The 142,744-nt window shown below is 43.8% G+C and overlaps 6 protein-coding genes across 17 annotated transcripts in view; 3 read left to right on the top strand and 3 right to left on the bottom strand.

The window, feature by feature from the left end:
• LOC121604549 (multiple epidermal growth factor-like domains protein 11) overlaps window positions 1–2,986 on the top strand; it is a 96,254-nt gene extending 93,268 nt beyond the window's left edge. Inside the window, exons 21-24 of the mRNA XM_041934102.1 lie at window positions 154–223; window positions 569–622; window positions 2,373–2,600; window positions 2,697–2,986. Coding sequence (XP_041790036.1) covers window positions 154–223; window positions 569–622; window positions 2,373–2,600; window positions 2,697–2,902 — 558 coding nt within the window. The 3' untranslated portion in view covers window positions 2,903–2,986. The remainder of the gene's footprint in view (window positions 1–153; window positions 224–568; window positions 623–2,372; window positions 2,601–2,696) is intronic.
• Window positions 2,987–6,344: 3,358 nt separating this feature from the next.
• rab11a (RAB11a, member RAS oncogene family) lies at window positions 6,345–13,019 on the bottom strand. The gene is made up of 5 exons (XM_041943045.1): window positions 12,866–13,019; window positions 11,591–11,786; window positions 10,961–11,154; window positions 9,881–9,961; window positions 6,345–8,975 (listed from the first exon to the last, which is right to left on the bottom strand). The coding sequence occupies exons 1-5, from the start codon at window positions 12,903–12,905 to the stop codon at window positions 8,839–8,841; spliced, it is 648 nt and encodes a 215-aa protein (XP_041798979.1). The 5' UTR covers window positions 12,906–13,019; the 3' UTR covers window positions 6,345–8,838.
• Window positions 13,020–15,766: 2,747 nt separating this feature from the next.
• sh2d7 (SH2 domain containing 7) lies at window positions 15,767–21,259 on the bottom strand. Its single transcript, XM_041942537.1, has 6 exons — window positions 21,100–21,259; window positions 19,903–19,992; window positions 19,651–19,816; window positions 18,189–18,431; window positions 16,674–17,339; window positions 15,767–16,590 (listed from the first exon to the last, which is right to left on the bottom strand). The coding sequence occupies exons 1-6, from the start codon at window positions 21,249–21,251 to the stop codon at window positions 16,546–16,548; spliced, it is 1,362 nt and encodes a 453-aa protein (XP_041798471.1). The 5' UTR covers window positions 21,252–21,259; the 3' UTR covers window positions 15,767–16,545.
• Window positions 21,260–23,042: 1,783 nt separating this feature from the next.
• dapk2a (death-associated protein kinase 2a) lies at window positions 23,043–33,908 on the top strand. Its single transcript, XM_041938551.1, has 9 exons — window positions 23,043–23,097; window positions 23,297–23,417; window positions 26,489–26,710; window positions 28,308–28,446; window positions 30,228–30,357; window positions 31,165–31,240; window positions 31,353–31,505; window positions 31,598–31,643; window positions 32,954–33,908. The coding sequence occupies exons 2-9, from the start codon at window positions 23,356–23,358 to the stop codon at window positions 33,605–33,607; spliced, it is 1,482 nt and encodes a 493-aa protein (XP_041794485.1). The 5' UTR covers window positions 23,043–23,097; window positions 23,297–23,355; the 3' UTR covers window positions 33,608–33,908.
• A 2,911-nt stretch (window positions 33,909–36,819) lies between these two features.
• On the top strand, window positions 36,820–103,212 carry herc1 (HECT and RLD domain containing E3 ubiquitin protein ligase family member 1). 7 transcript variants are annotated; one of them, XM_041934566.1, is made up of 79 exons: window positions 36,820–37,013; window positions 40,520–41,496; window positions 42,174–42,269; window positions 42,544–42,738; window positions 45,230–45,541; window positions 45,788–45,884; window positions 47,741–47,884; window positions 48,090–48,217; window positions 48,563–48,707; window positions 49,151–49,322; window positions 50,664–50,798; window positions 51,038–51,203; window positions 51,718–51,843; window positions 55,379–55,600; window positions 56,726–56,878; window positions 57,507–57,639; window positions 57,981–58,172; window positions 58,509–58,733; window positions 58,916–59,089; window positions 59,186–59,300; window positions 60,130–60,250; window positions 61,159–61,330; window positions 62,294–62,612; window positions 63,961–64,081; window positions 64,232–64,322; window positions 65,101–65,372; window positions 66,046–66,261; window positions 66,420–66,540; window positions 66,876–67,113; window positions 67,216–67,388; window positions 67,926–68,081; window positions 68,158–68,264; window positions 68,349–68,459; window positions 68,546–68,716; window positions 69,317–69,556; window positions 69,697–69,780; window positions 70,931–71,490; window positions 72,150–72,792; window positions 73,410–73,683; window positions 73,798–74,008; window positions 74,118–74,284; window positions 75,408–75,524; window positions 76,144–76,396; window positions 76,933–77,054; window positions 77,163–77,389; window positions 77,800–78,068; window positions 78,337–78,389; window positions 78,500–78,700; window positions 78,851–79,025; window positions 79,449–79,716; window positions 81,026–81,239; window positions 82,484–82,743; window positions 82,832–82,959; window positions 83,912–84,048; window positions 84,563–84,763; window positions 85,226–85,356; window positions 85,463–85,668; window positions 85,855–85,975; window positions 86,079–86,225; window positions 86,485–86,586; window positions 86,686–86,859; window positions 87,973–88,272; window positions 88,376–88,441; window positions 88,559–88,684; window positions 89,106–89,244; window positions 90,699–90,880; window positions 90,965–91,120; window positions 91,365–91,487; window positions 91,601–91,703; window positions 92,066–92,235; window positions 93,812–93,950; window positions 94,438–94,607; window positions 95,635–95,804; window positions 96,117–96,282; window positions 96,367–96,443; window positions 97,711–97,963; window positions 100,500–100,652; window positions 102,101–102,406; window positions 102,499–103,212. In XM_041934566.1, the coding sequence occupies exons 2-79, from the start codon at window positions 40,546–40,548 to the stop codon at window positions 102,682–102,684; spliced, it is 14,940 nt and encodes a 4,979-aa protein (XP_041790500.1). In that variant the 5' UTR covers window positions 36,820–37,013; window positions 40,520–40,545; the 3' UTR covers window positions 102,685–103,212. The 7 variants fall into 7 exon arrangements, with proteins under 7 accessions (XP_041790500.1, XP_041790527.1, XP_041790508.1 ...); XM_041934593.1 differs by having other exon boundaries at window positions 62,270–62,612; window positions 64,232–64,283; window positions 82,535–82,743; XM_041934574.1 differs by having other exon boundaries at window positions 62,270–62,612; window positions 64,232–64,283.
• On the bottom strand, window positions 102,941–121,070 carry LOC121604946 (circadian-associated transcriptional repressor-like). Of its 6 annotated transcripts, none has more exons than XM_041934606.1 (6): window positions 120,886–121,070; window positions 118,538–118,991; window positions 116,050–116,125; window positions 112,929–113,007; window positions 107,260–107,374; window positions 102,941–105,479 (listed from the first exon to the last, which is right to left on the bottom strand). In XM_041934606.1, the coding sequence occupies exons 2-6, from the start codon at window positions 118,949–118,951 to the stop codon at window positions 105,099–105,101; spliced, it is 1,065 nt and encodes a 354-aa protein (XP_041790540.1). In that variant the 5' UTR covers window positions 118,952–118,991; window positions 120,886–121,070; the 3' UTR covers window positions 102,941–105,098. The 6 variants fall into 6 exon arrangements, with proteins under 6 accessions (XP_041790540.1, XP_041790586.1, XP_041790549.1 ...); XM_041934652.1 differs by having other exon boundaries at window positions 102,941–105,476; XM_041934615.1 differs by having other exon boundaries at window positions 120,783–120,891.
• Window positions 121,071–142,744: the final 21,674 nt, after the last annotated feature.

The following is a 142,744-nucleotide window of genomic DNA, read 5'->3' as shown; positions in this document are numbered from 1 at the left end:
AGCTGACACACATCTGTTCACACATCTGGACGAAATCCTTTTATCCTAAAACACCGTGTTATCTACAGGTGGACTCAGTTTTCATCGGGACGTGATGCATTTTGTCATTTCTTTCTTTTTTCTGCTGTGTTTTCGTTCTTCGTGCTTCCTCAGATGAAGACGAAGAAGCGACACAGGAACAGTGCTCCGGAGTGGGGGGCCTACTGTAACCTCGGTGAGCTGGGTCAGTCGGAGCTTCTCCTCCTCCTTGTTTTCATGCCTCTGAGCTGCCGACAGCACCGATGTTTCTGCTTCTTGTGAAAGTGAAATCTCAGGAACGCCTGCAGGGAATTTGGTCAGATTTGGCACAAATATCAGCTAAAGTTCAACGATGAGCTGAAGTTAGTGGTCAAAGGTCACCTGTTATATATTGTGTGACCTCACACAATATATTTTCGACCATAACTCAAGAATTCATACGCTAATGATGTCAACATGTCTCACAAATGTCTCAGAGGACTTTCAGGTGTTCCTTCCTTTGTTCTGCTCTGTTTTTACCTTTCAGGACCTTTTCTCTCTCCCCCTGCAGGTGTTTACTGCATCGACCGGCGTTACAGCTACCACGTGGAGCCGCGTTACAGAGGTACAGTGTCAGGTGGACTGAGCCCGTGTGACCCCGTCAGCCTCTGAGCCCCCAGCCAATCCTCTTGCTCGAACAGTTCCCTCAGCCAATGGCTGCCTCTCTTGCATTTTAAACCTCAGCTTCATGTTGCGGTGTTGAAAGTCAGACGTGAAACGTGCTGCATGTAACACGAGACCACACGATATTTCCACTGGATGGAAGCAGCCATTAAAAACATGGAGTCTGCCACACACACACACACACACACACCCACACCCACACCCTCAACACTTCGGTTGTCCAAAGCAGGAAGGAGGAAGTACTCAGATACATTACTGAAGTACAAGTACTAACTCCACACTGTAGCAATACTCTGGTCCAAGTAAAAGTCCTGAATTGAAAATCTGACTCAAGTAAAAGTACATAAGTATCATCTGGAAAATATACTTAAAGTATTAAAGAATAAAAGTCCTCAATGCAGACATTGGCCCTGTATGTGTGTGTGTATATATATATATATATAATTCATGAATGAATGTTTAATTTGGGGCCACAGGTAATAATTATTTTCCTTCCTTAATCTGCTGGTTATTTTCTTGATGAATCTATTTATTGTTTGATTTGTAAAACTCTAACTTATTTAGTTTTCTTTAAAACAAGAAAAAGCCCCAAATCGTCACATTTCCATGAAATACTTCAGACATTTCTGCAAGAAAAATGACTTCAGTGATTAATTTGGCTGCAGATTAATTTTCTGATGATTTATAAATCAACTTATTGATTTCTCTACTCGTTGAGCTCAAATTTAAATTTTTACAAAGCATCGTATTTTAAAAGTTCTTTATACTGTAACCTGAACGCTCCGTCTCCTTGTCGGGATAAAATGAGTGTAACTGACCTGCTGACCAATCAGCTGCTTACAGGTGTGTTTGTGTCTCTGCAGGATGAACCCGACTCCTCTCCTCCTCCTGTGTTCTCCTCCTCCTGCTTTGACCCCGTCACTCTTGAACCTCACCTGGAGAATCTCTCCTGCACAATAACCGAATGCTGAGTGTCTTCCTGTCACATGATTCTGTGTTTCCTTCACTGATTGTCTGTTTTTTACCTTTTTAACGGCTTCTGAACGTTGACGTTGGCCTTGAAATGTGACTTTGATGTAACGATCTCTCTAACATGAATGTTTCTGAAAAGATAAGTCTGCTGATAGTCTTCATTTTTCTTCTTTAGCCACAAACACTCACTGCAGCACCAAATGTGGATTAATCCGCCGCTGAAAATAGTCCCCAACAGATGCTCTATTTCCTCCTGTTTGTTTGATGAAAGACTACAGAGAGCAGCTGTTTTAGGGAATCACTGAACCTTTTTTTTTTTAATGAAGCTATTTATTTTTGATGTTTTGAAAGATTTAAGTCTTCAGCAGGAACATTTGGGCTTCAGGTCACACAGAGAGAAGAAAAACAAAGATTAACAGCAGCCTCATCGTCTAACAGCAGAATGTACAGAAATATCGTTTGGAGTCATTACGCTGGAATGTTTCTTACATGACATCCGAGCGCTCAAAGATCAGTCCTGCTGTTACTGGTCACCATGGTAACTGATGACCAGACAGCCTGTTTGATTCATACTTTGCAGGAGATGTTTCAGACGTGACGGGAAACATTCAGCTTTGAGCATCTCTGGTTTTACATCATGTTGAAAGTCATCTCGTAGCTACATGCGAATAGTTTGTGGTCACACGTGGTAACGGACCCACGTGGTCTTTATGTTTTAGACTACATGAAGGGCTCCTTGTCCAGCACCTGCTCCCTCAACAGCGAGAACCCGTACGCCACCATCAACGACCCGCCTGCCCTGTGTAAGCACTCCGAGAGCAGCTACGTGGAGATGAAGTCACCGGCGCACCATGAACACATGACACACTGCTGCTCCGCCGCCATCATCGCCACCACCACAACCACCACCACCACCACCACACCCGCCAAGAACGTCTACGACATGGGTACGTTTGAGGCCAGAGGGGGTGTTTTTATTTCTACCTTCAGTTCTGTTTTATCGCAGACTAAATCATTTACGTGAACTCGTCTTTCTCTGTCAGAGCCAACCATCAGCATCGTGCAGGGGGCCGGCGGCGTGGCGCCTCCCAGCTACCCCCAGAACCCGTACGACCTGCCCAGGAACAGCCACATCCCCAGCCACTATGACCTGCTGCCTGTGCGCCCCAGCCCCTCCCACAGCCACAGCCTCGCCCTGCACAGCCACAGCCCCCCGCTGCCCGGCAGCCCCACCAGCTCGCTGCTCTAGACCCCCAGCACCCAGACTGGACACTGGACCAGTGCTCCCAGTTCACCCACAGCCAGGAAACTGTGAGCGGGGACAGGAAGTGGAAGATCAGCTTTTTTTTTTTTTTTTTTTTTTTTTTTTTTTTTAAATGGGTGAGCGCAGGTGGACTTTCCGAGGACACGTTTCATTGGGACTAATATTTTGTGTGTGTGTGTGCACGTGTGTGTGCACATGTGTGTGTGTGTGCAGTGCTCTGACTGTTGCGCTGCTCATTGATATGTTATCACTGTATTATATCCAAACTGTTCGAGCTGTTTTTGTGCCAGTCAATACTACATATTAGTGTCGTATTGTAATTCCCGCTCATCACCAGAGGGAACGAACGCGTCCGTATGCACACAGGTAGACCTTTTCCTGATACGCCGATCAGTCTTTTTGTCACGTCCCGGGTCAGAAGACGGAGAGTCGAGGACAAAACAAGAAGTGACTCGTGTAAATTCGTCTTCAAACTCGACTCGTACTGAGAAGTTGCCAAAGACGAGACCGGGGCCCAGTTCACACCTGGATTCAGCGGATCTACCCAACCTGTACAAAGAAGAAGCATCGTGGGGCATTATGGTCTGCAGTGCAAACAGACTTGTATGACAGCTCTGGAGAAAAGGTGCTCATTACTCTGATAAACTCCCACAAAAGGGGTGAAGAAAAATATGTGAAGAAATGCACACAGACTGCAGTCTGGTCCGATTTACACTACCTGTACAGTTCTGGTATTTTTACACATCGTTTCTTATTTCCTGTTTACATATTTAAAGATCCTGCAGGATCCATATTTTCTCTCTGAAAAGTTCTCTTTTTGTATGTGCTGTAGGCAGAGTGCTGTATTGGCTGTACACTTACTGTACACTAGTGATTATTATTGTGATTTTCTTTAGTTGTGTCGAGCTTAATACACATGCATGCCAAAGATTATTATAATAGTTAGCCAGGAAATCCCTTAACTGTGTCCTCTGGTGCAAACTGATTATTGTCATCTGTCTCAACGTGGAACGACTCTAATCTGAAACGTTCTGGGAATATTCACTGCAGGGCTGCAGCTAACGTTTACTTTCATTCTGATTAATCTAATGATTATTTTTTCAATTACTCATTTTACCTATAAAATGTCACAAAATGATGAAAAAAGCCCAAAATGACGTCTTCAAATGTCTCGTTTTGTCTGATCGACAGTCCAGAACCCAAAGAAATTCAGTTACTGTCACACGAGAGAAAGAAAAGCAGCAAAATTTGGCAAAACATTTTTGCCACTTAACAATTAATCAATCATGAAAACAGTTAACAAACATAGTTTTTCTGTCTGCGAATCATTTCAGCTCTGAAGCTCTGATGTATTTGTTCCAGCAAAGTCAGAAGTGGAAGTACTTCTCTCACAGAATAAGAGATTTTTGTTCCCAAACGAGGAACCTGTTTCTAATCTCACTGTAAATGTTTCTGCTCTTACATATGAAGCACAGCCGTCGTGTCTGAAAGCCTGCAGGTTCTTTCAGTCACACTGGTCGGGTTTGTTCATAACGCTGCTCGTTGTATGTTGGCAAACAGCAATAACAGGACGTGTTGACAATCAGATGTGAACGGCTTTCTTTTCCCATGTTTGGTTTCCCGCTTTTGTTCCTTTTGCTCTGGCTTTAACTTGCTTGTGCGTCTTTTCTTCAGCTCTGATCCAAACCATAGTTTCAGATACAATAGTTGTATCATGTGCTGCTTGTTGGTCTTTTGTTTTCGGCCCTAAACTCAATAAAGTTGTCATAGCTCAGGGGAGTGGTGTCAACTTCAACTTCAACTTCAACTTCAGTTCATCGCCAGAGGCTCTGAACACTTTATAAAACGACAGCAGGTGACACCTTATTACATGAAAAGCACACAAACATACACAGTAATAATGTTACTATGACAACAAGGTGGAGGTTAATCAGTCAACAGTCAGAATAACATCACATGTTGCACCTTTACTTCAGAGAAACGGCCCAAATGACCTCTGGTGGAAAGAATATTTACATTTATATATAACTGTGTCATCTGCATAACATCATGTTGACAGATAATGGGAACCTGCAGAATGCTTCCTGTACGACTCAATATAACAATCTAAAGATGAACAAAAAACTTTATTGCCACCCTGAAGAGACAAACCTTCTACATGATGAATTTTGTGAAGGAGCACACTCACCTGTTAATACATGTGTGGCCTGAAAAAAAAATCCTGAAAACACAACGTCATGAATGATCCTGACTTTTCATCTTGTGCCAACATTTGGACAAAAACATGGTCATTGTATGTTAGCACTAGCACAGCTGCTGTACTCGTTATTATGTAAAATATTTTCAAAGAAACTGAACACGTTCCATCCTGCCATCAAACAGCGAGCGTGTGACGACCGCACACCTTTTTCACAGAACACACACACCTGTCACAGTTAAACGTGTCAATAATGAATTAACGAGGGCTGAATTCCATTTACCCACACAGGTGTTCTCACTTTTCTTCTCTGATTGGGCCTCGTAAAGCTCAACCTGGTGACCTCTGTGCATCGCTGCGTTGTTCTGCTCACCTTCAACCTGAGCTGAGTCTCATCAGTCACTCAGAACACCTGTGAGGTCTGCAGGGTCTCTCAGGTGTGACACAACCTGACCGACCAATCACACTTCAGGACACGTTTCTGATCAATTAGTTAATTTAGTGGCTATTTATCTCCTGGGTCCTGTACTTTCTCAGTAATTTCCTGGAGAAGAGTTTGTAATTTGGTACTAATTAAATAGAAAATGGAGATAGAATAATTAGCTACTCATTAATTTGAGTTTGTGGGAAAGAGAAAGTTAATTATCCAGAAGCAAACACAGTTAACAGAGTTGAGTTTGTGAGCAGTTTGATTCCAGAGACATTACACAAACTGCTGTTTCATTAGAGCGTTAATTGAATCATGTTTTTATTATTATCATTATTATTACTGGTTTTATCTAGAAATTATACCAAAAAAATGCAATTTACCATAACCATCTGTAAACAAAACAAAAAAAAACTCCACAGCAAATCCTCACATTTGAAAATCTGGAACCAGAAAATTTATCGACAGTTTTGCTTCATAAATAATTAATAGTTAGTGTCGAGTGATGATAATTAATATTCAGCCAAGAAATTAATTATTTCAGCAACTCATTGATTAAATGTGTCAGCTGTGATCTCAAACTGACAGACTCATTTAAACCAAATAAATCTACATTTACTATTGGGAATCATGTTGACTGGTTTCAATTAGAAGCTCACAGAAAAGACTAGTTTGACTAGTTTTGGACTTGAGCAGCACTGACGAGTAACAGACCGTCACATGAACAACTGGAGGCAGACTAACCGAACACGGCTCTGAGATCAGTTTGTGTTGCCGTAAATTAGATTAAATAGGAGATGATGTAAAGGTTTATGACTGGTGCGCTTTATTAAGATGAACTGATAACTTAAGATATAGACACAATTGTACAATTTATCAATCTGTACAAAACATAAAAGCATTCATTTTGACCCCCCTCTTACATTTAACCCTCCAAATTCACTGAAATGAATCATTTCACTCCGACACGTTTACACTGGAATTACAGTCAGTTATAGATTCAATATAGTAAAAAAAAAAAAAAAAAAGAAAGAAAAAGAAACCAAAACACACTTCTTAAAAAAAAACACAGAACAATGGAGGTACATGAACCAGGATCGGAAATCATATTCTCAGAAAAAAGGAATCACTTCTTCAACGGATTGCCAGCGAGCGAGTCTGGAGCGGCTCGGCTGGCGGCGCCGTCTGTTCGAACAAAAACGCCATTGGCGCTGCCAGCCAGGCTCGGTCCCTCCAGAGCTGCACGTCGACCCCCTGCCTCTAAACACACTCACTCACTCACACACACACACCAAGCTCAGGCATCGTATATGTCTGCTAACACCATCACACACCGACACGGCCAGAGCCTGGAGACTGAACAGGACACACACTCGGGAGTTTTAGCGAGTAGGTTGTTAGCGAGGCGTCTGTCACTGCGCGGACTGGGCGCGGACTGGGCAGACTGGGCGCGGACTGGGCACAACGATCAGCTTGTTAAGCATGTCCTCCTAGCTAGCCAAGCGGAACCCTCAGCACATCTCACGGACAGTAATGACAATGTTAGCTACATAAGGCGATACGACGCGGTGGTGCAGTCGTACAGAAAGCCATGCATTGTGTTGAATCAGAGGCAGCTCGGTGTACGTAGGCTTAATGTGACGGGGACAACACGGCCGTCTGTCTCCTCGACGGACAGACGAAGCAAGGTTACTGGTTAAGGGGCGGCGGGTGTGATGGCGAGCTGTTGGCAGGTGGACGAGAGGCGTCTTCGGACAGGTGAAGGAGGCACTGTGACCTGAAGTGAGCGGACTGCGGCTGAATCCCCTCCAGTCTTTCCTGGTTCCTTGAGTCTGGATTTTCAAGCTCAGCAGAGGAGAAGCTTTCTGTCAGTTAGAGGATTTAAGGAAAGACTTGTGAGACTCGGCCTGTGTGTGAAAGATTTTGGTTTTTGAAAAGCGGCTGTATGTCCGATCTGAAGAGGAAACGAGGTCCAGATTCTCGATGTGCAGTGAAAATCTAATCCTAAACACAAAATCAGGTTTGCTAGATCAACTATTAAGGTTCAGTGCAAGAGTCTGGCACACTCATGAAATCCAGCCGAGCGCGTGAAGACATTTTCCTTTTACTTACTTTCTCAGTGCGTCCTAACTAGAGTTACATGCAAAGCGTACTTTTCTACACGACAGGAGGTTTGATTATAATATTAGTGAGTATCATAAGAATGTCGTACAGGAATACAACCAGATCCTCAGACTGCTGCTGTTTTCTCTTTCCTTCATTTGCTATAGAAAAAAAACCCAAACAGCAATGTGCTAGTTTCTGCATAGTTGTCGTCAAACATGTCAAAAATGATGCATACTGGCGCCCGGCGGACGAGCTCGTCTGCAGGCGCCGCCCTGCCGCTGAGAGCGGGACGACATGAAGGCCGATGAACCACGCGGCACGACAGACCGCCGAAGCTCACCCGAACCCGCCACCTGCTGTCACCACGGCGACGACAACGCTCACGAGGCTGCGCGCTGCGTGCAAGCTCACGCCCGACCTCCCCGCTGCGCACTGAAGCTCGGCGAATGCGAAAGTTTCTACGTTTCACTAGCGTCATATTCACAGCAATCAGATCGAACGGCGTGACCCTGCCGGAGCACCGGGGCCACGCGGAGCACCGGGGCCACGCGGCGCTCCGGACGTCCACGTGGTTTCCACAACAGTACATTGCACTAGAGAGGAGGGGGGAGCCGAAAATGACAGAGGACGAGCTTGTATATAGGAATACACTTCAGAGCAACTTCGATGTGCTTTAAATTCATATATACCCAGTAGTAGATATATGATACAAGACAGAGAGATCATAAAAAATGTGGAGAAATCAACAAGAGCACAAAGTCTGAAGAGAAGAAAAGAAATCACATTCATATATTAAGACATTTTTGTGACATGTCAGCGCATCTACAGTAATGAAATCTAAAGTGATATGAAACGCCTGCTGCCTGCTGTCCTGCAGTAGCCTAACGACAGAGGGGCTCTGCTTGGGGGGCCACCCCCACGCGGTGACTTCTTATACTGGGGAATATTTACCTGGGGCAGGGGGAGGAGGGTCTGGGTGGGGGCAGGTACAGAGAGGTGCGGGGTTGGGGTCACAGCCTTGAAGCTGTGGCTCGGCGCCCCCGCACGCACACAGTACACTGAGGCAGTCTATTTTCTGAGGGCGGGGTTTGAGAAGTTGTGAGCTGGCGGGGGGCAGGGAGGCGAGGATTGTGGAGAGAGAGAGAGAGGGACAAAGGGGGGAGGAGGGGTAGCAGCAGATCCGAGGCCGGGTTAGATGTTCTGACAGCACTGCATCTTTGGTTTGTTCTCGGTGGGCTGCACCTGGATGTTGACCACGTTGTTGCTGGGCGACATGTCGCTCTCCTGACGCTCCGACATCTGCTTCTGGGAGACGATACGGTAGATCTCTGAGGGAGGGGGAGCAGAACAACAGCGTCACTCGGAGTCTGACTTCACATTCAGCCACAGCGCACCTCATGATTACTTCTGAAGCAATTCAAAAAGCCAAATTGAGCATGAAATGAACTGCTGTCGCTGACGTGACCCCGTCAGCTGACGGCTGATGTCCTGGAGGAGGGTTCCAGTTCTTCCTGTGGGGTCAGCTGACAGGAAGTAGATTTTGATGCAATAAAAGAGTCACAGTGAACATTTCTTAATCATGCTAATTCCTAAATATCGTCCAGCCAACCAGAACGTCCCACATGTTAAGAATCTACTGTTAAATCTCAGCAACAAATGAACCTTTTCAGTGTTTTTCTCATATTAATGATCATATATTTAAGTCTTAAAACTGGATTTATTGGATTGTATAAATTACATAAGAGAAATGCACAACAATGGCAGCCTCATCCTTTAACTTGACTCCATATTAGTTCTGATATCAATCGATATGAAGATGTGGTGTTGACTGACACATTACAGCACAGACCAGACAAGGTTTAATACAGACTGACACAGACGGCAGCAGGAAAAACTCAGAACAGTATTATCTCCGCTGCTGGTCATCATGATAAAAAAGGTTTGCCACTCCGACAGATAAACCATTCAGACCACATTACGTAATAAAGATAATCCAGCGCAGCTCTGCCGCTGTTTGAGACTTCCTCCTCACACAAAGAGCAGCTTCAGCACCGATAATAAAAACAGCTGCGACAAGAACGACGAGCCGCGCATCATTTCCTCAATAAATATCAAGCCCGTTGGTTTTTCTAAGTGTTAAAAGTCAAGGAAGCGGGAACTTTTGTAAATGAGCTCGCTGTGGATGAACCTGCACGTGAAGTCAAAGACGCCTCTCGGGGCTGAAGGGACAAACCTGTCAGAATGGTCTGGAAGGCCGTCTCGACGTTGGTGGAGTCCAGAGCCGACGTCTCCAGGAAAGACAGACCGTTCTTCTCTGCGGGACAAAGTCGAACAACACGTTAGCCGTGTTTCAAACGTGTAGAACTCCACAGACCCGTTAGCACAAACACAGTTCTAACCTTCACTGAGTGAGGTGCACAAAACTCATCTCATCTTCATCATCATCTCAGTGATCCAGCAGAGTCATTAGAGAAACACGGTGTGATCTCGTTTACGAAGCATCAGGTGTTCACCTCAAGTCGACTCTGAGCTTCGTCTGAATTTTAGACTGTACCTTGGCCGACCTCGGTATTTTAAAGCTTTTGGATATTTTTTCCTTTTCAGAAATCCTATAAATATTGTTGCTGATGTCTTTCTTCAGTACAGCTGACCTGTGATTGTGAGGAATATATTCACAGTTTAGCAGCTCTCCTGGCTGACTTTCCTTCATTCGACAGCCGAGCTGAGAGTGGAGGCGTCGCTCTGTTTCAGTCGGATCTGTCGTTCGGTCATTTTGAGACGAGGCTCGGTGTGTAAAGTTTACAGCCGGCCGTGCTCTTATTCTGTGCACACTGACGCACCTAATCACCTGCAACTGACCGACAAAATCAGATTCCACTAATGATCTGAACGATTGATCATCAAGTCGTCAAGTAAATGTTATTCTGAAAACGATGTTGAAGTGATTTTTGTCTGCAGATCATTTGTAGGCCACAGTTCTTCTTCTATGGTGGTTTGTTGTGGCACATTTTACCTTTTACCATTTTACCTACCTGTTCATCTGTGCCTCTTGGGATGTTTTAAGGTGTTTTTTAAGATAAAATCTTGATGATTTGATGATTGATTGTATATTGTAAATACTAGTTATGATTTTGGGGTCGCATTTCTATTTAGTTCTGATTTTGTGGCATATTTTGTGTCTTCTGTCTGTAACTCATTGTTATAGCTGCACATCTCGGCCAGGAGACTCTGGGAAAAGCATTTTAAATCAGGTGTTTCTGGTTAATAAATGTTGAAATAAAAAACAAAAACAAACAGATCATAAAAATGTTACCAGCAAAAGCCCGCGCCTCATCGGTGGGAACAGCCCGGAGGTGACGCAGGTCGCTCTTGTTGCCCACCAGCATGATGACGATGTTGCTGTCAGCGTGATCTCTCAGCTCCTTCAGCCAGCGCTCCACATTCTCATAAGTTAGATGCTTGGCAATGTCATAGACCAGTAGAGCCCCCACAGCCCCACGGTAGTACCTGCAGCAGAGCCACATACACACTGAGGAATAATGCTCATCATCATCAGTTATCATCAGAGCCAAATCACTGGAATATCACACGTGATCTGGCATTTTGGTAAACAGACTGCGGCCTGTCAGCGTGTTGTATTAGTCCAGCTGAAGGTCAGCTGAGTATTTGGTTTCATTTATCATTCTTCACAAATAATAAACAAACCTAACTAATGTAATTGGCTGTCATCCATAAACCAACATAGAGCTGAGGAGTGCATAGTGTAGAACTGCTGAATATGACAGATGGAAGGCTACAGTATGCACATTTTGTGTGCCTTCACATCACTTCTACCTTTATGTTTTGAATAGGAAAACAGGCCTGATGGGGCCACGCAGCAGGAAGTCATCACCTGTACTGTGTAAAGACCCGAGGCCCCGCCGACATCCTCCTCTATACTCACGCTGATGTGATGGCACGGTAGCGCTCCTGGCCGGCTGTATCCCAGATCTGGGCCTTCACCGTCTTTCCATCCACTTGGATGCTACGTGTGGCAAACTCTACGCCGATGGTGCTCTTACTCTCCAGGTTGAACTCATTTCGGGTAAAACGGGACAGCAGGTTACTCTTTCCCACACCCGAGTCACCAATGAGGACCACTGAAACACATTTTAAAACAACCTATAAGAATGATGCAAAACACACAGGATGATAGAAAATGTACATTTCATGAACCTCCTGTGTGAACATTGCTCGAGTTTTTCCTCATATTTTAACAGCAACTTTCTAAAAGCACTGATGATAAGAGCACTTTATGATCTCTATGCTGCTCATTAATCATTTGCCATTATGGTTATTTTCAAACAATATATACATACATGTTTCTACTTTTTATCTACTGCTCTGTGTTGTGTGTGTGTGTGTATATATATATTTAATAATTTAAAACACCATAGGTATTTAGTACATGTTGTTCTGTATAGAGTAAAGCTTCTAACGTGATATATAAAACATGTAGCTGTAAAAAATTTTTTTTAAAGATATCGTTAGACTTCTTTATTTGCTATCGTTAATCAATAATTTCCGAATATCTTCCTGAATACGTTATATTTTCTTCTTGTACGCGAGTCTATACCGGAATTTCGCAAAGGCTACAGAGAGCAGTTTGTTTACTTTGACAGGCGTTTCACTGACCTATTGTTTGCTAAACCAAGCTTTATTACAGTTAATAAATACTAGCTTGGCTAACAATGAGCCTAGCTTAGTAAGCAGCATGATTTCCTGTACACTGATGATTAATCGTTTTTCTGGTACATTTTAATATCGTTAATTAGGCTGTACGCTTGGCTAGTTGGATCGCAGGAAGATGATGTGATAACGGTTAACGTTAGGTGTGTCCGACGTGCGGCTGGTCCGCGCCCACTGATAGAAGCTAACATCAGCTAACAGCTAACGTTAGCCAACGTTCAAGACGCGCTGTCGTTTACCGATAACTAACGGAACGTGACGAATAAACCACAATCGAAATTTCCGTGGCTTAGAGAAGAGCCGTTTCATGACATCCAAATTAATTACACTTGCTGACATTCCCCAGAAAGCTCGTTGAAAAGCAATCAGAGCACAAAGGTTGACGGTGGCTACGTTAGCATAGCCTGACAGTTAATCAGCTGGCCTGTTTAGCCTGTCAGCTAACAGGACTGTAGACCTGCAACAATAACGACAAGAATCTTTGTTTTACCTTTGAACAAATAATCATATTCGTCATCTCTAGTGCCCATCGTCTTATTGAGAAATGGGTAGTCCAAGATTTAATATGATCTAGTGAAAGGAAGGCGATCTACTGTATTTTACTCTTCCAACGGGAATCTGTTTGGGAGCCGTACTTCCGTAATTTCTTCTTCTTCTTCTCTGGCAGCATACTGGCAACACAACGACAACTTCGACATCTCCTGGCGAGGAGATGGAACTGTCCAACACTTCTGTTGAACATTGGGACAATTCAGCACTTGTCACTAACACTTACTGAATGTCTTTCGAATAAATAAATAAGCATACTAGTCCTGTTCTATGTTCTATGTGCTACTACTGATAACCGCTTTGTCACTGCAATCAGCCATTGAACTTAAACCTCCCACCACATAAAAACTTTTATCACTGGTGCATATTCACACTCGGGCTCACTTTGAGGATATAATGTCTTACTATGTTTGGTATCACTTTATAAAGGGTACATTTTTGGCTTTCATTTTAGCGTTAGTTGTGGCACAATGGTGAAAGAAGTATTCAGATCAGATTTACTTAAAAGTGCCAATACAAGCGATAGAGGTATCATCCCCCCTGTTAGCAAAATGACCAAACTGCATCTCCCTTGCTAAGATGCCATCCCCCCTCTCCATCCCCTGGGCTGTTTAGTTGAATACGTTAGTCTGGTCTGTCTGACTCATTGATTCTTTCAGACTGAGGTTTGTGTCAGTTAGAATCTATGACCCTGACAATGATGTATGCTGAAGTATCAGCGGTCTGACTTTGCTGTGTATTGATAAATCTGTGCTGCTGTCCGTGGTCCTGAAGTAGCAGATTGATTAGTAATTAAGCCTTTTTCTCTCAGTCCTCCCCTCGTGAGTTTAGTTTTGAATCCACAGTATTCTACAAACTATAGACTATAAATAAACAGTTCTATGTCATATTGTCAAACCCAGAGGTCAGGCCTCCTCCAAAGGGTCACAAGGTAATGGTGAGGGGCTGCTGTTAATGAAATACGACAAAAAACAAAAAAAAAATTTGTCTCAAATCTTTTTTCTCAAAGTCAAATATTTTTTATTTTATTTTTTAAAATATTGGATAGTTCAACATTGTCAGAGCAGAAATCACTAGTTGGTGGAACTGCTGACGACTCAAGAAACTGAAAACCTGAAGGAACCCAAAGAAGACATTGCTTTCTTGTAATCCAAAAAGGTTGGAAACCGCTGGTGTCATCCACAAAAATGGCTTGTATTTCCATTAATTCCTACTTTGATAAATTCATATTTAATCTGAAATCATCTCCAATAAATGTAGAGTTGGAGATACACAATGTCCAACTGGTATTTGATAAACTTGTGAAAGTGAAAGTACTTAGTTACTTTCGGCTCTGGTCAGGAGGGATCTCCAATACAGAACATTTATTTTGCTACTAAATGCACCTTTAAACATACCAACATTACCTCAATACGTTCCTTATTTCTCTACATTGAACAGCCACAGAGACTAATTATAATCAAACAACAATTATACAACTTTATTTGGAAATAAAACTGCTCCAAACAATGAAATACAGAGAAAATCCAAGCAAACATATAAAATGGTAAAAAAATACAAGGACAAGAAAATAAGAAATAATAACATTTCTTCTGGTTTTTGTCCCCATGTGATGCACTGAGGCGGCCAGCTGCTCCTAAATGTTTAGACCAGGTCAAATGTTGAGGACGAAATAAAACAGAACCCTATAACATACCTCAGAACGAAGAAAGAATAGAAAAGAACTAGTAAGTACTGAAAAATGAACTTGCAATATTAATAATAATAATATGTTTCCAAATTGGTAAATGTGAATACTGTTCATGAGGAAGAGTACCTGGATATTTTGAACAGGAGTCTGGCATGTGAGCAATGCAGAGAAGACTGATCCTTAGTGATGAGGAGGTGACTGTAACAGGACAAGAAGGAAATGAGGAGAAAGGGCTCCAGGGAAGGAGAAAGGCCTTTGAGGAGGAGGAGGAGGAGGAAAGCCTCCCTGGAGGGAGGTGACAGAGATGTGCATAATGAGGACAGACTTTCAAATGGAGAAAGAACTCATCATGAAGGAGAAGGAGTCAGTTCAAAAGGAGCTGGGCGTCATCATAGATCATGAAGAGGATGGAGGCTTTGGGCAGGACCGGGCCTCATGAGGAAGACTCAGTGAAAGAAGAGGAGGTGATGTGTTCAGTCCACACGGAGGAAATGAGGAGAAAACTGCAAGAAAGACTCAAAACTTGAGCCGCCATCAAAAAACTCTAATGTCTGGATTCAGCAGGTCGGTCCAGAGCTGCAGCAGGTCTGAGCAGAGCCTGGACCTCAGACTGCAGCAGGTCCAAGCAGAGCCTGGACCTCAGAGTGCAGCAGGTCCGAGCAGATTCTGGACCTCAGACTGCAGCAGGTCTGAGCAGAGCCTGGACCTCAAACTGCAGCAGTTCTGAGCAAAGCCTGGACCTCAGAGTGCAGCAGGTCGAGCAGATTCTGGACCTCAGACTGCAGCAGGTCTGAGCAGAGCCTGGACCTCAGACTGCAGCGGGTCCGAGCAGAGCCTGGACCTCAGACTGCAGCGGGTCCGAGCAGAGCCTGGACCTCAGACTGCAGCAGGTCTGAGCAGAGCCTGGACCTCAGACTGCAGCGGGTCCGAGCAGAGCCTGGACCTCAGACTGCAGCAGGTCTGAGCAGAGCCTGGACCTCAGACTGCAGCAGGTCCGAGCAGAGTCTGGACCTCAGACTGCAGCGGGTCTGAGCAGAGCCTGGACCTCAGACTTCAGCAGGTCTGAGCTGAGTCTGGACCTCAGACTGCAGCGGGTCCGAGCAGAGCCTGGACCTCAGACTGCAGCAGCAGAGCCTGGACCTCAGACTTCAGCAGGTCTGAGCAGAGTCTGGACCTCAGACTGCAGCAGGTCTGAGCAGAGTCTGGACCTCAGACTCATTAAAGGACACTGAGACACTCACAGAGACAATAAAAACATGGATCATTGTTTTTCCTCACTTTACTTGTCAAAACATGGCTCCTACATTACCCACAATGCAACTCAGCTGTCAACAGCATCAAGGTGTGTTTCATACAGTCTCTGCTGGTCTGATCGGCTTGTTTGTTTCTCAGTCAACGCCTCCGAGTTCTTCCATCTTCATGTAATTTTTGGTGTCAAATGTTGGAAATGTTATCTATCTATCGATCTGCTTTGTACAGATCCATAAATAAATCAAAAGAAACTAAATGAATAGTGAGTGATGAATGTTTTTGTACAAAAGTAAACAAAAAAGTTAATTTGTCTGAATTTAGAGTAATTTCATTTAAACAAATGAGTAAATACTGAACCACATTTAATGCAACCACTGCCACAATTAGCATAATTGTACAAAGTCACTACTACTAGTAAGAATAATAATGATAATGCTAATAATAATAATAATGTATCTTAATCTTGTTTAATAAAATGTATAAAAACTCTGGAGATAAAATTTAAAGGAAAACAACATGAATATACACAATGATAACTGCTGCTGGATTTATATAGAGTGGCCTTAACATCCATGACTCTTACTTTACAAAAAACTCTAGGTTATGTTATAAAAGGTCATAATACTCATTTCATTACTGTCTCAATCAACAAAATATCAAACTGTCACATTTAGTCACATTTATTTCCTCTTGTAGTCAGGAAGGAATTTCTTCCAGTTCACATTCTGCAAACAGAAAAGGGAAAACTGTTAACTCGTTGAGGTACCTGCTCTCACACCTACAGTTCTGGTCTTTCTGTCTCACTTACATTTTTGCCCCAGGTGGATTTGGTCTTCTTGGTCTTCATATCCTCCACAGACTCGTAAGTGTTTCCCTGGATGGCGGCGGCCTCCCCGGGGATCTGCTCGTAGGTGTTGTCGGGCAGCCCGGCAGGCGTTGGTCTCTGGGGAACCTCGGCGTACATGCCCCCTCCGTGCTGAGCTGATCCGGGCCCCTCGGAGGCCTGGTACAGCGGGTTGGACCTGGACGTTTCCACATCATCGCCCTGCCGCTCTGACCTGGAGCTGCTCGGCCTCGAGCCGTCTCTGGGGTCGTGGAGGGAGTAGGTGTGACAGGTGACCCTCTTCAGAGGAGCGGGCGAGTGAGACGCTGAGGACGTGAAGGAGGGACTGCTGAGATGGTTCGAGTACTCCTCCTCCTCCTCCTCCTCCATGCTGCTGTTGTTCAGTCGTGGTAGAGATCTGCTTCTGCTCTCCACCTGCGTCAGCTCAGAGTACGTGATCCCTGGACAAAGATCACCTGGATAGCTTGTGTCAGCGGTATTAAAGGAGTCAGACATCAGCGCTGGGTTTGTGTTTCCTCTCAGTCTCTCTGCTCTGCCTGGCTCAGCATCTCTTGGATGTGACGTGTCAGGCAAAGATCCGCTCAGGGACAAGCCCAGAGGAACACCTCTCTTTGGGACTGGAGGGACACCCTGAAAGACGAGACAGCGGAACAATGAGAACATAGATGACGTTTAGCCGCTGGTGGCGGTCGTATCACAGGATCTTCCTCTGTAGACTGAGATGTTTTTGGATTTGTAGATATTCAAATGTTTTGTTGTAGTTACAGTTAGACTGGCTGGGTTTCATATTGTTAATGCAAATGAAGCAGTCTAAAAATATTATCTCTCCCTTATGACGCACACTAACCACTCAACACTCAGGTAAGTATTATATTTATAGCTCACATGGACTCATGAACCTGTTCATTTACTCATTAATTCAGTTGTGTGTGGTCTGTGATTCGGATGTGACTCAGTTTCTCTTCAGGTCTTCACTGTTTCTGCTCAATCTGCATGACGTCATGAAGGGCGACTCCCATTTACCTTCATCAATACTAAACTCTAATTTACAGTGTTGGTTTTACTCCAAAAGAAACTGATGTTTTCCTCTGGTGATTGTTTTAACATGCTGCCACAGAGGTGTTTTATCTCTGTTAGGGATCAAACAACAACAAACCAGATATACACTGTGTAAAATATGTGTAAATGCCATCTGTGGTTTTTATGAGTTTACATTTATGGAGCTGAAATCTGCTAATATTCAACCAACTCCACTGTTGAAGAGTTTCTGCTCATAAATACTCACTGCAATGTCAAACATTAAGAAAACTATACAGCAAATGTGCTTTCTGTTAAATATCAACAGAGTAACAAACTTTACTGCTATTAGTTAAACGTCATTATCTGAATATTTGTTATAAGTTTGGTGTGAGGTCATCGCAGAGGTGTCCGTTGATGAGGTGCCTCTGAATGCAGCACGGTGGATCAGTTGTGTCTTACCTGTGAGAGGGACATTGTGTCCACAGACACTGCTCCCGTCAGCTTCCTGCTTTTGGATTTAGGTGGCAGTGCAGGTGGCTGCGCTGTCAAAGCCTCACTTTGCTGCCGAATCCTCAGATTATTGCCAGGGTTGCCGCGATGATCGGGTTTCTGGTCCCACAGAGTCCGCAGAGCTTGGACACTCACTCCAGGCTTCTCTTTGGTTTTGTAATTCACCACATCATACAGCTCACCTGTGTTTACCTGAAAATAACGACCTGTGTTATCGTCTCTTTTCAATTCCGTCTGCCTCCAACAAGAGAGACATGTAAATGATGGAGGCACCTGATGCATCTGATTTAATCTGTTATAAACGTGCTGTTATTAAAACTACATTTCATTAGATTACAATGAACAAACTTTAAGACAAATGCCTAAACTAAAAGCAGTGCAGCAGGAAATGATCCTGAACACATCGGGACATTTAGTGCCTCTTCCGTTATTTCATGGCAACAAATTAAAAAAGCGATTTTTCAGAATGAAGCCATCTCTGTTAGACATTGGTAAACTACACTTTAAGAAATCCTTTTGCAGCCTCATTTTGCCTTTTTATCGAGGCTCTACAGCTTAACCTCATGCATGTTAGCATGCTAGCATTTCCAGAATGGAATTAACACAAAGTAGCCTACAGGTTGAAGCTGATGAAAGATAAAAGGTTCAAAGTCAGGGGATCTCTAAGGTCATTAGCAAACATCGTCTGAGAACCATGAACATCGTTGTGTTTTTTGCGTTGGTGCAGAACTTGGGAATATTTTACTGGATACTCAGAAAAGGAATAAAAGTTTGGTGCATCTGCTTTATAAGCCAGAAGTGTTTTTTTAATCACAGTCAGTGAACAAAGGTGGAGTCAAGACCAGGGCTGTCAACAGACTTGCTGGGGCCCGGGGACAAGAGACCATCATAGGGCCCCCCCCCCAGCACCCCCCTTCCCTCCCTCCTTAAGTGCAGAGCGGGGTCAAACCATTCTCTGCTAAGATGGGGGGTAGGGGTGTTGTGCAAAAAAAGGTAAATATATATATTTGAAATATTTAATATGTTAAAGTTTTTAAGTATATGTTGAGTAGAAAGTAATATTTAATTCATCAGGCAATTATTTAATTAAAAAGAAATATGTGAATGTAAAGTGAAATAAATTAAGGGTCATTCAGGGGCCCCTATGGTCCTGAGGCCCGGGACAGCATACCCGGTTGCCCCCCGGTCAAGACAACTGCAAACAAGAGGTTACTCTGCATCCTGAGAGGAATTAAAAGCCTCTAACACGATGAAGATGAAGGTTCAGGACCTCAGAGCTTTTCCTCTGGTTTTACTGGATAGTTGAAAATGCTGTCATGCTGGTGGCGCTGCATGAAAAATGAGTGAATCAGGACTGATCCTCTCGGGACCATGAATGTCTGGAACCTATGAAAAGGAGGCACCTCCTCACCTCGTAACAACTGGAGGTCAGGCACTCTCCAAAGGGCTGGATAGGGCTGACTTTGTAATACTCGATCAGCTCCGTCAGACTGCCGTATGGCTGACAGTCTCCCGCTATGACGAACTGTCCTTCTTGATTCTGGGTGATGACAAAATGACGGCACCTGTCGTGGCCCCTTTAGAGGAAAAGGAGGGCCGGTGAGACGAATCAGAAGCAGAAAAGAAGCAACTAAACAGCGTTCAGCAGATTGAGTGGCCTTACTTGTAGGACAGGATGTATCCGATGGCTTTATCACTGAGGCGGATGAGAAAACAGCCCAGAGCTTTATCTCTCAGCAGATCTTCAGTGTCCCTGAGGCAGAGAGCGACACTGAACCCATCAAATAGACTTACAGGCAAATTACATTTAAAAATATTACAGTCGTGTTATGAAGCCTGCGTTCAAGTCGTATCTCTCTCTTTAATTCGCTCTCACACACGTCAGAGAAAACAAAAATCTACTGACGAGACATCCAGCGACTGGTGGTGGCTAATGTTGCTAATGCTAATGCTAACATTGACAAACTTCAGGTCGATATTGATTTGAAACTGACATCACTGAGACAGTTTCCTCACTTTATGACCCTCCACTTGTTTTACTGTGACATTACAGTTTAGTTTGTGACACACAAACATTTAACTGGTTTCACCACAACAGTAAACATATAATTCGATATACTCTCGCTCCATATTTCTGTTATTTATGGTCTATATGTTCCAGCTTATTGAGATGAGTCCAAGTCACCCCCTCAAAATTCTTTGAATTGTTTAGATTTTTATAAAAAATACTGAATCCTTTGTGTGTTAAATTTGTTGTAGTCAAGTCAGATCTATTGAGTCTAAAAGTACTGCAGTCAGTGTTTGAAATACACATCATGTGTTTGATTTACTTGTGGGACAAAATTTTTGTCTCCAGGTTTTAAAATCCCTGAATTATCATCAGGAACGTGACCTGAGTGGTGGAAAATGTAATCAGATAAAGTAGTAGAGAAGTAGCAAAAGTAAAATGTAAGTATAATTGCTAACTGCAAGTATCAAAAGTAAATGTACTCATGCAGCAAATGGCCTTATGTGTGTATTATTGGATGATTACCACAGCTTCATTAATGTGTAACATCCCTCTGAATTGTAGTGGAATTATTAAGTTGCATGAAATGTTAATACTTAATTCATGTAGAAGTACATGAGTACATGAGAAGTACAAGTGCATGACCTCATTGTCCTCAGTAGTACTGTATGTACGACTCTGCCACTAACAGGTAAACAAACATGGGAAAAACATCATGTTGACTGCGGCTATCTGCAGAAATCTATTCAAATAAAGGCAGTTTCTGGTGGAACCCAAAGGCAGAACAGGTTCCACTCTCTACCTCTCTCCTCACCACAGATTCATCGTAGAACTCGATTTTGTGTTGCTTACTTTCTTGCAGCAAAGCCCTGAAACCAGTCCGGGAAGTTTCCGTTGTTGAGGATGAGCGGCGCCTGTGTCTCAGTGAACCACCTCAGCACCAGCTCCTTCAGGCCTCCTTCCGATGCCTCCATGTGGGGGTCAACGCCGGACTTCTCCTCCATCCTGAATCACCCGGAGCTGACAGAGCTGCGTTAGCACACCGTGCATACTCGCCGCTCAGATGACGTTTGGCTCTCAAAAGGAAGACGAGGTGCCTCATTTGCCTGTTTCTGTTCGGTATCTCTCTCGTCTGAATAGTCCTATTGTTCAGTTCTTCTGCCAGTGACTCTTCTACCTCCCAGTCAGCCTCTTTCATTTCACTATCTGTGTTCCTTGTCCCAGATTGAACTTTACAACTTTAATGTTGTTTGTTTTCATTTTAATTCACTAGTTCCACCATGTGGAAAATGGAGGAGCTGATGTAGAGACTCAGTCATGGTGAGTATTTGTGTGTGTCCTTATTGATCGCAGTGGGGGGACAAAAATCTGATCCTACAGTTTCATTATAGGGACTCACTGTCCACTTGGGGACAAACAGCCCACCCCAGCAAGTTAAACCAGTAAGATTTAGGGTAAAGACATGATCAACCTTATCAACATTTTGCAGGTAATTTCGTCATGAACCAAAGTTTTGGACAAAGTAAAAGTTTGACTCGATGGTGGCACTATATGAAAAGACAAAGTCTTACCGAAATCAACAAGATTCATCCTCTTGGAACCTTGAATGTCTGTAGCAGATTTCGTACCAATCCTTCCAATGTTCATCAAGATTTTGCTCAAAATGCTGAATGGTGAAGGTCAGCGAATCACCAAAGTCATTCGGATTCATCCTCTGGGGACCATGAACTTCCTAAACCAAGTTTGGCCATCCTTCGAATAGTTGCTGAAATATTTCAGTCTGGACCAACATTTCCATCTCTATAGCAGGGTTAAAACCCCTACAGGCTGCAGCAGTCGTTGAAGTTGGTATTTCATGAACGTCAATAGCGTTTTTAAAGTTGAAGGTTTGTTGTCTTGTGACCATGAACTTGTTCACATTCGGCTGGCCGGAGAGGTCAGGTGGGTTACCAAAAACTACTATGATTTATCTTCTGTGGGTCGTCAATATCCACAGCTGGTTTTATGGAAACCCAACCAGTCAGATGAGCCAAGTGACCGACATCACCATGAACAGGGGACATTTGAGCAAAAGGTGTTTAATGGAATTCAGTGCTCAGTCACTCTGACACAGATGAAACCTAAACCACATGGCTGGCTTAGCAGGACATGTAGAGGGGCTAGACAACTTTGATATAGTGTAAAAAATCCTGTAATGGTTTTTATTGATAAGTAGTCTTAATCAGTCTTATTAAATTTTCAATGTGCCAGCGCACGAGACAACCGGTGTCATTTCGCGCGCGAGCTGAACAGATGGTCGAGCCAACAGGCAGAGCGCGTGCACAGCTGTTGTCTGTTTAAAAAAAAAAAAAAAAAAAAGACCCGACGCGCCAAAGCTCATTTATGTTACTGCAAAGAAAATGTTTTCTGAAACATCTACGGCGTTACAGACTGGATTTAGCACTTTTGAATGCGTCTCTTGAGTTGGTACGTTTTTGTTTTCGATTCGGCGTAAAATGAATACACATAAAAGCATGTTTTTAAAATAAGATTATCATTTAATAGTGTGAAGAGCAGTGTGAACACACGACAAGCTTGTGTTTAGTTCAAACAAACTGCTGTTGTCGATGATCAGCACACTACATTATCGCAACAGGTTAAGTTTTCAAACATCTACTAATTTAATGTATGTTAATCAGAAGCAATGCTGCATTAAATTAGCGGTTTTCTGAATGAAGTTCGGTGCGACGCTGCCTCCGTGCCAGTAAACGACATGTGTTGGGACATTGCAGAGTCCTGAGCACAGCGTCGGAGACAGACAGACACGGGACAGAAGGAGGACACGATTAAACACCTGAACTTTTCAACACGGTACGACACTTTCTCTCCACTTATTTCGCTTTGCTGGTTTATTATTCATGATCCACAATCTGCTAGTTTGACTGTTAGGCAGTGACGGTTTCTACGACAGATACAGACAAACTTCTGTCAAAGTCATCACGTCGGATTCGGTGAAAAAGTTGTGGAAACATTTCTCAGGTGATAAAATACTGTTGTTGTGTTGTTACAGGTAGAAAGAGATGAAAAGTGAAGCAGAAGAATTATCCTGACCACAAACAGGCTGCAGACATGGATTTATTTAAACAGCAGAGAGTGGAGGATTTCTATGAGATTGGTGAAGAGTTGGGAAGGTAAGGACATGCCTGCAGAAGCCTGTGTCTTATTTCATCTGCTTTTAATTTAATTAACTGAATAATGGTGATTGACAGACAGACAGACAGACAGACAGACAGGCAGACAGACAGATAATTTCAAAATGTAATCCAACATAAGAATCACAAAACCACATTATGACACTCAAAACGGTAGATAAGAAATAATAATAAAGAAAAGTAATTTTAAAAATAGGACTAGGACTATAATGCTATACATTTTCTTTATTTCTGTATTTATTCATTCATTTTCGTGACAGCCAGGAAACCCCCTGTAATGTTTTTTATTAATTTTACTTATATAAAGAAATGATAATGATGATAATGAAGAATCTGTGCTGCATCATGGGATTGTATCTTTCAACTTGTTTTTGATTAATTAGAACATAAATCAGACATACAAGGGGATCATATGACTTTTTTGAAGGAAAGACTTAACATCCATATTATTTCAGTGTTGTACATTATTAGGAAAAATGAGTCAGACATCAGTCATATGAATAAACAGCTTTGATCACCATTAAAAGAACTCTAACCCCAGATATGCTGGTGAGATTTACTTATAATAACGTTTTAAGGTAGAGCTCTGCATACAGTTAATAACAAGCAATCACTTAAACTGGAAGAAAACAGGGTGCTTTATCAAGGGCAGGAACCAGCATTCAGGTGACAACAGCAAGCAGTTATTGCTGTGCTCCGACAATATGGAAATCACACTGAATCATTAACTGCATGCTGAAAAAGCCCCCTGCACCTGTGACAACACCCCAGTGTGTGTTTTATTTTCTTGACTGCTTTAATGGGACTGAAACTGTGTGCAAAAACTTCCTGCTCCTGCTTCTGTTGAAGTGTTTCTGTAAAGATTATGCTGCAACATTCCTGATGCAAAGGAGGAAATAAAGCTTGTGTCTAAGGCCCTGTTTTGTTGCCGTGTGTTGTCATGTGGGGACAACTGTTCTGCACGTCAAGCTGCTTTTTAAAGGAGGCGTCTATCTTTAGCCGTGGTTATATCTGCTCCCGGGCTGGCTGCAGATGAGGAAGTGGAGTGTTGGAGGAGTGTTGGCTTACAGACCATTCAAGTGGACCAGAGAAAATAGACGCAGCTGTACGGTCATGTAACCTCTGAATTTTAAACACTTAACGACATCAGACCAGCAGCTGACACGAAGCGTTCGCTTGTTTTGGGATATTTGAGCATCAGCGACTGACGCTCAAACATCCACTTTGTGTGTGGTGGAGTTTGTGTGAAAAGTCTGAAGCGGTGAGAAAATTTGAATGATAACTGAATGATAATCCCACCACAGCCCTGCAGCAGGGTTATTATGGGGTGCAGGAGAATACGCAATTGTGCAAATAATAAAATCATTAGGGTTATTGTATCACCACCTCCATTAGCCTTGAGCCAGTCAAGTGACATCCTTTCAGTTTGGACAAGCAGGGGAGCAGTTGTGTCTTCTTCAAGTGTGAAAGTCTCTCCTTTGGCTGAAGCGCCCCCATCAGGCCAGTGTGTGCAAAATATCCAAATATTACCAAAATTAACTATCAGTGAAAATGAAACCTGAGTCCTCAGGACCTCTCAGGTAACAGGACTGTTTAGCATTTGCTACGTACACCAATCAAAGAAATGTGAAACCAGATTAACAGATACAGATAAAACCGGCAGTAAGATACAGATTTAGAGGGGTTTAATGGATGGAGGAGAGCCGCGATGGTGAAGGAGGGATGAATAAGGGTCAGCAGGGTGAAGGAGTGAGGATAGAGATAGATGGATAATGGATGAGGGATGAGGGGACAAAGGCAGAAATTCAGGTCGTGGATGGATGGTGTCAGCTGAGTCAGACAAGAACCACACAAAGAAAGAAAACTACACCTTCTTTTACTACTGAGGGTTTAACACTTCGTCCAAATAAGCATCCAGTAATTAGGAAGCAAAGGAGAGATCACCTGGAAATAACAATAAAGAGTCATCAGTCAGTTCATCAATTAGTAATTTTTAAAGTAAAAAAATCAAATATTCTCTTGTTTAAGCTTCTGAAATGTGAAAATGTGCTGTTTGAGCTTGTCTCAACATTATAGTAAATTCAATCTTTTTGGCTTTTGGGGGCATTGAAGACATTTGATGATGTCCTCCTGTCCTCTGGGAGATAATGATGGACAATTTTCTTTGCTGTCTGGTGTCATACAGCAATGATTCTTTGATTAAATGATTATGAAAATAATTGCAAGGTGCAGACCTCATAAATATTTGCATCCAGGGGAACAACGCTGCTGTGAAGCTTGTTCTTTAGGCGTCTAAGACAGGATCCACCAGATCTACAAGCTGCTGGCTGTGGTGGAGTGACACCAGCAGGTGGCTGATGGAAACCTTCTGTTGAATCTCTCTGAGCTTCCTGGTCGTGATGTGGAGGTTGTGTGTTGTGCTGTAGTAGATCTGACAGACAGATAAAACATTAAAGGATCGAGGAGGAAATATTCAGATCCTTGAGGTAAAAGTACTAATACCACACTGTAAAAGTACTCTACTACAAGCAAAAGTCCTGCATTGAAAATGTTACTTAATTAAAAGTATGTAAGTATTATCAGGAAAATGTATTTTAAGCTTTAAAAGTAGAAGTACTCAAAAATCTTAACATGAAATGTTTCTACATGAAAAATGACGACTATCAACATAGTTGACAATTAGTTGAATAATTGATGAATCGACGAATTGTTTCAGTTGTACTTGTATATACTGTTGGGTAGTTTAAACTATAATAAAACATCATATTTTAAAAAAGTCTTCATGTGTTTTGTGAGTAAAAATCTTAATTTGTACAGTAACTTCTGACTGAAGCTGTCAGATCATTAAAGTAAAAAGTCCAATATTTCCCTCAGAATTGTGCTGGAGAAGTTAAAAGTGGCATGAAAAGAACATACTCAAGTACTCAAGTGAAGTATATGTACCTAAAATGTGTACTTAGTTACAGTACTTGAGTAAATGTACTTAGTTACACTCCACAGCGGGAAAGTGGAAGTGAAGGAGCTTTTCTGTCCTGTGCTCTGTGTTTCAGCGGGCAGTTTGCCATCGTCAAGCAATGCAGAGAGAAAAGCTCCGGCCTGGACTTCGCTGCCAAGTTCATCAAGAAGCGTCAGAGCATGGCCAGCTCTCGAGGCGTGAGGCGGGAGGAGATAGAGCGGGAGGTGGACATCCTGCAGCAGATTCAGCACCCCAACATCGTCACGCTGCACGACGTCTACGAGAACCGCACCGATGTGGTGCTGATCCTGGAGCTGTGAGTGACGGCCGTCCCGCAGATAAGAATAGAAACGTGGCTGCAGGCAGAGACAAAAGCAACCGTCATGACAGTTCTGTCCAACCTGAGACGGACGATGTGAGACCCATAACTCACTGGACTGCAGCTCCTAAAGATGATATATTCAGTGGCACTACTGAGACGAAACGGTCGCTATTAAAGGAAAATCAGCTCATTAGTTCCACTTCACCTGAAGTCCATGAAAAGATTCTTAACACTGTTTATCGTATCAGATAAAGCCTCTTTCTTTTTTTACAATTCACTTTTTTATTGACCTTCTGCATCAATTTTAAACAGACATCCATTTCAGTTGTTATTACCAATATGTTAGCTTGAGTGTCCTTTTTTCTGATAATAGCAATGAAACAAGCAAACAACCAAACATGAACAAACATGAACAAAATGGGAGTGAAGTACGATTATTGCATTTGCTATACAAAATCTTCTATGCAAAATTAAGAAAATCAAAGTCTGGTCTACATAATATGATGTAGTTCATCCATTTCTTCCATCGTGAAACAAATAAGTCCGTCTTATAGTTCACCTCTGCGGTTAGTCAATTGTAATGTCCATCCACATATTCAGCGTTGGGCTTTGTGATGAAAGCCATTTTCTTGTGAGGGCTTTTTTGGCCGCTACTGACAGAATGTTAAATAAATATTTGTCTCTCTCATCTTTCCGGAATGAGTCCAAAAAAAAAAGTTTTACATTCCAGAGAGAAGTGACTCCCTAAAATTTCTTGTGTTGCCTTATGTATTTCCTTCCAAAAGTTTTTGATAACTGAACAACTCCAAAAGACATGATAATGATTTGCCTTTGTATTTCCACAATTTCTCCAACAAGTTGGAGAGTTGTCTCTATAGTGGGACTTTTGGTGTGGTGTAATAAAATATCTAATCAAACTTTTCCAACCAAACTCTTTCCAGCTCTGTGAGCTGCTACACTTCCATTGATATTCCCAGATTATTGCCCACTCTTCCTCCGTCAGATCTGGTCCTCCCTCCATTTCCCATTTTGTCTTAATATACAGAGTGGAATGTGTTTTCATGTTAATAAGCCCTTTATACAGCCTTGAAATTATACCTCTATCTTTGTGTGAGTTATAAGCCCTTTTAAATATGTCTAACAGCTGTTTGCTTTGTTCTGATAGATTTTTTATCCTTTCACTAATAAAGTGTCTCAGCTGCAGGTATCGATAGAAATCTTGTGTCTCTAGAGCATATTTCTCTTTAATTCTTTCAAAACTAAGTAATACATTATCCTCTATAATCTTACATATAGCCATTATGCCTCTAGTTGTCCAGTCTTTGAATCTGTTATCTAATTTATTTGGTGCAAATTGTGTGTCATATGCACCCCACTTAAGGATCACAATATCTTTTTCTAATTTGTATTCAGTTATCACTGTTTTCCATATTTTTAGAGTTAACTTGATCCATGGATCAGATAAAGCCTCTTTCTGACAGTCTGAGTCCCTTTGTTGAATGTCAAGATGGTGAAAGAGTCATTATAAACTCAAATATGTTTATTTGAAATTTCCAGACGTGCCAATTGTGCTTGATTTTGTGTGTTTCAGGGTCTCTGGAGGTGAACTGTTTGACTTCCTGGCACAGAAGGAGTCTCTGAGTGAGGAAGAGGCCACTCAGTTCATCAAGCAAATCCTGGAGGGGGTGAACTACCTCCACGCCAGGAAAATAGCCCACTTTGATCTCAAGGTTCGTCCACACCAGAACACACTCTGTTCAAACATATGGAAGTCACTCTGAAATTACTGCTCAGGGTGGCTCAGCAGTGTTTGTGAGGCTTTTCTCCCAGAAACTGTGAACTTTTAGCACAGCTGAAGCTGTCAGACGACCGCTTTGTGATTTGAACATCAAAACAAAAAGGAAATAGAACAATCAGACGTCAGATTTTGTATTTCTGACTATCGACTGCACACATACCAACTGAATGACATGCACCTGGAAACAAATGCCGACCAACAGCAAGAACATCTGCAAACAATGGTCTGAAAACCTGATGCTCTTCTGTTGAGGTTGCACCAGTAAAGCAGCTGTAACCATGTGACCGTTTTTATTAGTCTTACTGTTCATGAAACAGCAAAACAGAGCACGTGGCTGCAGGTTGATTTTACTTCTTCACCGTGATTATAGATAAAACCTCACGGTTTTTGAAACCACGAGCTCACCACGAGCTCTGTTAAGTTGCAGTTCTGGAGCTTTCCATCGGATTACATGAACTTCATCAGCGGATGGAGTTTGCCCAGTTGATATGGAACTGTAGATGTTCAAATTTCCATTTTTTCTGAGCGCTTTCATGACTTTTCATGCACGTATGAGGGTAAGAAAATGTAGAATGCCTCACGTATTAAGATCACTTATTTTGTAAAGAAATCTGTTTTGTCATATTTCCTCGATAAAAAAATCAGTATTTGTGAAATTAACTCCAGACTGGTTAAAATGGGGGTTCATCTTTTCACTCTGTTATTTCACATGTGGAACATTTTGGATTTGTGAACTAAATCCATTTAAACCAGACAAACTTCACCTGCTGATGACGATCATGTGAAATGATCAAATGCATGAATGTATAAAGTGATGTCAGATTTTGGAGGCACCCATGTATTCAGGTGCACCGAGTATTTTAGAAACTGACTGGTCCATGCTGGACCTGAACCAATCAGCCCTGCTGCTCCTGAGCCGCGTCCCTGCAGACTGAGCTGCTGCCACCTGGCCAATGACTGATGCTTGTGTTTTCAGATTGTATGGACGGTCATCAATAGCCAGGCCAATGTGGGTTTTTAATGTGCTCTGATGGAAGTTCAGCTGAGGATAAATTGTGCACAGTGAGGGAGGGAAACTAATGCTGCAACCCAAGACTGAGGAGAGCTTCTGTGCTGCGTTAAACCAGGAGAGCTGTACAGGTGGACGGAGCGAAGACAGGGAAGGTGGAGTCAGAGTGCAGTGGGAACATTTGACAGGCGTCTGTGATTTGCTCATCTCAAAGATTTTCCACCAGGCCCTCCGAGTTCTGCTCGTTCTAATTTAATCCATTTAACAAGGTCCTGAAGTCGCTTTGCCACATGTTAGAGGAGAAAAACTGGACCATCAAGACTGAGACTCCGCAACTAATTATGGAAGTTTTATTAGGTTGTGATCTGAGTTCAGTGACTGGAACCATTTGGCTGTGGTGACTGGAGCTCCTGGTCTTACTGGGTGAATTAGGGTTAAGTCAAATCCAAGAGGGAGATTTGTTCCATTAAGTGGAGCAATAAGCTGTGTTTAATCGAAAAGTATGAATTAATGGTTGTTCACAGTAACTTTGAAATTCAGGGCTATTCCCTGCATGTGTATTTCTCTCTGATGTGAGGTGATGATTTTTCTGGTGGTGCAAAAACGAGCACCACCGCCTTATGAATGTTTCTACATCCGGTCCTCTGTATTGTTTGTATCATGAGGGAAACGGTGTAAAAGTTCATGTCATCTCTCATCTGCAGCCTGAAAACATAATGCTGCTGGACAAGAACGTGCCTTTACCGAGAATCAAGCTCATCGATTTCGGTCTCGCCCACAAGATTGAAGCTGGGGTTGAGTTCAAAAACATCTTTGGAACGCCCGAGTTTGTAGGTAAGACGAGTGGATTTTTTAAAATTCTTATTTCATTTTGAACTTTTTTAACAAGGATTTACAAAAGGCACACACTCACAGAAAATAGTTGCACATGCATGTTATGATGTGCTGTATGTCCAGTGTTCACAGCTGCTGCGATGCTAGCATCCGTCCAGGCTGATCACGTCCACACACAGACACAGTCCGAGGACTGAGAGGAGCACGTAAAGCCACATGAACGACTAAATTGCTTTCTGATATAATCATTGAAGGGAGCTCAAATCTTAACAAAAAGAAAATGAAAATGAAAAGCAAACACTGTGTGGTTTACATTAAAAGACAGCGTGGAAGAAAGAGAGAGAAAAAAGAAGGCACCTAATAAATATTCCTCACTTTCACCATTCAGCATAATAACCATGACGTCTATTTAGCAACTCAAACGGCAAATTTTTCAAATGCTGCTGAATTCATTAATCACTCAGTGATTTCCATATAATCCAGATTCACAGAGAGAGTAAGACGACGAGCAGCTAATCCCTCTAAATGAAGACAGGAAACCCTTTTAGTTGTAATCATATGAAACATTAAAGCCTTCTGGGTCTCAGAGGACAATTCAAAAGAAGCTCTCAAAACAGCTCAATACGGCAGGCATGCAGTTACTGTTCTCTGTATGAATGATCTGTTCTCCAGAAGTCCAGAAATCAGATCATTAGACGTTTAGATGCAGGGACTTGAGAAGTGCTGTGACAGAGATATGCTGGACTGATGATGTGTCAGACTGGACTGAACTGAACGCTGTTGCCCGTCATCTGTTTGCCTTTTAAGCGCCGGAGATCGTGAACTACGAGCCTCTGGGATTAGAAGCGGACATGTGGAGCATTGGGGTCATCACCTACATCCTGCAAGTGAAGCCCACATAACATCATGTCTCTTACAGGACGCTGTGCATGATACCGCATTAGTCTCCTTCAGACAGCGTGATGAGCTGCTCTTCCCTTTCTGTTTGGCCCCAGGCTGAGTGGCGCTTCACCTTTCCTGGGGGAGACCAAACAGGACACGCTGAGGAACATTTCAGCCATAAATTATGAGTTTGACGATGAGTTCTTCTGTCACACCAGTGAGCTGGCCAAGAAGTTCATCAGCCAGCTGTTGGAGAAGGATAAGAAGTAAGAGCTCCAGCTGAATATCGTAAGAAGGTTCATCTTTGTGTTTATGCTAGTTTAATAATGTTATTTGGTTTTTCTGTTTTCTCTTACAGGAAAAGATTAACAATTCAGGATGCTCTCAATCACCCATGGATCAAGGTAACACCTGAATTATAGGCAAATGTCATTTTTAGAAAGCTTTTATACATTTATGGGTTTTTTTTACCATCCCATGTGTAGAATTATAGACATGTCTGACTTTGCTAGGCGCGATTATTCTGCCCAACACAGACGTACAGCTACAGCATCACAACCATGCATGGTGCAGGGTGTCGTGCAGTGAGAAGGCTTAATTCAGTAGCAGAGACCCGAGGACTGATAATGTGCTGAATAATGAATGCAGCCAGAAGCAAACAGTCCTGAAGCAAACCTGCATCAAGTTCAACCGGGATGCTAAACTGATTCATGCTGTCCAGCTCAAGATGAGAAATGGAAATTTGTATAAACATACTGTACGTTAATAATATACAGCTTGCATGATCTTGGGAATATCTGACTAATTCTATTGACCCTGATTCTTCATTTACATTCAATTTTTCTGCATTAAATTAAGTTTTGCAAAGATAAATATATTTTTATGTGCCAGAAGTATCCAAGCTGAATTCCAACCAGACCTTATTATTGCCGGTGCAAAGAATGGCAAATTTTCTGCACATTAGTTTTAATTGTAGTCTTGACTGCTCTGTTTGACTGCTATATTCACCATTTTACACTAAGAGGCACGACATAGCAAAAGACATTTCTGGCAGTCTGCTTACTGAGTCTGCTGCAGGCCACATTCTGGACTTTGTCTTCGCTCAAAAACTGATATCCACAGAAAAGTTTGGTCTCATCTTGAACTGGAGCTTCTGCGTATTAACTCCATACCTGATTTGTTACGAGTCATGCGCCAAAAGAGATGAATAAACCCCTGTTTTCATTATCTCTGCCACCATCTTTACTGAAAGAGGACACAGAGGGACAAATGAGACAAATTCCACCCTTCTTTGTTTGGGTAGGGAGAGGCCTGGTGGAGATCTGTACTGTACTGAGTGAACTCCTCTAGTTTGACCCTAAACAAATAAGCAAACCCAAACTCAAAGGGCCAGCTGGGGGGGGCGGGGGCGCGGGGGTCATCCCTTAGTTTATGGTGGCAATGACTTCTGGCCACATTTTAGCTCTGACATGTTCAACATGTGAAATCATTTATCCTTCTGGACTGTTTCACTACATCAGGTAATCAGTGGTAACTTCCCTCCGGTCTTATTGTACACAAGACTGTGTTGTGCACATAATGTGGGAGAGGAATTCAATATTTGTGGTTTGCAATGCACCTGGAGTGCAAGCCTACCTGATGCACTAGCATAACTGCATGAGCTCTTCCCTCTCTGAACCACAGTTGCTAACTGTCTCTTCTTTAAACCCTGAAGTCCAATGAGCACAAGGAGGAAAATAAAGCCCAGGAGCCGAAGAAACGGGAGCGGCGCCAGCTCAAGACCAAGCGCCTGAGGGAGTACACTATCAAGTCCCACTCTAGCATGCCACCCAACAACACCTACGTGAACTTTGAGCGCTTTGCCCAGGTGGTGGAGGACATTGACCAGATGGAGAGCTCCTTCGTTAGCCTGGCAGCAGCCCGTGACTCTCTGCAAGAGGATATCGATGCCATGGTCTCTATTTACAATGAAAAGGAGGCCTGGTACAAGGAGGAGAGCGAAGGTGTGCGTCACGACCTCTCACAAATCCGCTACGAGTTCCGTAAGGTGGAGGCCTTCAAGAGGAGCCTGCAGGACGACATGCAGGCTTTCAGCTCCAGCCTCGGCGCCATCAGCAGCCGCTTCCAGGAGAGGCAGAACCACTTCGATGCGCTGCGCCTGGAGCTTAGCAATGAGCTGAAGTGGGTGCAGGAGGTGATGGGCTCGTTTCCCGTGGACGGAGGTGGTGGAGGATACCCCAACTGCAGCTTCTCCACCGTCTTCAACAACGACGTGAATGAAGCCCTGAAAGAGCTGCTGAGCCGCTCCTGTGGAGGAGAGCTGCTGTCCGGGATCAACCTGGACTTTGAAACTGGACAGCAAAGATAAAAGCTTAGTACTTCACGGTTATTTGAAAGCCATTAAAAATCCCAACAGTGACCAGCAGAGATCCAACATCGCAAGAAGCTCCGACAGGAAGGACTGAGTCTGGTCAAACAGTACATATACTGTCTTTGTATCGGGGCTGTAGATTCACACCAGAGAAATATTTACAGTAGTTTTACATAAAAACAGCATTTTCATGCTGAAAATAATAATTTGAACTAAAAGCCATGTCCTCACATGCAGTAATGTTCAGCAATTCAGTATCATTTTTAGTCAGAAATGTCCATCTGCTGTGTTTTGTGTGTATTTTATTCATGATATCTTAATATAAAATCAGTATGAGCACTTGTATCGGCGCTGTGGATGTGTATTCTGACAGCATCTGTCTACGTCATATTAAAACTCGTACACCATTGATAAAATCACACACATTTACATAATTTGATTTGGAGTTTAAAATGAATTAGATTCATTCAAACATCAAAAAGTTGGTTACTCAGGAGCTCAGATCGATCGACGCTGTGACAGCCAGCTGATGTTTGCATTGCTTACGCAATATCGTTTGTAAATTTGTACTGAGCTCAGCACCCATATCATCATGAACACACACATAAATACAGTGTGTGTGTATGAGGACGTGCAGCAGATCAGCACAGAGTTCACCCGAGTCCAGCGAACCGGTTTATGACTTAGTTGACTGAGTTTTTTCTTGTGAACTTCCACATTACTCAGTCAGAGACTCACTCAGAGCTGGTAGCATTTGGGGCATTTAAGGTGCTGGCAGGTCATGAAGAGTAACAAGATATGTTCTTCTTATGTTACTACAGTATCCAAACTGGAGTGTTGAAAAAGCCTCAGAGCTGTTTAAGAAGAACTCTGTTGGATGCTTGATGCAGTATTTCTGATGAGTAATTAGTCTTGCAGAATAAACTACATGACAGGTTTTTTTTAATTTTCACAGTTTTTTTTGGTGAGGTGGTGAAAATGGTGTTATTATTCATTTGAAATGTTTTTTGACATTTAATCTTGATATTTAAAAGGCTGCAGTCACTCTGGGCCAGCTGCTGAATCATGGAGCTGATAAGTGTGTCAGCCAGGTTGGCAGTGATGAGAGGTGCAGCCTGCGGGGATATTCAGGACCAGATCAGAGACCGTGACCAGCTGGGACAGGACTGAGACTTCAGACCAGGAGGGGAAGCAGCACCTCCTGAAATCAACACCCAGAGAGAGAGAGAGAGAGAGCTTCGGACCATATGTAGATACCTACAGCTATTCTGAGAGCGGATATGAGCGGCTCATTTTAAGTAGTAAACTGGATCAGAGCAGCACTTTCCATAGCTAACTGTATGACTAAATATTCCAGGTGTTTAAAAGGTATTTATACGTATTCTTCTTTTCCCCACAACAGATCAAACTCGCTATATTAGCTAAAGTATTGCAATGCTGAAGTCCACGAGCAGCTGCAGCCTGAGATCAGTTCACTCATTTATTAACAGTTTATTTAGCAGCTTTATATTCAGAAACAAAAGTGGATGGCATTTTTACCACTTTGTGATGTTTAACATACATTTGACAACTGCTAAGTCCTCTTCTAATGTGTGCATTATGGCTTTATAAAAACACTACCTCATTAATTTTGTCTCTTTCAGTTAGAAACAGTGAATTGTACTGGCTCAGTAGTCGTCACTGTTGGAGATACTGGGGGGACAGTGATGCTGTTTTTTCTCAGTCATGGAGAGGGTGGACAAGGCCAAGCTTTTTATAAAGTAAAATATAAGATTCATGACACAAGATTCAACTTTAAGTGCACCAGTGCTGAATGATAAGAGCAGCTTACCTGCAGCTGGAAAGTGACTATAACATACTAACCAGGTTAAAACCAGGAAGAACCTCTTACCCCACGTTTCTACTTCCTAATTATATATTCAGTTTAAAATCTGTTCTTATGCTTGATTTTCTAAACGTAAGATTTGATTAACTAAACTAAAGTAACTTTTCAAAAACAGTGCCATAAACAAAGAAAATGGTAAACAACAAAATGTGATTCAATTGAAAAAATAGTTAATACCCAAGAAAATTATAATAATAATAATAAAACACATCTGCTATAGAAGGTTGAGCTTTGCAGTGTTGCTGACAGGACCAGACTCGCCTATGCAGACTAAAACACAGCCTGAGCACTGATATCACTGCGAGAGGATTAAAGCTTCCAAACATTATTGAGCAACACTCCATTAATTTAAACTGCTGATCCATAATAACCCCCCCCCCCCCAACTGCTGCCTGCCTGATGCTCATATTGGTTTGTGTTTGATTCACTGTGAATGTTTGCATCTTCAAAGTGACAGAGCATCAACTAACGAGACTGAAAGCCCTCAGTGGCGATTAGATGAATTTTAAAGGTGTTTTGAGACGTGATGAGCAGCAGATGGGGGGCGCTCTGGTGACCTGGAGTTCGAGTGATGTCCCCGGTTCGAGTGATGTTGAGGGCGTGTTGCACGTCATACCCCGTCAACTCTCTCATGTCAGCTGCTCAAAAGGGCAACAACCAGCAGAGAGGATGTTTCTCTGAGATAAAATAAGAACTGCAACTTAGACTGAGCTGCTCTGCGTCTGCAGGTCCAAGATAAGCACCGAACCCACTTTAGACACCACGTGACGTTGCATGATGTCACCACTGAGTGACGTTCTGTTAACCTCACCACTGTAATAACTAATAATAATGATTATTAAACAAATTAGTTAACATGCTATCATTAACTGCTGATATAAACATGTCTTTGACACCTTTATTATTGGATATATAAAAATGTCCTTTATTTACGTTTCACTTAATCATGCAGAGCATCAGTTTCACTCCCATCACGACAGTAGTGAAGATGTGAAGGTTACCTGTACATCATAAAAGACATTTAAGAGTGAGGTGGGAGTGCTGGTCACCCACTGCTGAGCCCACCGACCGTGTCTAACCGCTGTGTTCTGGACCCCTTTGTCTTTGTGGGCGTGAATGAGCCGCTGCTGACCGCAAAACGTGAACATACACAGCATGACTTACACAGAGAGAGTACGTGTGGGCAGGTAGACAGGCGGCAAAGTAATCAGGCAAACAGACCGACAAAGAGATAGCCAGGCAGGGACACAGGCAGGCAGAGAGACAGGTCCCAACGTCACCGCCCTGGGCTGGGGCTCGGTAAGGGGCTGGGACTGAGCAGACAGAGGCTAATCGCAGTGGAAGGCACGGGAGAGGCGGGCGGAGGCATGGAAATCCATGCATGGCTCTCTCTCCTTTCACAATAACGCTATCAAAGCGTACGGATATTGACTGAACTGTTGGTGTTTATGCAATGAAGCACAGTTAGGTTCTTGTGAAAGCACAACGCAAAGAAGAGGAGGCCCTCGACAGTTACTGGTAAGCGAGGTTTTATTCCAGCTAACGTTAGAAAGTGGTGCTAGCAGGCTAACGAGAGTATGATACAGCAGATAAGCCAACCTAACACTGGCCAAAATAGCTCACGCTTTATGAAGTTGAGCTTTTTGTACAGGTATGCGTACTGATGCGATTACGTAGCTTACTTATTAGCCACCTGTCATACCTGTACATTAAGGTGTTATGTCTGTGTTCAGGTATTTTATGCTTTGCTAGCTGAGTGACGTGAGGAAAGTTAGCTAACGTTAGCTAACGTAAACAGTAGCGTCAATTGACAGTCGTCCTTTTGATTTGTTGCACAATAAACTACCAACAACAAAACAGTTAACGTTTTAGTTTCGGTTTGACTCAAGAGCTAGCAAGGCTACTGCTAGCCTCAATGGTGTAATGCAATATCTTGGATAAATATTTGCCAGTCTTCTGTAAATTGATGTCAGTGATTTGTATAACAGTTAGCTGCTGGCGATTACCATCACAGGGAAACTGCCTTTCTAATCTGACAGAACAAGCCCGGTAGCAACCCTTTCTGTTCTCTGTGGTTAGCCCTGTCATGGTGCTAAGTTAGCTGTCTAATGTTATATGCCGGTGGCTAGCTATGTGCTAAAACCTCCGCTAGGACCAGTATCAAACCAATTTTAGCATGGGCCGTTGCTGCAGATGAGTTGTCCAGGTAGCTAGCTAGGTGCTAACCGCTTCTGATTATGCTGTTGTCGCACCTACACAGTTGCTGTGTTGCCTGTAACCTTGTTAGTGTGACTGTGAGATAATGAGGAGTGTCTGGAGGAAGTCACGCATCTTCACAATAACTTCGGGGCAAAACAGGCAAAAGGATGGAAGCAGGCACTGAATGTCACAAACATGATATCTGCTTATACAACAGGATGATGGATGTACAGTAGCTCGGGCTGTAGTGATTGATCAGAAGTCCTCCGTGGCATTAATGAGTGTCACTCATCAGTCACACATTGAACCACAGCCTGAGAGATTACAGATCAGTAAACATGACTTTGATCAAATAGGGGGGGATATACTGGGTAAATAGGTGCAGTTTGGTTAAAGTCCGCAGCAGTTTCTCAAAGGATGTGGTTCAGTAGTTCACACATAGGCTTTGTATGTGGAGAGAATATCTATCATGTCTGTTCCCATGACATGACCAGTCTGGATAGATAAGCTGTGCTGGCAGTGGACCTCAACTTTGGCTTGTGAGCCTTGGCAAGAGTGAAGACCCCCCCAAAACAAACAAACAAACACACAAAACCCCCTTGGTAACTGATCTGTTTCTGTGCAGGCAGAATTTCCAGGCATTTTTTTTTTACAATCAAATCTAGGATGGCAAAATGCACGCTGAGATCAGGATGTAGAATGTAATGCCATCTTGTGAGTCTGTTGTGTTTGGCTCACTTACTCAGTTTAAAGCTGTCGTAACCATGTTGTAAGGTTTTGTGTGCCCGAGCCAGGAATGTTGCAGTTTTGCTTTGTATACCTGACGCAGGACTTTGTACTAGGTACTGAGCCTGAAATTGTATGTTACTGCATTTAACCTTACAGGATATATCCAGACTGATGCCAAGACCGATGCCAATTCCGCCCACAATCTGTTTGTCAGCAGATACATAGTCCTCTTAATCCACATGCAGTTTACCGCTTGCTTTCATAGTTATTTCAGTTCATGTTCACAAGTCTAATAGATCAGTGCAGGTGCTGTCTGAATGGGAATTTATATCGGCAATAAGCTAAAAGGCTGCAGTTCACATGAATTACATTAAATTTATGAGGAACCTCATCTGTGATTGGTTATAAAAACCCTGCAATAAATCTGGAATATTCAGTTTTTGTTGACTTCATTCCAAAGGCATGTTAGTTAAAGTCTATTGTAATCTCTGATGCTCTTGTCATGGTGGCGTTGTATTGGAAGGTTCCATCCTAATTTACACAGATGATGGGGACAGATATTAGAAGCACCTGTCAATACACTGTGATCTAGTACAATAGGAAACCTCACAACCTCAGTTATCAGCTGCATTGTCCGGTGGCTCTGAAACATCTTCTAGATTGAGGCTGCGATCCACAATAATGATAACATAAACTGACGAGTGATTATTGCAAATGTTTTGTCAGATATTGTGATCACAATGTGAAAAAAAGTTAGAAAATGATGACGATGTGATTTTTGCTGGGGTCTGTTCCAAACAGCATGCTCCCTTACTTCTGGAGAAATTATTTGTTGGCCGGGGCATCTCTGTAGTGCCAAAATGCTTCATTCATCATGGTTTGTTGTGACATGTTTTACCATAAAATTGCTGCTCTTTTTTTTTTCTTTTGCAGCACCCTTGGCCATTCTGCGATTTCGAAAGTATTTTTGTTAATTGTTCAGCTGTAGTCATGGTGTTTATATGCGTATTTGGATGGGTTATTGGCTTTGATTTTGACCCACAATGCACACTTTACTCCTCATGTCTCTATATCTGGCGTTCCTCATGTTAAGATTTACTTACAGGCAGCAGAAGCGGTGGGGTTGGTAGGTTGCAGCTGGTGTCAGAATGATTGCATGCTTTTTGAAATTTAGCAGTTCTTTAAAGCAAAGTTTGGCCTTCTCTGGCCTGTTGTTTACAGGTCAACACATGTGGTTTTTACAGTGTGGCAAATTGGAGTTAGTCCTCAAAAGTACAACTACACAAATGACAGTAGTGAAAAAATGAAAAGTAATCAGCACATGACTAAGCACTTCACCTTCGTTGAATGAATCAAATTTTATTTTTCAGTGAAATTACCCTTTAATGAGTAGTCATTATCACTTTCAGGTTGAGTAATGCATGTTTACGTCCATAGACAGTGTTGCCTTTGTGCTCTCATGTGACAGCAATTTCAAGTAAACGTTAAAGCTGAACTAAGTAACGCAACAGAGCTGGCCACAGCAACATAACCGATATATTTTGTTTTATTATATTTTTTATCATGATTTATAAGATGATAAAAGTGTCTGCCCTGGTTCTGTATACATACTTCAGCAGGGATTTTCAAGAAAGGCCAACCTGAATATATTATGAGCTTATAACCACGTGTTACGTTCCCATGAAGTCATTTTAATCAGAAGAAATCTTCAGCTTTTAAGTAATTAACCAAATAAAAGCAGAAATTTTCATTCAGCAGGCAGACCTTTTCTGAAGGACACATCTAGATAACCTGGATTTCTTTTTAATAATACAGCATAATGGCTCCTGTTTACATTGATTACCTCATCTGCTTTGATGACATGTCTCTATTTTAAGGAAAATGTTCCTTCATGTTAAATTTGTTTCATCTTTCCAAACTAGAAACTATTGATAACCTCAAACTGAAGGTTACTGTGTTTTCCCTGTTTGATGTGGTCCTTTGAGGAACGCCAGCACATCAAAATGTATTTTATCAAGCCCACATGCTTGATGAAGGAATTGCTGTGCACAAGCTTGATATGAACATTTTGCATGATATTGACTCAATGTTTTCAGGACTGATGGCTCCAGAGTGACATGCCATGGCTTTGATGATCCCCCCGGTGAAGCTGAAATGGCTGGAGCACCTAAACAGCTCGTGGATCACGGAGGACAGCGAGTCTATAGCCACACGGGAGGGAGTTTCGGTGCTCTACTCAAAGCTGCTGGCCAACAAAGAGGCTGTGCTGCTGCCCCAGCAGGTGCTGTGTCTGAAGGGCCCCCAACTTCCTGACTTTGAGCGTGAATCCCTCTCCAGCGATGAGCAGGAGCACTACCTGGATGCTCTGCTCAGCAGCCAATTGGCCCTGGCCAAGATGGTCTGCTCCGACTCTCCCTTTGCTGCTGCCCTGCGCAAACGTGTGCTGGTGCTCCAGCGCATCTTCTATGCACTTTCCAACAAATACCACGATAAGGGAAAGGTCAAGCAGCAGCAGCACTCTCCAGAGAACAACTCGGGCTCGGCTGATCTGCACTCTGTCAGCGAGCGGCCTCGCTCCAGCACAGACGCCCTCATTGAGATGGGTGTTCGCACAGGCCTCAGCCTTCTTTTTGCCCTGCTGCGCCAGAGCTGGATGATGCCTCCTCCGCCTGGCCCTGGTGGAGGTCCTAGGGGCAACATAAACTTGTGTAATGATGTCATTCACACAGCCATTGATGTGGTTAGCTCCCTGCCACCCCTCTCTCTGGCCAATGAGAGCAAGATCCCACCAATGGGCCTGGACTGCCTGGCCCAGGTCACCACTTTCCTGAAGGGAGTAACCATGCCAAACTCTGGGGCGGATATTTTAGGACGGCGGCTTGCCTCGGAGCTGCTGCTCGGCCTGGCTTCCCAGAGAGGTTCCCTGCGCTACTTGCTTGAGTGGATTGAGATGGCCCTGGCTGCATCAGCCGTGGTCAGTACTATGCAGGAGAATAAGGTGCTACAGAACCAAGAGGGGCTTATCGGCTATGACTGCTTCATGAACATCCTCATGCAGATGAGACGCTCCTTGGTAAGTAAACGGTAACAATACTGGCCGATGCTTTGCTTTTCTTTTAGTTAGTCAGAGTCACAGTAACCTAGACAACTTTTCATTGCTCTGAGCTGTCAAATGGGCTTAAAAATGACAGAGTCCATCTTTTTATTTTGCATCTTATTGTTCCTATTGTTCTTATTTGCACCTCCATTTGCTGTTTGCACCCCCCCCCCCTTGTGTGTTCTGAAGAGCTACTGTATAAGTGAATTTCTCCATTGTGAGATCAATAAAGTCTGATCTAATCTAATCTAATTAGACATTCATTCAACCCATTTTTTCGAATATAGAAGACTGATGAAACAGTAAGATTGATGCAGAATTTGTTGAGGACAGTGAACAAGAAGATTCATTAATCTGTATGCTTTATAGCGCAGGTGTGATGACTGGAACCATTCACTTAGAGATGATCAGTAAAGCATGAAATAAAAACCTGATGATGTGAAAAATCTTAAGTCATGCCTTTGAGACTCATAGAAGTTATTTAATTGTTTGTTTTTTGGTCCTCTAACATGTATCATGGGTGGTGGGCTGTGGTTGGTTCCTATCAGATTTAATAGAGCAGGGATAATTGAATGTGTCTGGTAATGTTGAGTGTAATATCTGTACTTTTATTGGTTGAAGCCAACATGGATTTGTGTTTGTGATTGTCTCAGGGCTCCTCAGCAGATCGCAGCCAGTGGCGAGAACCCACACGGACCTCTGACGGCCTGTGCTCATTGTATGAGGCGGCACTGTGTCTATTTGAGGAGGTAAGAGCTTTAGATTGTATTTTACTTTCAGAATTATACCTTCATTATACTGTATTTATTTACTGTGTCATTTCTAAGAGTATGGTTAATTTTGAGTCGCCTCCTCTCAAAAATGTGTTGTGCTTATTTTTACCTTGGAAGGAGAAGGAAGATAATTTCTGCTTACATAATCAGTCTTTTTTTGTAGAAAGAAAAACATATCAGACACAAAGGTTTAGTCCAAAGGGAGTCAACATGTCTGGAGCGGTTCTTTAATCATGTCCTTTTCTTCCAGGTGTGTCGAATGGCATCAGACTACTCTCGCACCTGTGTCAGTCCAGACAGCATACAGACGGGTGAGACCCCCGTGGTGTCTGAAACCTGTGAGGTTTACGTGTGGGGCAGTAACAGCAGCCACCAGCTCGTGGAGGGTACACAGGAGAAGATCCTGCAGCCGAAGTTGGCCGCCAGCTTCGCTGATGCACAGACAGTAAGAGACAGTTCACACTGCTGTGGAGCTGTATGTCTGCATGTGTCGAGGAAGGAAACGTCTGTTTTCTTGTGGTCATCAGAAGAAGGAGATAATCTGTCATGAGTTTCAAATATCATTTTTCCTGATGTGTTGTTGACTTGTAAGCGAAAAATATTTTTACCCTCAAGGCATGAATTATACTGATCAGCATAAAAGAGGAGCGTTACAGACATGGTGACATGATGATAAGGCGTTCAAATTCAGATTTCACTGCTTCTCCCACAGGGACACTACAGCTTAGATCAGGGGTGGGCAAACTTTTTCACTTGTGGGCCACAAAGGGTTCTAAAATTTGACTGGGGGGCCGGACCAGGAGCAGATGGATGGAGTGTTTTGGTAATCCACCTCATAAGAGAAAATAAAATATCATGAGATATGTAGAACACATGTGCTTTAATTTCAATTGAAAATGAACAAAAGCATTACAACTAAATATCTGTCTTTGAAGTCCCACAGAACTGAGCTATTTATTGAAATGACTCTTTTTATTATTTTAAAGCACTGAAAGTTGTGTTATCCTTAAGGATATTATCATCATCAGTCTCCTCCTGACTGTCTTCATTTAAAAAACGGTAGGAGATGCAGGTCTACTTGTCCTCTCCTTCTATTCAATCATCCCTAAAGCCAAAACTCAACAACGAGCAGCGCGAGGACGGAACTGACAACGCGCCAGTATGTGGAGCGCGTTATATTTGATCGCGCTGCATTTGCGCACTTGGTTTTGAGAACGTACGTGCACCTGAGCACCACATATGTGCATCCCTTAACAGACAGAACAAATTAGTTTCAAATGCATTTTTTACATAACACAACGGAGAAACGTACTTTTAATTTCAGTGGGAACAGTGTTGTTGGTCTCCCTTTTTATCCAGCGCATCAAAGTCTGGAGTCAGTTTTCTTGCTGTATCATAGTCTTTAAACACCGCCTGATCGGTGTTCAGTCAAAAATATTTAGTTGTCCACTCCTTATTAAAAACTGGACATTCTTAGCTCCGCTCATCTTTACAGAAGGGCTGAGGGTCGAAGAGTAAAGCGCAAACGTGGAGTAATACGCTTCACCTCAACAAAGCTCAATGTATCTAGAGTGCGCCATCTATTGGGAAAAAGCCAGAATTGCAGGGAAAATAAAACATTAACAAGGTTTATTGATATAATTTGTTCAAGTTCGGCGGGCCGGATTAAATTTTGTAACGGGCCGCATATGGCCCTCGGGCCGTAGTTTGCCCATGCCTGGCTTAGATCAGCGATGTGTCACGCTGAATTTGTCAGATAGATTCCCTCAGATGGGAACTTGTACTCAACATTTTTATTTCTCTCCAACAATGTCTTCTATTTTTCTGTTTCAGATAGTTTTAACCATATTAATTCACAGTTCTCGTGTCTACAGGGGTTTTTTTGTCACTGTATTTTTGCACTTCACATATTTGTACAATATCATGGAGACTTGATGATATGAGCATAATAGTATTTTTCCTAATGTGCTGATGCTATGAATAATGGGAAAAATCACAAAATTGCAGGAAAGTAAATAATTAAATACAGTATACCCTTGTTTTTCGCGGGGGTTACGTTCCAAAAAGAACCCGTGATAGGCAAAATCCGTGAAGTAGAGACCTTTATTTTTTTTTACAATTATTATACAATTAAATACTCTATTATACATTGAAAAGAAAGAACAAACCATTTTACGGGCTCAAGCATTTGTTTCACAAATAAAAGTACTTTAGAAACGTTTTTTTCAACAAATAACTTCTGTACTGTGCTGTCAAATAATAATTTTAATCATCGATGTGAACAGAAGGCTTCAAATTGTGGAGATTAGCACCGCCCACCGCGACCCGAGTGATTGGATTAAACGGGAGAAAATTAAAAATGATTATGAAAAAAATACAAAGTACAGTCGGACAAATAGTGACTCAGGTGTATTTCACTGCTCTTCAGACTGAGCCGCTGCATCCTGACTCCGCTCTGCAGTGTTTTCTTCTTCTGAAGCCCGCGGTGCAGGTGTGTTTGTTCGGGAGAAGAACACAGTGATAGGCAAAACTCGAAATTGCAAGAGAATTTGCACGTACGTAATGTAAATTTGGCGAGCTGTTTTACGTACGTGTACATATTAAACTGCAACGTTATTGACGCACAGGTAGAGAAGAAGCGGAGTGACTTTTTAGCCAATCAGAATGCAGAACACAATGCACGATGCAAATCCGTGAAGTAGCGAAACCGTGAAAAGTAAACCGCGTTATAGCGAGGGATCACTGTACAACGAAAAAAACTGACATATGGCTGATGGGTCATATGGGATGGTGTCTTACAGTATACTGTAGGGTCACTCAGTGGCATTTTCCAGTTGGTCTCAGTCACTCAGTGGCAGTAGGATGACGGTGTGTGAGAATGCTGAGTCACTCTTTCACTGCACACAAACACACATCTTCTCCTCATTTCTCTGCAGATTGAGGCAGGTCAGTACTGCACTTTTGTGATCTCCTCTGATGGCTCTGTGCGGGCCTGCGGGAAGGGCAGCTACGGGCGCTTGGGCCTCGGGGACTCGAACAACCAATCAACGCTGAAGAAGCTGACCTTTGAACCCCACCGTGCCATCAAGAAGGTGTCGTCGTCCAAGGGCTCAGACGGCCACACGCTGGCCTTCACTACGGAGGGTGAGGTGTTCAGCTGGGGCGACGGTGATTATGGCAAACTGGGTCACGGGAACAGCTCAACACAGAAATACCCTAAACTTATCCAGGGGCCACTGCAGGGGAAGGTAGGGTTCCACCCAGCGTTTGACTACAACTTGACACATGGTATTTTTTTAATGATACGGTGCACATCAGTAACAGTAATGGTGTCAAAATTCAGAAAGAAACTTGTTTGTAGATTGCAGTATGTTCTAGTTGCTGCTTTCTCCTATGCTGCCTGTTTTGAGAATGGACAAGAGAACTTCAGTAGATGTCTTTCTGCTTGTGTGTTTGCTGGCATGATGCTGTATGTGACTTTTGCTCTGCGTCAGGTGGTGGTATGTGTGTCTGCTGGCTACAGACACAGTGCTGCAGTCAGTGAGGATGGAGAGCTGTACACATGGGGTGAAGGAGATTTTGGAAGATTAGGTAAGCTGCTGATTTATTCTAACCTCTAATATACACCTGTATTCTCAAACACTTCCCCGTGCTGCTCTGCTGACTGTTTCTGTACCGTTTATAATATTTGAGGTGCTTACATACTCCACAAAAAGAAGGCTGCTCAGTTTTGAGGATTTCAAAACTTTGCAACACATTTTGCTTTTCAGTGTCATGTGCAATGTACTTATTTACAGAAAAATATTCTTAAGACAAGCTCACACCAGCAACATGGCCGGAAAACCTTTCCTGCAGCATTGTTTTTAATTAGTTACTGCTAGCGATGAATCAATCAATCTGTGGTTTATTACTTTGACATTCGCAGCGTTGATTCAGCCTGACAGCTTTGTCACTTTACAGTATGTGTTACCTTCTCCAGATCAGATCTCATCCAGAATCATTGTTCTCTTCATCCTGTAAAACAGCGGCATGGTTCACTAATATTAAAAAAAACGGAGTCAAATTCACTGAGGCTGGTAGCTGGTTATTGAAGATAAGAAACTCCAGTGTTCGTCTTCCCCTGCTCGGCGTCATGGGCTATAAATGATCTTTGTGGTTCTGGGTTTGATAGTATGGGACGTCTTGCATAACTGAACAGATTGTGCTCTGAATAATGTTTGTATTACAGCAGGTTTCTTTAAGTCATGACACTTTTCAACGCTGTCTGAATAAGTATAAAGCACATATTGTCAAGTTATGTCCATTTTTTTGGTATATATATGTATACAGCCCAAAATTACGAATGTGCTTCAGAGGGATTTACAATCTTTAGGTTATATACGGCACTGTCCATGCGTACGTGCATCATGCATTTACTGTGTAGTGGAGCGTGTTTGAGGCGTGTTGATGAACTCCCCTTGCACATTCTGAATGCATCATATGAACAGAAGAAGTCTCTGTGGAGCTGGATGTGGTCAACAGGGGAGCACATGTGATAAAGTTGCTGCTTCTTTAAAGAGTTGATGCCCTTCAACTTTTTGGAAGTAGAGCTGTCAACGTGCCCCTGATGAGCAGGCTTTCATACTGTAGAAAAACAATAGGATTGGGTGTTTTTGTGCATCATATGTAGGTTGTCTGTGTTGCTCTTTAAAACCTCTATTAACACAAGGCCTGTCAATGAATACTCTAAATTAAAATTTTAATTCAAATTGTACATTTGTTTTCTTTTGCTCAAACCCGAAAGGCTACTTAAATCACTGCAGTCATAATGTCTGGTGAAAATAATTCCTATGTTAGAAGTGAAAATATTCTGGCTCTGCATGCCGTTTTCAGCCCCCTCTCTCGCTCCTCTCCTGATTTGTTGAATTGAGAGTTTATTTCAACCAATCCTGAGTTAGTGATGATTGTTGGAACACTGAAAAGATGAACCAAGATGCTTTTGGTGAGTTTTGTTTTGTTGTGTTTGAAGTGTGTTTTACGATGATAAAATGACTTTTTCCGTGAATGGAGTCTGGTGGCTTTGGCGAGAGTGATATAACAGCTGTTTCTGGTTCAACAAAACAGATCTTATTCTTTAACAGGAGGGTCAATCTGTGACATTTAAAACAATCTGAGTCTGTCGACAGCAAAATCAAACACTTTCAGTGGATGTACATTAACGCTGGAGGAATTACTTTACATTTCGTGGCTGATGGCTCCAAAGTTGTCGTCTCCGTTAGTCACTTGGACAGAAAACAGGTCTATAATCAAATAGTAGTCGACCACTGTGTGGAATAGACCAACACCAAATGACAGGAATATTATTATTAGGAATATTCAGATGCCATTTTGGCCAATTTTGACAGCCGTAATTCATACATGGAGAAAGGTTTACACAGCATGACCTTCTTCATTGTTTGGGATTGCAGGTCACGGTGACAGCAACAGCCGAAACATTCCTACCCTGGTTAAAGACATCAGCAACGTGGGAGAGGTGTCATGTGGTAGCTCCCACACGATTGCACTGTCCAAGGATGGACGCACTGTGTGGTCCTTTGGAGGAGGGGACAACGGTGTGTAAACCCTTCACCATGACGACCTTTGTTGTTGAATGTATACTTTTAATGTTTCATATCAAAATTAATTCTATAAACTGAAATATTATCTTTAAAATTTGCATTTTGAATAAGTGTTAAACAGTCGCACATCACTGACATATCAGTATATGCTCATACCATGAATGAATCTAATCTGAAGAAAAAACATGTGGTCCTGCAGGAAAACTCGGTCACGGTGATACTAATCGAGTCTACAAGCCAAAAGTAGTGGAGGCCCTGCAAGGCATGTTCATCAGGAAAGTGTGCGCAGGAAGCCAGTCGTCTCTCGCCTTAACCTCAACAGGGCAGGTAGGACATCATTCCTGCATTGTTAACCTAGACAGAGTAAGAGCTTTGGTTTAATGAGAAAACCTGGAGCCTTCAGCTTCTCGAGCTTGAGTTTCATGCAGCTGTTCATGCATTCTTACCGACAGCTGTTTGGACACTGACAGTGACATATTTTAAGGTCACGACTTGTTGAGTAACAAAGCTTCCTTTCATTTCTTTGCCTCAAAGATAAAGTCTCACTGTTTTCTCATCAGGGTAGCTTTCATCAGGGGAAAGGGCATAAATGACATGCTTTGCAGTGTGAAATGCAGATATCATCGGCTAATGTTGATTCATGTCACTTGTCGTTGTTTTTTTTTTTATTAGGTGTATGCTTGGGGCTGTGGTGCTTGCCTGGGGTGTGGTTCTTCTGAGGCCACAGCGCTCAGACCCAAACTAATCGAGGAGCTGGCTACCACCAGGGTGGTGGACATCTCCATAGGAGACAGTCACTGCCTGGCCCTGTCGCATGGTATTTATCTCTTTCTTTTCTATGCCTCAGCTTTCTCCCAGTCGTTTTTAGCTTGTGTTTAGATTAACTGTATACGGCCGGTGCTGCGTTGACGGAAACACATTTGCATGCTGTCAGGGATCAGTGCTCAGTGCCACCATACATACAGCTATATCTGCCGCCCCTGTCAGTCACAGTTTGAGTGTTATTTTGCAGACACAGTTAGATTTTGTGTTAAACATCTGGCAGTTGCAAATAGCATGATCTAATAGCAAATAAATAGACCAAATTTGTTCAAGCTAATTCTTAACTTAAGCTTGGCATAAAAAAGGTTATATTTCAGCTCAGTGCAGTGCAAACTCTGCCTCATTATTATTCAGTGTACTTTCAGCTGCAGTACGAACAATCATTGCAGCCGTGTCTAATGTTGTATTACTTTTCTTCTACTCAAACAATGAATGAAGACAATGAAGTGTATGCATGGGGCAACAACTCCATGGGCCAGTGTGGCCAGGGGAACTCCACAGGGCCGATCACCAAGCCCAAGAAGGTCGTCGGCCTGGATGGAGTCGCTATTCAGCAGATCTCGGCCGGCACTTCCCACAGCCTGGCGTGGACCGCCCTGCCCAGAGACAGGTAGGCTACCATCAGCACAAAACACCCCTGGACTTCAGTGCTTAACAGGCGTTGTATAACATAAGTCAAAGGTCAGGAACTGCATGTGAGACATACAGCAGTGTTTCAAAGTAGTTATACAAGACTGTTAGGCTCACGCTGTCTGTGTAATGACTTACATACACGGAGCTCTTTGGTTCAGAGAAAAGGTGACAGAAGTAGTAATATGTGTACAGAGTGACCCTGAGATGATATGAATTAACCAGTTTTTTGGTATTGTAATATTGGCTGCAGCAGCCAAAAAGAGACAGTCTGGCTGTTTTATCCATAAGAAGCTTCTTGAAATATTTCCAGAGAAAAATACCTCATTGCATTATACTGTATATATATATATATATATATATATATATATATATATATATATATATATATATATATATACACTGTATATCAGCATTGCAACCTAACATTACATTTTCAGTGAAACTCAGTTTATGTATGTTATCTGTTTATTTGACCAACTCTTTGTTTTAACATACAAACAACAAAGAAGTAAATAAAGTCTTGTGTTATCTTGTGCTGTGTTAACAGGAAATAAAGTCAGCATTGTTTAATAGCCCTTCATTACAAAACAAATCTCTGAAAATCAATTCTGACATACTTTGCTGTCTTCTGAGAGTTGATGTGGTTTTATGGCGCTCCATCGATTTTACACATGAAGGCCAGTTTGCTGGTCATGAGGAGTCCTGCTCAGCCTCTGAACATGTGGAAGATGTCTTCTGTTGTTCCACACGGAGCTTTCCAAAGCGTAGTTAGGCTAAAGAAAGCCTGTGTTACAAACTGCAGTTTGAAAGGAGTGAGCACTTAGAAGTGGGCTCTAATGAAAGACTATGAGTTGCATTATGGGAACATTAGGATCCAGTGTTTTTGTAGCTTGACCCACGCTAGGGGCTAAGAGTCAGGCTCTCTCCGGCTCTTCCTTCAACCTGTCTTCTGTGAGTCCCCTGACTTCATGACTGGCTGTATTCAATCACTGGAGAAATGCTTTAAGGGCCAATTTATCAGTTTAGTGGACGTATTTTGATGGCACAATCCATGGTTGATCTGTGAGGGATCATTCTTCGTCTCCATGTTGGTGTGGACCTGCCTTCACTTTGTACATGTTTGTAACTGTATCTGCTTCATTGCTTCAAGTATGAATTGTTTTCTAAAGCATTGTTTGTGTGTCCCTCCACAGCTGTGGTAGGATTTGTCTTTATAGTCACTCAGTGATGCATATTCCTTCAAACGCTTCACCCTTCCACTCGAGCGCCTGTGAAGCACAAGAACACTTCTTAACATTTACTCGCTTTGGCTCTTTAGGCAGGTGGTGGCTTGGCACAGGCCCTACTGTGTGGACCTTGAAGAAAGCACCTTCTCCCACTTGCGCTCCTTCCTTGAACGCTACTGTGACGGCATCAACAGTGAGGTTCCTCCTCTCCCGTTCCCCTCATCCAGGTGAGTACACGCAGCCTGCCAGCCACCATCACTGTTGGTGATGTATGTCAAGCAGGAAGACTGGAAGAAATAAGAGGAGGCACATTTACACCAGTTCACCCACACTACACTTGGTGCTGGCAAATTACTTGCATTGCACATTTTCTCATGCCAGTACACCCTCTGTCAATTATTAAGATTTGTAGATATATGCTGACAGAAAGTGTAACTAATAACAAGTATAACTTATTTGTTTGCAGGGAGCATCATAACTTCCTCAAGCTGTGCCTTCGGCTTTTGTCCAATCATCTGGCTCTGGCTCTGGCCGGGGGCGTGGCCACTAGCATCTTAGGTCGGCAGGCCAGACCCCTGAGGAACCTCCTCTTCAGACTGATGGACTCCTCTGTGCCAGATGAGATTCAGGAGGTGAGATTTGCTGTTGATTATGGGGGAAATTGTTCTTCTCTGGATCGGTGATTGTTGATTAACGATGAGCCTTCAAATTGTGAATGTGAGATCCACTTTAAATGATCAGTTTAAAAATATGTATATGGGGCTGCAACTAACAATTATTTTATTATTGATTAATAAGCCAATTATTTTCCTTGCTAACATTTAATTATTTGGTCTAAAAATGTTAAAAAAGACATCAAATGTTTTGTTTTGTTCAACAAACAGTCCAAAATCCAAAGATAATCTGTTTACTATGATAAAATGCCCAAATCCCCATATTTGGAACCATCGTTGTGGCTTGTAAAATGTTTGAAATGTAATTGATGATCAAAGTAGTTGCAGATAAGCTAATTAGACTGCCTTGAGAAACATCCTCTTCTTTTATTGGTTGAGGAAATGGAATAATTTCTTCAAACGTCATCACGTTGTGAATGTGTTCCGTCACCTGAGGCAGTGACAGTATGTGGGTGTGTGTTTGCACCATCAGGCGGTGATTGAGACTCTGTCGGTGGGGGCGACCATGCTGCTGCCTCCACTCAGAGAGAGGATGGAGCTTCTTCACTCCTTGTTGCCTCAGGGCCCTGACAGATGGGAGAGTCTCTCCAAAGGACAGGTACACTATGCTACCCAACACACATGTGGACATTAGTGCTTACAGCCAGCCTGTAACGAGCAACATGTCACTGCATGCACGTGTAGAACGATGAACAGTTCAGTTCAAGTTTAAAGATTTTCTATTCAGGATGTTTCTTTCTTTATGTTGTGACGATCAGTGGAGATGTGGATGATGCTGAATATTTACATTTTTATAGAAAACTTTGTATTTTTCTTACACCATTAATCTCATTGTCACTCATTAAAGTTACATCACAGCCACCAGATTAAACTCCACTGATATAAATGTATATAGTTAAAGGATAACTTTAGTTTTTTACAACCTGGACCTTATTTGTAGCATTAAATACGCCCATTTACTCCCCCAGACAACTTTGGTGGCATTTGGAGTCTTTTTGAAGAAATTAGCCCCAGAGGAGTGGCGCGTATATCCGTATAATGCGAGTACTCGGGGCATCCATGCGCAGCCTCTATATAACGCATAATCTGCAGAAACTCGTTCATATTTCAATATTTTGCTATGATATGCTGGTGCTATTCCCCTCTGAGCCCGTGGTGGCATGTTATCAACATCTGGCGTCTCTAGACAACTACCTCTGACGTGGATGATGTCATTACCGAACGCCGCGCGCTGCGAGCAGCCAGCCACAACACGGCTAACTCTGCGGCGGTCGGCTACGAATACACAATAACGAACCATAGCTGTGCCAAACTACAGCTAAACTAGCCGACCAGCTCAGAGGGGAATAGCAGCAGCATATCATAGCAAAATATTGGAATATGAACGAGTTTCGCCGCAGATTATGTGTTTATAGAGGCTGCGCATGGATGCCCCGAGTACTCGCATTATACGGATATACGCAAAGACTCCAAATGCCACCAAAGTTGTCTGGGTGAGTAAATGGTCGTATTTAATGCTACAAATAAGGTCCAGGTTGTAAAAAACGAGAGTTATCCTTTAAGGTGCCTATACTTTAACCATTACCTCATTTGTTGGTGCTTGTAAGATTTTGAAGGTCGGATCAGTGATGGATGACGATGCAGCTTTCACTCTGAGAGCTGTTCTGTTAACGCTCACTTTATTTGGTTGGTTGTGTGGGCAGAGTGAAAATCTGTGTTTGGTTCCTCTAAGTGGACTCTTACAGCCACAAATCTTCCCAATATGCATTTCAATAAGAGGAAATCAGTGTGAGCGGGACTCTGTGTTCTGTGTTAATGCCTGCTTGGCAGTCTGGCTTTAAAATGGCCCAACAGTTCCAGTGAGCTCAACAAAGGAGGCAGCTGCTTCAAATGGTAATTCTTGTGGATTTTGAAAGCGAAGGTTTAGAGAGCGGAGGATTTCAGTGGTTGTAGTCGACTTGTGGAAGATTTTGCCCTCAAAAGAAACGACTGTCATCCTGGAGCACCTTGGTACCGAGGTCGTGGACCCAGCCGCTGACAGAAATGCTGCACACCTCCACACTCTTGTATGCTTTTATTTGGTTTAAGAGCAGAACGGCGTCTGAATGAGCCGGTGGTTTGTTATATCTGCTGCATCAGCTGCAGGAAAATCTTTCGGTTCAGTTGAAAAATGGCTCCTCACGTCCAACATTTGTTCTGATTTTCTGTTTATACCTTTCTCTCGTAATTTCATCTAAACAGTAAGAACTTTCCTCCATCTCGTCTGTTGTGGGTTTCACTTCCTGCCCTCCGTCTGAATTTAAAGTCATGTGACTGCGAAAAACCTATTCATGGAAACTTGAACTTGTATATTAGTTAAAGGTTCAGCTGCGTAGCTTAGCTTTATCTAGATAAGTTAAACAGCTACAGGCTGGTATCTGATATGTGATGCACAGATTTAAGAATGATAGCGATCTTTATATAGAAAGTGAGTGAGCATGTTTTTTAAATCACTGTATGTTTTTAATGAAGTAACGTCTCATCAGCAGGAAAACAATGAAATGTAATCATCTGAAGGCTGCAGTAACACCAGCTGAGGCCGTCTTTTCTCATTGGCCAGTTAACTTGTTAACTGCCTTGTTAACTGGTCTTTGTTTCTGGATTTCTGATCTCTGAATGAAATAAGCATCTGGTGACTGACCTGATGTTTCAGCCAGTATAATATCAAGTACTGCTGTTAAGTTCTGTGAAGGCTTTCCCTGGCAGAGTATTTCTATTAAGTTGCAAGCCACCGACAACATTTGTGATCGTATCCACTGATCTTTCAAGACCCCCCACAATATTTTGTTCTATGAATTTGTAAACAGTGAATATATCCAAAGACAGAGTGGAGCTTTTTTTTCTACACACAAAAGGCATTTTATTCTGTCTTATTCATATTCGTCAAAAGCATGTTTGACCTTTTGGACAAAAAGCTGAGAAAATAGCTTTTTTTTTTCCAAGCAGAAAACTTACTTTCACTTTTGTTTTTTATTTCTCACTTAAATGTGGTGACTTCAGTGGGGATCTTTACAGCAGTGAGATGTATCACTAAGAAACAGCTTTTTTTTTTTTTTTTTTTTTTTTACAAACTTTCAAGTTTCAAGAGTCTTTATTGTCATTGAGCATGACATGACAATGAAATTTCTATTGCAACCCCCATGTTAGAAACAAGATAATAAGAAAGATGAGACAGATTAGAAAGAATAAAATTAAGATAACTACAATAAAATAAACCAACATGCAATAAAAATATTCGTAAATGCTATTAAAAATATACCAGAATGAAAATATACTAAGGCAATAAAATATACTAAACAATAAAATATATCAGTGAAATGTGCCAACAGAATAAAATATACAAACAGAATAAAATATACCAGTGAAATTAAATGTACCAATATACTAAAATGTATATAATTTAGCTAAGGGTGTGTGTGTACTTAAATGTTAAGTACACAGAAGGTGCAGGTGGAGGTGGAGGTGTAAAAGTGCGGTGTGCAGTGGCTCACAGTCCTCACAGTCTCTCACTCCAGTGGGGGGCTGCTGGGGGTGATAGCTCTGACAGCTCTGGGGATGAAGCTGTCCCTCAGTCTGTTGGTGGTGGTGCGGATGTTCCTGCACCGCTTTCCTGATGGACGTCTGTGGCCCGGATGGCTGGTGTCCGTGCCGATGGATCTTGCCCTCTTCCTCACACATTGTTCTGCTTGTTGGGAGTCGTCCATTTAGATATCAGTTCATTCCTTCTTTTTAATCAACATTTGAATATTGATCATTTTCAACCCAAAAACCTGAGAGAGAATACTGACATGTTTTTCTTTCCACATCATCTTTGCTCAAGTCCGTGTGCCATCTGTCCACCTCCCTATCTGGCATGTCAACTCTTAAAAACTCTCCTTCCAGTTTCCAGCTGATCTTCTTCTTCGCTTGTTTTTGGGCCCAGACGTAATGTACTATTTTACAAGATCAATAACAGTAACCTAACCTTGTAACAGTGAAAGCACAGATTGTCAGAATGTCTCATCAGTTCCTGTAAAACATTCAGGGAAAGTGTTTATGGTCACATTTCTGAAGTCTGCTCAGCAGTCTTATCTGAATGTGTGTCTGTGCCGCAGAGGATGCAGCTCGACATCATCCTGACCAGCCTGCAGGACCACACCCACGTGGCCTCGCTCCTGGGTTACAGCTCTCCTGCTGACGGCCCCGAGGTGCTTTCATCTGGGCCGGGTTTTACAGCTCCCCCCGACCCCGCGTACAGCGCTACAGCAGGCCACCCTGACACCCACCTGGCTGAGATCCTCATGAAGACGCTGCTCAGGAACCTGGGCTTTTATACTGTAAGTAGATGTTGGATGAGCTCTGTCAGAGTGCATGCAGTTTGCTCTTATTGATTTCAGCTTCTGTGTTACTCAATAGCAAACCATTATTTGTGGAATCATTATGATCTATTTAGAATTGACAAAGGCAGACATTACTCAGGAAGGAAGTCATCAGTGAAGTGAACATATCGAGCTCTCCGCCGCCTCTCCATCTCCCAGGCTTCTCTCAGTAGTCGAGTGCTGGAGGCAGAGCATGAGTCATATATAATCCTTTGTTATTATCACCTGCTGCCTTTTTTCCTGGCACAGCAGTGGCTGGTTCCTGTGCCTCGCTCTCTGAAAACGCCATTTATTGATTGTAACACACACACACACACACGCACGCACACATGCTGTTTTCAAGTGTGTCTGATTATGCAGGTCTGAGCAAAGACTGATGATTAGACCAAGGCTTTCTGCATTTGAGTCACTTCTTTTGGATTCATCGCCTCTTCCTGTATTTTTCCTTTTTGCTCTTCTCTCTTCTCTCTCTGCAGCTCTGTTTTCTGTTTTGAGGGAAATCACAAATGGAAAATCCGGGTCTAGATAAAGGAATATAATGAAAAACAGAGATCACTTGGATGAAATGCAATTTTTGTGTTCTAAATTTGAAGATACCAAGAATCCAGATTTCAAAAGAGGGATGGAACAGAGAATTGAGTCTGTGTATCTCATAAGACAAGCGTAATGTAATCGTCTGCCTCTATATTTTGCTCGTGGCTGCCATTTGTAGTAGAACATGTTGCATTCCTGTTGTATTAATAGAAACGGGAACGTGTTGATTCTAATCTACAAATCTAAGAATCAACATTTTTAGAAGGACAAACCAGGTTCAGAGTCTAAGGCTGCTTTTAATTGTGGACCTATTTGATAGCTTCTCTGTAATTTTTATAGCCAGTTATATGTTGACAGCTAAGAACAAACTGTGTCTTCTTGATTTACTGCTGTGAAAACACACATTTCCTGGACTCAGTTCCCTTTGGCTTTAATCTGTGATATCTATTTCATCTGCACATGTATGTTAATAAATGATCCCACCTCGTACACCTATTTATTCATATAGTTAAACTTTTTTTGCATGTGATTTGTGTTTGTGTTGTGCAGGATCAGGCATTTGGTGAGCTGGAGAAGAACAGTGATAAGCTTCAGCAGGGCACGTCCTCATCTGACAGCAGCCAACCAGCTCACCTCCACCAGCTCCTGTGTTCCCTGCAGAAGCAGCTGTTAGCATACTGCCACATTAACTCCGTCACCGAGGTATGACCGCTGTGTGTCCCCGTGTTTGATGATGTTCACCCTGTTCAAACAAACTTGCTCTCTTCCACAGATAAGAGTTTTATTATGGTGAAAAGAGCTTCTACTCAATAAAAAGTCCTCATGTACTTATTTGAACTTCATGGTCCAGTGCCATTAGGGTCATGACTCACGTCTTCTTGCGACACTGGTGACAGCATAATGTTTCCGTTTGGATTACACAAAGTTATGCACCAAACAGACTGGAAAGGCAGCTGCTCCATGATGTTCAACTTGATGAGCTTGTTTACTTTATGTTGCATATCTAACTTCAGTACTCACATGGTCTTGTTAAAGAGGCATGAAATAAAATTAAATTGCTAATCGTGAAATAAAACACTCAGTTTTTTATGCAACTTCTATGCAACTTTGCAACTGCTACTTGCAAAGGGTTTTTTTGTCTTTGAGCAAATTCTTGACAAAATTAGTTGATTTCAGGGGCTCTGTGTAATTATAAATCACAGCTTTAGTATGTTTTTTACTGTGTATTTTCGGGGTGTTCCTGATGTCATGATGTTTTCTCACTTCAGTCACATCATTGTTGGCGTAAAGAAGAGCTTTACAACATTCTGATGTTCATGTTTTTGTGCAGAACTCCAGCAGTGTGGCTTTACTCCACAAACATCTGCAGCTCCTGCTGCCTCACGCCACAGATATCTTCTCCCGCTCTGCTACTTTGATAAAGGAGAGTTCCTGGAACGGCAGCATACGAGAGAAGCTACAAGGTGAGGTGGATCGATCAGCCTCATTTGCAGCAATGCTGGAATGCCTCCTTGTCTCCCGCTCTCTTGCTAATGTTAACCTCAGCCCATTGAGCCTCTTATCTCCTTGTTTAATTTTCCCCTTCCATCATGAAACACTGCATTTATTTCTATAACAAAGAAACAATTCTGGTTATATGTTTTGATATTAAACTATAGGATCATTTATTCACAGTAAAGAGAAATGATACCCTGCCACCCTTTTTTTCCCCCTTTTTCACTTTGCTTATGTGCTTTTACAGCAGACCTGAACTCAAAGCCCCAAATAATCAATCATCACTGATCATGTCTCTCATCATCTCCAGATGTGATCTACGTGTCAGCGGCAGGCAGCATGCTCTGCCAGATAATCAACTCCTTACTGCTGCTTCCAGTGTCGGTGGCGAGGCCTCTGCTGAGCCACCTGCTGGACCTGCTGCCTCCGCTGGACCGCCTCAACAGACTGCTGCCCGCTGCCTCCCCTCTGGAGGACCAGGAGCTGCAGTGGCCTCTTCATGGTGAGTATGAAAAAAGAAGCTGCACAAAATCATCTTTATATGCATCAGATCATCAAAACGTGTTGCACAGTTGACAGTCTTCATTTAGGCCTTAGTCATTTCCTTTGCTTTGTATACGATGTCACTGCATAACAATATTAGGCCTAATTTAAGACAGTTGCTTAGATACTATATTGCTAGCAATCACTATCTACACAGAAATGCACATTGTTAAATAAAAAAAATAAAACTAAACTACTAAATAAAATTCCTCAGGATGCTTTTTGGGAACATTTATATTTGTGGCCGGTAGAATTCATGTCGACCCTCTTCCACTACACCTTTCTAACTTTCCAGGTACGTCAGACTTTGCCGAGCCAGCCTCGGGAATGTCTCTGCCACCGCCGGCACTCTCCTGGGTGTGGCTCGTGGATCTGGAGAGGACAGTTGCTCTGCTGGTAGGCCGTTGCCTTGGTGGGATGTTGCAAGGAGCTCCTACCTCGCTGGAGGAGCAGGATACTGCTTACTGGCTCAAAACGCCGCTCTTCAGCAACGGCTTGGAAATGGACATCCCACAACTGGGTAGGGAGTGGACAGATACATCACTGTGATAGCAGCGTCACACTCTGTTGGACCGTCTCATCAGAGTCTTGAGGCTCTTGTCCAGTTGACTTGTGTTTCCCCTTTTGCCTTTTTATTCCATTATTCTTTAGTAGTTTAGTAGTTGTTGAGCTGATGAATGTTTGTTCACTTGTGTTCATCAGACACCTGCATCAGCTCATTGTTGGAGGCAGCACTGTCTGGTAATGAAGAGCAGAAGCCCTTTGACTGCACACTGCGTCCCGACTTGAGTGTCTTGGTGGATTTGGCTCTGGGTTCCTCTAAAGAACCTGCCAACAGCCTCTGGATCAACATGCAGGACTATGCCATCAGCAAAGGTCTTCCTTTTGGCTAATGCATTCTGTTGTCTCAATGGTAGAGACACTAGTCTTGAAACATAAGTGACAGTGTGCTGACTGTGCTTTCTGTTGCAGACTGGGACAATGCATCTCTCAGTAATGAGTCGCTGTTAGACACCGTGTCCAGGTTCGTGTTGGCAGCCTTGTTGAAGCACACGGGACTGGTGGGCCAAGGCTGTGGAGAGGGCAGGTAGTGTAACAGGATATATATGATATGTCGAGTTAAAGGTTTTCACTCTGTTCCGTAGTGCCAGCCCAAGTTAAACATAATATGTATAGCGCCACATATATGTCGCATATAGATAGATAGATAGATACTATATTCATCTCCAAGGAGAAATTTGCAGTTCCAGCAGCTCAAAAGGTGGACACACAAGGGCATGCAAAATAAAAACAGGAACTACTTTCAAGTAAGTGGCAAAAATACAATACAAAATACAAAATAACAATATAAGAAAAAATAGTGAAATAAAAAATAAAGAACTAAGCTATCCAGTATAAACATCTTAACATTTTTCTATAGAGGATAAACATCTGAACATCTGGCTATTCAGGATAAATATCTGTAGTACAAGATAAACATTCGAGCAGTTAAATATGTATACAGTAGTGCAAAATAACAGTGTGCAATGGTCGGTTTGTCCACACATGGGTCCAGCATGTGGATGTGTGTGTGATGGGGTCCAGCATATGGATGTGTGTGTGATAAAGTGCGTGTGTCCATGCGTGGTGTAGGTGTGTGGTGAGTTCGGCGTTGTTGTGTTGGTTACATATTCTATGAAAAAAATCTGTCTGTGCAGCGAATGAAATGACCGCAGTAGCACCTGTGTGAAACAGGTTTGTGTGCGTGAGAGACTGAAACTGGGCTCAAACCCTCATCTGGTCAGAGATTGGTTTCATTGTGAAATGCTGTTTAAAAAGTTAAAATATTTTTCTCTCTGTCGCCTCTGTAGCACCAGTGCTGTGTACAAAAGTAAACTTACAGCCCTGTCATAACTATATTTTTATTTTCCTATCAGGTACCAACCCTCTAAGTCCCTTGCAGAGGTGTATCGCAGTGTTTATAAGGTACGAAACCGCCTGCTGGCCTGTAAGAATATGGATTTCATCCAGACGAGATCTTCTTCGCGTGAGAGGAGGGTGAGTAAACAAACTGTTTATGTCAACTCTAACTATTCAGTACAGTATACCCTTGTTTTTCGGGGGGTTACGTTCCAAAAAGAACCCGTGATAGGCAAAATCCATGAAGTAGAAACCTTTATTTTTTTTTACAATTATTATACAATTAAATACTCTATTATACATTGAAAAGAAAGAACAAACCATTTTACAGGCTCAAGCATTTGTTTCACAAATAAAAGTACTTTAGAAACATTTTTTTTTTTTAACAAATAACTTCTGTACTGTACTGTCAAATAATAATTTTAATCATCGATGTGAACAGAAGGCTTCAAATTGTGGAGATTAGCACCGCCCACCACGACCCGAGTGATTGGATTAAACGGGAGAAAATTAAAAATGATTATGAAAAAAATACGAAGTTCAGTCGGACAAATAGTGACTCAGGTGTATTTCACTGCTCTTCAGACTGAGCCGCTGCATCCTGACTCCGCTCTGCAGTGTTTTCTTCTTCTGAAGCTCGCGGTGCAGGTGTGTTTGTTCGGGAGAAGAACACAGTGATAGGCAAAACTCCAAATTGCAAGAGAATTTGCACGTACGTAATGTAAATTTGGCGAGCTGTTTTACGTACGTGTACATATTAAACTGCAACGTTATTGACGCACAGGTAGAGAAGAAGCGGAGTGACTTTTTAGCCAATCAGAATGCAGAACACAATGCACGTTGAAGTAGCGAAACCGTGAATAGTAAACCGCGTTATAGCGAGGGATCACTGTATTTCCATTTGGTTAATGAGCCTCTCAAACTGCTTTTTCAGTTTTTCTTAGTGTTTTCCTCTCTAATTAAGCTCCTCCTCTGGAAGCGGATTCTTTGTTCCTGGAACAAAGAGTTTGCCCCGTACGCTCATGGACGTCCTTTGGTGTGGTCAGATTTCAGACAATCAGGACTCTTTGGACATGGACCCTCAGGAGCACTCGTTCACCCGCACCATCGATGAGGAGGCAGAGCTGGAAGAGAGAGCCGACCGCGAGAGAGAAGAAGGTCATCAGGAGCAAGACGATGAAGAGGAGGACAGGGAGCATGAAGTAATGACGGCTGGAAGTAAGTACAGCAGCCTGGACCTGTACGTTTATATGCTTTCAGTGTGCTTAGGAACATTAAGTATATAATGAGATTCAGTTCAGCTTTTATTATCCTGCCTGCTCCCATTCACACCTCTGCTTTATCATTTATTTAAGTGGTGAAAAATAATCAAGTTTTTTTTTTTCACTGAATCAGTCTGACACTGTTTCCTGTTCAGTGTTTTGCCATGTTGGTGAAGTTCCTTCAGGGTTCCATCACATGTTGAGGAAGGAGTTTAAATGGCTTAGATATTTATTCAGTAACATTTTTATTACATCACAGGTAGAAAACCAGTTTACACACATATCTCTTACATTGATTAGAACTGGGTGTTATGTAGCTGTTGGAGGCTACTACAGCCAAACAAACGTGAAGCAGCTCACTAGTTGCTTCCACTGATACAAAAGTGTTTCAAACATATTGTGCATTTTATAGTATGTCATGATTAGCTTGTGTAATCTTGCTCAGTGTGATGTCTGACATTCAGTATTGAGAAGGCCCTGACACTGGCACATTGATAGAAATAGGCAGTAGATGCAGTGAAGTTACTTGTTATTTCATTTACAGCAGGTATGTAATTGTAAAATAAGCATTGGTGTCATGTACACATTTTGTACATATATATAGTCAACTTTTATTTTGTATTTGTTTTTTTGAATTTATCTATCTGTATTGCTATTTTTCTTTCCAACTGCTATCACATGCTGCTGTTATACCCTATTTCCCCGGCTGGGGATTAATAAAGTTTTATCGAACATTTGGCCTGAATGTGACAGCGTTGGAAAAAGCTTTTTGCCGTGTTGCATTCGCATGGCCTGAGCGTGTTCTCCGGCTGCTGCTTGTCCTCTAACCCAGCATCTTGTGTGTGTGTGTGTGTTTGATATGCGTGTGTGTGTATGTGCATCTTGCACAACACAGAAATCTTTCAATGTTTCCTCTCAGCACGGGAGGTCGCTCGCAGCCGGGACAGAGAGCGGGCCAGCAGCAGCACGGGACTGGGCTCCGGCCCCGTCTCCAGGAGCGGAGGAGGAGGAGCCGGAGAGGAGGACGCCATTCTGTCGCAGGAGGGGAGGCGGGGCAGTACGGGTCTCCCAGAGGGCCAGGACCTGTACACAGCAGCCTGTAACTCTGTGATCCACCGCTGCGCCCTGCTGTTGTTGGGGGTGAGTCCTGTGCTGGGCGAGCTCACCAAGCAGAACCAGGAGGAGGGTCAGACCCAATCAGCCACAGGAACACAGGAGTGTCTGAGCTTCATGACCAGGTCAGAGCACTGCCCACCACACAGTCAGGAGGGAGGGGGTTGTAAATGAAAATATTATGTATTGACAGATAAATGGCCTGTGTATGAATGTGTGTGTGGAGCTCTTTGAGTGGTTGTTGTTATACAGTTAATGCAGATCTGTAACAACACTGACAGTCCTCTATGAACATCATCATTTTTGTCACTGTAATAATCATTCTTCCTGCGAGTCCAAAGTAAGAGATGGAGGAGAGCTAACCCAGTGTTTTTTTCCTAAATTAGTCTTTTAAGTGCAACATCCTCTGCTTCTCCCTGATCATTTTTTTTCTTGCTGAGCTGCAGAAGAAGAACAGTCACACTAAGTGGAAACTTTTACTAAAAAGAATGGAAGATGCTCATTTAGTTTGGCCCCTCAGATTGCATATTAGCTTTTGCTGGCGTTTGCATATTTGCCCTGAACAAGGACTATGGATTTTGTCCTCTATCTTTCATATTGAAATCTCTTTAGCAAGGAATCTATTTGCAGCCAGTCGGGAGAGAAAGAATCATTACAGCAACCAGAGTCGTTTTTCAGTGTGCATACTTTATGAGCAAGTGTGTCGAGGGTTGTTTTATGACACTTGAAACCTATTCTTTAATATTCAAGCTTGAACATAATGGAAAAAGACTAAATGGCCATCAAGGCGTTAGCCAATTGGAAAGTTTAATCATACCAGTATCTCAGCCAGCTTTGGCTTTGAATACAAAACCCTCTAAAATTAGATTCAAATCTGCAAATATTTTTTTTCTGTCCACGGCCAAGAAATGTGTGTCTGACCCACAAATCTGTGGAGAGGCTTCTTCTCGTTGTCGGCCGCTGTGATAATAATGGTAATAAAAGAAAAGGCTTTGGATTTGCTATTGATGTATAATTTTATATGGATTATTGAGCCTTGTCCACCCACAGGCAACTATGGGAAGGTGCACCTGATGTTTTCTGTCAGAGTGTTGATACAGACAGCCCACTTTTCACTTGTTTCAACAAGTTTCTGAAGATTAACACACAGTATATTCATGCTCTGCATTCCACCTGGAGCACCTTGAACCTCATAGTGCTGGCTCCTGCTCTCTGGGGCTCAAACTAAAGGCCCACCTATGTTTGAGGGACCTTGATAGAATCTGTCATAGTGAACATATTAACTTGGCCTTTTCTTCTATCAGGGTGTTTAGGCCCTGTGCAGTTGGCAGGAGTGATTGAGTGCAGTGGTGGGAATTGTTTGGCTTTATCTTTGGGGGCTTAAATCATTTTTATATCTTGTTTAGTTCTGTTATATCTGTAGGGTGTTGCCATGACAAAGATGATTAATCAGCCGCTGTGATGTGTTTGCAGGAGCGAGAGTCTGAGTGCAGAGAGCCGCTCAGTGCAGAGCAGCCCGAGCTACAGGCTGATGAAGTCCAGGAGCGAGTCTGACCTCTCCCAGCCCGAGTCGGACGAAGAGGGTTACACCCTGGTAGAGCACACACACACTCTCACACACATATACTGCACCTCTCTGTCTCACGACGCAGGCATGTTTGTGTTTATGAGCTGCATACCGAGAGCTGAGCATTGCGTAGTGATTGGAAAGCTACATCAGGCTTTGTCTCTCTTTCTCTTGCAGAGTGGAAGGAGGAATGTCGACCTGGACTTGGCGTTCTCTCACAAAAAGAGAGGTAAAGATCCTCTGCTGAATGATCCATCTAATGTTGCGAGTAAGGATGATGCAGGTCTTTCATTGTCATCAATCATGTGTTACTCTTGTCTCTCTGTCTTTTCATTCCTCTGTGGATAGTTTATTTGCTTCTTTTGGGCCAGTTGAGCCCCAAACACAAGAGGAGCTCCAAGCAAGTAAACGATGGCATGTTTCTTCCTCTCGTTAGCTCGTACCTCCATGACTGCGATGCCCCCCATTCATCTCTCATGATGAGGGCTTTGTTTTGAGCGTCACCTCAAGACACTTCATATTCTGCTCTCTGAGCTAACGCATAGGCAGCAAAAAGAAGTAAAGATCATACAGATGTGCCCATTGTACAAATAACAGTTCATTCTTCCACTTGGAGCGTTTGTTAATTTGCACAATGATGGCTCATTCCTCGTGAAGAATGTGATTATTTTTTCCCAAAAGAGTTTTCATGAAATTATCAGTCGCGCTTTTAAAGAAATCATCAGTACTGACACTTAGACCTCAGTGCTTCAGTTGTTATCTGGAAACGCTAGCCCTGGTTACCATTTCACTTCTCAACTGCAGCATTTTTCCCTCAGTGGGTTTGGAAACCCAGTGCGCCCATTATCGATGAATTCATAATGGCTGATGAAGGCTTGTGCCCGCATGAAGAATCAGCATTTGGCCATCTGATGAACTCTCACAGAGTAATGATGCATTGCACTGCATAGCTCTTAGGTGCTTCAAAGCTACATGGTCCATCCATCAAAGTTATGCTGTGAATTTATGTATCTGAAAGGCTTTTCTCCCTCTCCTCCCGTCTGCAGGCCTGCTTCACAGCTCCCCAGACTCCCTGGCTGAGTCCTGGTTCCGGGCCAAACTGAGCCGCCAGCGGAGCTACAGCTCGGCATACTCCTATGAAGAGTCAGACCTGGACCTGAGCCGCTCACTGGGCATCCACGCTCTCACTGACAACATGGTCAGCTTTATCAGTGGTGATGTGGGCCTGGCTCCAGCCTTCAAGGAGCCAGAAGAAAGTATGTCCACCAGCCCACAGGCAACTATCCTGGCCATGGAACAACAGCAGAGCAGGGCGGAGGTGAGCTCAGGACTGTTCTGAGTCTGTCTGCCTCGGTACTTTAAGTGAGGCACAAAACAAACTAAAATGCACATTTATTTTGACAGCAGACACCAGGTGATATAGTGATTTTGTGCTTCATCATTATGTTCCTGAGGTGATCCTCATGTTTTTGCTTCACGTGAAGGATTAAAGGCTTCAGTAGAGAACTGAAAGATAAAGGTTGGAGAGTCCAAAACTAACAACGCATTGGGTTTCCTGTCCTGTCTGCAGCTCTCAGCCACGTGCCCACTGGTTCCTTCTGAAGACATAAATCTATAACATAAGTGTATATTTGTACCTTTAAAAAAATAAAAGTAATTTCCCTGAGGCAGCTCTCCTCTGTAGCTTTAGTCAAGTGTTTCTCCAACAGGAGGAAATTGCTGAGCACTTTTAAGGACTGAATATTTACAGCAGCAGGATGGTGTGTGTGGAATAGAGTCAAATAAACTGCAGTGTGTGTGTTAAAGGTAATGAAGGAACATGTCGCCAAATGTCGTCAGATTTACCTTTTTATACTAAAACTTCTGCAGTGGTCAAAAAAATGAGGTTGATTTTCTGAAAATAGCAACACAATAGTGCAGCCAGAAAATAAAGAAAAAAATAAGTCCAAGAGCAACTCGTCACACTGTACTGGGATGTGTTTTATCTCCAGCTGCGGTTGGAGGCACTCCACCAAATTGTGGTGTTGATCTCTGGCATGGAGGAGAAGGGCAGCCAGCCCGGGAGCGCAGATCGATCCTGCAGCGCCTTCCAGTCCTCCTCCCTGCTCACCTCCGTCAGGTTGCAGTTTCTGGCTGGTTGTTTTGGCCTTGGCACCGTGGGCACTGGAGGGCTGAAAAGAGAGAGCGTGCAGCTACATCACTATCAGGTACGAGGCCGATCGCCTGCTGAGCAAATACTTCCATTTATGGGTTTTTCAGCCTGTTGACGTGGTGGGAGAACTCTCACTGATTGTTTAAGAGTAATAACCACGTTCAGTGTGTTTTTACCTACGTGTTGACCTACCAGCATACTGTTTTCTGGCAGGATGGTATCAAGGCAGCTAAGAGGAGCATCCAGATGGAAATTCAGACGGCTGTTCATAAGATCTACCAGCAGCTGTCAGTCACACTGGAGAGGGCACTGCAGGCAAACAAGCACCACATAGGTAACAGAGAATACCGCTGTGCATCCCCAGTAGTGGAGCCTCAAATTATTCAGATGGTTAAATACACATGTATCACAAAATTCTGTGACATTAACTCATTAAATCCTTTACTTGGCACCTTCACCTGAAAGTTTATCTGTTCTCACTCGTTCTTTCAAACTGGTTCATGTGTCTGTCAAGAGGTGCAACCATTGCAGCTTTCAGAGCAGGCTGAGCTCGCTGTAGTGTCCTGAAAACACAGAGATATTTGGGGCCCAGTCATTCTCAGATGAGTTTTGCCAACAGCCTATGATCCGCTTATCTCTACTCTTTCTCTTGTTCCTTCTCCATCCTAGAAGCTCAGCAGCGCCTCCTGCTGGTGACTGTTTTTGCACTGAGTGTTCGCTACCAGCCAGTAGACGTCTCCCTGGCCATCTCCAGTGGGCTGCTCAATGTTCTATCCCAGCTCTGTGGGACGGAGACCATGCTGGGGCAGCCACTGCAGCTGCTGCAGAAACCCGGAGTGTCGCAGCTCAGCACCGCCCTCAAGGTGGCCTCCACACGCCTGCTGCAGATACTGGCCATCAGCACTGGGTGAGGGTTTTAGGAGGTTACCTTCACATAAGTGCTTTAAAAACCTCATCCAGTACAAAGAAAAGATTGCATCAACAGCTGTGTCTTTCCTTGGATTTGCAGGACATATGCAGACAAGTTAAGTCCCAAGGTTGTCCAGTCGCTGCTGGACCTGCTGTGCAGTCAGCTGAAGAACCTGCTGTCTCAGGCAGGAGTTACTCTTCTCTCATCTGGAAACGTCCAAGAAGACAACAAACACGAGGACAGTGCAGACTCTGAAAAGAAAGACTTCAGAGGTGATTAAGCAGTTTCGCTCGTTTAGCTCTTGTTACCTGCTAATGGGAAGGATCTTTGTCATTGTGTCCCTCATGTGTTTGATCGTACTTTCACCACACTGGCCATTATTTCATTCATCTGAGCAGTGTTGTTTTTATCAACAGTCATCTAATTTGTTGACAGTTTTTCCATTGAAACAACTAAATGATGAATATAAATTAATCTTTGATAGAAAGAACTTCAACCCATAAAGTCCCATTCACCTCCTCCACCACCCCCGCTCCACCTGTCCTGCATGATGTTAGTCACAATACAGTGATGGACACACACACACACACACACACAGACAGGCAGATAAACAAACAGACAGACAAACAAACTCCATAGGTTTATGATTAATTAATTAAGTCTGTACCAAAATGACTAATGTACTTGTTAGAAATGTCTCGGTTGTCTGTTATCAGCAGAACAATATCCACGTACCCACACTAAAAGTGAATGAAGGTTTGTGTCCCAGCCCATAATTGCATTTGTGTTGGTTTGGTACTGTTTTTCAGCTTTGATCCGTAAGCAGCACACGGCCGAGCTACACCTCGGAGACTTCCTCGTCTTCCTCAGGAGAGTGGTGTCCTCCAAGGCTATCCAATCCAAGATGGCCTCCCCGAAATGGACAGAAGTGCTGCTGAACATCGCTGCGCAGAAATGCTGCTCAGGTACGACCAGTTTATGGAACGCAACACTAATGAAAACACAGCTGAGACAGGAACTCATGGTGGCTGTTAATTGTAGGGGTCCCTCTGGTGGGAAACCTGAGAACTCGGTTGCTCGCTCTTCACGTGTTGGAGGCTGTCCTGCCGGCCTGTGAGGCCAATATGGAGGATGACCAAATGACACAGGTAGACCACTTGCGCTGCTTTGTGCCTGTCCTCAATAACAGACTGCTGTCAGTGAGTGAGCTAACATAATTTGTACTCTTGTAGGTTGTGGAGCGGCTGTTCTCCCTGCTGTCTGACTGCATGTGGGAAGCCCCCATCGCTCAGGCCAAACACTCAATCCAGATCAAAGAAAAAGTTCAGGAACTCAAACTACAGGTGTGCAACCAACCAGTCTCCTTTCCTGACGTGTGTCTTGATTATCATGATCTGTTTGAGTGACTGACAGTTTCTTTGATCCGCAGGGAGAGGCAGAGGAGGAGGACGAGAACCTTCCCATTCAGGAAGTGTCCTTCGACCCAGAGAAGGCTCAGTGCTGCGTGGTGGAGAATGGCCAGGGGCTGACGCATGGCAGTGGGGGTAAAGGCTATGGCCTGGCCTCCACTGGCATCTCCTCTGGATGCTACCAGTGGAAGGTACAGAACATTTTACACCTCCACCTACACCTTTACACCTGCACCTTCTGTGTACTTAACTTTTAGGTACACACATATACTTAACTAAATTGTATACATTTTAGTATATTGGCACATTATCCACTGGTATATTTTATTCTGTCGGTACATTATTCTGTTGCACATTTCACTTCCATATTTTATTGTTTATTGTTTAGTATATTTTATTGCCTTAGTATATTTTCATTCTGGTATATTTTTAATTGCTTTTACGAATATTTTTATTGCATGTTGGTTTATTTTATTTTATTGTAGTTATCTTAATTTTATTCTTTCTAATCTTCTTATCTTTCTTACCATCTGTTCCTAACATGGAGGTTGCAATGAAAATTTCATTGACATGCGCAATGACAATAAAGACTCTTGAATCTTGAATCTTGAATCTTAATTAACATTTTAATAGAAAATTCTTAGAAAGTCAGCTGCATGCACACAAATACACAACAAGGCGGAGTTAATTGTAAATAATAAAGATAACAGTAGAGACAGAGCATTCATTGATCAGATGATCTGCTTTCTTTTCCCCATTTTGATTCATTCCACACTGTATTTCCTTTGTAGTTTTACATTGTGAAGGAGAACCGAGGCAATGAGGGTACGTGTGTGGGCGTTTCGCGATGGCCCGTGCACGACTTCAACCACCGCACCACGTCGGATATGTGGCTATACCGAGCATACAGTGGAAACCTTTATCACAACGGGGAGCAGACGCTGACACTTAGCAGCTTCACTCAGGGAGACTTCATCACCTGTGTCCTGGACATGGAAGCCAGAACCATCTCCTTCGGCAAGAACGGAGAGGTGAGAGACAGAGCTCGCGGTCAGATGCTGCAGCAAACTTAGAAAATACAGAAATACAGAAAATGAAATAAATGAAAAAGCCGCTATGTTTCACCTCAGGGTTTGTGTCCGTCCCTCACTGTTCATTTCTGATTCCACAGGAGCCGAAGTTAGCCTTTGAGGATGTTGACGCCACTGAGCTCTATCCCTGTGTGATGTTCTACAGCAGTAACCCAGGAGAGAAGGTAAGAGAGCGTGCAGTAAATGTCCACCTGTCTGAGAGGCAAACTCTATCTGCACAACAGCAACACGAGGAGTCACTATTTTACCTCTGCCGACTTGTTTGTTTATTCTTTCTCGACAGTTGCTTGGGGGAGAGATTTCTTACAGGTTTTTTCTGGCGTTATCTCTTAAATAAAGAAATGAATCTCCCTACTCTAGAACTTTGGTCTACAGCAGGGATGTCAAAGTCAAATACACAGAGGGCCAAAGAAACAGATTTGCTACAAGCCGAGGGCCGGACTGGTTCAATGTTTATTAAAACATATTTTAATGATTGCACATAGCCTATTAAACTAAGATCTAACACAATGTATATTATTTAATGATTAAATGAACAATCCGATATTCTTTTATGGCTCTGTCAGTAATTTCAAGTGTAAACATTTTTCAACAAAAACAAACTTCCTTCAAAGAAAAAAAGTCCTGTGCATTAAATGAATAAAGCAATATTTTCTTATGGCTCTGTCAGTAATTAAGGGAAAACATTTTCAACAGGCAAGTTGAGTTCAACTGAAAAATAAATCTAAATAAATAAAATAAATTAAAATACAAAAATCTATAGGACACAGACAAAACAATACTTTCCTTTTTGGGGAGTGGGTAACTGAAAGTTAACATCTGTTCTGGCTGCTGATGAATAATGAAGCCGAGGCCCGTTTGCCGCGCTGCAGTGAGTTTGTGGGCTACCGTTGCATTGTGGGGAATGTAGTATTGGTGCGTGCAAAACACCAGCGGCTGCGGCCGGTTCTGATACTAATCAAATATCATCCGGGGGTCACATATAAATCTTTTGCGGGCCGCATCTGGCCCGCGGGCCTTGACTTTGACATATGTGGTCAACAGGAACAAATTAACCGTGGAGCTATTCGTGGCACATTTATATAGATGTTTTTAAAATATTCATGTTGATTAATGTGCATTGTCCTCTATACTATATATGCTGTAAAACACATCTTTTATTTCCACCTGCTCAGTGATGAAGGTGGTGCAACAGTGTAGTAACAAGAATCAGAAGATAAAGCGAGATAAAGTTAATGCATGTCTTCATTGGCTTAGTTTGTAGTTTTCTATATTGTGTATATACAGTTTTTTTTTTTTTTTTTATTGTTCCAGGTTAAGATCTGTGACATGCAGATGAGGGGAACACCTCGAGACCTCTTACCCGGTGACCCAGTCTGCAGCCCTATGGCCACCGTCCTGGCCGAAGCCACCACACAGCTGATCCGCATCTTACATCGCACCGACCACTGGACCCATCGTATCAACAAGACCATGATCGAACGGCTCCACAAGATCAAACCTTGCTTTAGAGAGTCAGCCAGTGCATCGGGTGGCAGTGGGGGTCAGAGGCTGAAAAAGAGTCGCTCAGTGCAGAGCCGCGAGGAGCACGATGCCCAGAAAGAAAGCCAAGAAACGCCCGCGAGGATGGAGGAGGAGAGGGGACGCCACGGCCGGCAGCATGGCTTAGGCGAGCTGTCGGAGCACCACCTGAGGACGCTCTGTACAGAGGTGTGGCCGGTCCTGGCCATCATCGGGGGGGCAGATGCGGGCCTGCGCGTTGGTGGGAGATGTGTGCACAAGCAGACCGGGAGGCATGCTACCCTGCTGGGTGTGGTGAAGGAGGGCAGCACCTCAGCAAAGGTGCAGTGGGACGAGGCCGAGATCACCATCAGGTACAGAATGAAAATTCACCTTTTCTTTGACATTCTTCTTCGTGTATATGTTGCTCACTGGTATACTTTATACGTATACCAAATTGTCTGCTAGTTATACATTTATTTTGATTTTTGTCAGTAACAGCCATGTAAAGATTTTGGCTGTTACTGCTGTTGGATAGAGAAACTGTGCTGAATGACCTTACGGCCTCTGAAGCCTACTGTTACTCGCTGTGATGATCGGTCCAGCAGCGGTGCCTGCATGACGTTCTGTTCTCGTACTTATGTTACATGTGCTTTGTTCCGGGCACACGGCCATTAGCAGGACGACCACACAGCTGATTAAATGCAGTTTTGATTGTTTCTTCGCTGCCTGTCTTCACGTCCCTTTGACGCTCTGCATTAGCCTTTTCCTTTTAATCACATTTTCACCTTCCATTTCCCCTTTCTCTGATATATTGTATCCATGCTTCTGTTATTAACTCGCCCTTTTGCTTCATTATTAATCCATTACTCTTTGCATGGCCTAATAAATCATCAAGCGGCTTGGTTTTGTGCCATACCCACATTCCATCTTTTTATTTGTCTTGCATGCTGTGCTCTTTCTCTCCTGCCCTGTCCCTCACTTTGTGTTTCCTTCCCTTGTCTCTTTCACTCTCCACCTCCTTCTATTAAAGCTTCCCAACTTTCTGGTCACCTAGTGACACTCCACTATACAACCTGGAACCCTGCGAGCCGCTGCCCTTCGACGTGGCACGTTTCCGTGGCCTCACCGCCTCGCTGCTGTTGGACCTCACCTACCTAACCAGCATCCACGAGGACACCGTGGCTAAGCTCAGCGCGCGGCGCCACGACAAGAAGCATCGCAACGCAGCCTCGACTGGGCACGAGCCGACCGGTAACGAAGAGAAGCCAGACAACGAGGGCCACGGCCGTAATGAACAAAAGGATAATATTGGATCCTCATCTGGAGCAGCTGCAAACACGACCTCTGACCTGCGTGTGTCCCACAGCCTGGATGAGGTGAAAGCACACGTGGCGCCCAACTCGAAGTCGGAGAGTGAGATCTCCTCTGTGGTTAGCGGAGGTATTAGCGGAAACGAGACCCTTTTCACTTCAGTTCCTCACACTCCTGCTGAGGGGAACAGGAAGAAAGGCCACGAGCACGGCTCCCGCAGTCACGAGTCTTCTACTTCCTCTGTCGCCACCCAGTCGGAAATCCACGCCGTGCAGCTGTCCTACCTCTACCTGGGAGCCATGAAGACTCTCAGCGCCCTGCTTAGCTGCAGCAAGTATGCTGAGCTGCTGCTTATTCCAAAGGTACTGCAGCTGGCGAGGTTTACTGATACAACAGCAGTTTAATCACACTTGTTTTTCGGTGTCATGATGAAATCCTAAAGGGAATAGTTTGACGTTTTGGGAAATACATTTACTTTTTTATTGATGAGAGTTAGATGAGATGATTGAGACCACTTTCATGTCTGTTAAATATGAGGTTGAAGCCAGCAGCAGGTTAGTTTGCGTTAGCATGAAGACTGCAAACATGAGGAAACAGTTAGCCTGGTTCTGTCCAAAGGTCTGTCATTCCTGTTCAAAACCTGCCCACCAGCACCTGCAAAGCAGACTCATTAACGCGATAATAATTAATCACGTTTGTGTATTTCTGTGTTCTCACTCTGGGTTATGTGCCAGCTGAAGCTTCTTGATTCAGAAGGAGTCTTATATTCAATGCACAGATATGAGAATAGTATTTAACTCTCATCTAACTCAAACCCATTTCTTCAAAAAAGCTCAAATTGTTGAACTTTTCACCTAATTTCCCTGTTTTTATGAATCATAACAAACGTACAAAAAGAAGGCTGATGTGAGTGAAATATCACACCTGTAAGTGATCCAGGTGAAATGTTGTCAAACCTATTCTCCCTCCTGACATGAAGGTGTTACCAGAAGCAGCACCCAGTGGGCACAATGCTGATCTAAATGCCAGCACCAGCGGAAGCACAGCTGCCACCTCGCCAGTGTGCCAGGAGGAAGTGGAGATGCGGGCGGCTCTGCAGTTCCTCATGCGACATATGGTGAAGCGGGCAGTGATGCGCTCCCCCATCAAGCGGGCCTTGGGCCTGGCAGACCTGGAGAGGGCACAGGCCATGATCTATAAGCTAGTCGTGAATGGCCTGTTGGAGGAGCCCAGTGGGGGAAAGGCTAAGCCTGGTGAGAATATGCAGAGATTTGATGGGAATAGACAGTTCTTACTGTTGCTTAGTGCTCAGGTGGATCCTTACTGTAATCATTTTTCAGCTTCATCTTTCTTTTCATCTTCCTCAGGAGTGAGGAGCGAACCAGAAGGTGAAGGGGAAGGTACAGAGGGTGAGCAGTTGGCACAAACCCCCGTCACCACCAGCCCCTCTGCCTCCAGCACCACCTCCTTCATGAGTTCCTCGCTGGAGGACACCACCACCGCTACCACACCCGTGACAGACACAGAGACCGTCCCTGCCTCCGAGTCTCCGGGGGTCATGCCTCTGAGCCTCCTCAGGTCAGAACAGATGGCTGCACTTAATGTCAGTCAGCTAGAGTTTACGATTCGCCTCGTTCTTCATGTTTTATTAAATTAAAATTATTATTTCAATGCTTCTGTGTGTCAGGCAAATGTTCTCGAGCTACCCAACTACCACCCTGGTTCCAACCCGTCGAGCACAGACTCCTCCGGTGTCCTCTCTGCCGACCTCTCCTTCAGACGAGGTCGGCCGCCGGCAGAGCCTCACCTCCCCCGACTCCCAGCCCAACAGACCACAAAACAGAACAGGCACCTGTACGTATGCCAGATTTCCATGAATGTAAATATTGCTGTTGTGCTGGTGAAGTGCTTGTACAGTAAATCGCTAATGTTAGCAAGCAAACTGCAGTTTTTAGCTTAGTTTGTAACTTGTTCACTGTTTGAGTTAACATAGTAACATGTGTCCAGCTGGTGGTTATGAGAGCTTTGGTCTAGTTACAGCAGTGACTGTTCCCTCGCACACGTCCATCAGACTGTCCGCCTTCACTTTTCCCACTCATGAAAAGAGAGTTTTCTCTTTTCCATGACACTGTAATGTGCTGCTCTGATCAATTAATGCAAAGCGAATTGACTAGGAGATCAATCAATCAGTGTCACTGCTGATCTAAATTGATTAGACCAAATAACATTAGACCAAACGCATCTCGTTTGGTGATAATTAAAGCTTCCCTGTGGAGTTTTTGACCTCTGGTAGCACCATGCAGCTTCTATGAGTGGGTCCTGTTTTGTTTGCATGCGTATGTGTGAATCCTGCTGATGGTGTCACGTTTGATCTACAGGTGGCAGTAATGTGGCAAAATGCACCACAGTGTGCCAGCACAGGCAGTGAAGAAGAAGACTGCTAGCTTGTGAACATGTATGCAGACTGTGCAGGTTTAGGATAGACTGGATTTGTAAATGTTTTAGGACAGGTTGATAAAGAAGGAGCATTCAACACATTTGTTGAGACACACAATTACTGTTGTTGAGTAACAGTGAATTTAAACATAACTTTTGTTTGCTTACAAGAAAACTCCACAGGACACCTTTTAATTATGAGATGATGGTTTAAACAGTGAGCTAAAGGAATTCACACCCCAGCTTGTTCTCCCTGAAGCTAAATATATTTCATAAACGTGTAATGATGCCTGGTCTGCTGACGTTAATCAAGGTGCTCGTACTTCAGGCGAGGTGCCTCCACTATAATACACTGTGGGAAACCCTGCATTACACCACAATGTCCAGGTTCAGTGTTTTCCATATGGGACAACATAGAAAAAGAAAAAGTCATCACATTATAATGTCCTTGAATGCTTTTGCATGATAACAGTGATATTCAAACCCGTATCCCAGATGTCATCACAGTAATTTCACTAATCGTGGTGGTGATTTGCTTCAGCTCTGTCAGACCCCAGCAGCAGGCTGTCGACGTCTCCCCCTCCTCCTGCCATCGCTGTGCCCCTGTTGGAGATGGGCTTCTCCCTGCGCCAGATCACCAAAGCTCTGGAGGCCACCGGTCAGTCTCAGTCCAGTTACCGTACATAGTGCACTGCGAGCTCAGCATCACAACAGACTGAGAGAAAGAGCAGGGCTACAACCTAAGATTATTAGCCTCATAATCCATTTACCTGTTGGATATTTTTTCAATTAATTAGTCTATAAAATGGGGAAAAATGGAGAAAAATGCTCATCTCAGTTTCCTTGATCTCAGGTGGTCGTCCTTAACGTGGTTTTGTTTTCAAACCCAAAGATATTCAGTTAACAATGATATAAAACACGGAAAATCAACCAAAACTCTCATTGGAGAAATTAGAACTTTTGGCAAAGTTGTTTCCATTAAAATTTTTAATTAATCATACAATCTACTAATTGATACCTCTATAAAACGGTGTAATAGTATGAATTTATATTTTACTACATAAATAGGTCACAAGCAGATCTGCCCTGCAAAAAGAAATCTGTGATTAGGTATGGGTAATTAAAGGGAAGTATTACATGATTGTTGCATGGAATTTGAAACGAATATTTTTTTAACCATGGCCTGATATTGCAGTAGTTGTTAGACAGTGAATACTGTGGTTTGGCATCACTGTGTGGTATATTAAGGGATCCAGTGTGTATTCATGTTACCTTAGGTGCTCGAGGAGAAGCAGATGCTCAGAACATCACGGTGCTGGCCATGTGGATGATAGAGCATCCGGGCACAGAGGACGAGCACGACGAGCCTCACAGCAGAGGCGGCGGTGTCGGTGGTGATGGATCTGACTCCTGTCCAGGTGCAACAGCCTCAGCTGGAGGCAAATCTCTGGACAGGAGCTCTTATCTGTGCTCTCCTGGAGACATAGCCAGTGCAGATGCTTCAGAAATGGAGGAGGGCTTCAGTGAGAGGTACAGTTGAGATTGTCAAATGAAAGTATGTTCATAATTCCAAAGAAGGAATATATCATATATCTATATGATCCAAAGCCTGATCAGCAGGAGGCACAACAGAAGAGAAACTTAAGAAAACCGAGAGAAAACCTAAGAAGGGTTATTGTTCAGCACCCTCAGCAGGATATTTTTTAAAAACCGTACTTCTCCTGGAGTGGAGGAATCATGAGAGATGCTATATTACTCTGTACTTTGGGTCAGAAGCATTAAGATAAAGCTGTTGTGTTGTTTGTTGCTGTGAGGTCCACTAAAAAGGATGTTTTAGAAAGGAAACTGAAACTGAAAGTTTTAAATTGAGAGTGAACAAAGGACACAGATAAGAAAAGGTTTATTAGTGAATGTTTCCTTCACCGTTTAAAGTTTGTCAAAAATTAAAGAAAAATTCTGTGTTGCATCATCATCAAACTCACTCCTGTTACTCACTGTTCCCTGAAAGCCATAAAGTTGTATATCTGTAGAAGTATGTAACAGTAAACTCTCTGTGTACTTTGTAGTCCTGAAGGTCTGGAGCAGGACAGTGCATCAGCCTCCAGCGGCGCTCCGCTCAGAGGTCGCTCTGCTGTCGGGAGGAAACACCGCTTTGACCTGGCTGCACGCACACTGTTAGCCCGCGCTGGTAAGAATATTCCACAGACATCTTTTACCTCTGTTCGCACTGGGTTTCAACAAAGTGCAGATTTATCTCCACTTCCTCACTTGTCTTTAAACTTCCTTCCTGTCTAAGCTGGACTGTACCGCTCGGTGCAGGCCCACCACAGCCAGTCGCGTCGGGAGGTCTCGTCCCTCCAGCAGCAACAAGACCCGGGCGCCCTTTATGACTTCAACCTGGACGAAGAGCTGGAGATGGACCTAGACGAGGAAACCATGGAGGCTATGTTCGGCCAGGACCTTGCCAGTGACACCGACATTCTGGGAATGTGGATCCCGGAGGTACTGGACTGGCCAACATGGGTGTGTGTGACTTTCTGCTATGGCTAGAGGGCTGCCATCACCATTCTGCTCTTAACCTTCACCGCTTCATTCACTTGCAGTAAATTCATGATACGTGCACGCTGAAACGCCAGCTTTATGAGTCAGACGCTCTCAGCACACTTCCCCTGAAGACCCACCCCCCCAATTGATCTAACAGGCATGAAAAGAAAGACGATTTAAACGATCATTCTCAGTGCTGATAATTGGCTGTTGCTTGGAAAAAAACTCATTAATGCGAAGCTGCCATTGGTTCATATTTCTAACACATCACATGCGTAAACGCTTAACCACTACTCTGAACGACTTTGTTCTGTGCGTGTCGTGCATATATGCTTGTCTTCATGCGTGTGAATGTGTGTGTGTTCCTGTGTAAACGCCGCACCCTGCAGCACGTATGCGAGACCGACGATCGGGATGAAGTGGTGGTGTGCGAGCTGTGCGAGGCCAACGTGGCCAACTTCAATCAACACATGAAGAAGAGCCACCCAGGCTGCGGCCGCAGCGCCAACCGGCAAGGCTACCGCAGCAACGGCTCCTACGTAGACGGCTGGTTCGGAGGGGAGTGCGGGAGTGGAAACCCCTACTACCTGCTCTGTGGTGGCTGCAGAGAGAAGTATTTGGCCATTAAAAGCAAGGCCAAAGTCCCCATTGTGGAGAGGTACGCACACCTGAGAAAGATTCTTAAAACACTGAAGTATTGACCTCAAAAATGTCACTGACACTTGTCCGACTTACTTCATATATAACTGAGGACTTATGTAAGAGGATTAAAAGACTACTGTTAGCTCTCAGTGTGTTCGCCCATTTATAATTTAATTAATGTCTGCTTTAATTTGGGGTTATTTCTGCACTATTTTGTACCACCTGTTATTTAAAGGAAGTAAAACTGATAAATTCTCATGTTACTTTATTCTGTGTGTATTCAGGTATAAGGGACAAGCTCCTGACCTCCTGGGAAAGCAGGACAGTGTCTATGAAGGTGCGTTATGTGGAAACATCTCAAACTCAGCTGGGAATCCAGTGTGACGGCGTGTATTTAATGTTTCTTGTGTGTTTGATTTCACGTTGTGTTTGTCCATCCCGCTGCAGAGGACTGGGACATGCTGGACGTCGATGAAGATGAGAAGCTGACGGGGGAGGAGGAGTTTGAGCTTTTGGCCGGACCGTTGGGTCTCAGTGAGCGCAGGATCGTCCCAGAGGCTGTCCAGTTTCCTGACAGCGACCCGTTAGGAGCATCTGTTGCCATGGTGACGGCCACCAACAATATGGAAGAGACTCTGCTGCAGATAGGTGAGGAGGTCTTTTAAGATCACATCGCTTCACGTCAGCATATTTCATTCCTAGTGTCTCTCTCTGACTCGCAGCCAATCAAAAGCATTTGGTTCAGCCCTGTGATCTTTAGCTAAACTAGCATTAAGCTAAGTGTGTGTTTGTGTTTAGGCTGTCAGACCTCGGTGGACAAGAGTTCATCGGGCAGGGTGACCCTCGGCGAGCAGGCGGCAGCTCTCCAGAACCCTCATGACCGAGTGATGGCGCTGAGGAGGGTGACGGCTGCAGCCCAGGTGCTGCTGGCCAGGACTATGGTGATGAGAGCCCTGTCCCTGCTGTCTGTCAGGTAGTCTGATGATACACCTCCTCTGTGGGACATGACAATGATACAATCTCTGTCTATCTATTTGATATAAAGTGGCTTTACTCCACCTAAACTGACACCGTGATGATAATGATGAAATGGAAATGATGTCCCAGGTGAAATGGACGGATCAGATGTTCAGTGTATTTCAGCACAGTGTCAGATTTCTCTGCACATTTTCACTAGAATTGTTTATTTCACTGTTTTTTCTTCTACTGAAATATTTCCAACCTTTGCAAAGAAGTTAAATATAACACACTTATGTTCCCAAAATATTTTATTCATTTCAACCTTTTGAATAAAAAGACAAACATTTATTTGAATATTTAAAAATGTACCTGACAGACAGATGGAAGCAGAGCTGTCTGACTGTTACGTAATGCATGCCCTCTCCCTCCCACCCAGCGGGTCGAGCTGCAGCCTCGCAGCAGGTCTGGAGTCTCTCGGCTTGACTGACATCAGGACTCTAGTCAGACTGATGTGCCTGGCGGCAGCGGGTCGGGCCGGTCTTTCCACCAGTCCTACAGCCGGTTCCGGCCACGCTGAAAGGCCCCGCGGGGCCGCCAAGGCGAGCAAACCCATCTCTTGTCTGGCTTACCTCAGCACAGCAGTGGGCTGCTTGGCCTCCAACAGTCCCAATGCTGCCAAGCTGCTGGTGCAGCTCTGCACTCAGGTACGCAATGTTACTCATCAGCGTGGTGCTTCTTCATTCACGTCGTGGCTTTATGGGGATCTGAAGTTTGATTTAACAGATCATTAGCTGCGTTTCCATTGCCCCTAGAAATGCGCAAATCCTAAATATCGCAATAAAAAAACGGTAATGGAAACACCTAAATTTCGAAAATCCTCTCAAATATCGCAAAAACATTTTTACGCTCTCATGAGGTGGTTTTTCAGACTTGTCGATATTTACGTGTAACGCAAAAGTGTAATGGAAACACTTTTTTCGCATTTACACGTCTCCGAGGTCAGCGGACTCCCTGTTTCGGGACGGTCGCATGCAGTCAGATATAGCGTCTTGTCAATTTTGTAGTGTTTGTATGTTTTCTGGATCTCAATAAGTAGCAGACAAAAACACTCCAGCTGTTCCAGCTGTCACGCTGGCTGATCTGTTAAAAGACAATCCGACAGCTGTGATCTCGTCCTGTGTGCACTTTGAAAATCTAATCATTCCGTTTTCATTAATCGTGAGATGAACTTGTGATGAGTGTGTGCACCTCAGCTGTGTGGGAGACACGCGTGCACGCCGTTAACTTCAATATTTACACATAATTGCTGATAGAAAATATGTTCAAAGGACACTTCAGTAATTCACAGTCCTGTATTCTGCTGCTGCTCCGCCGGCGTGAGCTGACGCTGTCAGAGCGAGCCGACGCTGTCAGAGGAGCCTCGCGTAATAACAAAGTGATCAATAATAAGCCATTAAAATCAGTGATCACTCTAAGTCAACAGATCATTTCTTTATTTCACCTTCAGCATGTGCTTTTTAATTATAGGGCTTTGTGTTAAGTTTTACCGACGCACAGCACGCACACACATCTCGCGGGACGTCCGAGAATTTACGAGAATTTCGGCTGGTTCGCAAAACACTGTTCAATGGAAACACCTGCAAGTCGCATTCGAACTTTGCCGAAATTTCAGAAATATCGCTTTTATTTTGCGAACAACTGTAATGGAAACGCAGCTATTGTCAATCCAGATGTTTCAGAAGGGTCTGATTAGATGCTGTAAGATTATTTTTGTGCCAGCAGTTGGCAGCATTAAAGCTGATGGTGGTATTAGTATTATTACATATTGTTCAAAATACAAAAAACTGAAGAAATACACATTCAGAACATTTACCAGCTCTGTAAATACAGCAAATGAATTACTTAATTTACTTTAACGGAGCAGAAAACCATGTCCACCTTCTCCCTGTTTCATAAATATATTTAATCATGTATTAGTATGCAACCTCCCTGTCTTGTGTTTTTCCCTCCCAGAACCTGATCTCTGCAGCTACCGGCATGAATCTGACCACAGTGGACGACCCCATCCAGAGGAAGTTCCTGCCCAGCTTTCTGCGTGGCGTGGCTGAGGAGAACAAACTCGTCACCTCTCCCAACTTCGTGGTTACACAGGCTCTGGTGGCCCTGCTGGCAGATAAAGGGGCCAGACTCAGACCTGCTTATGACAAGGCTGATATGGAGAAAAGAGGTTTGTAAAGGAGCAGGAGATACAGATAAGCGGTCTCTGTCAGAATCATGATGTTTCAGACGGTAATTCTTGTGATGAGTCAGTGGATGCTGGATACTGTTTGTGTGTTTTCTTTGTGTGTTTTCAAAAAAATATGTTAATTGTTTTAAAGAAAAGTAATTAAACATCCTGATCATGACATCACCTTGATTGATTAAGCCACATTTGATACTTTTGTCTTTCAAAATGTGTAAGAATGATTTACTTTGTGGTCTCAAATCGTGTTCTGCTACTTTAATGTTAAACACAGCAGCAAACTGCGTAATTGCACTCAGTGCGAGAGTGATTCTTTCTCATCATCTGTTTTTGATGTCAAGGCAATGTGTTATAATGTATTTTGTGTTGGCCTAGATCAGGGGTCACCAACCCGGTGCCCGCGGGCACCAAGTCGCCCGCAGCATCCACATCAGTCCCCCGTAAGCCAGTTCTAAAAATAGCACTAATCACGGATTAGCTCTGTCTAAAATTTTATTTACTTGTGTTGCTATTCTTTTTGAATTACATTTACAGTGATGTAAATTTAAAAACGAATACATAAAAACGTAAAAAAAATGTCTATCATAAAAAAAGTTTAATATACGAACTCTGACGTAGTCTGGGTCGGAGGTCAGTCTAGTGCGCATGACAAACCAGCTTTGCTGAGATGAGCTTGTGAGCGCTGCAAAGATGAGGAGACGGACGCGTTTTCTACCCACAAAAACAGCAGAAAAAAGGAAGAAAACTTCGCATTTTCACAGTGAATGGGAGGAAGAGTTCTTTTTTACTAACGTGAAAGAAAACTGTGTGTCTCATTTGCGTTGCGGCTGTGGCAACGGCTAAGCGGCACAACGTGGAGAGACACTATTAATATAAAATTAAAGGTACACTGTGTAACTTTGTTATTTCAGAAGTGTATTATCAAAGTGGTAGCCCTTTGCATTACTCAGTGCCCTTGAAGTAGCTCTTAGTTTCAAAAAGGTTGGTGACCCCTGGCCTAGATGATCATCTCATAGTTTTTAGCATGTTTCTGTGTAATTCATGTAGTAATGGAATAATTCATCAGAAATGTCTGTCAAGCTTGCACACATGCTTTCGCCAGCTTGACTTCACTGTGATCACCTTTTGATTTTTCTGTGCGTCTTGAGTTTTCATGTTTGTATTTTTCATTTGTGGTCTTTCCCTCACTCACCGGGCAACTTTGTCACCTTGTGTTCCATGTCGAGCAGGTCTAATTGCGCATTTATATGCTCATCCTTCCCATAATCCCTCCGCTGTAGGGCCTCTGGAGCTGGCCAATGCTCTGGCGGCCTGCTGCCTGTCCTCCAGGCTTTCCTCACAGCACCGCCAGTGGGCCGCCCAGCAGCTGGTCCGCACGCTGGCCGCCCACGACCGCGACAACAACCAGAGCCGGCCGCAGACCTTTGCCGACATGGCAGGGGACCTGCGGAAGTGCTCCTTCATCAAGCTGGAGGCTCACCAGAGCAGAGTGAGTCAGTTTAGGATGAGGAGTGTTCCCAGGCTGGTTTACAACTCAAAACTGTTTGATATTAAAGTCTGTGTCTGTCCCCCCTCAGGTCATCACATGCGGTTGGTGCAGTAAGAAAGGCCTGTTAGCCACTAGTGGTAATGATGGAACAGTGAGGATGTGGAATGTCACCAAGAGCCAGTACACCCTCCAGCAGACCTGCATCTTCAACAAGGAGTAAGGCTTTCTGAAACACCACAGTCCCATGTTGTACCTCCAGATGCTGCAGTATGTTCATGAAACCAGTGTTACATTTGGAAGATGACCAGTCCACTGCAGAGTCACACAACTGTGCTGTCTGGCGTTGTGTAGATGTTATTTTTCTGCACCTACAATGGTCCTATTTGGTTTTTCTTTGTCATTTGTTAAAGCTGCACTAATCAATATTATTGCTCAAACACATCTGGACACACCAGCATTTAAAACAGCAACATTTTCACTTTCAGTTCAGTTAACTTTAACTCAGTTAGCGTGTAGTCAGGACACTTCAGACAGTGTTTTTCCCTCTTGAACAAAACCCCTTATAAATTAAATGAGGAGGAGGAGGAGGAGCTGATGGTACAATACAGAGAAAGTCAGAGCTGACTAGAGCCAGCATGTCCCAGCTGGCTCGTGTGTTAGTTATTAGCTTGCCAGTCTGTAAAGTCTGTAAGCTTCTAAAACCATTTTTTGGGGAAGAAGTGCAGTTTAATTTTGCCGTGCTTCCTTCAGGTGTGTCCTGGTCATAAAGTGTCATGTGAAAGAGGTTGTTTGCAGAGGCGTACAGAATTATCACCCAACTCAAACCCACTGAATCCTTCCTGCAAAGCAGCAGAAGACAAGCAGACACCGTTAGCGACTGGCTAGTTAATAAAAGGGAAGCAAGTAGCTGCTTGTTCTGAGGAGTTAGAGAAGGCCAAATACAGCAAAGAGGAGAGTGAATGTTGGACTTGCAGAACATCCAAATGAATGTGGATGTTGTTCTGTGTCAGCTGATATATAAATAGACAAGTTTGCTAACACACTCCCATAAGCTCCCATATAGGTAGATGTCAGATGTGTGTCCAGCTGCAATAAGAAGCCAAATGAATAGATGAATGCAGCTTTGAGTTTTGGTCTCATTTGCATTGATTGTGTCCCCTCTCATCAGCGATGGCTCTTCAGAGGAGGGCATGTCTGGTTTGGGATCTCCCAGCGACCCTTGCCTGTCTCCCCTGGCGTGGAGCGTCACTGGAAAATATTTGGCCTCTGCCATGGAGAAAATGGTCAACATCTGGCAAGTTAATGGTAAACAAGCTCCATGTTAATAATGAGCTCCGTTTGAATTGTTTCAATGTAAAATGTATTATGTGGCCCAGCTTGCATCACTGGTGTGTGAGGTCCACAGAATATGAATGAGAGGGCATTAAGATTTTATGGCTCCCATTAAAAATAAATATGTCTGGGGTCTGAATGTGGTCCAAGCACCTCTTCCTGCCTCTCACCACACACCCTGCAGCATGCACCATCTGTCCTTGGCCACTTTCAGCCGCCTCAAGGATGAAAGTCCACAGTCACTTTCCTGTTCGCCTTCAGGAGCACATTCTCTCTCGTGCTGTTGAAATGTGACTGTGTCCTCATTGAACAGGCAAATTAAACCCACTGCATGCTTTACCATGTGTCTGTGGGCTTTGTTGAGTGATTAGTTCAAGCCACGATTTTACCTCGCAAGAAATTATAAAACTGCTTTTAATGTATGCAGTGTAAACATCTAATCTCAGTGTGTGATGAGTAACTGAGGCCTCATTTCCTCTCCTCTAAGGTGGTAAAGGCCTTCTGGACGTGCAGCCTCACTGGGTGTCAGCGTTGGCTTGGCCTAAAGAGGAAGCAGAGTCCCTGTGGTGCGGGGAACCCAAAGACATGCTGCTGGTGGGACGAATGGATGGATCTCTGGGCCTCATTGAAGTGCTGGATACCTCCAATATGCACCGCACCGAACTGGAGCACTGCTACAGGAAAGATGGTATGAAGAGGGAGTTTCTGAATGGGTCATAAATCCCTTTGTACACCTGCTATTAAAACACGATCTGGAAACATTATCCAGACAAGGAAAAGCACATGTTAATGCAAGGTGTGAATGCATCATGATCGGATCTGCCTGACCACAAAACAAAGGAATGAATGAGTTCATGTATTACATTTGCCCTACAAAAACAAGACGGGACAAATACTTAAAGTTAAAGTTAACTCATCAACTCACAAAACTGCAGCCATCTCAAATCATTTTTACGCGTAGCTTTATACTCTGGAGGGCAGAGATCTGCTCACAAAGGCAAGATCGGATCATTTGTTGTCCAGATAATGTTTTCGGATAGAGATCTTATTTTAACACCAGGTGTAAGTGGTGAGCAGGTTGTCAGTAGTTAACAAATCTTTGATAATTGCATCCACCTGTCTGCCAAAGTGACGTTGTATCCTCTCTCAGTGGCCGTGATGCACATAGCCTGGTACAGTGAGGACAAGCCTTTTGCTGTGGGCTACGCAGATGGAAAGCTGCTGATAGGATCCAAAGAGCCCTTAGAAAAAGGAGCCATCGTGGTCATTGATGCACACAAGGTGAAATTGTTCTGCAAATACAAAGAATCAATTTTTTTAAAAAGGTCTGTGGATTATAGCCAGATCGTTCTCTTAACTGAATCTGCATGTTTTTGTTTTTTTACAGGAGTCAATCACCAGTATGAAGTGGAGTCCTACCGGCCAGATCTTGCTGACGTGTGCCAAAGAGGAGACGGTGAAGCTGTGGGCGAGTCCAGACTCCGGCTCCGGCTGGTGCTGCCTGCAGAGCCTTAGACACCCCTCCCTGGTTAACGGCGTGGCCTGGTGCAGCCTACCTGGACGTGGCCCAAAGCCCCTCAGCATGTTTGCCATGTAGGTTGTCCTCAAATACAGGCGGGACTATGACTGATGATTCCTTCCTTGTTTTTGTTAAGCAGTTAATGTTTCCATCACCACCAGCTCCTCAGAAAGCTCCAGTCTGAATTACTTTAAATAAAAGATGATCATATTTCCATGAAAGAATATTTTCCAGTTTTCATGTGTCGCTGTGTTTTTCAGATGCTGCCAGAATGGCCTGGTGTCAGTCTGGACTGTTCCTCAAGACATCTCTAACTTCCCAGAATCCTCCTCCTCTGACTCAGAGGGATGGTGGGAGAATGAAGCAAAGCCTAAATACATGGTACCTCACGAAAATAATTACTCAGCTGACTGATCATCCATATTAATGTTGTGATGTAAACAATGTGACTGTCTTCCACTTACATGCTGTCACTGTGTTGCAGTCTTCCCGGTGGTCAGGAGAGGGAGCGGTGTGCGTTTTCCAGCTGAAGGGCCACATCACTCCGGTGAGAACGCTGGCCTTCAGCCCCGACGGGCTGGCTCTGGCATCTGGAGGTGTGGGAGGCCTCATGAACATCTGGTCCCTGCGGGTAAGAAATACACACACACACACAGATGGAGGTGCAAACACCCACGCAGGATATATGCAAGTACTGCAGGTGTACATGTGCAATGTATAATACACAAGCAGAGAGGAGAAAAGAAGAAATGATTCATTACACACTCCTCTTACTGGCAGTTATAGGTCACACTATGGTTTACAGTGACACTGAATACCTTCCCACTGTGTGTGTGTGTGTGTGTGTGTGTGTGTGTGTGTGTGTGTGTGTGTGTGTCCATGTTCAACAGGATGGGTCTGTGCTGCAGACAGTAGTAGCCGGTTCAGGGGCGATCCAGAATATAGTCTGGATCCCAGATGTGGGCGTCGCTGTCTGCTCCAACAGGTCAAAGGTGGGACATCTTGACCTGATTCATGTTTTTCCATGTTCTCTAGCTGCATCACTGAAATTAATTCATATTTATTTACTCTCTGGTCTGCTTCGTTTCCAGGATGTCCTGGTTGTGAACTGCTCCAAAGAGTTCATGGCCTCCAACCATGTGCTGGCCACTTGCCGCACAGCTCTGAAGAAGCAGGGCGTAGTCGGACTCAACATGGCACCCTGCATGAGGGCCTTCCTGGAGCGACTGCCCATCATGCTGCAGGAGCAGTACGCCTACGAGAAGGTACAGGGACATTTAACATGTTCTCCACATTCACAGTTCTACTGCTGAACAACTACAGCTAAACTACCATCGCTAGTTTAGCTGTAGTTTGGCACAGCTATGGTTCGTTATTGCGTATTTGTAGCCGACCGCCGCAGAGTCAGCTGTGTTGTGGCTGGCTGCTCGCAGCGTTCGGTAATGACATCATCCACCACAGAGGTAGTTGCCTAGAGACGCTGGATGTTGATAACATGCCACGACGGGCTCAGAGGGGAATAGCACCAGCATATCATAACAAAATATTGGAATATGAACGAGTTTCGCCGCAGATTATGAGTTATATAGAGGCTGCGCATGGATGCCCCGAGTACTCGCATTATACGGATATACGCGCCGCTCCTCTGGGGCTAATTTCTTCAAAACGACTCCAAATACCACCAAAGTTGTCTGGGTGAGTAAATGGTCGTATTTAATGCTACAAATAAGGTCCAGGTTTTAAAAAACAAAAGTTATCCTTTAAATCACCAGATAAGCTCTGCAAAACACAACTCAGTGCAGCAGAGTGTTGAATGCAGCTTGTATGTTTCCAACAAAGCTCACGTCTTTTTTCTAAAATACAGCATCATATTTTTGCAACACATAAATTATATATATAAATATACATATTACTTTCATTTGATACATAGCTCTTAGTGTTAATAATCATACCGAGTGTAAGTAGAGACGAAAGGAAGCACTAACTTCTCCTTCTACAAAATGAATGCACCAGAAGGGAACACGGCTACAGTACCTGTTGCCGTGGTGATAAGAGGTGCCACATTTTTTCAACTGGAAATGTCTTGCTGTCACTCTGCCGTCCCACTTTTGCACCAAAACCTTTTACAATAAACCTTAAATATGTGAGCGATAAAGACCTACGACTGAATGTGACAGCTTGACACTGCTTCTCTGGAGGTTGTTGAATGACGTTCCCAGTCTGTGAATTAAAAAGCGATAGACCAGGTCCCCTGAGAAAAGACGGTACAACAGGAGGGGTCATTACTGCACACAACCAACAAACTACTCTCAGTATTTCTCAGTATTACTGTGGAGCACCGGATACTGATTCTATTTCCTTTCCTTCTTACCTCGTAGCCCCACGTGGTTTGCGGGGAGCAGCTCGTTCACAGCCCCTACATGCAGTGCCTGGCCTCCCTGGCTGTGGGTCTCCACCTGGACCAGCTCCTGTGCCGCCCCCCTGTGCCCCCTCCCCTCCAACACTGCCCACCAGAGTCTGGCACCGCCGTCTGGTGTGCCAGCGAGTGGGCCTGGCTGGACTGCTTCTCTACGACGGTCAAGGCGGCGGAGGCCCTCGCCCGAGGCGCCACGTTCTCCGAGTCGTTCTCCGTTCCGGACCTGGAGCCTGTGCCCAAAGATGAGATGGCTCTGCTCATGGTGGGGGTGGCTGCTGCTGCTTTAACGTTCGGAGCTGTCATTTCTACTGCAATTAACACCTGCTGCTGCACATGATAACAGTCTTTGCACTCTGTTTTTCCAGGACAACAGTAAATGGGGGTCTGGTATGGATGAGCAGATCATGTCCTGGGCCACCTCTAGACCAGAGGTACTTTAGACTGAGACCTAGATTGGCTGTAATAAACAATTTGTCATAACCGCTAGTTTAACTACCGTTTTGTTTCTTTCTTGTCCATTTTTCACTGTGCATGCTGGCTGTTTGCAGGACTGGCACCTGGGGGGGAAGTGCGATGTGTATCTGTGGGGCGCAGGGCGACATGGGCAGCTGGCTGAGGCTGGCAGAAACATCCTGGTGCCAACCACAGCTCCATCCTTCTCCCAGGCACAGCAGGTACACAGATTGTCACTACATCCACCAAACACCTTCTGTTGCCTGTAATCACACGGAGTTACGTCACATGAGGTTCATTTTTGTAAACTTTACAGCAAGAGCAAGTACACCCCCCCCCCCCCCTTGCGCTGTGTGGATGTGAATACATCGCTGTGTTATTTGAAAGAAGGGGATCCAGTGTTTTAGAAATGTTTCATCAATCTTCATCTTTATGAAGTGTAATATTAAATCTCAGGATTACTGTTTCCACTTCCACAGTTGGTTGTTTACCATCTTAACATCTGCTCCCTTTTGTTGTCCAGAGTCATAAACTTTGGTTATCGCCCCCCTTGTTTATCCGCTGCGTGCCACCATCCCCGCCACATTCCCTGCATCTGTTTCCTCTTTGTTTCCCTCTTCACCGCCTGTTCTCCTCCCTCAGGTGGTTTGTGGTCAGAACTGCACCTTTGTGATCCAGCCGAACGGGACGGTGTTGGCCTGTGGGGAGGGCAGCTACGGCCGCCTGGGGCAGGGAAACTCTGACGACCTGCATGTTCTCACCGTCATCTCCGCTCTGCAAGGTGCCGCTGACATATCTGCTGTTCTTAGCAAACATACTGTTAGATGACGAATGTCGCTGTGGCTCAGTCACTGTCGACGAGCTAACGTGTGTCCTCTGATGACGGAGACACCGGGGTTCAGCTTGGATAGCATCATATTTATAAACACTAAGACTCAAAGATGTGACATCAGACTTGATTAGTTGATGAGGCTGACATGATACAGGTTTGAGTGTTGAGAGAGTTGTGAGTTAAGTCGTTTATAATAACAAAATGTTGTAAAATGAAAGAGCAGGAGATTTAGATATTGATTAAATATGACACATTGGAATAACAGCTGTAGCCTGCTGACCTTACTCTGCAGGTCCCCCTTGTTAACGCTGTTAGCTCTATTAGCGCCATTAGCATTAGCGGCGTTAGCTCTGCTAGCTCTACTAGAAATGTTAGCACCGTTAGCTCTGTTAGCACCGTTAGCTCTGTTAGCACCGTTAGCTCTGTTAGCACCGTTAGCTCTGTTAGCATTAGCGCCGTTAGCTCTATTAGCGCCGTTAGCTGTTAGCTCCGTTAGTGTTAGCTCTGTTAGCACCGTTAGCATTAGCTCTGTTAGCGCCGTTAGCATTAGTGCCGTTAGCTCTGTTAGTAAAAGGAAACTTTGGATGATAATAGGGATGGTTCATTTCATGTTTATTGATTCAGTTTAATAAGACCAGCAGCCCCCTCGTGCCACTGTCAAAATTTCGGCGGCGCCGGAATTGTCTAGTTATTATTATTGTTCAAGTTCTCACTGAGGGATCCTCGCTGAAATTTATGACATCAGCTACATCATTTCTCAAGAGAAGCATCGTCACTCTGTTGGTCTTGTTGAATAAAACACACAGTCCACTTAGTTTGTACAGCAGTGTTACAGAGAGGAGTTTCTGCCCCCCATCAAAGATTTTAATGTAATGACATGCAGACAGATCTTTAAGCAGACGACACCTATAAGCTTGATTTTAGCCATCATGGAATTAACGTTTATGAGCTGCAGCAGATAAAATTTGCCATCTGTGATGTTTGTCACTGTGAAAGCAACAGTCAGCACCGGCTAAACACGAAAAGCTGCTGCCTAAATGTTTCCTACATTACTTTGTGCTGAAGAGTGAAGAGACATTAAAGATTCATAAAGAGGTTTGTTTGCCTCAAAGACTCCAGATCCACAATGGAGCCGGCTGTGGGACCTGGACCCTGCACTTAGAAATAAGACAAAACATCCTGCAGCAGAAGATGTGGCGTCACTCAGCTGACATTTATATGATTAGAAGTTGAGGGAAAGGTGCAAATGTCTATTACAATGAAAGAATGATCATTTTTATGTGTAAAAATATGCTGCATTAAAGTTAAAGCTCCACAAAAACAAGCTTCGTTGCTGATGAGAGAGTCCAGCGTGCTGTTCAAAAAGCTGCCTTGTCTTCAATGTTCGCCTCTTTGTCCCTCAGGCTTCGTCGTGACTCAGCTGGTGACTTCATGTGGCAGTGACGGTCACTCCATGGCCCTCACAGAGAGCGGCGAGGTGTTCAGCTGGGGAGACGGGGACTACGGGAAGCTGGGCCACGGGAACAGCGACCGCCAGCGCCGACCGAGACAGATCGAAGCCCTGCAAGGAGAAGAGGTGGTGCAGGTCAGTGGGCACACAGCGCGTTCAGGCAACGGGGATTGTAGAGATAACAATACTCTTCCAACACTTTGCCGTCTTTGCCTCCAGATGTCCTGTGGCTTCAAACATTCTGCTGTGGTAACAGCTGACGGGAAGCTCTTCACGTTCGGTAACGGTGATTACGGCAGACTGGGTTTGGGAAACACCTCCAACAAGAAGCTTCCGGAGAAGGTCACCGCTCTGGAGGGCTACCAAGTCGGACAGGTAGGGCGGCAAAACGTTGGCGCTGACCAAACGGAAAAGGCAACGTTCATTTCAGGAGTTTGCTGAGTGTTTTTTTTTTATGACGCTGCGTTCGTGTGCCACAGTTCACAGACGGGACTGCAGGATGAAGCCTTCATCTTTGACTGTTTCTTTTCCGTCCCATGTTTTGACAGCTGAAAGGTTTAGTAAACACAGATGATTGACGACCTCTCGGAGTTTATGTGGACATGTGTTCCCTCCTCAGGTGGCTTGTGGTCTGAACCACACTTTGGTCGTCTCTGCTGATGGAATGATGGTTTGGGCTTTCGGGGATGGAGACTATGGAAAACTGGGACTCGGCAACTCCACAGCCAAGTCTTCACCTCAGGTAGGTGCTGTGTCACTGAGAGCCCTGTGGTTCACCGCTGAAACTAATTACACACGATGTTTTGACTGAATGTAATGAAGTTTTATGTATTTATGTTAATTCTAATTCCTCAGAAAGTGGACGTGCTGTGTGGAATCAGCATCAAAAAAGTGGCCTGTGGAACACAGTTTTCTGTGGCTTTAACCAAAGATGGCAAAGTTTTCACGTTCGGACAAGGTAATCTGTGGTTTAATGCCCCCCCCCCCCCCCCACTGATTTTTAACAACATAATGATTAGAGCTGCAACTATTAGCTGCAGAAAATTCATGTTGTGTTATTTTGATAATTGATTATTTAATCACTTAAGTAATTTTTCAAGCAAATATGTAAAATATTTGAATTGATAATTGGAGTAGTTGTTAGTTGCAACTCCAATAATAATAAATACTGTGTTGACATTTGCATTTGGGCAGATTTGGTTCTTCATATTCATAATTATATAGAACATTTTGTCATGCCGCAAATAAGGCAGCTGCAGTATTTTTACAATAAAGTTTTTTTTTTTCACTAAGTTTTTTCGTTCCTTTAACATACCGCAGATCGCCTAATTGGTTTGCCAGAAGGCCGAGCCAGGAACCACAACCGGCCCCAGCAGGTGCCGGCTCTGTCGGGGATCCACATCCAGGATGTCGCTGTAGGAGCTGAACACACTCTGGTGCTCTCCTCCACGGGGGACGTTTACACCTGGGGCAGCAACTCAGAGGGGCAGGTAACCTGCCCCCCCACACTGAACCAGACTGAAGGGTGAAACAGAGGACAGTGAAGTCAAGCTGTCAGTAGCAATAACGTCAGGATGCGGAGCTTCTTCTAACCTTCAGCCAGCTTCTGCTCCACAATAATGAAGTTTTAGTGTTCAGTTCAGTAAAGTCAATGAATCACAGTCTTATGCTGTGATGAGTTTAAAGTCAGCATGTTATTCCAGTTTTAAACACTTTTAATATTTTACAAATAATCAAATCAATTATCAGAAAATCAATTAGCATCAATTTTGGTAATTTTATAAGAAAAACGACTGTTTGGACAAAACAATTTGATTAAATCAACTCGAGCTTTTAGAAACTTTAACTGTGACATTTTTCACAATTTTCTTACAGATGATTAATTAATTAATCAAAAAAATAATCAAGAATGAGAATAGTCCTCAGTTGCAGCTCTACCTCCAAATCAAATTAAAAAAGATAAAAAGTGAATGCGGTCTGGTTTAGGACGGATTTCAGGCCTTCACATGAGTGACTGGGACAATCATGTCTTCTATTCAGGAAGGAAAAAGAATGACATGAGACATCCGGTTGTGAAACTCGCCCAATTTCAAAGCACCATAACGTCAAAGTGTTCTTACTTTTCATCATCATTTTGATCAGATTTTTAAAGCTGAGATGAAAATCAGATGTGACTCAGATTATTCTGAAAACCAGTGAAACAGTTCTGAGAGGTCCAACGTGAAGTAATCTCTGAACCCCTCAGCTGTCGTCTGACGACAGATTTCCTCTCGTGGAAACGGTGAACGTTTCAGGGCCGAGACTTCCTCCTCCGTGTGCCGGTCAGCGTTTAGAGTTCAGTCAGGAAACCTCACTTTCCAACTCGACAACAGCTTGACTTTTCAGATCGTCTCCGGAAACGGATATTTGCATATGAGCGCAGATAAAGCAGACGACGGCTGATGGGCTCTGAGATTGAATTTCAGACAGTGTGTTCTGCCTGTTTTGCTCTCCACAGACTGTTTACCTGCATGAAAACAAAGCTGGCTCAACCGTGATTGGTCAATACCGGTTGGACTGCAAACAGAGAGCAGAACAAAATCTCTCCCCTCGCCTAACCCCAACCCTGTTTATAGAGATTAAACATAAAGAGTGAAAACAGAGAAAGTCCATTCTTCAACTGTAGTTTGACAAAAACTCTGAACATAAAGTCCACTTACTAGCTTTTGGTCAGAGCTTTTAGTCGTGTTTCAAAGTCTTCATCAGCAGGTAGTTTGCTCAGTTCTCATGGAGACAAACTTTCCATCTGCTGATTAAGACTTTTGGAAAAACGCATAAGAGTTCAGGTTATTTTATAAAATGTGAGGAGATGTTAAATGAACAGTCTGACACCAAATTTAATGACTGACATAAATTAAAAAACGTTTCTCTCTCTTTCTCTTTTCCCTTCTGAAAGGTTTCAGCAGCTTTACACACATTCATCCAGAAATCCTGTGACTGTGAAATATTAATGCATGTTATAATTTGGGTGATATGATTAATTCATGATTAATTGACCTGACTTTAAAGTGTAACTGTGTTGCCTAGCTGGGTCTGGGTCACACCAACCACGTAAGAGAGCCGACAGTGGTGACGATGCTGCAGGGAAAACACATCCACCAGATCTCTGCAGGACGCTGCCACAGTGCTGCATGGACGGCTCCCTCTGTGCCGCCTCGAGCACCAGGTGAGACACACACACACACACACACACACACACAATGCAACACAATGCCCCCCCACATTACCCTGCAGTCGAATTAGCAGACACTTTATCCTGGAGGTCAGATTTCACTGCAGTAAAATACAACTAAATGTAGATGGAGTTCTGCACTGCTGCCCGTCATACATTAAAGTGAGAACTCATCCTGGAGCATGAACACATCTTGTTGAGTGTGTTTCTGTTTGTTTACAACCGCAGATTGTTTCTGGGCAGATTGTTTCTGGGCAGATTGTTTCTGTGCTCGTTTTCACATTTTTTCATATACAATTCTGTGTTCAGGGGGTTTGTGGCAGCAGCTCAGCAAGTTGAACTTGTTGTATTTGAAGATTTAGTTTATAGTTTAATCTCTTCTGTCTCTCGCTCCTCACCTCTTGTCCCTCTTGTGACACCTCCCTGCTCCGTCCTCCTCCTCTCTCCTTCGCTCTCCTGGTGATCTCCTCCTCCTCCTCAGGTTCGTCGGTTCCACTCCAGCTGGGTCTCCCCGTGGCGGTGCCTCCTCAGTACAGCGGGCTGAAAGAGGTCAGCATCGAGGCGGTGAGGGCTCGCCTACGACTCCTCTACCACTTCTCCGACCTCATGTACTCCTCGTGGAGACTGCTGAACCTCAGCCCCAACAACCAGGTAGGCGAAGAACCAGGACACGTACAAGAATCTCTTCTCAGACTGCAGAGAAACACAGAAATGTAAATAAAGTGTTGTTGTACAGCTACAGTTCATGTGAGATTATTAATAGTTATTATGCCACAGAATAGAGCCCTGCGCGGGACTGTTTTCTTAATCCTGCTCCCGCTGAATTTCTGACCATTACCTCCCGCACCCGCAGCATGTGTGTTACACTCCCGCCCGCACCAGCAAAACTCTGAGAATTTATTCCCGCACAATAATAGAAATGAATTGATTTTGGAGAAAACACGTCATTTTATAGGCTATTGATAGATACTCATGGGGATGTTTGATTCGTTTCCCTGGGCTGCGTGTCTTTGACGCACTGGTCAGGAATAGCGCTTCTGTTCCGTTGTTTTCATTTAGAGTTTAATGAAGTAAAGGCTGTTTCATAGTCTGTTCTCGTCCTCTGTATTTCATTTATTTTTCTACCCTAATCACGCAGTGATATTTTTTTTGTTGTAGACACCTTGTTTTAGCTTTTTTTCCATTTCCGTTGTTGACTCCATCATCCCGTCACTCCCGCAGTGTTTTTTTTTAGCCGCCCGTTCCCGCCCACAGCAAAATTCAAACCGCCCGCTCCCGAGAGATTCGTGTTGGGTCCTGCGGGACCCAGCGGGACCCAATCCCAATGCAGCCCTCTACCACAGAAAACGCTAAACACAGTGTCATGATGTCTGACTGAAACAGCTTGCAGAGCACATCAAACAGTTATGTAACGATTCTAAGATTTAATTCCACCTTCAAACCCGAATCACACGTTGTCTTTGCTTTGAGACGATTTTACACGAGGTCGTACATGACACCCCAGACCGTAGATTAAGACTTAAATATAAAGCAAATTAAATAAAATCTATGTCGAGCTCCTGTGGATCACATTTGAGGCCTGACTGCAAGGAACAAAATGCTTTTCTTGCTAAGCAGGATGCAGTGAATGCTACATCACTGTGACGGTATGTACTGATGGTAAATGTGTCCTCTGCAGAGCTGTACGTCCCACTACAACGCCGGCACCTGGGGGATCGTTCAGGGACAGCTGCGGCCCCTGTTGGCCCCCAGAGTGTACACTCTGCCCATGGTGCGCTCCATAGGCAAGACCATGGTGCAGGGCAAGAACTATGGCCCCCAAATCACTGTCAAACGGATCTCCACACGGTCAGTACTCCACTGGGCTTTGTCTTATTCCATGTTTCCCAGTTTGGCACCAGTACACATGGTGGAATATGCATACCTGTGGAAGCCCAGTACCATGATAGAAGTGTGTCAAAGGAAATGCAAAATACATCCATCGAATCTTTGTGGTCATAAACATGATGTAAAAAGACTTTTGCCCCATTTTGCCATTTATTGGATAAGATGGGCTGTAGAATAGACAGGAATCACAGAGGGGGTCGCTAACATGAGCGAGACGAGGCTGAAGTTTGTTTTATGTGTCGGGGATAAACTCGCGTCTCTGTGACTCTGCAGAGGACGGAAGTGTAAACCCATCTTCGTTCAGATCGCTCGTCAGGTCGTGAAGCTGAACGCCTCCGACCTTCGACTGCCCTCCAGGGCCTGGAAGGTCAAACTGGTGGGAGAAGGTGCCGATGACGCCGGGGGGGTCTTTGACGACACCATCACAGAGATGTGTCAGGTATGGACAGATCTGACGAGCACGTGTTTGTTGACATTATTCTTTATCAGCCAGCAGGTGACCGGATGTCTTATGTTTTCGTAGGAGTTGGAGACGGGGGTGGTGGACCTGCTCATCCCCTCCCCCAACGCCACAGCAGAGGTCGGCTACAACAGAGACAGGTGAGGAACCACCTGACGGAGCGAGGAGGCCTGTGTTTATCAACATACAGCCTCCACACTGCAAGAAGTCAGCTGTCAAAAACAAGGAAAAAAGGAACAAACTCGTGGAAATTATCTGCCAACAGAACTAGAAAATTTCACTAAGCAAGGTTTTTTAAAACAAGTAGAAATAAATGGCCTCAAAGACACACAGTTCTCTTAAAAGTAGTTCAGCCAGACTAAAAACAAGCACATTTGTCTGAATGCAAAGAATAAAAAAACAGTTTAATTCTTGTCAGTGTCGATCAAACAGTTTTATAATTAAGGAAATTCTAAGGACAAAAAAAAAAAAAAAAACGACAAAAAAGGACAAGGACAAAAAACCTAGAGTATGAAATCTAGTCTAAGATTTAAGATATTTCTTCTTACTTAAATTTCACTTTTTGCAGTGTACTGTTCTGAAATATTTGGGACTTATCTTAAAAAGAGTTGCAAGTAGAAACATTTCGTATTGACTCTTGAAATTGATGTTAATGTGATATTTTCCCAACAGAATACCAAATGTGTGATTTATTTGGTGCCCAACACGTCGACCTTAAATTAAAACTATGATACTTTTAGTTACATACAGAACTCGATAAATATCATCGGTAAAATAGTAATGTTGGATTAATATGATGCTGCTTTTTAAAGATGTTGATCAACACTGATAGTCTGGCAGTTTTTTGATGCATGCAAATTAAAGAAACCTGCACACAGTGTTCTTTTTCTGTATTTATCTTCTCCAAATTAGCCTCTTTTTTTCTTATTTATGTAAAATGTAAACTTCCTAAATTGTCTCGTATCCGAGGTTGAAGCCCTGTGGCGTCGTCTGCGTTGCTGCATGTTCATCTTGCAGCCCCTTCTGTCATCACACAGATACAAACATCAGACAGAAACACAAGCAGCTCCAAATGTAGCTGAAGCTGAAATAAAGTGTCGAAAACAAGAACAAATCCTGTTAGTTGAAACTACCTGAATATCTTTGCTGAAAGGCCAACATGTCATGTTTTAGAAAAGATTACTTCACTGTCTTCACTGTTGTCTTATAACATCTGCAGAACACCTGTCTGTTTCATTCTGCTGGCTCCCTCCTCGTCTTCCTCTCGTTCCCGCCTCCAGCTCCGTCACTGACGCAGTCTCCTGCTCAGTCGTAGTGCTCAGTAGCTGACCTGACACTCCGCCATCAGACTGTCATCTAAAACACATTTAAACCAGACAAAACATCCGTCTCCTTTGATCTGCGCAGGTTCCTCCTCAACCCGTCGGCGTGCCTGGACGAGCACATGCTCCAGTTCAAGTTCCTGGGCATCCTGATGGGCGTGGCCATCCGCACCAAGAAGCCCCTGGACCTGCACCTGGCTCCCCTGGTGTGGAAACAGCTGTGCTGCATCCCCCTGCTGTTGGAGGATCTGGAGGAAGTGGACCTCCTTTATGTGCAGACGCTCAAAAGCATTCTTCACATTGAAGACAGCGGCATCACCGAGGATAATTTCCATGAGGTGGGAAACGGATTTTTAGATTTGATGTAAAGGTGCTTCGGGTTGATATGACAGTAAAATCAGTCGTTGGGATGAACCCAGCGGCTGAACCAGGAGCAGCTAACTTTCCTCTTCAGTTCACTATATTTGCGCCATTATTTCTGTAAAGTGACTCAAACTGCATCAATCGCAGCTACGTATTTGTTGCTGATGTTGGATTAGGATGTCCCCATTCTTAGCTTCACCTCTAAAGCTGTGATTGGTCCATCAGTTTCCAAACTGGAAAAAAAAACTGGAAACAGCCGTCAATGAGCAGAGCAGCAGGCATTATTCTGGAACCAAAATCATATCAAAATCCAACATTACCATAAAGTAGTTCATAAAAAGCACAGCTGATAAATCCGTTATATCAGTCAGCATTTATCTTAATGCAGATATATCAGATATATGTTGCTTGATGAGTAACAAAAATATCATTACAGAAATGCTGAAGAAACTTTTGAGATCTAGAAACAGAATCTTCATTACGTCCTTTGTCCACCAGAGAGCACCGACTAGTTTATTTTACTGTTTAATGTTCCGCTCTCTTCAAATCTGTGTCACAAGTTTTTAACAAGCATTTTAAGTTTAAGGGATCTTCATTAAATGTCTTTGTTTATGTAATAAGATAAAAAATGTTCAGCATGTCCACAATCACTGAATGCACCCAGAAATATTGATGAGTAGTCGCCTCAGTGTGAGTTTTACCGTCCCACGTGTCACCATCACAGAGGTTCATGAAGGAGAGAGAAGGGAAGTGTGACACAGGTGTGACGGGAAAAGGTACCTGAAGTGCCGTAATGTCTCTAATCTGAATGTAACAACTGAAAATATATTAGAAACATGGTACAAAGGAAATATCACAGCTGAGGCTGGATTTATCTTCATCAGGTTTTATCTCATATAAGGATTGAATCAGCTGTACATCCTGGAGGCTCAGCAGTAAATAACCAGTTCCACACAGCCACCGCCCTTCCTCATCCTCGCTCGCTGCAGATCAGACCTTCATTACTCTGTAGTTAAGCTTAATGTCAGGCTCCAGCAGCACAATACTAAAGGCTCACTGGGTGACTGATCATTGTTTTGACAGCCTGACGGCCTGTTTACTTCTCCTCAGCCATGTCAGCGCTTGATTCACCAGAATCACACGCGGGCGGCAGCTCACGGCCTCAAGAGCCTGGTTTTATCACCATAGTGAGACTCAGCTGTCACAAACCAAAGCAAACTTCAAATGATGTCACATACCGCGACCGCACCACGCCCAGCGAGCGCTAACAGCAGCCCGCAGTCAACACGTGTGATTTATAGGAGGTTTATCCTATTTACAGCCAGCAGAGTTGAACATTAACCAACCAAACGTTGCCCTGAATCTGCGTTCACATTCCAGACTGCGCAGAACAGCGACAGTAATGTGGCTGTAACCAGTTTTCAGCATTGTGAAAGCCCCCGCTGAGGCCGCTCTGCCTCCCCTCCCTGCTCGGGAACACGCTGTTCCCGTCCCAGCGCTGATAAAGCATCGGCACGTCTGCGGCTCCAGCCATTACTGATACAGACCACACATCCCTCCCACCACACCCAAAACCCGCAGATCCCGTAGGCTGGCCGCGTCCCGGAGCCCCTCTTCTGTCCAAACAACCTCACACAACCCCTGCGCCGCAAAGCCCCGGCCTGCAGGAATGCCAGGCCTGCTGTTGATGCAGCACATCCTGCCCGGCGGAGCCTTGGCCCCGCTCCCGGCCTCGTAGAGGAGGGGGGGGCTACAGCGCTGCCGCGGCTGGCTCCCTCAGCCAGGCCAAGGGAGGAGAGGAAGGGGCCGCATCTGCTGCTTTGGCGTGGAAGGAGGGAGAGAGGGAGAGACAGAACCTCCTTGTCCGCCTTTTCTGTTGGCTTCGGTTTGAGCTCCGCCAGACGAGCTGTCAGATGTCCGACCGCGATATTAGAAACTCTTTCATTGCCGAGCCGCCGCAGAAAAGAACAGATAATTTCATAACCGATCAGCGGCATCGTTATTCATTCGGAGGAAAGCTTTTACAGGCGGAGCGCTGCAAAACACGGCAGGCCGCTAATCAGATGGCGCCGCCCTCCAGGATGAGGGTTGTGCTCTGAACACTTTGAGCTGTTCCATCTAACTCCTGCGGTACGAGCAGGCTGATCTGTCCGCTGATATCCGATCAATACAGATTAATCAGTGTCAGTAACAACACATTTAATGACAGGAGTGCCAGACGTCAGTTGAAATTAGTCACAAATCAGATCTTTTAATATTTGAAATGTTTCTTCTTCTTTGTGTCCTTTGTGAGAGAACTGCTGCTCTTCTTTGGACGTCATCACCGCCAGCTATTGATCAGTTAAATAGCGTCGAATTGATGCTGATTCTTTGTAACAGACCTGGGACCCGTTCATAAAAACCTTGTTCCGTAGAGATACTCTTGGCCTAAAGCTTCAGAGGAGATGTCCACTGACAGCAGTACGGCCACATTGACTGGACACCTGATTATTCTTTGTGTTTGTTTCGCAGATGATTCCTCTGGATTCCTTTGTCGGGCAGAGCGCGGATGGAAAGATGGTGCCCATCATCCCTGGAGGAAACAGCATCCCTCTCACTTTCTCCAACAGGAAGGAGTACGTGGAAAGAGCTATCGAGTACCGGCTGCATGAGATCGATCGACAGGTGCAGTAAAGCTTCTTCCCATGTGACAGCTGTAGCTTTCTGTCTGTAGCTTTAACTCCTGTGTGAGGGTTTATTCAGGATCAGTTCAGATCCAGAAGTGATGCGAGGGTCTCATGTTCATGGTCTCAGATCAGGTGATCCTGGAAGACTGAAGGTTTCAAAGTGAAAAAGAAAAGTTGATGCTGATTTGGACGGAGGTAGATAGAATCTATTATATCTATTCTAGATCGATTTATTGACCCAACAATCTCACCACGAGGTCCATTGAGTTCTGGAGCTTTCTGTCATCAGTAGGATGAAAATGTAGATGTTCAGATTTCTGTTTCTCTTCGTGCTTTCCAGCATTTTTCCCTCCGTCCGTGTCGAGCTTTGACGATGTTTGTTCAAAGATTCAGTGAAAATCTGCCGAGGAAGATGTTTGATGTGACTGAAAGTTCCAGAACAGTCGATTTGTAGTTTCCAGTGAAATCAGCCAGTCTGTTGTCTCGGTTACGCAGACCTGCATCAGAGCGGCCGCTGCTTAAAGCTGTTAAAGATGACATTTTAAAACCTGTTGACGACGAGGACCAGAGCAGAAAATGATTCAGGATCAATCAATCAATCATTAATTCAGGTTATAGTCCCATCGTCTTAATTGCGAGATAGTAGATTGAACATCTTTGAATTTTGAAGGCAGATTTGAAGAGGTCACCTTTTCTAACTTCTAACTAATCTATCCCATCATAGATCCTCATCCATCATAGATCATGTTGTTCTTCTGCGTCCGAATCAGTGTGAACAGACTAACCAGATGCTGAACTAGAGAACGTTCTCAGACCTCCAGCATGGAGGCGTCAGTGTTCAGCTACCGATGAACGAGTCCTGATCTCAACATCAAACAAAGACACTCAGTTTGAGACTCAGCGGGCCGATGAAAATAAGCCGAGGTGACGCCCGTATAGACGAGCTCAGTGATTCTGTCTGTAGTAGCTGTCGGGTCCAGAGATCAGTCTGAGAGGATGGAGCTGGAGAATAATCTGATTCTGTAGGACAGCTGAACTATGAATTATGGACCTTTGGACTGGCAGGAAGGGCTGGATCTCTTCCACTGGTCAGGAACGTTAGCTGTGCACGTTCATGAACTCTGCAGATCACTGAGTTATAGGTTGGGTCCGGATGTGGACTGAGGTCTGGACTGTGAGAAGACCTGATCTAGACCATAATCAACAGACTAAACTGTCATTAAAATAACAGCTGCATTCAGGAGAACGTTTGTGGAAACTTTCAATATAACTCGATATATTCAGCCTCATCAGGGTGGATCAGAGATCTCAAAACCTGCACAAAGAAAACCAGAACCATCTGCAGGGCAGGATAGTCCGTCACTTTATTTATAGTGTGGAGTCGAGAACTCGTGGCTTCGACCCTGAATGCGAACGTAAAGCCCGTCCTGTCTCTCCGGCCCCCAGGTGGCGGCGGTGCGTGAAGGCATGTCGTGGATCGTGCCGGTGCCGCTGCTCTCCCTGCTGACGGCCAAGCAGCTGGAGCAGATGGTGTGCGGCATGCCCGAGATCTGCTGCGACGTGCTGAAGAAGGTGGTGCGCTACAGGGAGGTGGACGAGCAGCACTCCCTGGTGCAGTGGTTCTGGCAGACTCTGGAGGAGTTCTCCAACGAGGAGCGGGTCCTCTTCATGCGCTTCGTCTCCGGGCGCTCGAGGCTGCCCGCCAACACGGCCGACATCTCGCAGAGGTTTCAGATCATGAAGGTCGACAGGGTGAGTCGGTCTGTCACTGATAAACTGAGCTGGTTCCAGGAGTGTTTGTTTCAGCGGATCTTAACGCGAGTTTCTGTGCGTTTCCTCCGCAGCCGTACGACAGCCTCCCCACCTCTCAGACGTGCTTCTTCCAGCTCCGTCTGCCTCCGTACTCCAGCCAGGCCGTCATGGCGGAGCGGCTGCGCTACGCCATCAACAACTGCCGCTCCATCGACATGGACAACTACATGCTCTCCCGTAACGTCGACAACGCCGAGGGCTCCGACACGGACTACTGATGCAGGCGGTTTCACACATGCACACATGATTAAAGAAATTATCAAGTCCCAGAAAGTTCTGGACATGAACTGTCACACACACACACACACACACACACACACACACACACACACACGGATGCTTCGTCATCACTGCACCAGTTGTAGGGAACTCCTGAGCAGAAAGGCCACTTTTTAAACTCATTTTATGTACTTTCAAACAGCACAGGTTTTCATTTCTCCTTGTGGTTTATTAGCAGTTTTTAACGACACAGAAATCCACACGAGAAGTGCATTTAGTGTTAATTTTTTTTTTTTCCATTACTCCACATCCCATTTTCAGGGTTTCTGCATGGAGCTATGTTCATTTGTTTGGAAATGTGTATAGAATATTCAAGCAAGTGGTGGAGAAGAAAGAATATTGTACATTGTGTAAAATGCTTCATTAGGAAAATGTTTTGCATAATATCCATATTTATTGTTTTCATTGCCGATGCCGAGTTTCCCAAAGCGTACAAAAAAAACCAACAATAAATGCTGCATAACTGATCTGTTGTTCGTCTGCTGAGGTTTGCTGTTTGAAGCTGAAAAAAGACACGAACATTTCAGTTCAGAAAGCAGACATCACATTTATTTCAGAAGTAAAAAATATCACAAAGGCCATCTTTGAGGGGAGTAAATAAAATGTGAAAAAAAAACTATGTACACAAAGGAAAACCTCTACATGTGAGTTCAAACTGTCTTAAAACAATACTCACACACAGAGCTAACGGTCGCTGTTTCCCTTTTCCCAGTCCACGCAGCCTGTCAGTGAACGCAGCTTCAGCCCTCAGTCTGTCTGCACATGAGGCGTTCAGGTACTGCACTGAATGTCGGTCAAACAAACACAGAATGAAAGAAAATGGACTTTAAGAGTAGAAACACGCTTCACGTGTAAAACAGAACCGACCATGAGACTGAAAAACGCACCGACTGATAGAAACACGCCTCGACGTGTAATTCTGTCCAATTAATTCACCTCCCACATCTGAACTGTGCTGCAGATCTGACCTTTAATAAGTCCTTTAATTGGAAGACTTGAGTGACAAGGTAACAGCTAACAGGCGGTTTGTTTGTCCGTCCTGTAATGTCACAGTTAAAAAGTGAGCTGTGGTGTCAAATCCAAAATGCCTGCACTCGTTACTTCTTCCACGGTTTGTTGTGACTGTCCGTCAGACCGCAGCTCGCTGCTTTTGAGCATTTTAGCGAGAAGACTGATGTTAACAGGAAACACGCAGCGAGTCAGAAAGACAATACAACACAGCCTGCTGCACGGACGCACACTGAATTCTGACTTTTTCCATTTCCCACATTTCAACTGTACTTTGAGTTTTGAGTAAAAAGTCTCTCTCTGGCAGTTGTAATTATTCCTCCCGTCATTTCAGCCTGTGAAGTGATCTCTTAGTAACTGTCAGCGCTGAAGCTAACACAAGTTAGACCAACTGAAACTGGTCACTGCCCTCGCCGAGCTGTGGTGGAGGGACGCTTTCTGACAGTCGTGCTGGTCTGTTGCTGGAACAATAATCAGCCTGCACACGCCTGCCAGGACTTCAGCTGAAGTTTGGGATGAATCCCACGCAGATCGAGGACCGCGCGGCGACCGCTAACGCTCTCAAACTGCACATGAGTATTGTTGTAAGACGCACTCTGAGCTCGTTTAGCTTTAAATTGTGGCAGGAGATGTTTCTAAACCTCCTCTCGGGTCTCTGCTTCAAAGCGACGTTAAAACGTAAATGTTCACAGGTTCAGTCGCCACTGGTGACCAGATATCTGCTGTTATTGGAAGTCCTCAACATTCACCAGCCTGAAGGTCTTCACACGCGAGAACATCATCACATCACATCACATCGTTCTATCTTTACTGGTGCTTCAGTGGATGATTTCCAGGCGATTCAATGAAAAACTGGGCCGCGTCATGAAATCTTTAAATACTCTTGATGGTTTTGTGACCCTGGTTTTGCTCTGTCGATGCGGTGTCGTGGTGTCGGCATGAGGTAGAGGAATCATTAAAAACCTAAAGAGAAGCAGATCAAACGAAGTAACAGTCAAAGTGTTCAGGTATGAAAATCTGGAGTCTGTAATGTGCATTCATTCATGTTCAGATCCAGAAATACGGTCCGCGCCTTCAGACGAGCTCGTGGCTCCTGTGCGTTCCCTCGTCCTTCGTCTCTGACGACAGTTTAAGCTTCGAACGGTTTTTAAATGTTTCCTCGCCGGCTTTTTAAACCAGGGTTGCATCTTCTCCTGAAATCTGAACTGCACATCGACTGTAGATTTAAAAAAGATGGAGAAGACTTTGAAACATGCTTTTTTTAAGGCCTTTAGTATCTTGAGGAAGCCACGTGGGGCCTGAGTGACCCAGATCTGACCTCAGATCAGCACATGAAGGTCCTCGGCTAAGACGGCCAGCCGCCGTCTCTCACAGTCCTGGGAGCGATGATGCTCTCCTTCGCCCGCAGGAGTCTTTCCAGACACGGCGAGCTGATCTTGAAGGGCAGCGGCCCCCGGCACAGACGAGGGTCGGTGTGGAGGCGGCGCGCCGGCCCCGTGTGGAGGTCGGTGCTGGAGGAGACGGCGTTGTCCTGGGTCACTTCCTGGCTGCGGCGTGCGGGCGGAGGGGAGGCGAAGGCGGCGCGCCGGCCGAGCGTGGATTCAGGAATTTTCAGGGAGCAGATGGGCGACGTGTGAAGCCATTTGAGGTGGGTGGAGGAGTATGAGGCCGCGGGAGCCGGCGCCACGTCTGAGGAGCAGAGAGGGGGGGCGCTGCTCCGATGCTGCTGCGAAGGAAACGAGAAGCATCAACATCAACTCCAGCATCAACACAGCAGAAATTCACCAATCAGCTGCACGTAAACACTGACACAACCTGCGTGATGTCAACACTAAACGAACACACAGCAAACATTAGACAGGATGTGACATCACCAATCACATCGATTCAAACGGCCTGTAACTGTTTGTCAGTCAGGACTGATGGCTGCCAGGCAGACTGATAATCCAACGCTGAACGCTGCTGGTTTACGGCGTTTTCACGGCACGTTCATGTGGTGTCGGAATAATCGGAAAAATGAGATCCCGACTGGGAAAATTCACGTGAACTCGAACAACAACTCGCAAAGTCTGTTTGTTTTCTGTCTGTGTACCCACTGTAGTACACACTGCAGTACTCACTGTAGTACACACTGTAGTACTCACTGTAGTACGCACTGCAGTACACACTGTAGTACACACTGCAGTACTCACTGCAGTACTCACTGTAGTACACACTGCAGTACACACTGTAGTACACACTGCAGTACTCACTGTAGTACACACTGTAGTACTCACTGCAGTACACATTGCAGTACTCACTGCAGTACACACTGCAGTACACACTGCAGTACTCACTGTACTACATACTGTAGTACTCACTGCAGTACACACTGCAGTACTCACTGTACTACACACTGTAGTACTCACTGCAGTACACACTGCAGTACTCACTGTACTACACACTGCAGTACTCACTGTAGTACATACTGCATTACCCACTGCACTATACTCTTGTACCAGAGGGCATACTATAGTATGTACTATTCTGTATACTGTAGTCTGTACTGCAGTGTGCACTACAGTGTGTACTACAGTGTGCAATGTAGTACTACAGTCTGTACTACAGTGTGTACTGTAGTACTGCAGTGTGTGCTGTAGTACTGTATTCTGTACTGCAGTCTGTACTGTAGTACTGCAGTCTGTACTGCAGTCTGTACTGCAGTGTGTACTGTAGTACTACAGTGTGTGCTGTAGTCTGTACTGCAGTCTGTACTACAGTCTGTACTGCAGTGTGTACTGCAGTGTGTACTGTAGTACTACAGTGTGTACTGCAGTGTGTACTGTAGTACTACAGTGTGTACTGTAGTCTGTACTGCAGTGTGTACTGCAGTGTGTACTGCAGTACTACAGTGTGTACTGCAGTCTGTACTGTAGTACTGCAGTTTGAGGCTGGGCCCCACAGGAAGTGACATCATCCTTCGTTGACCTTCGATCTAAACAAACGTCTGAATTGATTCGGGATTTGATCTCAGATCAGTTTTGTCATTTCTGGTGACGATCTGAGACCAAAAGGCCATTTTTATCTGAAACAGTGACGCTGAGAGCAGCAGAAATGTGACGGGAGTGATGAGTCTGTTCTCGACTCCTCCTCCACCCTCAGTTAACTTTGCTCTGGTGGATTTATTCGTCGGCAGTCGGCACATTCTTGTGCGTGAGGCGGCGGCGGCGGTTTTCCCCTCGTCATTTGACCTCGACTCTTCTTATGAAACGAGCCGCTGGAAATCATCGCCGGAGAAAAAGCATTAATACCTCCGCCGTCGTCTCCCAGGATTATGTTACATAACCTGACTCTTCACTTCTCCAGTCACAAACAGCAGATTCTTATCTTTTATTTATTTCTGTTTCCATTATTGATTCATTTACTGATTTCTTCAATAGTCAACAAATGTCAGCGTAGGAAAAATCCACAGTGAAGAAGCAGGACCAGGTCCAGGTGTGTCCGTGTGTACCTGTTAACATGTTTACCTTTGGCTTCTTGGCCGGCGAGCCGCCGTCCGTCTGGCTCAGACCAGGTTTGATATGAGGGAACCAGCTCTGAAGCATTTCTTCTATTTTCAGCACGATGCCGAGGAAGCGTCCACTGGAAGAGAGAGAGAGAGTAACAGTGGTGGAAGGAGTACTCGGATACTTTATCACTTTCCTGCCAAAGGTGTCGCATTACCCCACTGACGTACAGGTGCAGCTGAAATCTCAGGTAGTTTAAGACGAAACAAAAATAAATCTTCATTTGTGACTTAACTGAAGCTGCCAGATAAATCGTATGTCCTCTGAAATGTAGTGGAGCAGAACACATCTGTACTTGAGTAAATGTACTCGGTTACTCGGCCGACAGGACGGGGTGAAGTCATTTGTTTCTTTGTGGAGGAGTTTCAGCTGCAGATTACAGTCAGAGACGCCCTGCAGCCCGGACAGCTTAGGGATGTCTCGCCAATGGCCATTACATAAGCCTCATAAAGCCGCTGCCAACACATCGGGCGCTGTGGCTTCATCTGATTGGTGGACAACATGAAACGGCACAAAGGCTGAATAAATAAAAAGACCTGGGGGGGAGGAGGGGAGGGGAGGGCATCACACATTCCTCACCGTCTGTGTGATGCTATCTGAGCACAAGGCCACATACGAGCATCACATGACGCGGACGCAGGACAACAAGTAGAGCATGTTCAGGTCCACATGAGAAATGTGACCGCGACACACACACACACACACACACACACGTGGCAGCAGTGGGGGGAGGCCCTCGTTCCATTCACAGGCTATAAATAGAGCAGTAAGCCCTGGAGCGGCTCGACGAGGCCCCGCCCACCGCTCACAGCCATGAGGTGGAGTTACAAAACACACACATGCACACACACATGCATGCACGCACACACACATCCTCTCTGACGTCACACTACACACTAATAAATGTCGGCTTTATTCAGGGCTGCAGCTGATGATCTTTTTCATCAGCGACTCATCTGCCAATCATTTTCTCTATCTATGAATCATTTAGCAGAAAGTAACTAAGTACATTTACTCAAGTACTGTACTTCAGCACCAATTTGAGGTACCTGTTGTTTGAGTATTTCTTCTACTCAGAGACAAAAACTACGCTTTTTCCTCCTCTGCATGTGTCTGACAGCTTTAGTTACTTTTCAGATTGCACTTTTTCACACCCTTCCTGTCCAGTGAAAAGCTCGTATCTCCAGATGTGTTGACATTGAATGTTTGTGATTAACTGAAGGATTAAGTTTTCCTTCATGTCTTAAGAAAATTCTTGTCCTTCTTCAGCTAAATAAACTGCTTAAAAAGCCTCTTGGATCAGCTGGAAATGCATCGTCACAAAGCTGAAAACAGGCTGTTTTTCTGAGATACGAGGTTCTCACAGGACAGCCAGGCGACAAATATGTGATGACCTTATAGAATTTGATGCATCGCTGTAGATTAAACCAGCCAACAGTGTTGCCAACCCTTTTTGAAAGTAGCTAGTACTAGCTGCCAGATGATGTCATACGCTTATTTTGATGACATCATTGTACATTAGTTTGCATCGATCTTATTGGCTGTTTCCTTTGCACCAAGGCCTTTACCTTAAACATTCAACTTTGCTAATGATAGTGTTGTAACCGCTCCATGTGGAAATTAGAAGTCTTTGCTAAAAGTTTGTTAAAGGTGATAATAAGAAGCGTTTTTGTTTCCATGACGACCGTGTTGTTTGCTTTTACCTGGCAGGGGCAGAACAACTGACGTCTTGTTGCTTTAACTTGTTAACATTTACGTCTCCTCTCACATTAACTGTTTAGAAACTGAAAATTCCTCCTGAATGAACGCCGCAGACATTTTTTGACTTTATTGCTGTAAACAATCTCAGCTGACTTTGATTTTTATTGCGTCGGACTGCCAGCATCGCTGGATTTGCTGCCGTGTTCTGCGGCCTGCGTCGAGGTTCTCCAGCAATTTATTCTGCCAAATGGGAAACGCTGGAGCCTAAAAAAACATTCAACTTGTTCTGGTGGTGGATGACTGGAATATTTTCCCCGCACTGAGGGCGTATGTGTGTTGAATCTGACATTATTGGGACAGATGTGACGCCACCTACGCTGCGGCGCTGCATGTGTGGTCCAGCTCAGACGACTGTGTTTAAACATGGACGTTCATTTCACGGCCCGCATGTCTGTTTTACTGTACGCGTCACTTCTCAGCCAGCGAAGGACACGGTTTGCTCTGGTGTATGGAGGATTAAAGGTCTCAGTGTGCTTCAGACACCATCTGAAGCTGCATCTAACAGTTTTTCTGACGTTTTGAAAACATCCAACGTTCACGCCCACTTCACGCAGTGACTGAACAGGTGTGCACAGGTGAGTTTGAACTCGTCTGTGGCTTCTTCTGTCTCCACGTTTGAGAAGAACAACTTGCACCTTTAGAGGTGGTCCGACGACCTGCAGTTCATTTGAAGCATACTGAGGCCTTGACGAGCAACCTAACCTCAGCGGAAAGATGCTTTTAATGACTCCCGGGTGTGTCGGTACACTGTGACATCACTGCTGAGTGTGGTTACCAGGGAAACAGAGCACATCCAACCACTGCTCTTTAAAGTCTGAGAAATACAAAAGGTGTCGGGTTTTTTGTAAAGTCGACGGACCAAATGTCAATCAAACATCTGTCCTCTCCACATGTGCTACTGCGGCTTTCGTTCTGTTGCTTTGAGTCTATTTTTCCACCTCTGACGACGACCTGCCAGAACTTTCTGTAACTTCCTGTTCCATAAGTCCCAGTCCCAGGCATCCAAAACCACCGAACGAGGTTTCAAATAGATCCGGACTGAGACCACTGTGGTCCGGGGAGGTTTCACACTTTAATTTTGGTTTAGATAAAACTGAGAAGTCTGAACGTCGAGACCAAACGAGGAGAGGATGAAAGAGAGAGTTAGAGAGAAGATTGACATCACTCTGTCCTTCAATGTAAGGCCGCCAGTTAGCTTAGCTTAGCACAAAGTCTGGAAACAGGAGGGAACAGCTAGCCTGCAGGTAAAAATCCAGCTAATAGCATCTCTGATGCTCACTAATTAGATCATCGTAGCTTGTTCGTTTCACTGATACAAAACTGAAGTGTAAAAATTACATTTTTCCCATTTTACAGGTGACATGAGATTTTCCAGAAAGTTTCTGCTCAGAGGTCGTTTTTACGCTTTAATTTTGTACAAATGAAGCAACCGAGATATAACTTCTTAATTAGTGAGCTTTCGAGATGCTGTTAGACAGATTTTATCACCAGCTGTTTCCAGTGGTTGTGCTAAGCTAACCAGCTGTCGGCACTCTCATATCTGTTTAATATGAAGCTTTTTTTTTAATGTAACTTTCTATTTCCCCAAATGTCAAACTAATCTTTAAAGTTTTAATTCTTTAGTTGAGCAGCTTAATTTTTACTCCTCAGCTGAAACACTTCAGACTGCAGCAGTGATCAATCACATCACGTCCAACATGAGCTGATTTTTTGACCCTGCAGGGGTCAAATGACTTTCTCTGTTAGTTTCATGGTTATTTCTCTTCATAGATCAGCTGTTTCTTTTCTTTCACCACAAGAGAACTTTTCTGTTTTTGTATCCTGATAAAGTGAATGTCTTTGGGTCGCTGGTCAAACAGAACGAGCTATTTGAAGACGTTAAGCAACCTGAACCACATTTCAGACACGTTTAAATATCCAGCTGTCAAACATCTGAGACAACTTCTCAAACCCAACCAGAGTCAATCAATCAATCAATCAATCAGTTTGGCATCGCCTGCGTGCCGCGGTGAGGACACGAACCTCCAGTATTTCTCTTTAATTCAATAAACTTCTTCATGGCTGCTCAGGAAGTCTGAATGTTTTCCTGACGTTTGGTCCACGTGTCGTCAATTAACTGCCAGCAATAAAGTTTATTTTGAACTGCAAACACTCACAAAATGCTTCTGTTTATGAACGCAGCTTCACTCCGGTTTCCTTTTCCCCTCCAGTTGTGTGTTTATGTAAAAGTGTGGGATAGTTGTTATTGGTAAGTATTGAAATCAGCCTCATAAAAACACTCTAGAACATACGTGTGATGTTTTATATAAATTTAATAGACAAATGAAAGAGCTTCGTGTAACTGCTGCAGCCCGACCTTTGACCGTCAGAGCAGTGTGCCTGCACAGTCCTGATAGAGTCAGGTGAGCCGTAAATCACAGAAAAGTGGATGAAATGACCTTCAGATGTTTTCCTGCGATTGTCAAACAAACTTCACGCAGCCCGCCGTACGTCTGTAGCAGACAGACTCCGCCCGTCTGGCATCAAAGACACAAACGAGCTCTTAAAAAGCGCCGACGGAGGCCAGCTGGAACCGGCTGCATGGCAACATTTTTGTATTGAGCCTGTTTGAAGTCGTTCGTCATGTGTGTGACGTTACTGGAGGTCGTGCAAAGTGCAGGAAGAATATACGACGCAGGCAGGAGTCAAGACGCTTCAGCAGCTCCAGTTACAGTAAAGCTGACGTTATTTATGGTGGGATAAAAACAAAACTGTACATTTACAGCTCATTAAACCCGTTTTAGCCTCCAGTCTTTGAGATTAACGTTTTGTTTTTCATTATCCAAGATGGATAAACATCAATATTATAATTATTAATCATTTTAAACTGGATTTTATTTTGTCACAAATATCACAGACACAAAAAAACAAATCGTTTGTCTGACAAACTGTAGATATCCATCTAATCAATCTAATACAAACATATTGGAAAAGTTCTGGAATGGTTCTAGTTCATCTAATTATTAAGATTTAAAGAAACACTGATGGAGTTTGATTTCTTTAAAAAAAATTTTAATAGTTTGTTTAAAGGTTTTAATTTTGAAATTCTTACTGAAACTAAATATTTGAAATGACTCTCAGATGATTTACAAACAGCTGCTGTTCCTCTCAGACGCTGCAGAGGGCGCTGTGGACAAATTAGCAGGACGAAAGCGGCAGGACGTAGCTTTGGCTGCATGTCGCCACGGAACTACACGCGGGTTGTCGTTTCATTCTAGCGGCAGTTTTCACTGTCATCTTTGTTTGGGTCACGACGCTCTTCGCTAACGCGCTTTGACTTCTTGCCTCTTCACAGAATATTCTGTTTGTACGCCCCCTGGTGTTTCGGAGTTTAAAGCCTCTGCGCTCATTCGCAGGTCTGTGAAGGCACCGCGGTGGCTGACAACAGTTTATGTTCTTTAATAAACTTCACATCGCCAGGAAGGCTGCGTCAATCCTGACGTGGGCGAGTTTTGCTGCATCTCTTTAACATCAGCTGATATGAGACAAATATCAGACAGAACAAATGCTGCTGTATGATAAAATGAAGTCACTTCTTCGTACGTCGTGAGTGTTTGTCTTCATATTTAAAGTGTTTGCTTGACTGAGAGCTTTCACAGATACAGTTTGATGGGCTCAGTGGAGAGACGACTCCTGCAGCTCATTATTTTTAACCAGCTCCACCCTCTCAGGCCTGCTGTGTAGATCCAGCACCGCCGGATCTTCTCATCCTTCTTATCTGGAGGACGTGTTTCCATCCAGCCTCTAATGAGTCTGACTTATCTGACATGTGGCCACTGTTTCCCCCGATCGGGGCACAGGAGGGGCAAACACAAAAAAAGAGTATTTACCTCATGTTTGGATTCTGAAGGACCCCCATTATTCTCTGGATGCGGTCCATTGCGACGCTCTCCTGAAAACTGCTGAGACCTGCAGGAGAACAGAAAGAGAAATGTGCTGTGAGCATGAAGCGAGGAGGCACGTGGCCTCACCGCTCTCAATCCGACCACGTTTCCAATCACGACCTCCGCCGTCACGTCTGTTTTTTGATGCTAAACTGCAACCGACTGCAGCTCTTAAAGCAGGACATCATTACTTGTGTCTGTATCCACCTTGTTACTGTCTTTTAATCCTTCTGCAAACCTCCAGCACGGAGTCGCATCACACCACAACACTGACTGTGCACACAAAGCAGGTCTGGTGTCAAACAGAGGAACAAGCACAGGCCTCACCTTCACACACACCTGGCAGACGTGTGATCAGTGAACAAACCAGCAATCTGAGTGTGTGAAGCAGTGATGTGGCTTCACTCACAGCCTCCAGAACGTTTTCACTCAATTTAACTCAAGGTCGGTTGTCATCATGTGACTTCAGAGGTATTTGAGCTGCCAGAATCGGCCAAAAATAAAGTTTGAAAATCAGAGGTTCAAACCATTCAAATATCTATGTTTGAACATTATCTCCATTAGAGTGAAAACCAAAACAACAAGAGACAAACTACTTATATATTATTTCATCATAAACATCTTTTAAAAGATCTACATTACAAAATAGACAAAATAATGTGATAAACTGTGTTGTGGGATTATTTACTCGTATCTGTTTGACCGACATTTCATTTTCAGTCAAACTGATTTTATGTGCAGAACGTCCAGTTGGTGCTGGTCCACGAGACCTTCAGCGTCCCGGAAAATGGGAGGAATTCTCGTCAATTGTTATCTGATCATGGACCCTGTTCTTCTTTTTTTTTTTTTTTTTGGAGAAAACACGTTTTTTCAGTATTGAATGTGAGCTGCAAGACAAGCTGTGATTTAATCCCTCGGGTGTTTGCACGCTGTCGATGTACGTCCATTAAAAGCGTTTGTTTTTGCCGCTGACAGACTTGTTGGTTGTTATATTAAGTGTCTGATGACACTATGGAAAGGATCTGCAGTTATATCGCTCTCACCAGACTCCATTCACAAAAACAGTCATTATATCATCGCTAAACACACGTCTTTTTAATGTCATAAAAACAAATAAAACTCAACAAAACCTTCTTGCTTCATCTATCACTGTTCCAACAATCATCGCTAACTCTGGATTGGTCGAAATAAACCCTTAATTCAGCAAATCAGGAGAGGAGAGACAACAGACACAATCAAATATTAATTTTCACCATCGAATGTCTCGATTCTTTAACAATTCAAATCTAAATCTGAATTTAGGACATTTAGCGATGCTAGCAGCGTAGCTTTCCAAACTAAAATATGTCAACAGCTAATGGATGAGCTGTTCACGCTCCCCAGAGGATGAATCCCCTGACTGTCCTGTAGCGCCACCATGAGGTTCATCACAGGTTGTGTTTCTGTGTGAAATGTCTCCACATTAAATTTAGTTTGCACATTAATGGATGAATCTGGTGAGCCTCCAGCCTCGACTGAGCTGATAAACAGGTGAATGAACTGTGAACTTCAGGTGGACATTTCATTGTGAAAATGCTGATCTGTTTCAGGATACGTGTTGTGTTTTGGGAGCTTCGTCTCACTTGTGCAGCCAGACTCTATTTACAACCTCACAGCTCTGATTCTTGGCACGGCAGCGATGGCGTGCAGGAAGCAGCAAACCGCCGTTTCGTCGGCCCGTATCTCACCTAACCCGTGCAGGACGGAGCGTCTTTCATCCCGTCTTTCATCTCTGAAGCGGTCTCAGTTTGAAAGGACGTTAAATGACTCGTGAGGCCTTTCATCCCGTCTAGCTGCTGTAATTTTCAGCGTGCCTCCCTCAGCCTTTCATCATGGACGTTCTGTTTTAATTATTTCCAAATGAACTCGTATTAATTGAGAAAAGAATATTCTTTGAATCACTTAGTGAATCAAAGGAATAAACCAGTTTCATCATGACTCCCAGTGTTTTCTAATGACTGCTGAATTTTGATTAGTCTGGTTGGTTGGCCTCCGGGCTCAACTTGAATATTCCTCAAAAACTAAATGTTTTCCAGGAGAGAAGGTGAACTTTGAGACAAATATCTGATCGTTTCACATTTACATCGATTTTTTTATTCCACTGTTGCTGAATTATGAGACCTAAAGTGAACACCTACCTCTACCTGGAGTTACAGGTGAACATCACCTAACACTCTGCCTGTAATCATCATGGTCAGTCCAAGCTTGACTAAATGCTAATGTTAGCATGCTAACATTTAGAGTACACATTTACAGTATGTTATTGAAGGAAATCAATATTCAGCACGGGAAATGGACTTTTTGTTAAGCTAAATGAGGAGACCAATGCATGTTAAGTATGGAGCTGGAGTCAGGATGTGGTTAGCCTAGTTTAGCATCAAAACTGGAAGCTGGGGGAAACAGCTAGCCTTGCTCTGTCCAAAATCCACCTCTCAGCACCTCCAAAGCTCACCATCAACACGTGCATGAACAGAAATATAAAAACAACAAGTTGTGGTTTTTTGGAGTCACATGCCGACGTGACGTTCTGATTGGTCCAATAAACTGTGATTCATCAATAACTGCAGAACACAACTCTCCATAAAACATGTCATACATTTCAGCTTGATTAAACAAACGAGATAACAAAGCCAGGCTAGCCGTTTCCACCTGCTTCCAGTCTTCATGCTATGCTACGCTAACTTTTTGACTCACAGACATGAAACTGATCGACTGTCTCATCTCTTGGTCAAACTGTTCCTTTAATCTGCAGCTGAGTGATGGTTGCTGGTTGTCCAGTAGATCACACGCCTGCTGTCACTGGATCCATCCACTGTGGCACATGAACGTCTGGATCACATTTCATGCTAATCCAACCAATAGGTGATGACTGGCGGATTCACATGTTGTTTGATGGCCTCATTCAGCAGGACATCCAGTGAAACAATCACCCACCGTGTCATCATGCTTTTATCTTTAGCAGCGTGATCTGTGCATGAACGAGCCCGCCTGCAGAGGAAGGCCGTCAAAGCCGGGATTAAACACTTACGTTCAGAGTACCTGCCTGATCTCAGGCCCCGCAGGATGGCCGACAGGGGCTGGATGTAGCACTGCAGCTCCGTGCACTGTGTGGAACAGAGAAGTGAGTTAGCATTCGTGCTTTCACTGCTACACCATGTAAAGTGCTTTCTGATCGCCTCTTCAGTCTCCCATCCACAGCAGAGCAAGACAGCTTTCCTAAACCTGAATACATGACTGCACGAGTTACATAACCACCCAGACCTCGGTTCATTTCATGAGCTGTGTGTGTGTGTGTGTGTGTGTGTGTGTGTGTGTGTGTGTGTGTGTGTAGTGCTGCACATGATTTACAGCTTATCAGTTTCTCATTTTGTCGAGCTCTTATTGATTCCTGACTAAGTGACTGATGGTCCGTTTATAACTGCTCCCATTTGCTGCCATTAGTCGCGTGTTAACACTGAAGTCAGTAAGAGGCTGCCGTGACGGAAGCTAATGGAGGAACTGATCGCAATCGTCGACTGAGCGCCGTCGCCTTCGTCCCCGAGCGTCGCTCTGCGCTCGGACGGACACCCGAGCCCCGGCAGAGACAGACTGCCATGAAAACTGGCACCATCAGATCCCCTTACGCTGTTTGATGTCACAGGCTGGGGTTCGATGCCTCCCTGCAGCTACTTTGTCTTCCAGAGAGACTCAACCCTGATTCCAAGAAAGCTGTGACACCGTGTGAAACATCAATCACACAGAATGAGATCACCTGCTGATCCTTTCTGACGTCTACTCGACTGAAAACAGCACAAAGTCAAGATATTCATTCATTGATTTCTGTAAACATCTGCTGATTCTGAATCTGATGCAGCAACACGTTTCAAACACGTCGGGACAGGAGCAACTTAAGACTGGGAAAGATGTGGAACGCTCCAAAAACACCTGTTCGGATCATTCCACAGGTAAACAGGCTGATTGGTAACAGGTGAGAGTATCATGATTGAAAGGCTCAGTGGTTCACAGCGAGGATGGAGCGAGGGTCAACACTTTGTCAACACGTGATTGGATAAAGAGATTAATACCTGGACTCAGGAACACAGTTTGATTGGAAATGAGCGTCCAGACTTTTGTTGGCCAAAAGTATGTGGACACCCGTGCTCACATGTTTTTGTGGCCTTTTGTTCCAGGATGGTTTAGGCAATAATGTGCTCAGCTGACTTAGTGGCAAGACCTTTTGTGGGTTTAGTTTGTTTATCATTAGACTAAAAAAGCAAAGGATCGTAATCCTGGTGAACTCGCCGCTCGTGCGTTGGGAGAAGAAACACACCTGTGCGAATGTATCGTCCTTCAGCAGCTGGAAAACTTTAACATCATCACTTATCTGTTTCCTGTTTCTTTCATCTGAACACAAAGTTAGATCTTCAGTTTGAGTGTAAATACTAACAGCTGTGCTCCAACCAGCTGCTTTTCACACTGAACTCTCTGAAACTATGCTACAACTAAACCACGTCGACCATAATCCAAACGTTTCATATGGTGCAGCATTTAGGTGCTATGGGAAAAAATGGCACTAAAGTGAACCGTGCCCCTGGTCTCCATCTTTCTAACCATTCTGGAAACTCCTCCACTACATTACTTCACTGGCACATAAAGTAGAACAACCTGCAGCTCCCTACAGAAATGTTCTCCCAGTTTGATGTGGGAGAGCCTGACTGGTCTGCACGGAGCCCTGAACTCAGCCCCATCCAACACCTCTGGGATGAGCCGGATCACCAACCGAGAGCCGGACCGGATCAGCCATCAGTGTCGGACCTCACTGATGCTCTGATGATCCTGCAGCTGGTTTAACATCTGGTGGAAAGTAACTAAATACATGTATTCAAGTACTGTACTTAGCTAGAATTTCAGTGACTCTGTTATAGTTTGGGTCGTCTTTGTTTAAGATGAAGATTTCCATCACTGTAGAAAGTCAAAATTCGACCGGCTGTAACATTAAAATGCTGCTCGAATGCTAATGTAATATGTCAATAATACTAATAAACTAATAATGTAAATAAATAACAACATGAAGGTTATTATAGTCTGCAAAGTCCAAAAGTTTATTTCTGTTGACTTGAGTTTTGTTGCTATTTTTACTTTATAGGATAAATTTGTTGAACATTGGCCACTGTGACAAATGTAAAGGGACGTCATTAAAAGCCAACTAACGAACTCAGTTGATGGACAGAACGTCTCACTTCCTCTTTAGTCTCACTCCTGCTCACCGCTGAAGCCACAGACGGACGCTCGTGGACTGTCCACATACTTTTGGCCATGTGATGTAGGTGAACATTGATGCCAGGTGGCAGATATAGAAGACTTCACTCTTTGATCCTGAGAGACCAGATTTAGATCAGTGAAACCTTTTCCCGCACTTCTTTAACCTCCACAGCAGAAATGAAGGAATGAGGTTTTACCAGCTACAGATCACGTCTCCCTGCGTCGCCATGTGCTCGCCGCACAAACAGAACGACTCTGCAACACAAACTTCTCACCTTCTGCGAGAACAGTTCGTTTTCAGTGTCTGCCGGAGGGTTTTCACAGAGCGCGCCCGGACCGGCGCCGTACGCTCTCTTCCTGGTTGAATGATGCCTGGACTCCCCAGAGAGCGTCTGCGGCGTGTAAACAGAGGTAAATCCCTGAACTGGACTGACCGCCGGGGTCTGCGGGGCGGATGGAGAGTCAGCATCAACCTCACGGTGGTCGCTCCTCCTCTTCCTCCTCTGGGTCGCTCCGCAGTGGAAGCAGCTCGTAGGAGATTCCCTTACTGATGAGGTTGACGATGAAGGCGATGACGGCGGTTCCGGCGGCTCCTCCGCCTGCTGAGGACTTAACGTCTTCAGGCCGTCGTAGTCGTCCTCGTCGCTGGCGAGCCAGTCGATGGAGCAATCCGAGTCTGAGGTCGACATGGCGGAGTTAGACCGTCAGCCAGCAGAGAGCATCACGGAGCTGCGGCACAAACACAACAGACCTTCAGAAATACAGCGACCTTCTCATGCTTCATTCAAACCTGCACAACTTTATTTAAAACTCTACTTCAGATCCAAAACTTACAAAGACACTAAATGTGTTGGTTGGATTTTTGAGATTTTTGTGAAATGATGCATAAGACGGGTGTGATCATGTGACTCAGTGTAAACATTCAACATAGAACATCAGTCACACTGTCAGTGTGGAGGAAGACGCTTCAACGGCCTTAAAGCTGCGCCAGAGGAAATAAAAAAAGATTGTTTCAGACGTTCAGGAAGAAATTCAGGAAGGAAATTAAGCATTTAATGAGTTGCACAACATGCATGAAGACGCTGCTGGAACATTCAGACTCATTCACGAAAAACTGTTTCACACGTCAGTCTAAATATAATGGATTTCAGTCCGGGGACAAATTAGGGAAGTGACAGACTGATGGCGAGAGGATCACGTGTTTCACAGCACGTCTTCTCTTCACGTCACACTTTAAACACACACGTCGTCAGACAGCGACGAGCAGGTCAGCATGAGCGGCGGTTCACGCTCTGCATGCATCACACCTCAGTCGGCTCATACTCTGAAAACAGAGCTGAGATGTTCATCAAAATGTCCTTTAATCAACAGAGAGAGAGTCTGCAGGAGTAATGATTTAGACTTTGAAGTCATTTCAAGCAAAATGCCACATTTTCACCGGTTTGATCCTGTCAAATGTCTTAAATTTCTCTTTTTTAAATGTGATTGTAAATTAAACATCTTCAGCTTCTTTCACTGGTTTCTAAACTGGTAAATTATAATCAACAGGTGATGAGAATTAATGACTTTCAGACCGACAGGAAACATAAATAAACTTCTTCAGCAGAGTTATAATCCAGGAAAAAGCATTTAGACCGGACTTAATTCTCATAATCACTGTCAATTAACCTGAACATTATCTGCTTCTTTGTTTTCTTGTTTCATGAAATATCAGAAAATAGTGAAAAATGTCAAATCAAAATTCTCCCAAAGCCAAAGCCGAGCAAGCCGACAGTCTGTAATGTGAAGATAATCAGTTCACAGCCACAGAAATATTCACGTCTGAGCAGCTTGTACTGGTGAACTGGAACATTTAGCAAACAATTTATATATCAAACAGTTAAATGAACAAATAAAATGTGAAGAAATCAGAAAAACAGATCTTTATGGACTCTTTGATGGTTTGAAAATACTGTGAAGCAAAAGGTGTTGAACTGGAGGAAATTTCACCTCAGCACTTATTAAATCCTGCAGCTCTGCTCTGCGCGGCTGGTTTCATTTGCTAGAATTCCCAGTATAACCAGTACACGAGGCTGGATCCAGCACTCAGACCCACAGCGCCCTGACACGACTGAATATACAGGACGGCAGATTAAATAACCCTCCTCTGCTCCTTCCAAATGGGCAGGTCGTCCAACATTATGTAAGAAAAACCATCCAAACACATGGACCTGTTTCAGTTCACATGCACACACGCTGCTGCTGAGTGACCCAGTGTGAAGGCGGCTTCATGCGCGTCCTCGACTCCAAAAGCCCCACATGAGCATTTCTGCCCAGGAGACACACACCTGTCCGCGGACATGCACCACAGTCCCTTTCAAATAGGCCACAATAAACCAATGATTCCAACCAGCAGAAGACGTTTTCCACAGCCACAGAAATTAACCTGACCCGTTCGTCCACCGCGCTGCACAGCCGCGTTTCAAGCCGCAAACATCACCTCCAAAATCGGGCTTTTGATTTTGCGCAGCAGCCTCTCACCTCCACCGCGTCTCTCATAATAATGAGAGGAAGAAATCCTCTGAATTCAGGTGCGCTGTGAGGGAGCAGGAGGCGGCTGTGTGAGCAGCAGACCGTCACTTACCAGAAGTGAACCGTGCGTTTCCCGTCCGGCGCGGTGAGTTGAGGACGTGCGGCAGCGGTGTGTGTGTGTGTATGTGCGTGTGTGTGCGGAGGCACCGACGGACCGATGATGGAGTGAAACCATGAACGCAGCAAACGCAGGAGGGCAGGAAGGCGGGCGTCCCATCCAGCCCGTGCAGCCTCTCCCCGGGCAACGTGTCCGAGAGGGGCGGGGCAGAGCGCTCCTCTCCGGCGGCCTGCAGCTCCTCAGCGCCCCTGGCCGACAAACACGCGCTCACAGCCGCGCAGGAAACGCGCACACACAAATGGAAATGACCGTGGAAACACAAACACAACCGGAGGGGACAAAAAGTACACACGTGATCACGCTGTGACGAAACACTGTAGCGCGTCACCACCTGTGCTCCTTCAATTAAGCGCTCCCATTGGACCGGAGTCACACTGCAGCACGTGACGTGAGACAAGGCCAATTAATGCTGCATTCAAGGACTTCCTGGAAGTGTCCGTTTAGTAATTATCACGTGATTAGAAGTGGATTCTAATGATCACACAGTCAACAATAAAAAATCATGTTAATATTAATAAAATAACATTACACTTCAGTTTAAGAAGAGGCAGAACAGCAACAGTGATTAAACATTTAAATTACAATAAACTGAGATGAACTCTTTCTTTTTTATGAGTTTTTTTTTAATAAATAGTTCAACATTTTGGGAGATAAGTTTATTCACTTTCTGTCCAAGGGTAGATGCAGACAAAAGGGAAGACCTCTGCAAGACGAACAAGGGTGTCGCCAAGACAACCGCCAGGGGGGCAGGGGGAGTAACCAGGCTGGCCAGCGCCTGCGACCCGAGCATCTGATGGTACCGCAACCCGACTCGATAACACAGCTCTGTAAGTGGACGGAGCATGATTTCCTCTGGCCGCTGCTGCCTGACTGGGCAGCAGGATAGATGGTGTCTATCCTGGCCAGGTTTTTGAAATGTTCGGCCTCCCGTAGCTTAGAGCCTTTATGCTAAGCTAATTAACTCTATGCTCCATCCTGCACAGACATGAGCGTGGTATTGATCTTCTCATATAAGTATTGGCAACAGATTAATAAGACTGTGGTCAATGTTTCTGCATTTATATGAAGTGAATGTGAGAGAGAAGACATTCAACACTGAGAATACATCGATGTTAGATCTGTCCTGTTTGAAAGGATGTCAGATGAATTAAAGCCTAAAGACACTGAAAAGTCTTCAGTGATGCCCGGAGTCTGAAGTGTTCAGATATTTGTTTATTAGAGGATCAAAAGGAGTGTTTCTGAAGTTCTGCCTCTCAGCACAAACAGTCAAGATGGAAACATGGTTTTCCTCATTAGACGTGTAGGCCAACCGGGGGTTACAGTGACATCATTCAGTGTGGGGCCTCCAAATCTGAGGAGGTGGCTGCTTCTGGGAGTGACGGCACGTTTTGGCGTCTCTGCCAAGACTCCCGTTGTTTGATCCTTGCACCAGCACAATGACAACTCATCCGCCCACTGAGCAATTTCTAACCTGACTGGAGGATGAATTGCAGAGACATGGCCCATTTCCTGTGTGTGGCTTCCCTGCCAACTGTGTCACAGCCTTAATGGTCTGCAATCAATGAGAGAGCTGCAGGAATGTTACAACTAGCCAATCATTGCTATGAAAAATGGAGAAACCAGATCAGCTGCTGTGTGACTCAGATCAGTGGTGATTGATGCATGCGCTCTCGATTCAAAGTGTTTCCCAAGAACTAAATTGTTCCTGCTCGTGTTTGGATTTAAGCCTTTTATTCCAAGAGGATAATGTTGGTCGTTCAATGTACACCACAAACTTCATAAAGCTTCTTCTAATCCGGAATATATGTTTGCATCATCAGATTGAAAATATAAGAGAAGACTTTATTGATCCCCTCCCAAGGAGGGAAATCAATCATTTAGCAGCACCAGCCACAGAACAGAGAGGTGGGTGGAAGCAGGATACAGATGTAGGAAAAATGTATACAAAGAACAAATGGATCAAAGTTAGAGCTACAGGACGATGCCAGCAGTCGGCAAACAGCGGCCCATTGGCCAAATCCAGCCCAATAACAAAAACATCTGGTGTCCTGACAAAAGCTGAAGTTTATACTTTCATAGTTCAACATTTCGTGTGATTTTTCACAAATCCCACAAACACGAGGCTCCAAAAACTTCACGCAAAGACCATGTGACTCATTCTGCATCAGGCAGGTGGTGCCAACATGACCTAATGACCAGACGAAAAACACAGATAACTGAGGTAATCCACCTCATTACAAGGAAACATGAAAACCTGAATTCAGATTGTCTCACAAACACAAATAAGTGTCTGACAATAGCAACAACAACAACAACAACAACAACGGCACCAGCAGCAACAACAACAACAACAGCTACAACAACAACAACGGCACCAGCAACAACAACAACAACACCAAGAACAACAACAACGGCACCAGCAACAACAATAACAACAACAACAACAACAGCACCAAGAACAACAACGGCACCAGCAACAACAACAACAACAACAACAACAACAGCTACAACAACAACAACGGCACCAACAACAACAACAACAGCACCAAGAACAACAACAACGGCACCAGCAACAACAACAACAACGGCACCAACAGTGGCACCAGCAACAACAACAACAGCTACTACAACAACAATGGCACCAGCAACAACAGCACCAAGAACAACAACAATGGCACCAGCAACAACAGCTACAACAACAACAACAGTGGCACCAGCAACAACAACAACAGCTACTACAACAACAATGGCACCAGCAACAACAACAACAACAACAGCTACTACAACAACAACGGCACCAGCAACAACAACAAAAGCACCAAGAACAACAACGGCACCAGCAACAACAACAACAACACCAAGAACAACAACAACGGCACCAGCAACAACAACAACAACGGCACCAGCAACAACAACAACAGCAACAACAGCACCAAGAACAACAACATCTGATCTGCTGGCTCCAGAACTTCTACTTCATGGACCCTGATGTGAGACGTTTTGTCAGCTGCTGTCCAGAATGATGTTTTATCCTCTCAAACCTTTTTGGTCTGTTTCTCTAAATCATTCAGCTTAGCAGCACTGATTTGTTTGTCTCAGAGCAACAACCTAATTCAAGACTGAATAAAGGAATTGTTCTTCAGATCACGACTCAGGTGAAGTCCTGAAAGATTCAGCTGGACACAGTGACATGAATTCTTAACTTTGTGTTAATTCCTCAGCTCTCTCGTGGCCTCCTGCCCCTCACTTCCATCCACACTCCTCCGGCACACTGAGCCTATCAGTTGTCCACTGCGTAGCCAGCTCCGTTTGCCTGGCAATGACTTGCACTTCCACCCAGCTTAAGACCACTGAAACCACGATTGTTCAAGTGTGTTATATCCTGTTGGTGATAACATTATACTGGATAAGAAGGAAGAAAGGAAACCTTGAACCCTTTGCACATATTTTCTAACAATGGTCCTTTACATTCAGCCATTCACTGAAGTATAATAAACAATGGGTGTTTCTTTTTTAGAGAGAGGGATTTTGGAGGTCTGTGCACTTACGGGGAATATTCACTTGTGATTGTGTTTTCTCTTTATCATCCACAAACAGACAGTCCACTCTTTGCTGCATGGGAATAGAAACATCCACACATTTAATGCAAGGAGGAGTTTTTAATTGAGTCAAGGGCTGTTATCCACATGTTGGTCATAGCCTTTGTGCTAGTAGTGGATATTGGGTGCAGCTGAGTCATCTGATCTGATGAGTCAGAGAAAACACCATATGGATTTTTCACTTTCACTGTTATTCAGAAAGTCAAGTTGCTGCTGCTGGTTGGGAGGATGACACAGCTGTGATACTCATTTCCCCTCAAACTGCTCTGATGAGCAGTTCAACCAATTCAGCTATAAAGCTTTAAAAAAAGCACATTAATTCATCACGTATGAAGCGCACGTGTGCTGTTTGTTTAATGCTGCGGCGCCTCAAAAACCAACAAAAGGCAGTAAAGCTAAACGGATATAACAGGTAACACAAATATAATGTAAAACAAGCGCAAAAAGAAAGCTGTATATTTTTCCCTTAACGTCCAAAGAGTTGAAAACTGCTCACATTTATATTAATATAACAGGATTTTCCATATTCACTTTTTGTGTATCTTTACCAATGTCAATATTCTGTGTCCAGGGCCACCATCCCTGATAAATAAACCATGAAATAAATAAACAATTAAACACTTGGCCTATTTTCTCCACCACATTTTCAACTTTCCAGTCAGCAGACTGTAGCTAGAAGCTCGCTAACTTAACTGAAAACATAGCAATGTAGCTGAATAGCTACACATCTTTAGCTAACTTCTGTGGAGCTAACAGTCAGCTATCTTAACTGAAAACACAGCACCAGTCTTTTCAGTTAGCTACCTATGGTATATGTAGTTACGAATCTTTAGCTAACTTCTGTGGAGCTAACAGTTAGCTATCTTAAATGAAAACACAGCACCAGTCATTTTAGCTAGTTACCAATGGTATATGTAGCTACACATTTTTAGCTAACTTCTGTGAAGCAAACAGTTAGCTAGCTTAACTGAAAACACAGCACCAGTCTTTTCAGTTAGCTACCTATGGTATATGTAGCTACTCATCTTTAGCTAACTTCTGTGGAGCTAACAGTTAACTATCTTAAATGAAAACACAGCACCAGTCATTTTAGCTAGTTACCAATGGTATATGTAGCTACACATTTTTAGCTAACTTCTGTGAAGCAAACAGTTAGCTAGCTTAACTGAAAGCACAGCACCAGTCTTTTCAGTTAGCTACCTATGGTATATGTAGCTACTCATCTTTAGCTAACTTCTGTGGAACTAACAGTTAGCTATCTTAAATGAAAACACAGCACCAGTCATTTTAGCTAGTTACCAATGGTATATGTAGCTACACATTTTTAGCTAACTTCTGTGAAGCAAACAGTTAGCTAGCTTAACTTAAAGCACAGCACCAGTCTTTTCAGTTAGTTGCCTACGATACATGTGGCTACGCATCTTTAAGCTAACTTTTGTCAAACTAGCAGTTAGCTATCGTAACTGAAAACAGCACCAGCCTTTTCAGTTAGCTAACTATGGTATATGTAGCAACGCATCTTTAGCTAACTTCTGTTGTAAAGCTACTTTAGATTGACTAGCAGAGACTGATCAGACAGTAACATCCAGGGTGAAAGGCTAAGACCAGCTGGTACCTGATATTTAAGGAAAGGCCTGACACATCAGCAAACTGATGTTTTTGTCGAACCCTAATCTCATCATGAGTCAGCCTTTGAGTGTGTGAATGTGTGTGTTCGCTCGGGGAACGAGACGCTCGAACCACATAATCCCACTCATCCGTAATTAAAAGGGATTTCAGCTGCTGCCTCCCGCGGCGTCTGAGAGATGAAAAGCCGGTGATCGATGCTTTGTCAGGTCTAATGATGCGCACTAAGTGAAGCCATGTGGGAGCTTAACCCTGAGGTGCAAACACACAAACTCACTGTATGTTAGTGTGTGTGTGTGTGTGTGTGTTCTGCCTCGCTGCTGATCAGCTGGTTTAAACAGTATTTACCTGTTTGTGTGTGATGTGATGACAGCAGTGGTGGAAAAAGTGTTCCTTTGCTTAAAAGTTTTAATACCACATTGGGAAAATACTCCACTGCAGGTTAAAGTACTGCAGAATCTACTTAAAGTATCAGCAGTCCTCATGTTGTGGCAAAATGTTCCTGCCAGTGTTTCTCTATCATCTCTGATGTTTGTGGATTAATATTCCTGCTGCATTAATGCTGCATTTTACTGCTGTAGATGTTCCAGGTTGAGCTCATTTGTTATACTTTATATACTGGTTGGCTGGTTTAATCTACAGCGATGCATCATATTCTATAAGATCATTATATGTTGTACAATATAGCAATAATATTGAAAAAAGTACAATATTTGCCTCTGAGGTGAAGTGGAGTAGAAGTATAAAGTTGACCTCAAACTTGTACAGTAGTGAAGTAAATGTACGTAGTTACATGCTGACGTAGCACCAGAGCTGCGTCTCAGACTGATTCAAACCGAGTGAAACAGTTTTGGGACAGTTTTGGAAATTCGTGTGTCTGCTTTGATTAATGTCTCTCATGTCTGTTAGATATGAAACTGGAGTCAAGATGTTCAGCTAAACTTATCATGATGACTGAAAGCCAGCTGGCCTCTCACGCCTCTCAAGTTTAGCATTGAACACGCTGTTGCTGTTAATTAGTGAACTTTAGAGGAGCTGGTTGGTGTATTTCAGAGCTTTGGAGACAAACAAGATGTCTCTGCTTTGCAGTAGTGGTCCCCAATCTGAAGGTCTGAGCCCCTACAGCTGTGAAATACTGGGTAGTTTTATCCCTTTAGGCCTCTGAAATGATTAAAATCAAACAATCTGACAATTGATTTTGTGCCATTCATCATCTCACGATCCCTCGGATTTGTCTGGGGACCCTCTCGAGGGGCCCGACCCCGAGGCTGAGAACCACTGTATATATATAAGTAGTTCAAGCAAGTTCCAACTGCAACAGTAAAATGCTGCTTGAACACTGACCAATCATGTCAGAGAGAATCAGTCACATGGGACATTTCACTGCATAATGAGTACTTTTACTTTTCGTACTTGGGACCATATGTAGGACATTTACTTCTAGTGAAGTATCTTTTGATTGTGGTCTCAGTGCTTTTACACATAAAGGATGTGAGTATGTCTTCTTCCACCCCTGGAGGTAACAGTACTGCAGTTGTAGTAGTATTATGTCACGTCTCTGTCCTGCTGTCCACAGTCACAGACCTGAGAATCACACTGCAGTCTTCAATGTGTGTGTGTGTGTGTGTGTGTGTTTCACTGCAGGCCTTTACTCTGAACATGTGACTCCAGATATATTTCAACACAGTTATGTAAGTCTTATCTCACTCTGTCTGTCTGTCTGTCTCTCTCTCTGTCTCTCTCTCTGTCTGTCTGTCTCTTTCTCCCTGTCTCTCCCTGTCTCTCCCTGTCTCTCTGTCTCCGTCTGTCTCTCTCTCTGTCCCTCTCTCTGTTTGTCTCTCTCTTTCTCTCTGTCTCTCTCTCTGTCTCTCTCTCTGTCTGTCTCTCTGTCTGTCTGTCTCTTTCTCCCTGTCTGTCTCTCTGTCTCCCTCTGTCTCTCTCTCTGTCTCTCTCTTTCTCTCTTATTCTCTCTCTCTCTGTCTCTCTCTCTCTGTCTGTCTGTCTGTCTCTTTCTCCCTGTCTCTCCCTGTCTCTATCATTCTCTCTCTCTCTCTCTCTCTCTCTCTCTCTGTCTCTGTCTCTCTCACACATCCACGTATGATGTGATCTTACTAATATCTGGTTGCATAATTTGGGGGTTGTCTGAAAGGTGCTGGGCGAGTTATATTTTAAAGTCTAAAGTTAACCCAGATTATGTGCTGTTGAACCAGCAGCAGTGCTGGACACGCCCTGACACCCTGCACTTTACACCATGAGCTGGAGACGGTTTACACCACCCTCCACCAGGCTACACCCAGACTGTGCTTCGAGCTACATGCTAACGTCAGCATGCTAACATGCCCACTATGATAATGCTGCATGAAGATAAGCGTGTTTTTCCAGACCTGGTGGTGTAACTGAAGGATTGGTGGGTGTTAGTCAGACCGACATCATGAACTGACGATGGCCCGGTCGTGTTTTTCTCTTCACCTCATGGGAAGGAGCTATAAGTCGTATTTCTCTAACTCAGATCCTCATTTGTGGCTCAGCTTTAGGTCGAATCAAAGGAAACTCTGCAGAGAAAAATGTTTTCCACTCGCGTTCGACTGAGCAGCAGACAGACCGTCAGAACTCAAGGACGCAACGAACATAAACATAAAGTCTGTTTCCTCTCAGCCGCAGGATTTGGCGCTGACCTTAATGGTTTCAGCTGCAGCAGGACGAGTGCACACGGTTCAGCGTAGAACTGGTTCATAGTGGGCTGTCCTGAACCCTGGACCGCCAGAGACTTCCCACCTGATAATCAGACCGCCTGTTTCTTTTTAATAAGAATCTTTTTAATAAGAGGTATTTGGCCCCGGTTGGCCAGCAGTGACTGATGTGTTCACCTTGTTGATAGATTAGATAATATTAGATAAAATAATCAATATTCCCACACGAACAATGGATGAAGTGTCTAATGTGAACAGAGCCACTCGTCCCACAGAGGAGAATCAGCTCTGCAGCGTTTTATTGTCTTTCTGCTCTTTGTTTTGGTTTTCTGCCTCACAGCTTCACTTCTGATTGGTTCAGTGAAAGATTTTCAGATAACAGCTGCTGGGCATCACCTGCCGGCGCCAAACAGCGGCGACAGAGACGGATGTTTTTCCTCAGGTGGACCAAAACAAAGCTGAAAGGAGAGTAAATACCGCATTTAAATTCCTCAGGTGTTCAGAGACATGACTTCAAATAAATTACGTTTACTTTTTGTCTGCGAGTTGTGGAAGTCGGCAGCTGTTAATAAGATGATAAAATGACGATAAAGTGTCCAAAAAACACACAAAAAATGCGGATTTAAGACGTTATGTCTTTGAGTTAGCTCATAATCTCTAAAACAATCACACCGACTCTCGCCATCGCAGCTCGAGTCCTCTGGGACGCGAGTGTGGGCGGCGTGCAGCTTCTGACGCCACATCCATCGACTCTGGACACTCTCGACTTCCCCGGTAGCCATAAATCGAAGCTTTAAATCGACAGATTCGATAATCCCGGATGGCGCTGTGATTGATGCTCGCTCGCCGCCCGGCTGCTGTCCTCATGAGCTTTTTGAAAGACGTCTGTTCGACTAAAGACAGAGTTTAACCAAACAGGCCTCGTACCGAATGACAAAACTAATCATGTTCTGAAGACTTTCTGATACTCACATTTATTCAAACTAGTGTTGCTGCCTCTCTGACAGCTGAAAATCCTGCTAATGCTATTACATATTAAATTAACTTATACTGCTACCACAAACATGACGAATGCAGCTGCTTCCACGCAGGTGCGCCATGTGGTGCGATGAGCAGTTAACATCCTGTCGTGCTCTGCGGCAGGTACATCAACGCTGAACAGGACCAGCAGACATGACAGTGTGATGAGTCAGGAAACGAAGGGGAGCAAGTCTTCCTCAGGTGACTGAGAGCGTGATCACTGTCAGCAGTCAACAGTCCACAATTACACAGAGAGGGATATTACAGCAGAGCTGCAGAGCATAAACCCCTCATTACAGAGATGAATGCACATTCTAGAGTCCAGTGGAGCAAAAACCACAGGCAGGTCTGCACAGATGTGGATCTGGTTGGATGAGTCAGTGGGCGAGTGCGTATGTGGCATTCACCAAGAGAACAGGGCAGACCCGAAGGCCGGACCCCTACAGTGAGCTGGTCCGGTTTGGTCCACTTTGAGATAAGGGTTCCTACAAAGCTGTTCTGAGTGAGTCTCCAGGATGACACAATCAGATGTTCCGGCCTTCGCAGTCACCTGATCTGAACCAAACCGAACACCTGTGGGAGACGTTGGCGCTCTGCACCGTGGTCGTCCAAACCAAACAAGGGAACAGCTTTTGGAAGAATGGTGTTTATGGCTGCGTAGAGACTCAAGGAGAATGAAAGGCAACAGACCTGAAGCCATTTCACACCAGAATTAGTGCCCATACGCAGGTTTTTTAAACAACGGTAAACTGAAACTACAAAAATAAAAAACTCGTCACATCACGATGCCAGAACAGGAGCGATAATTAGTGCACCCGCCGGCCGTCGTGTTAAATACTCGTCACTGAAGTCCAGTCGATTGACCCGGGAGTGAATGTCGATTGCACCCTTACACACTGAAGACAAAGGCCAGATGTTAGAGGGTGTTCTTCTGTGAAAACACGATAAAAGGCTTGAATTTGTCCACCGTCTGTAGTTCGCACAGCCGCGTGCTGCTGCAGAGACAGAACACCTCGCCGGGACAGGAAACGGCTTGTTGAGATAAGAGAAGAAGAGACACACTGCTAACGTAAATGCTTCTGTATAGTTTCCTTCATTGTCATTTAAGAGAGCTAAAAAATAACCTTTTTGACCAGATTAGGACCAGCAGGGCTGAGCTGAGTCTTCATGATGTCATTTTCATTTGTCCTGATAAAAGATTTCCGCTGCTCACATTAAAGCTTCGATTCAACCAGATAACAACAAAACACGTTTTCTTACTCACCACACGGGTCTTCAGATTTCTCTTCCATCCCAGCACCACGGAGGCAAAGCGTTCACTGGAACTACTTCCTGCCAGGAGCCTCCAGGCTACGTTAGCCGCCGCTAGCATAGCTCACCTGAATCTCTGACCAAACTGTCAGCAGGTGAGTTGCATTGTGGGTAATGTGTACATTTTGACAAGGAAGAAGAACATGTGGAATAAAAAAAAGGCAAAATATTTCACAAACTGTGAACTGACTAGAGAGAAAGAACCACCGTGGTCACATTAAAACCTTGTATCTCCAAAATGTCTCGTTTTGTTCACAACTAATGCTTCATCTCTTCATTATTTCTTAAAAATAAACTGATTAATGTAAACCAAATATTTCTTTTTAAAAAACACAGAAAAATACTCAAACTGGAGAAACTGGAGCTGATGGACATTTGGCATCTTTACTTGATTAATCACATGTTTGATTGGTTCACTGAACTGTTGGAAATGATTTGTCTGTAAACAAGCATTTTGATTAATGTTTAAAGCACTTTCATCTATCAGGGGAATATTTAAATTCTTCATCTCCAGCTTGAATCTGACTGTACTGGGGCTGAATGGTCTTCATCACATTTGCTTTAACACTGCTGGAACTCCAGCAGCAGTAAAAGTCCACTGCTGCAATCATTTTTTTTATTCCCACAACCTTTGCACCAGTAAGGTTTGTTGTGCTGGATGATCAGTCGGCTCAGACTAAATACGACGCGTCCTTGAGCGCTCTCTCCTCCCTGCTTCTGTTACTTCCTGTGAATGACAGTGAGACTCGTCTTCAGGACCGCTGTGACAGCTCTGTGGCTGCAGCTGCACGTGTTGTTTGGCTCTGGTTGCACATTTTTCTTTGTATGTTGTCATAAAAGCACATTGTGTGTTTTCCCCTTTAAGCAGAGATCACTGATTCATGCGCACAGATACATTCCTTTTACACAACCACATGTGTTTTAACATGCTGAACACATGCTTTCATGCTATAATTTCACCGCAGGCGGGTTAATCAGCAGGTCGACGCTCAGCGGAGAGATGGATTTTGACTGTTACATAAGAATAAAAAACGTTTTCTGACGCATCTGCGGTCACAGTTTGGTTCAGCAGGACTTTGTGGTTTGGTTAAAAGGAAACTCCACGATTTTACACATCAAAGTCTGTCCACAGGTTCAGGTGAGTTCTTCAACGTGTGTGAAACAGAAATATGAAACCTTCAGTGATGTCACTTGAGTCGGTGACGCTACAAGTTTGAAACTGAAACAAGTCTGTTGGTGTGGAGTTACAAAGAAGTGAGCTGACCAGGACTCTGTAGCTTGAGGCTACATTAGCCTCTAGTAGCATAACTCTGCGGGTTGCATTGTGGGTAATGTGAACATTTTGATGAGGAAAATAAGCACATTTCCCAAACTGCTGAACTACTCTTTTAACGACATATTTGATGGAGCGTCTGTAGAAGAAGGGACCACTGTGGTCAAGTTAAAACCTCGTATCTCCTAAATGTATAGCTTTGTTTCAGAAACAAACTTTTTGTTCCTGAAACAAAGGTGAACTTTTTGAAGCTGTTGCAACTAATGATGAATCCATTCATTATTTTTTAAAATAAACTGTCCGTAAAATGTCAGAAAATATTGAATAAGGCTCCAGGCTGCATTAGCTGCAGCTAGCATAGCACACCTGATCCCTCTGGTTCTGCTGCATCGATTTTTATCCTTTCTTAAAAACTTGTTTATTTTGTTAAAAACATGAGAGTGTGAGGAGGAAGAAGAAGTGTAACGCCGAATCAGTGGAATACCCCTTTAATGTGGGGGTCGTGGTCATGGTTAAAAGAAACCCGAGCTGACTGTGGGTGGGAAACAGGAAGTGAACAGCGGTCTTCTGTGTCACTGTCCAATGTTTTGTTGACCCGTCCAACCATCAGCCCCGCCTCCCTCTGTGGACCTTGATGCTCCATTAATGTCACCTGACTTCCTCCTTTGCTCCCAGCAGACAACACTGGCTGCAGCAGTTAAACGGCGTTATCACTCAATCAGCTGTCTTCAGTGCCGTGACTCTCAGCTCCGAGCCCATTGGTTCCTGCTGAAGACGTAAACCTTTAAAAACTGGTCACAAACACATAGTTTCACTTATCAAAATATAGTTTCCTAATCGCTAGCAGCTGCTCGCGCTAGTTTTTAGCAAACAAACAGGAGGAAATGGTGCATTTTTTTGGGACTATTTTTGGCTGTGGATTAACACATAAACCTATAAAAAGTACAGAGACTGCGGTTTTTAGAGGAACTGGAGCATTTGTTGGGACTATTTTCAGCGGTGGATTAATCCACAGTTGGTGCTGTAATGGGTGTTTGTAGCAGCAGGACTGACTGTGTGTGTGTGTCAGAATAAACTACAGTGTGTGTGTTAATAAATGAAGGAAGACGTCAATGAGGCTCACTGGTGTGTTTTAATGGACTTTAATGGAGCTCTGTGACTCAGAGGAAGAAGATCTATCAGGCTGTGATTCACACAGGACTTGTCAGAGGACACATTCACTGTTGGTTCTGTTGTGCTGACCTTAAGAAAAACACAGACTGTCATTAAACTTATCCCTTAACAAAGCCAACAAGTTCAACTGTGTACCCAACCCCCATTTCAAATTCCCAGAAACAGCGCTGAGGACACGACCTGAGTGTCCTCAGCTGCTCAGTCAGCAGCTTGTTACTGTGGAAGAAACTGAACTCCACCAACACTTCAGACAGATTTACACGCTGTCTGTTCGGCGTTATTTGTGCAGATTTTGATGTAAATGATGACGTTTCTTTCCCACAGAGTCTCACAGAGTGATAGATGGAGGGTGATTAACTAAGGCAGCTCATTATAAATGTGCTGAATTAGTCATTTATCTGACTGATTCATGGTGAAATCTGGCAGCAGCAGCAGCGACAGGAGGGACGAGCTTCAGGTTAAAAACAGTAAATGGAGGAAAACACGAAACAAAGTGGGAAATACATCAGAAAACGTTGTTCCTCGTCGGACCAAACGTGTTTTCACTGAGCTGCTTCTCCCTCATAAATATGAGACTCCACATCCTGTTCAGGCTTTAAATACTAACACCTGGAATAAAGATGTGAAGCCTCAACAAACAGCCTCTGATGGACTTCCTGTCGACAGTAGAGGGAGTACTTTTACTTCAGTACATGTTTGAGGTACTTGTACTTTAGTACTTTTTACTCCACTACATTTATTTGATTTAGTTATGAGTTGTTTTACAGATTTAGATCATTGATACAAATAAAACATGATATATTATGATAAATCAGTGATTACAGGTTTAATGCAGCACAGTAAGTCCCAAACTTGAGACGATTATGTCTCATTGTTATGACACAATGTTTGTTTGAGAGTTCTCGACATTATGAGATATCCATCCATCCATTATCTATACACCGCTGAATCCTTTGCAGGGTCACGGGGGGGCTGGAGCTTATCCCAGCCGTCTCTCGGGCGAAGGCAGGGGACACCCTGGGCAGGTCGCCAGCCTACCACAGGGCTACATATACAGACAAACAACCACGCACACGCTCATTCACACCTACGGACAATTTAGAGTCATCAATTAACCTAAGCATGTTTTTGGACTGTGGGAGGAAGCCGGAGAACCCGGTGAAAACCCACGCTGCACAGGGAGAACATGCAAACTCCACACAGAAAGACCCCAGGGGGGATCGAACCGGGATCTTCTAGCTGTGAGGCAACGCTGCTAACCATTATGAGATATCATAATTGTTAATTATTGGTCATTGTCTCGTCATTATGGCTTAATATTATGACATTTTTGGAACTTTTTTTGCTAATGTGCTTTTTGGTTGTTTGTTTTTCTAAGTGGCTCCATGTACATCGTCCATGCATCCGAAATGTAGAAGTTTGAAGTAAAACCCGGATTCAAAAAAGGTGGAACTGTGTGTAAAACATCAATAAAATAATTTTTAACGGTTTCCAAAGTGTTCCTGAGCTCATGTAGTGAAATCCTTCATACAAGCTGTTTTGTAGTTCTTTAAACTTTGAAGTCCCTGTGAGAGTCGAGCTTTAAAACTCTGGATCCTACATTTGCCGTCATGGTCGATGGTGTCTTCTGGTGGACCCTTTGTTAGACACGTCCTGAATAAATGTACTGAAGTCATGAGTAAAATCAGACCAGTGCCACATGTTTTTTCTTCTCCTCACTCGAAGTACAAAAACAGGAGTCAGGCATCGAGTTAAACAACATTTCCAGCAGCAGAAGAAGTCGTAGCACAAACATCAGCCCGTAACGAGAAGCGGCAGGAAGCTTGTGGCGTTTGGATGTGTTTAACACTTCGCTGGTGTCACACATGTGACAGTTTAACCACTGAACCGGGAACAGTTAGCACAAACACGACCCAATCAAAACAAATGACGAGAGCGTCTTGACAAAATTACAGCTGCTGTCAGAGCAGGGACGTAAAAACCGGCTCTCTGTCCGGGGGAGCTCTGGATCGAGTCTGTTTGGTTCAATTTATCTGCATCTGGAAATCCCACATCGCCAGCGCAGCCCAGAACACACGATAGCTGGCTGCATGCCACCGGCAGGATGTGGGGCTTTCTGAGGACGTCCTGGACGCCTGCCAGACCTGTGAATGAAATTCTTCTATATACAGTGTGTCTATGGAGGCCACGTGAGCAGCTGAAACCTATGACACAGCTGGCTGCACGTCTCAGGTCAAATAAGGCGAGTTTCTGTCCTGGAATCACATTTGTTTTTCTGCAGAAGCGGAGGATCTATTTTCTGTCGGCTGCTCTGTAATTTGTATATGTACAGGCAGCAGAAGCCTCATGTGACCTTTTTCAGGCTGCAGCATGAGTGGATGGTGTAAAGTTTCACCTGAGCTCTATCAAAGCTGCCGTTCAAAGAACATTTACTCAAGTACTCCAGTTAAGTATTAGATAGAGATACTTTATTTGAATCTTTTCCATTTTATGCTACAAACCCAAATCCAAAAACATGAGTAGAGCAGAATGTGATCACCTGCGGATCCTTTCTGACCTTTCTCACCTGAAAACAGCACAAAGTCAATATATTTACTGTCTGAGCTCATCAGCTTCATTGATTTCTGTAAATATCTGCTGATTCTGAATCTGATGCAGCAACACGTTTCAAACACATCGGGACAGGAGCAACTAAAGACTGGGAAAGATGTGGAACGCTCCAAAAACACCTGTTCGGATCATTCCACAGGTAAACAGGCTGATTGGTAACAGGTGATAGCATCATGATTGAAAGGCTCAGTGGTTCACAGCGAGGATGGAGCGAGGTTCAACACTTTGTGAACACGTGATTGGATAAAGAGATTAATACCTGGACTCAGGTACACTTCAGTTTGACTGGAAATGACTAATTCTGGTCTTTCTTCTGATTCTGGTCCAGACTGTTTGGATTCGGTTTATACCTGCACTCCTTTTAGTTTCAGATGTTAATGACAGCACCAGGTAGGCGACTTGTTGTAACTTCGTCATCTCGACATCTGTTATGAAGAGCAAAAAGCCTTTGATAACCAGATCCAAGGATCCAACCTGTCCCGGTGCTTTAGCCTGTCGCTTCATGTAAAGCATCAATGTTCTGCAGCTGTGAGGAATACTTCCTGTTCTCAGGTGAAGTCCTGCAGGAAGAAAATCCTTCTTGATGCTTGATTTCATCACTGTTGTGAGAGTTGTTGGCTCTCATGAGATTAAAATGAGTCATTAATCTACACTAACACACAGTGACATGGAGGAAGCTGTGTGGCATTAAAGGATGGTGATATATTTCACTGACTGATCAATCAAACCAGCAGTGTGTGAATCACAGCCTGATGGTTCTTCTTACAGCTCACTGTTGCTCCGGCTGACATGTTCCTTCACACACTGTAGTTTATTCTGACTCTCTCTCTCTCTCTCTCTCACACACACACACACACACACACACACACACACACACACACACACACAGTCCTGCTGCAACAATCACGCACAACAGCACCAAATGTGGATTAATCCGCTGCTGAAAATAGTCCCAACAAGTGCTCTATTTCCCGTTAAAACCACAGTGTCTGTTTCATTAAATTAATGAGCTTTTTTTTTTTTTGAAATTCAACTATATATTTCTTAATATACCTCAAATCTACTTCATACTGTTTTTAAAGATTTACGACTTCAGTAAGAACCAGCAAGCTTTCAGTTTAGAGCATTAATATCTTCATATGTAGTTTGTCATCATCCGCAGCACCTGATCAGCACCTGCATCACCTGGACTGACTGAACAGACCAAAACAGTTAATAAACTGCGTTATTTTGCTTTTCTTCTTCTGCCTTCCACCAAGGATCTGACTGTAGGTTGTGATAATATCGCCATCAAGTGGAAGCTGTCAGTATTACAGCCTGTCCTGCCTCTGAAACACAGCTGAGTTTAAGATAAGACAAATAAAAGCTAAAAATATGCATGATGTCAGTTTAACAAAAGAGGAGCAGTGCAGCCATAAAAACAGCATTTACAGAATATTTCAGTAATGTTGTTTAACAATGAATAAAATTGGAAAGATAAAGTTTGTTCCTGTAAGTCTGAAGAAATTCAGTTTTATATTTCTGTCATCAGTTTACAAGCATACAGTTTAATATGGAGAGATTTTCATTTTGTCTTTGTGTTTTTTAATTTCCAGAAGCCGCTTCAGAATAAACACAAACTGTATTTTTATTATATGATTCTGAGGTTTATTTTTTTTGTTCCCAGGTTCACTAATGTTGACAGAAAACCCTGAGACTCATTTCTGATCATCTCATAAACTCCAGACCTTTTTGACCCTTCTGTGAGCCCATTCACAGCTCTGTGAAGCTGCGTGTGTGTGTGTGTGTGTGTGTGTGCATGCGTGTGTGTGTGTGTGCGTGTGCGTGCGTGTATCTCAGCTGTGTAACTTGAAGCCTCCTGCAGTCTCTCTAGGAATCATTCCTTCAGCTGTTCCTGGAAATGCTGCTGGCGACAGTAAAGTGGGGGCAGACAGAGTATTTATACTTTGAGGAGTTAGAGTGGTGGAAGAAGTACTCTGATCCAGTGGTGGAAAGTAACTAAGTACATCTACTCAAATACTGTACTTAAGTATAAATTGAAAGTACTTGCACTACTTGAGTATTTCCATTTTATACAACCTTATACTTCTACTCCACAGCATCTCAGAGGAAAATATGCTGCTTTTTACCCTCCTGATTTTATTTATCTGGCAGCTTTAGTAACTAGTTATTTTGCAAATGTCCAGTGAAAACCACCTATCTCCAAATGTGTTGAAAGTTTGTGATAAACTGAAGGATGAAGTTTTCCTTCATGTCTTCTTCAGCTAAATAAACTGTTTAAAAAGCCTCTCGGATCAGCTGAAAATGCATCATCACAAAGCTGAAAACAGGCTGTTTTTTCTCAGATACGAGGTTCTCACAGGACAGCCAGTGATGAAACATGTGATGATCTTATAGAAAATGAAGCATCGCTGCAGATTAAACCAGCTACCAGTATATAAAGTAGTTCAAATGAGCTCAACCTGAAACATCTACAGCAGTAAAATGTGCAGCAGGAATATGAATCCACAAACATCAGAGATGATAGAGAAACACTGACAGGAACATTTTACTGCTACATGACGACTTTTACTCTTCATACTTTAACTACTGCTGATACGTACATTTACTGAAGTACATTTTTGAATGCAGTACTTTTAGTTGTCGTGGAGTATTTCCACAGTGTGGTATTAGTACTTTTAGTTAAGTAAAACATCTGAATACTTCATACTGCATGTTGACAAAAGCTCGCATTTCATGTGACAAGCCTGGATTCAGTTTGCATGGATTTATGAAAAACTGCATATAGATATATCAATAAACTACGTGTAGGTATCCTGTGTACTCTCAGTACTCGTATGAAGGATTTCTTCTGCTATCCTTTGAATTAGAAGCAAACATTTTCTTTATGCTCTGCTTTTAAATTAATGAAAGGTCACAGAGGACTCACTGATCCAGGTTTCAATGTCATCTGATGTATAGAAATTACAACATAACACACACACGCACACGTTTTGTCACGTTTGTCTGCAGCTGCGTCACTAATAGAGACCGGATCTCTTCCTGTTGTTCACCTCCTACATGAAAACAAACGAGCCCAAAGTGTGGAGGACTATGAGAGTCCAGGTGGGACCTGAAAAGACAAAGACACACATGAATTATCCCAGTTTGTTCACATTATGTCCAATTTAGCCTCTTTTATTCGTTAATTAATGTTTCAGTTATTCACTTTTTGAGTTTGTTTACTCGATGGAGGTACAGCTTCCACTTCTACTTCTACTCCATCACGTCTCCGAGGCAAATATTGTACTTTAACTTCACTAGAAGTTTTTGCAAGCTTTAGTATGTGACTAGTTCTGTAAGTACAGGAAAGTCTTCGACTGTTTCAAATACACTTTTAAAAAATTTTACTCAAATGTATTAAAATGTGCAGTACTTAAAGTGGTATTTCAAATTACTTCCAAAAAGTCTACTTCATTGTAAGAGTATTATAAATTGTACTTTTAAAAAGTGTACTAAATTACAAATACTGTTAATAGTACTAATGTATAAAGTGCACTGCAGGTCCTTTGTAATACAATACTAGCGTGCTTCATTGTAAAGTAAAGTATATTTCCAGCACATTTCTGATGTAATACATTTGTACGGCAAGTGAGTTTTAATCTTCATTTTCACCGGTGAACTTCAGTGCACTTAAAGTTTGGAGAAACTCTACTATTTACACTTACTCAAGTACTACTCAAGTGGTACTCGAGGACCACTAGAGTACACTTATGTATACTGGAAGGGGACAAAAATAGCACAAAGTGAACTTGGTACATTCTTCAAAAAGCATCATTTAAGTGTACTATGTCCTCTGCAGCAGTGTATGAAGTTCAGCCTCATCTGTACCAGCTGCAACATCAAACTGATAAAATACATTAATGAATTCATATTTATAATCAGGTACTTTAGATATATGATTCTGAAATGAGCCATTCTGCAAAGTACTTTTACCATGTATATATTTTCATGCTCTTGGTTTTACTTTGGACTTTAAGTTAAGCAGGACTTTATTTGTGACGGAGTATTTCTACACTGTGGAATTAGTACTTCTACTTCATTAAAGGCTCTGAGTTCTTCTTCCACTGCACTGAAGTGAAAGGGGAACGACCTGCTGTGCAGCGAGCCGACCACCTGATCACACAGACGCGTTTATTCTGTGGTGAAATATCCCTTTAACACGTTTACTGCGTGAGGAGAAATAAATGTGTCGTCTGCTTCAGGTAAACATACCTGAGCGATTCCATCCACTGTTTGGTGCTGAGGTGACAGAATCTGCAGACACAAACACATCCTGTTACCTCACGGCGTCGCAGCTCACATGCCCTTTGAAGGACTCGAAAGTCCCGCCCCTCACCTGTCAGACTCACCTGACATCCTGGCCAGCTCGACGCTGTAGTCAGAGAACTCGTGTCGTTTGCTCACAGAACAAACGTGAGCCCCAAAGTCCTCCGTCCTGACGTGGTGGATGGTGAGCGCGATGCTGCCGGGGCTGTAGGTGATGCTGTAGCCGGCGGTGCAGTTCTGGAAAGCTTTGTGTTTGATGTAGTGACACAGCAGCTCGTTGTTGGGGCTCCTCCACTGCACAGACAGCTGGGCGATGTGTGTCTGGTCCTCATAGTGATAGGAACAGGGCAAAGAGACGGGCTGGCCGGGCCGACAGAGCACTCTAACCACGCTGCCTGGAGACAGAGGAGCCCGCTGTGAGTGTTTCTGCATCAACGATGAATCACATCGTCACTAACTCTGCAGCTCCTGTTAGCCTCGTTAGCTCAGAGTTTTATTAGCTCTGATAAACCTGCCGTAGTCTACTTTCAGATGTTAGTTTGTCTCAAACACTTCGGTTCGATGACGTCCCACCAGCTGCAGCTCGACTTTGAGTTTAGTGCTAATTAGCGTATGCTAGCATGCTAACACAAAGATGGTGAACGCAGGAAATATTATACCTGCTAAACATCAGCACGCTAGCATTGTCATTGTGAGCCTGTTAGCAGATGTTAGCATTTAGCTTGAAACACTGCTGCACTTAAACCTGCAATAACAGAATTTTTGGCGACCTGGAGGCTGTGAATAAACTTTAATAATACATAATACATTTAAAGGTATTACTGTACTTTGGCCGTGTATTACTGCATTCTGAAAGTGTATTACTGCACTCTGACAGCGTATTACTGCACTCTGACAGCATATTACTACATTCTGACAGCGTATTACTGCACTCTGACAGCGTATTACTGCACTCTGGCTGTGTATTACTGCATTCTGACCACGTATTACTGCACTCTGACAGCGTATTACTGCACTCTGGCTGTGTATTACTGCATTCTGACCACGTATTACTGCACTCTGACAGCGTATTACTGCACTCTGGCTGTGTATTACTGCATTTTGACCATGTATTACTGCACTCTGACAGCGTAGTACTGCACTCTGGCTGTGTATTACTACACTCTGACAGTGTATTACTACACTCTGACAACGTATAACTGCACTCTGGCTGTGTATTACTGCACTCTGACAGCATATTACTGCATTCCGACCATGTATTACTGCACTCTGGCTGTGTATTATTGCATTCTGACAATGTATTACTGCCCAGGCTGTATTCTTCCATAGACAGACAGCTAACTAGACAGCTATATCAAGGGGCTATATCAAGTGAAAGCTAGCTGGTGAGATAGCCGCGGCTAGCTTTAGCTAAAACTAAAGCTAAGTTTATTCATTATCAGTAAGTGAAAAATATCCTCTGATGAACTGAACTTTTCACATTAAGGTATGAGTAAAAACAATATATAGATTAATACAAAAGTAATCCTTTGCTGTGTTCCTTTGGGTGTCAACCTTTAGGCAGAAGGTGAGCCCTCAGCCAAACAGCCTGTGAGGGCGGGAACTCTATGGAAAAGGTGGCGACCAGGTGTCAGATCTAAGCAGCCAACTTTTACCATTGTTCACAAACCACAACCGACAAATCCTGCTTTTTAATAAGACGGCAGATGAATCAGAGCTGCTAAAGGTAGCTAGCTTAGCATAAGAATAGCTAGCTTAGCAGACCTATGTATGTGCTGTCTCATTTTTTGACCCTTGTGATTTGATGGTTAAGCTTAAATATAAATATTAATAGTACTTGGACAGAAACTCAGCCTAACACTTTGACTCTTGTTAGCTGTGGATTTAAATAATAATGAAGCTAAAGCTAATTTTTGTTGACATGGATCAGAACGCTGACAGAAAACAGAGATACTGCAGTTTCTCCGAGTATTCAGTGAAGATTATCCAAAGACAGACTGCAGTCTCTGCAGTTTTGGGGTTTTTCATGCCTTCTCTGGACTCCTGGTCTTAGCGTCTGCAGTTTCTGCTCTCGGCCTCCGTCGGCCAGGATGACTGTGCAGAAAACACGAGGAAGGAGAGAAACAGCGAGATCCTCGCCACAAAAATCCCCCACCACTGTTAGCAAGTCATTCCTGTAGTAC

The sequence above is a fragment of the Chelmon rostratus genome, chromosome 1, assembly GCF_017976325.1.
Source record: "Chelmon rostratus isolate fCheRos1 chromosome 1, fCheRos1.pri, whole genome shotgun sequence".
Taxonomy (NCBI): Eukaryota; Metazoa; Chordata; class Actinopteri; order Chaetodontiformes; family Chaetodontidae; genus Chelmon; species Chelmon rostratus.
This window is presented reverse-complemented; position numbering and strand designations above follow the sequence as displayed.

Excerpts from the sequence above, each read along its gene's own strand:
- herc1 (XM_041934539.1), top strand. The coding sequence starts at position 40,546 with ATGGCTTTGATGATCCCCCCGGTGAAGCTGAAATGGCTGGAGCACCTA. Across the intron at positions 85,976-86,078 it reads AAGCAAAGCCTAAATACATG|TCTTCCCGGTGGTCAGGAGA; the intron begins GTACCTCACGAA and ends ACTGTGTTGCAG. Across the intron at positions 96,444-97,710 it reads GTCGGCTACAACAGAGACAG|GTTCCTCCTCAACCCGTCGG; the intron begins GTGAGGAACCAC and ends TGATCTGCGCAG.
- dapk2a (XM_041938551.1), top strand. The coding sequence starts at position 23,356 with ATGGATTTATTTAAACAGCAGAGAGTGGAGGATTTCTATGAGATTGGT. Across the intron at positions 23,418-26,488 it reads ATTGGTGAAGAGTTGGGAAG|CGGGCAGTTTGCCATCGTCA; the intron begins GTAAGGACATGC and ends TCTGTGTTTCAG. Across the intron at positions 31,241-31,352 it reads GGGGTCATCACCTACATCCT|GCTGAGTGGCGCTTCACCTT; the intron begins GCAAGTGAAGCC and ends GTTTGGCCCCAG.
- rab11a (XM_041943045.1), bottom strand. The coding sequence starts at position 12,905 with ATGGGCACTAGAGATGACGAATATGATTATTTGTTCAAAG. Across the intron at positions 11,787-12,865 it reads ATATGATTATTTGTTCAAAG|TGGTCCTCATTGGTGACTCG; the intron begins GTAAAACAAAGA and ends AATGTGTTTCAG. Across the intron at positions 11,155-11,590 it reads TACCGTGCCATCACATCAGC|GTACTACCGTGGGGCTGTGG; the intron begins GTGAGTATAGAG and ends GCTCTGCTGCAG.
- LOC121604946 (XM_041934606.1), bottom strand. The coding sequence starts at position 118,951 with ATGTCGACCTCAGACTCGGATTGCTCCATCGACTGGCTCGCCAGCGAC. Across the intron at positions 113,008-116,049 it reads ATCAGGCAGGTACTCTGAAC|GTCTCAGCAGTTTTCAGGAG; the intron begins GTAAGTGTTTAA and ends GTTCTCCTGCAG. Across the intron at positions 105,480-107,259 it reads CGCCGGCCAAGAAGCCAAAG|CAGCATCGGAGCAGCGCCCC; the intron begins GTAAACATGTTA and ends TTTCCTTCGCAG.
- sh2d7 (XM_041942537.1), bottom strand. The coding sequence starts at position 21,251 with ATGGAGGAGAAGTCCGGCGTTGACCCCCACATGGAGGCATCGGAAGGA. Across the intron at positions 18,432-19,650 it reads TGACCTCCAGTTGTTACGAG|GTAAACACAGGTGAGCTGTA; the intron begins GTGAGGAGGTGC and ends CGTTATTTTCAG. Across the intron at positions 16,591-16,673 it reads AATCCACCTGGGGCAAAAAT|AATGTGAACTGGAAGAAATT; the intron begins GTAAGTGAGACA and ends TTCTGTTTGCAG.